This window comes from Culex quinquefasciatus, chromosome 2, assembly GCF_015732765.1.
Source record: "Culex quinquefasciatus strain JHB chromosome 2, VPISU_Cqui_1.0_pri_paternal, whole genome shotgun sequence".
Classification (NCBI taxonomy): Eukaryota; Metazoa; Arthropoda; class Insecta; order Diptera; family Culicidae; genus Culex; species Culex quinquefasciatus.
This window is the reverse complement of record NC_051862.1, coordinates 168,555,906-168,677,801: the sequence shown is the minus strand read 5'-3', so window position 1 is coordinate 168,677,801 and position 121,896 is coordinate 168,555,906. Positions and strand designations below refer to the sequence as shown.

Below are 121,896 nucleotides of genomic sequence, written 5' to 3'. Positions count from 1 at the left end.
GGATAATAAAATTTCGTCAGGATCAATTTTTACCATGAAATGTTGAAATCTTGAAAATTATTCTGAAATCGATTTTTTAAATTATTTGATATACCCCTAAGTTATACTAAAATTGGCTAGAAATATGAAATAATTTTGATCGGGGTCATTTATTTCAGCATGAAATGGGGTCCTTAAGCTAAATTAATCCGATAAAATTAACTGAGAGTTCATTTTTAAATTATTTGTATTCCCTACGGAATTGATTTATTTATTGAGAATTTTTGAAGTGTGAATCAAAAAATTATTTTCACAGAGCCAGGAAGTCGGAGCTGACGTTGAAGTTCGAGCTGGAGTGAGACCTCGGAGACTGCACCGGATTCAGCAAATTTTCAGCAACTTTTACTTGGAGTCGGAATCTGTGAAGTCGGGTATTTTTTGAGAGCTGAAGTCGTCGTTGACGTCATATCCTGCATCCAGAGCCGGAGCTGTCTTTAAAGTATGGATTCAAAGTCGCTTGGAGGTACCCGACTCTGCAGCCCTGACTAGTACAGAGGAGTTATGGAAACTGCAGGTTTATTTGCAAATTACAAATAAACCAAAACAATAACTTTTTTTGTTATGGAGACATACCAGTTCAATAACATTTTTTGTTATTATGCTGCTCCACCTCTCCGCACAAAATAACAAATCTTGTTATTCCTTCATGATTCCTTCTGTGTTATTGGTTTGTTATTGCAATAACAACATAATAACAGTTTAAGTTATTCTTCGAACAAATCTTTGTTATTGATTTTTGTTATTTTAACAACTAATCCGATCATCCCAAAAACATATTTCGATCTTCTCACAATATCAAAAACTGACCTTCTCAAGTTATTTCCGTCTGCTCGGGAATCCAATGACAAAACAATCATAACGACGAATAACAAATCTTGTTATAAATAACAAAATATGTTATTGACCTAGTATATTCAAATATCAAAAAATGTTACTCCCAAGTTATTTCCGTCTGCTCGGGATGTCTTAAAAGATTGAGGAAAGGAAGAAAACAATTTTGACATATATAATTTTTTTTTTCGAAAAATGCCGCCAGGGCCGACTGGGATCGAACCCAGACCAGCAAAATCGCAGTCCAGATACAATCGGGGGTTTTAACATTTTATGCGAAATAGGCAGAACCTTAGGGTGGTGGACGAAAATTGAGATTTTTGCAGTATGAACTTTTATATTATTTTGAAGTTTGACTCAGAAAGAGTTGGATCTTATTGTAGAAGGTACTCAAAGGGATTCTTATGACAAATATCAACTTTTTTTTGTTGAACACAACGTAACACCATCCTGGAAAGAGGCAGACTTGTATCTAATTGTCCAATGATTATTTTCACGTAGAACTCATGTTCATTTATTCAACCTGGTTGGATGCTTTGGCGTAAGCCCGTCGTATGGTGTCATCGGAATGAATTATTTCCCCTAAAAAGCAGTGAGTTTTCCATAGAATGCTTTAGAAAGATGGGGACAACTGATTTGTTAATTTTAAATAGTTGATTATTATTAGATATTATAAAAAAATAACTCAAATATTTTATGATTGCATATTCAATATATTTAACATTGATTTAATCAAAGTCAATGCCAGGATCCTTTGAACTTTCAAAGTTCCTAAAATTCCACTTGAAATGATCAAAATTTACTTTCCAAAAGCACCGGCAATCTGGGTAGCGATCGGCAAAATTTTCGTCGCAGCCGGGAGAACCTTATCGCGGATAACGCGTCCAGCACTTCGGATGAAATCCATGAATCCATGAGCCTCCTCGGGGTTCATTCCAGCGATGATCAGGGCCTCTTGGAGTTTCTCCGCGTCCAAAGTTCCGGTTGATTCCGAAGGGGCAGCGAAGGCAACGGCCACCAGGGCAGCGAGGACGAGGACGAATTTCATCTTGAAGAGCTGGGTAGGATACTGATCTGAACTCAAGTTCTGACTGAAGATTGTTAATTTGATGCGAAGCTTTTATACTTTACAATTGCACGGATCGAAAGTTGAAGCAGGACATACATAATAATTGTTTTTGTATAATGTTTTAAGCAGATATAACATTTATTGACGTCTTTAATCTGTATTGGAAAAACCCAAACTCAACCTGTTGGAAATGAAACCCAGAGTATCTAAAGATATTCATTTAGAATATTGCAGATTTGCTTTAGGTAATAAAATACAGTGAAAATTAAGAGATTTGAAACAAATATTTGATCAGGTGTTTCAAATAATATTCTTTGAAAAAAAAAGCTTTCAAATATATAATCAACCACATTTATTTGCCAACTACAGACGTCAGAAAAATACAGCTTCCGTGGGTAAACACAGTGTGACAGGCTGTTCCCAGCGTCTATGTATGGTGATTTAATTTCGCTATAAAAACCTCGTTTCGCATCCCAAATACTCAATCAGAACTTGAGTTCAGATCAGTACCCAAATCAGCTCACCAAGATGAAATTCGTCCTCATCCTCGCTGCCCTGGTGGCCGTTGCCTTTGCTGCCCCCTCGGAATCCACTGGAACTTTGGATGCGGAGAAACTCCAAGAGGCCCTGATCATCGCTGGAATGAACCCCGAAGAGGCTCATGGATTTATGGATTTCATCCGAGGTGCTGGACGCGTTATCCGCGACAAGGTTCTCCCGGCTGCGACGAAAATTTTGCCGATCGCTACCCAGATTGCCGGTGCTTTTGGAAAGTAAAGGCCTAAATTTGACTGCTTTTTAAATGCAACAATTGAAATAATTATCACAACCTCTGAACATTACAATTTTACCATAAAAGTTTCAACATTCTACATAACATTAGTCTGAACTTTATTATTTTTTAAATCTCTTCAAATCACCCCAAAACGTCCCTGCGTTCACTAGAAACTCAAACGGGAACTCCGCGGTCATCCCTCTCTTCCAACTTTCCACCACCAGTGTTCAAACTCAGTGAGTTCCAACTGGACACATCGCCAGCCTACTGCGCGGTATCGACCCGCCAGCGAGATTCCTACGATAAAAGAAGGTTCATCGCGTTGATCGCGTGAAGCAGGCCTGATCGCTCAAAAAAGAGCGCTACAAAAACTGCTTATCATCGCGTGGTGATGCTGGAGATGATCATCGAGTTGATTAAATATGTGTATAGGACACCTGTTTTGTTGTTGTTGTTGTTGTTGTTGTTTTATGATTATTTTTATAGATCTTTATAGATGTGGTGGGATATAGCTGTTAATTACTGGGAAATTTAGAAAACAAACTCGTTTTTATACGCGCCTTTTTATAACAGCCCATGGTATATTTCAGGAAACGAGGAGCTTCGGGAACTGGCTGTTGGTTGGAGAAAACCATTGGAATTTAAAGGTTAGGCTGACGTTACCAGATCGTCGTCATCGTTTTTTTTTTCGCACGCGCATTTTGGGCTCGATTGGGTAAAGGACGTCATTTTCAACTTTATTCTTGTCTCAAAATTTTACAAATCCAGGAAACGACACTCGAGAAGAGGAATTTCGGACAAACATCCTTTGAAGTTTCTAGGAACAGTCCTCACGCAACATTGTAGATCCCAACACCAAAATCTGCACCCTGGCGATGCACTTTTCATACCTGAATGACTTCATTAGGGTCCCCACAGAATCTGCAGCAGCTCTATTGGGTGTCGGAAATTTGATACTTTTTTTTCCATCCACAACGCCGGCATCAAAGGTCCTCTCCCGGGAGCTGTTTCCGTGGCTGCAGGACATGAAATTCTTTGCCCTCATGCACGTAATCTTCGATGTTGTCGTGTCGCTGAGGTCCTCACACGATATGGAGTCCTCTCAAGGGAACTCCAGATCTCCCTCAACGGGGGCTTTTTTCAATTTTGCAATCGTATTAATTTTGCAATCGTATCAATTTTGCAACCGTATCAATTTTGCAATCGTATCAATTTTGCAACCGTATCAATTTTGCAATCGTATCAATTTTGCAATCGTATCAATTTTGCAATCGTATCAATTTTGCAACCGTATCAAATTTGCAATCGTATCAATTTTGCAATCCTATCAATTTTGCAACCGTATCAAATTTGCAATCGTATCAATTTTGCAACCGTATCAAATTTGCAACCGTATCAATTTTGCAACCGTTGAACATTGGGCCAGTTTAAAATAAATTACAAATTTGCAGTAAACTTTTTACTCAGCAGTATTACAACGAATTTTTAGTTTTTAGAAATGTTTTTATTCTGTAATTTTAACACACAAACAAATGCGCAACTTTTCTTATCCGCGTCATCGCCAAAGCCAGCCCGCACCACCGCAGGAACAGGTTCAGGTTTCACCCGCCGTCAATATCGGTCCACGTCGGTGATATCGATTCGTCGTCGTCGTCGTCGTCGGAGTGTATAAATATTTTCGCCTCTGGACAGATGGCCTTTCGGGTTGAACTTGTCCCTGAACTTGCTGAACTTGGGCTGGGAATGAATTTTTTATGCGATATGCTTTTATACTTTTTTTTTTGCTGGTTCACTTCCCTCATCGGGACGGGATTATGATTAATGCAGGTTGATGGTTGCCTGCGGTGGCGGTCAGGTCATTTTGCTAGAATTGTCCCTAGATCTGATGACCTTTGCGTGTACGAGGGTGTGGTCGGAACCGTTGAGCTTAATCTACACATAGCTTAGCTTTGGCAAAAAAAGTGCCGTATATTTAATATTTATTGCTTCATTTTCATAAAAATACCTAAAATCCGGCATTAAAAAGGGCATAAGTAACACTAAATTGCTGATAACTTGATATGGTTATCAGAACTTCAATCTTTTTGAATTATTGGAATGGTCTTCCGATTACCCATCCAACTATAGATACGAAAATCTTTTTTTACAGTGTATCTGATATCTGGCATCGAAGATATATTTACATTGTCGTTTTTATTTGTAAATATGTTTAACAACGTTAAAAAATCACGCAAACTCAAAATAAAAGAACTTCGAGAATATTTCAATTTCGACTCTCTTTTCTCTTAAGGGTACACATCAACGAAGGAAGTTGTTGTCTTCTTATTCCAAAATGGTCAAACTTACGTACCCAATCCTGCAAAAACGTGATTGTAAAAATTGTCAAACTTTGTTGTAAATAATTTTATGGACAGTACTTTAGATAAATAAAAAATATGTCGAAAGTACCCGTAGTTTTGGAGATACTAAAATGTGTGTACCAAAAATCTGGGTGTAACAACTCTGGTTGATGTGCAACGTAAATTCTTTTCAAAATTTGTTTTTTTTGTCAATTTCTATTAATTCGAGACCACTATTTGTGCATGTTTTTAAACTTCAGAACAAATACGAGAATAATCAATAGATAAGTTCTAACAACATTCAATCTTGAATGTTAAAAATTGAAACATTTGAGCAATTCTCTACCAAAACCGGAAATGGATTTTATTTGTATTTTTTGATTTGGCTCAAACTTTGTGGGGGCCTTCCCTATGACCAAAGAAGCCATTTTGCATCATTAGTTTGTCCATATAAATTTCCATACAAATTTGGCAGCTGTTCATACAAAATGGTACGTAAATATTCGAAAATCTGTAACTTTTGAAGGAATTTTGATCAATTTGGTGTCTTCGGCAAAGTTGTAGGTATTGTTAAGGACTATTTAGAAAAAATAGGTACACGGAAAAAAATTTCCCGATTTTATTAACTTTTTTCACAAAACTCAAATTCCCAAAATACGTATTTTTGATTTTCGAGATTTTTGATATGTTTTGGGGAAAATCCGCAACTTTTGAGCTATAGAGAAACATGGTCAAAATCTGCCGCCGAGTTATGATTTTTGAAAACTGGTGATTTTGGAAAAATCGAAATTTCATACATAAAATTTGACCTAATTTTTTTATGCAAAATTGAATTTGCAATCGAAAATTACTTTACAGATTTTTCGATAAAGGGCCCGTTTTCAAGATATAGCCACCGAAAGTTTGATTTCAGCGAAATATTTGCAGTTTTCGATTTTTAAAAATAGTGACCATGAGTGACCATTTCTAAAAATATTTTTTTTGAAAAGTTCAGAAAATTTGCTATAAAATTGTCTAAGAGACATCGAAGATTGGACCTCTGGTTGTTGAGATACAGCGGCTTAAAGAAAAAGAAACACGAAAATTGAAGTTTTCTAAGTCTCACCCAAACAGCCCACCATTTTCTAATGACGATATCTCAACAACTAATGGTCCGATTTTCAATGTTAATATATGAAACATTCGTGAAATTTTCCGATCTCTTCGAAAAAAATATTTTGAAAATTTTCAATGTTTGGCCCTTTTAAAATGTTAGTCTTGATTTAATTTTTTTCAAAATATTTTTTTCGAAAAGATCGGAAAATTTCACGAATGTTTCATGTATTAACATTGAAAATTGAACCATTAATTGCTGAGATATCGTCATTAGAAAATCGTGGGCTGTTTGGGTGAGACTTAGAAAACTTCAATTTTCGTGTTTCTTTTTCTTTAAGCCGCTGTATCTGAACAACCAGAGGTCCAATCTTCGATGTCTCTTAGACAATTTTATAGCAAATTTTCTGAACTTTTCAAAAAAAATATTTTTAGAAATGGTCACTCATGGTCACTATTTTTAAAAATCGAAAAACTGCAAATATTTCGCTGAAATCAAACTTTCGGTGGCTATATCTTGAAAACGGGACCCTTTATCAAAAAATCGGTAAAGTAATTTTCGATTGCAAATTCAATTTTGCATAAAAAAATTAGTTCAAAAAATTTTATTTATGAAATTTCGATTTTTTCCAAAAATCATCAGTTTTTCAAAAAATCATAACTCGGCGGCAGAATTTTTGACCATGTTTCTCTATAGCTCAAAAGTTGCGGATTTTTGTCCCCTAAAACATATCAAAAAATCTCGAAAATCAAAAAATACGTATTTTGGGAATTTGAGTTTTTGTGAAAAAAAAGTTAATAAAAAAATCGGGAATTTTTTTTTCCGTGTACCTATTTTTTTCTAAATAGTCCTTAACAATACCTACAACTTTGCCGAAGACACCAAATTGATCAAAAAATTCCTTCAAAAGTTACAGATTTTCGAATATTTACGTACCATTTTTGTATGAACAGCTGCCAAATTTGCATGGAAATTTATATGGACAAACTAATGATGCAAAATGGCTTCTTTGGTCATAGAGAAGGCCCCCACAAAGTTTGAGCCAAATCAAAAAATACAAAAAATAAAAATGGTCGAAATCGGCCGGTTTTGTAGAGAATTGCTCATTTGTGTTTTCTGCTACTTATTATAAACATAATTTCGAATTTGTAGAATCAATAATTTTTTTTTGAAGAAGTAAAAAACACTGAATAAAGGTAACACTGAAAAAACTATTTTAACAAAATTAAAACTTTAAGATCCTGTGTACTGTGTGAGCTTAGTATAAATAAGTAAACTAAAATAGATAAGTTATTTAGGAAAGTACGCAACTTACGGTTGTCATCTACAATTAACTTCTAAATTGCAAAAAAAAAATAAAGCTTTTTTCAAAAAATCACCTTAAAATATCATAAGCATTTCATGCACCTTATCAAAAAATGTGTAAAGTAAATTTTGATTATAAATTTGATTATGAATTTTAAACATTGCACAGTGGGCGAAATGAAACCCGAAATAGGACTTGATTAAACGCGGCTGGTTCCCTGGTATGAAAAATAGTGTTTCTTATATAAAAAAAATCCGGGGAATCGATTGGTGATGGTTTCATCCATCGCACAAAAAGGCAAAGGGTCCATTTTGCCCAAATTTCCCATTTTAAACCTTTTTTCTCGCAATTCGCTCTATATTTAAAGCGGAGGTTTTATGCGGCCATCCAAAATGCACTTAGCTTACGTGAAAATGTCCCAGGAATCCAGTAAAAATAACCACATGCACCGCAAAAATCATCTAGGGTCCATTTAACCCCAATTCCACTTTAAAAGCATTTTTGGCCGTTTTCAAATGTTAGGTCAGATTTTAAAAATCTGAAAATATTTTTAACGCAGAGATCAGACAATTTTACATAAGAATGACGATTTGCACTTGAAAGTTTGACACATTTATGTTGATAAAAAAATATGTAAAAGGCGGTTTATTCTGCGTTTAGAAAATTTTCCCAAAAATGATTCTTCAACAGTTGTTATTATTGTTATCATCAATTATTGTTTTTATTAAGTTTAATTATTTTTATCAAAATATGTTATTTTTAAGCTCATTCTTCAAAATTTTTTCTTGTCTTTTCTAGTGTTTTTTTTTTTGCTTATTCATTTATACATGGGTATTAATTTAAAAAATGGGCTGAATTTAAAAGTGTTCTTAATGAAAAATTTTTGTTTCTGTAATATTTCAGTGCAATCAAAATTTTTAATTGTAATTTTATGAGACATTTGGTAAGTTGACAGAATACGCATATTTAAAAAAAAAGAATGTTTAACCTTTTGTCCAGATTTCTGCTGTCTAAAAAACAAACACATCATGAATCGAGTTTTTTTTGTGCATCTTTTAGGAAAATTAAGCAATATGTCTAGTACAGAAAATGAAGAAGTTTTCCAAGAACTGGTGTCTCGTTTCACCTTAAGGCAATTATTTGTACGGGGGATATTATGCTATGAAGTATTTATGCATCGAATTCCTTCGCAACTGTACATCGCATTGCCCCACACATCCTGAATACTATTTGCCCTGGTTATACACGGATAGAAATCCGGTCCGCAATACCGAAACCAAATTGTGTTGAAATCGAGAACATCGTTTGTTTTCGATTTTGTTTCAAATGTTTTCAAAAACGACAACATTTTCATCACTTTCGAAACATTTTGTTTTCGAAAACGCCCCTCGATTTCCTCAAAGTTTTTTCAAGCGTAACAACTGTCAAACGCAACCCAATTCCACACGGACGACTGTGAGTGCGACAGTTTGTTTATGTTTGTTTTTTTTTTTTTCGAGTGCTGGCCAAAAACTTGGTGCGCGTTGGAACCGGTGGCGAAAGTACCTGCCCTGCCCTCCAGAGATTGTTCCGCCGACACTGAAGCCTGCTGTTCCGGCGATTCCGGAGGGCCCCGTGGCGATCGCGATGACCGCAAGGAAGGCTCATGCAAGGACCGACCGACCGAACGCAGCTGGCCGGTGTATCGGACAAGAAGGGAAATGTTGGTGCTGAAACTAGCGGCGTTGAGTTTCACGGAGCCCGGCCCCTAGGTAGGTTACTCTTAAGCCAAAGTGGACACGGACAGCGGAATCGAAAGAGGACGGATTCGGGCTTCGCACCACGAGTAGCGTCCAATGCCATCAATTCGTGCTTCCAAAAAGTGTAGTAAGTTTGCGACGCTACCTCTTCCAGATGGCAGATCGCGCAGATCTGCTTACACAGAACCACGCTGACCCGCCGAATTTATCACGAGGCGAGACGTTCCACGAAGCTGCGCCTCCTCCTCCTCCTCCTCCTCCTCCTCCTCCTCCTCCTCCTCCTCCTCCTCCTCCTCCTCCTCCTCCTCCTCTCTCCTCCTCCTCCTCCTCCTCCCTCCTCCTCCTCCCTCCTCCTCCTCCTCCTCCCTCCTCCTCCCTCCTCCTCCCTCCTCCTCTCCTCCTCCCTCCTCCTCCTCCCTCCTCCTCCTCCTCCTCCTCCTCCTCCTCCTCCTCCTCCTCCTCCTCCTCCCTCCTCCTCCTCCTCCTCCTCCTCCCCTCCCTCCTCCTCCTCCTCCCTCCTCCTCCTCCTCCTCCTCCTCCTCCTCCTCCTCCTCCTCCTCCTCCTCCTCCTCCCTCCTCCCCTCCTCCTCCTCCTCCTCCTCCTCCTCCTCCTCCTCCTCCTCCTCCTCCTCCTCCTCATCCTGCTGTAGGGGCCACTTTCACTGCATGATTCGTAATCGATCGATCTAATCGACCTTCATTCGCCACAGGCTCCGACACCGACCTCTTCCACCAGAATTGAACCACGACGACGGGCCGGGCGGCCAACATCATCCGCGTACCAATCTGGGTTGTTGGACAATAAGGCGCATCTACCAAAATCGAGCTCCGTCGGCATCCTGGAAGCGATCTCGGTCAAGCTTCGGTCGTGCGGAAGGCGCTGAAAACCCACACTCACTTTGTTACACTCTACCACCACCACAAAACACTTAATTTCTTTAATTCTATTCTAGTTCTATTCTAATTTCTAATATTCTATAATCACAAATTCCTAAAATTCTAAACCTAAATATCGGAAATTCTTAATTATAAGATTCTTAAATTCTATAATTTCAATATTTTAAATCCTTAAATTCTTAAAACCCTAAATGGTTAAATTCTATAATTATAAAATTTAAAATTTTAAAATTAAAGATACTAAAATTCTAAAATACTTAAATTCTTTTTTTTAATTCTAAATTCTTAAGTTCTAGAAATTTAAAACTCTTAAATCATTACATTAAATTGTAAAATTCTGAAATCCATGAATAATTAAATTCTGAAATTCTAAAATCATAAAATACTACAATTCTTAAATTCTAAATTTCTAAAATTCAAAAAATAATTCTAAAATTCTAGAATTCTAAAATATTAAAGTTCTAAAATTTTATAATTTAAAATTTTAAAATTCTGCAATTTAATTTCTGAAATTCTAAAATTTAAAATTCTGCAAATTCTAATTTTCAAATCCTAAAATTCTCAAAACCTAAATATCGGAAATTCTAAAATCTAAAATTCCAAATTCTAACATTCTAAAATTTAAAAGTTCTAAAATTTAAAATTCTAAAATTCTAAAATTTAAAAAAAAATTTAAAATTCTAAAATTCTAAAATTTAAAATTCTAAAATTTAAAATTCTAAAATTTAAAATTCTAAAATTCTAAATTCTAAAATTTAAAATTTAAAATTTAAAATTTAAAATTCTAAAATTCTAAAATTCTAAAATTCTAAAATTTAAAATTCTAAAATTCTAAAATTCTAAAATTCTAAAATTCTTAAATTCTAAAATTTAAAATTATAAAATTCTAAAATTCTAAAATTCTAAAATTCTAAAATTCTAAAATCTAAAATTTAAAATTTAAAATTCTAAAATTTAAAATTCTAAAATTTAAAATTCTAAAATTCTTAAATTCTAAAATTTAAAATTCTAAAATTCTAAATTCTAAAATTTAAAATTTAAAATTTAAAATTTAAAATCTAAAATTTAAAATTTAAAATTCTAAAATTCTAAAATTTAAAATTTAAAATTCTAAAATTCCTAAAATTCTAAAATTTAAAATTCTAAAATTCTAAAATTTAAAATTTAAAATTCTAAAATTTAAAATTTAAAATTTAAAATTTAAAATTTAAAATTCTAAAATTTAAAATTCTAAAATTTAAAATTCTAAAATTCTAAAATTTAAAATTTAAAATTCTAAAATTCTAAAATTTAAAATTCTAAAATTCTAAAATTTAAAATTTAAAATTTAAAATTCTAAAATTTAAAATTTAAAATTTAAATCTAAAATTCTAAAATTTAAAATTCTAAAATTCTAAAATTCTAAAATTCTGAAATTCTAAAATTTAAAATTCTAAAATTTAAAATTCTGAAATCTAAAATTTAAAATTCTAAAATTCTAAAATTCTAAATTTAAAATTCTAAAATTCTAAAATTCTAATATTCGAAAATTCGAAAATTCGAAAATTCAAAATTAAAAAATTAAAAATTTAAAAATTGTAGTTTAAAATTCCTATATTTTAAATTCCTAAATTTCAAATTTCTAAATTCCTAAATTCTAAAATTCTTAAATTCCTAAATAACTAAATTCCTAAATTCCTAATCTCCCAATTTCCTTCCTAAATTCCTCAATTCCTAAATTCCTTAATTCCAAATTCCTAAATTACTTAATTTAATTCATAAATCTCAAGTTCTAAAATTCCAAATTTTTCAAATTCCCGAATTCCAAATTCTAAATTCGTTAATTCCCAAATTTCCAATTCTTAAATTCCAATTTCAAATTCCCAATTCCTAATTCCAAAATTCCTAATTCCCAAATTCCCAATTTATTATCCCAAATTCCCAAATTCCTAAATTCCCACTTAAATTCCCAAATTTCTAAATGCCCAATCCCAAATTTCCAAATTGCTGGTTCTTAAATTCAAAATTCTTCAATTCCCATTTTCAAATTTCAAAATCCCAAATTAAACAAATTCCAAATTCAATTCCAAATTCTCATATTCCCAAATTCCCAAATTCCCAAATTAACAAATTACTAATTCTCCAAATTCTAATTCCTAAATTTCTAATTCCCAAATTTCACTTAAATTCTCACATTCCCAAATTAACAAGGTCACATTCCAACATTCCACCTCAATTAACAAATCCAAATCCTCAAACCTCATCTCAATCTCCAAATTCCCAATTCCTTATATTCCTAAATTCTCAAATTTCAATTCTCAAATTCTAAATTCAATTCTTTAATTCCTAAATGCTCAAATTCCTAAATTCTCAAATTTAAATTCCCTTCCAAATTCCAAATTCTTAAATCCCATATTCCTAAATTCTCAAATTCCTTAATTCCCAAATTTAAATTTAAATCTCAATTCTTAAATCCCAAATTCTAAAATTAAAGTCCCAAATTCCCAAATTAAATTCCCAAATTCCTAAATTCTCAAATTTCTAAATTCCCAATCCCCAAATTTCCGAATTCAATCCTCAAATTCTTTAATTTATTCTCAATTTCCTAATTCTAAATTCTCAAATTCCTAAATTCCTAAGTTCCCAAATCTCAAATTCTAAATTCAAACCCAAATTCCTAAATTATAAATTCTCAAATACCAAAATCCCAAATTGCCAAATTCCCATTTCAAATTCCCAAATTCTAAATTCACAAATTTCCAAATACCCAAATTCTTAAATTCACAAATTTCCAAATTCTCACCAAATTCTAATTTCTTAAATTCCTAATTTCCAAATTCCCAATTTTCAATTTCTAAATTTCCAAATTATTCCCAAATTCTAAATTTGTCAAATTCTAAATTTCCAAATCCCCAAACTTCAATTCCCAAATCCCAAATTAAATTTCCAAATTCCCAAATCCCCAAATTCTTTAATTCCCGAATCTCAATTTCTCAAATTCTAAATTTCAAATTCTAAATTCCTAAATTCATAAATTCCTAATTCCTAAATTTACCTCCAAATTCCCAAATTTAAAATCCCAAATTCCAAATTCCTAAATCCCAAATTCCCAAATCTCAAATTTCAATTCTTAAATTCCCAAATTCTCAAATTCTAATTCCACCTAAATCTCCATCCTAAATTTCCAAATCCCCAAATTCTCAATTCCCAAATCCCACCATTTTTCCAAATTCCCAAATCCTCAAATTCTTCAATTCCGAATCCCATCTCAAATTCTAAATCAAATTCCAAATTCCTAAATTCATAAATTTCAAATTCTTAAATTTAAATTCACATCCTAAATTTTAAATTAAATTCCAAATTCCTAAATTCCCCACTCAAATTCCCAAAATTCCACCCCAAATTAAAATCTCAAATTCACAAATTCCCAAATTCTCAAATTCTTTCTGAATTTCCCAATTCTACCTCCCAAATTCCCAAATTCCTCAAATTGAATTCCAAATCTCAAATTCTCACCACAACAAATTCCAAACCAATTCTCAATTGTCAAATTCTCCCAAATTCCCAAATGACAAATTCTCAAATTCCCAAAACCCAAATTACCAAATTCCTTAATTTCTAAATCTCCAAATCCTAAATTTTCTATTCTGATATTCCCAAATTTCTAAAATAACATAATATCAAGTTCCTAAAATCACAAATTCCCTAATTTTGATTCGGGATTCCCAGATTAAGAAAATCCCAAATTCTCAAAAACTCCACATTCTTTAATCCCCAGATTCCCATATTTCCTGATTGTCAAAACACTAATTTCTTGTTTTTCCATATTCCAAACAAACACACACACACACACACACACACACACACACACACTCACACAAAGATTAGTTTATTAGTGAATGATGTATTTTTTGCTTCAATAAATAAAAAAACGAATCAACTGTTTTACTGAACCAAAAGAAATATCCAACGGTCAATTCAAAAACCAAAACCAACGGTCAATTCAAAAACCGATTAAACCGTTCGGGATGGCTGCGTGCTTTTTGTTTTGCCAGGCGTCACCAACCGTGACGACTCAAAATCAACAACATTGTTCTCGATTTTGTTGCAAATGTTACCGGACGACTGGTCGACAACATTCTGAAACGAATTTCAGAACGAATCGAGAACAATGTTGTCGATTTCCCGGACAGGATTTCTATCCGTGTAGTGCCAATTTCTAACAGCCATGACCTCACCTCGAAAAAACGCCGTTCAATAAAAAAAAGAAGAAGTCATTCCGCCAAAAGCCCATAAAAGTATCAAATTTCACCTAATCAAATAAAGACCTTCACCGCATTGAAGCCGTCGTTACCTCAAGCCAGCAAAAAAGAATAAGCAAACTCACAACCTCACAAAAAACCTCCTCGACCCGCCGGATTGTCTCCGCTGGCCGGCCGGAACTCGGTCTCGGAGAGACTTTATGGAGCCAATTCAAACGGGCCGCGTCAGACCAGATGGCAGCATCAGCCGCCGCCACATCATTCGAGACCATCACATTTCCGGTCGCGCTTAATTGGCACAAGTGCGCGATCTCGGAGATCCACACTCGGGTCTTATTAAACCCTCGACTAACTGCGCGACACAAATGTGGGAAGAAGCTGCGCGGTTTTGAACAATTCCGACCCGGGCACGAGGGATGATTGTGACCGCGTGCCTCATCTGGGGGCGGCCGTGGTGCCAGAATGATGTTGGGTGGTTCTATAGGTAAAAAAAAGGTTAGGTACGGAATTTTTTGAGGTTATGTTATTAAAAATGATAGATAGATAAACGTGACTCCTCGATATAAATTCTAGAAGCTTCCATCGCAAGACTGGCAACACTGGCTGTATCACACGGATAGAAATCCTGTCCGGGAAATCGACAACATTGTTCTCGATTCGTTCTGAAATTCGTTTCAGAATGTTGTCGATCAGTCGTCCGGTAACATTTGCAACAAAATCGAGAACAATGTTGTCGATTTTGAGTGGTTACGGTTGGTGACGCCTGGTTCAAAACAAAACGCACGCAGCCATCCCGAACGGTTTAATCGGTTTTTGAATTGACCGTTGGTTTTGGTTTTTGAATTGACCGTTGGATATTTCTTTGGTTCAGTAAAACAGTTGATTCGTTTTTTTATTTATTTAGGCAAATAATACATAATTAATTTAATAACTAATCTTTGTGTGTGTGTGTGTGTGTGTGTGTGTGTGTGTGTGTGTGTGTGTGTGTGTGTGTGTGTTAAGAATTTTGGAATTTGGGAATTTGTGAATTTGGGAATTTGGGATTTGGGAATCTGGGAATTTGAGAATTTGGGAATTTAGAAATTGGAATATAGGAATTTGGGAATTTGAGAATTTAGGAATTTGGGAATTGAGAATTTAAGAACTTGGGAATTTAAGAATTTGGGGATTGAGGAATTTGGGAATTTAGGAATTTGAGAATTTAGGAATTAAGGAATTTGGGAATTTGAGAGTTTGGAATTTAAAATTTGGAAATTGGGAATTTGTGATTTTGGAATATGGAAATTTGGGAATTGGGGAATTTGTGATTTTGGGAATTTGGGAATTTAAGAATGGGAATTTGTGAATATGGGAATTTGGGATTTGAGATTTTGGGAATCTGGGAAATTGAAAATATGGGAATTTAAGAATTTGGGAATTCAGGAATTTAGGAAATTATGAATTTGGATTTCGGTAATTTAAGAACTGGGGAATTTAGGAATTTAGGAATTTATGAATATTGGAATTCGAGAATTTGGGAATTTAGGAATCTGGGAATTGGGAAATCAAGAACTGGAGAACTGAGGAACTGGTGAACCTGGGAATTTAGGAATTTAGGAATCCTTAGAACCTAGGAACCTAGGAATTTAGGAACTTGGAACCCAGGAACCCAGAACCCAGGAATTTAGGAATTAAGGAATTTAGAATTCATGAATTTGGGAACCTGGGAATTTGGAATTTAGAATTTGGGAATTTGGGAATTTGGAATTTGGGAATTTAGGAATTTAGAATTTGGAATTTGGGAATTTAGGAATTTGGGAATTTAGGAATTTAGGAATTTGGGAACTTAAGAATTAAGGAATTTAGAATTTAGAACTTAGGAATTCAGGAATTTAGGAATTTAGGAATTCAGGAATTTAGGAATTTTGGAATTTGAATTTAGGAATTTAGAATTTAGGAATTGAGCAATTAGGAATTTAGGAATTAAGGAATTTAGGAATTTAGGAATTAGGAATTTAGAATTTGGGAATTTAGGAATTAAGGAATTTAGGAATTTAGGAATTTGGAATTGAGGAACTTGGGAACCCAGAATTTAGGAACCCAGGAATTTAGGAATTTAGGAATTTAGAAATTTAGGAATTTAGGAATTTAGAATTTAGAATTTAGAGAATTTAGGAATTTAGAATCCCAGAACCTAGAATTTAGGAACCCAGAATTTAGAAATTAAGAATCTTTGGAACCTAGGAACTAGGAATTTAAATCCAGAACCAGAATCCCAGAATCCCAGAATCAGGAACCCAGAATCCCAGGAATTTAGGAATCCCAGAACCCAGAACCCAGAATTTAGGAATCCCAGGAATCCCAGAACCCAGGAATCCCAGGAGCCCAGAACCCAGGAACCCAGGAACCTGGGAATTTAGGAATTTAGGAATTTAGGAACTGAGAAAAAAGGAATCTGAAACCTTGAACAACTGAAGCCTTGAATTGTTAAACTATTGAATCCCCAAACCTTGAATTTGGAAATCTTGAATCCTTGAATCTTAGAATTTTTGATCTTTATTTCCAGGAATATGAATCTGAGAATTTAGGAACCCAAGAACTTAGGAATTCATGAATTTAGGAATTTAGGAATCTGAGAATCCAGGAACCTGAGAATCTGGGAATCGGGAATCAAAGAACTCAGATTTGGGAACTGGAAACTTGTGAATTTGGGATCTGGGAACTGGAAGAAGAATCTTGGGGATTTGGAAATTTAGGAATCTTGACAACTTAGGAATCTGGGAATTGAGAATCTGGAAATTTAGAAACTGAGAAATCTAAGAATCCTGGAAATTAGGAATTAAGAAACTAGGAATTTGAGAATCTGAGAATTTGGAAATTTGTGAATTTAAGAATTTGGCATTTGGAAAACTAGAATTTAAGAATTTGGAATTTGGAAATCTGGGAATTTGGCAATCGATTTTGGTTATTTGAGAATTTTATAATTTAGAATTTGGCATTTGGGAATTTAAGAATTTGGGAATTTGGGAACTTAGAATTTAGGAATTTGAGAATTTAGGAATTTAGGAAATTGGGAATATGGGAATCAAAGAATTTGGGGATTTGAGAATTCGGGAATTTGGGGATTTGGGAATTTAGAAATTTGAGAATTTAGGAATTTGGGAACCTTGAGAACCTTGGGAACCTGGGACTTGGGAATTTGAACCTGGGAATTTAAGAATTTGGGAATTAAGAATTTGAGAATTTGGGAATTAAGGAATTTGAGAATTTAGGAATATGGGATTTAAGAATTTGGGAAACGAGAATTTGGGAATTTGGGAATTTAGGAATTTGAGAATTTAGGAATTTGGGCATTTGGGAATTAAAGAATTTGGGAATTTAGGAATTTGAGAATTAAGGAATTTGAGAATTTAGGAATATAAGAAATTGGGAATTTGGGAATTGAAGAATTTGGGGATTTGAGAATTTGGGAATTTGTTAATTTGGGAATTTGGGAATGTTGGAATTAGTGACCTTGTTAATTTGGGAATGTGGGAATTTAAGAATTTGGGAATTTTGGGAATTTGAGAATTACGGAATTTGGAAATTAGGGAATTTAAGAATTTGAGAATTTGGAAATTAGTGAATTTGTTAATTTGGGAATTTGGGAATTTGGGAATATGGGAATTTGGGAAATTGGGAATTTAGGAATTAAGGAATTTGGGAATTTGAGAGTTTGGGAATTTAAAAATTTGGAAATTGGGGAATTTGTGATTTTGGGAATATGGAAATTTGGGAATTGGGGAATTTGTGATTTTGGGAATTTGGGAATTTAAGAATTTGGGAATTTGTGAATATGGGAATTTGGGATTTGAGATTTTGGGAATCTGGGAAATTGAAAATATGGGAATTTAAGAATTTGGGAATTCAGGAATTTAGGAAATTATGAATTTGGGATTTCTAGTAATTTAAGAATTGGGGAATTTAGAATTTAGAATTTATGAATATTGGAATTGAGAATTGGGAATTTAGGAACTTGGGAATTTGGGAAATTCAAGAATTGGAGAATTGAGGAATTTGTGAATTTGGAATTTAGGAATTTAGGAATTTAGAATTTAGGAATTTAGGAACCTAGGAACCCAGAACCCAGAACTTAGAAACCCAGAACCCAGGAACTAGGAATCCCAGAATTTATGAACTTTGAACCTGGGAACCTGGAAACCTAAGAACCTGGGAATCTGGGAACCCAGGAACTCAGAATCCCAGAATCCCAGAACCTGGGAACCTGGGAACTTCCAGAACCTTGGGAATCCCAGAACCCAGGAACCTTGGGAACCCAAGAATTAAGAATTTAGAATTTAGGAACTTAGGAATTCAGAATTTAGGAACTTAGGAATCAGAATTTAGGAATTTTGAATCTTGGAATTTAGAATTTAGGAATTTAGGAATTGAGCAATTTAGAATTTAGGAATTAAGGAATTTAGGAATTTAGGAATTTAGAATTTAGGAATTTGGGAATTTAGGAATTAAGGAATTTAGGAATTTAGGAATTTAGGAATGAGGAACTTGGGAACTTAGAATTTAGAATTTAGAATTTAGGAATTTAGAATTTAGAAATTAGAATTTAGGAATTTAGGAATTTAGGAATTTAGAATTTAGGAATTTAGGAATTTAGAATTTAGAATTTAGGAATTTAGGAATTTAGAAATTAAGAATTTAGAATTTAGGAATTAAGGAATTTAGAATTTAGGAATTCAGAATTTAGAATTTAGGAATCAGGAATTTGGGAATTTAGGAATTTAGGAATTTAGGAATTTAGAATTTAGAATTTAGAATTTAGGAATTTAGGAATTTAGAGTTTAGGAATTTAGAATTTAGGAATTTGGGAATTTAGGAATTTAGGAATTTAGGAATTGAGAAATAAAGGAATTTTGAAATTTTGAACAATTGAAGTTTTGAATGTTAAATTATTGAATTTCCAAATCCTTGAATTTTGGAATTTTGAACCTTGAATTTTAGAATTTTGATTTTACTCCAGAATATGGAATTTGAGAATTTAGGAATTTGGGAATTTGGGAATTTGGGAGTTTAAGAATTTGGGAATTTGGGAAATTAAGAATTTGAGAATTGAGGAATTTGTGAATTTGGGAATTTAGGAATTTGAGAAAATAGGAATTTGAGAATTTGAGAGTTTGGCAATTTGGGAATTTAAGAATTTGGGATTTTGGGAACTTAAGAATTTGGGAATTTAGGAATTTGTGAATTTGGGAATTTGTGAATTTGGGAATTTGGGAATTAAAGAATTAGGGAATTAGGGAATTTGAGATTTTGAGAATTTGAGAATAACGGACTTTGAGAATTTTGGAATTTGAGAATTTTAGAATTTTAACCTTAGAATTTAGAATTTTAGAATTTTAGAATTTTAGAATTAGAATTTTAGAATCCTTAGAATTAGAATTTTAGAATTTAAGAATTTAGAATTTTAGAATTTTAGAATTTTAAAATTTTAGAATTTAGAATTTTGAATAGAATTTGAAACTTTAGAATTTAGAATTTAGAATTTTAGAATTTGAGAATTTTATTTTAGAATTTAGAATTTTAGAATTTTAGAATTTTAGAATTTAGAATTTTAGAATTTTAGAATTTTAGAATTTTAGAATTTTAGAATTTTGAATTTAAGAATTTAAGAATTTAAGAATTTAAGAATTTAAGAATTTAAGAATTTAAGAATTTAGAATTTTAGAATTTTGAATTTTAGAATTTTAGAATTTTAGAATTTAGAATTTTAGAATTTTAGAATTTTAGAATTTTAGAATTTTAGAACTTTAGAATTTTAACCTTGAACTTTAGAATCCCAGAATTTTAGAATTTAGAATTTTAGAACTTTAGAATCCTTAACCTTTTGAATTTTAATTTTAACTTTAGAATTTTAGAACCTTGTGAACTTTAGAATTTTAGAATTTTAGAACCTTAGAATTTTAGAACCTTGAACCTTAGAACTGAACTCTCGAATTTGAACTTCAAATTTTCAAATTTTAGAATTTTAGAATTTTGAATTTTAGAATTTTAAATTTTAGAATTTTAGAATTTTGAATTTAGAATTTTATTTTAGAATTTTGAATTTTAGAATTTAGAATTTTAGAATTTTAGAATTTGAATTTTGAATTTAGAATTTTAGAATTTAGAATTTTAGAATTTGAATTTTAATTTAGAATTTTAGAATTTAGAATTTTAGAATTTAGAATTTTAGAATTTTAGAATCTTAACCTTAGAATTTTAGAATTTTAGAATTTTAGAATCTAGAATTAGAATTTTAGAATTTAGAATTTTAGAATTTTAGAATTTGTGAATTTTAAATTTTAGAATTTTAACCTAGAATTTTAGAATTTTAGAATTTTAGAATTTTAGAATTTTAGAATTTTAGAATTTTAGAATTTTAGAATTTTAGAATTTTAGAATTTTAGAATTTTAGAATTTAGAATTTTAGAATTTTAGAATTTTAGAATTTTAGAATTTTAGAATTTAGAATTTTAGAATTTTAGAATTTTAGAATTTTAGAATTTTAGAATTTTAGAATTTTAGAATTTTAGAATTTTAGAATTTTAATTTTAGAATTTTAGAATTTTAGAATCCTAGAATTTTAGAATTTTAGAATTTAGAATTTTGAACTTTAGAATTTTAGAATTTTAATTTTAGAATTTTAGAATTTGAATTTTAGAATTTTAGAATTTTAGAACTTAGAATTTTAGAATTTTAACCTTGAATTTTAATTTAATTTTGAATTTTAGAATTTTAGAATTTTAGAATTTTAGAATTTTAGAATTTTAGAATTTTAGAATTTTAGAATTTTAGAATTTTAGAATTTTTAGAATTTTAGAATTTTAGAATTTTAGAATCATAGAATTTTAGAACTTAATACTACTATTACAATTTTGAAATTTTAGACTATTACAATTTGAACATTTTAGACTTTAAGAATTTTTAGAATATTCAAATTTTAGAATTTCAATCCTTAAATTTTACAAAATTTTATTGTTTAAAGATTAAAGAACTTTAGAATTATAGAATTTTAGATTTTAGTGTTTCAGTGTTTTTGAATTTTAGAAATTTTAAATTTCAAAATTTAAAGTTTCGAATTTCAAAATTTAATAATTCAAAGTTTTAAAATTTCATAATTTTTGAACTTCAAAATGTTAAAATTTTTAAATTTTAGGATCTTTGAATTTTAGAATTTTAGAAATTCTCAATTTAGAAGCATAAAAATTAAGAAATTTTGAAATTAAGAAATTGAGATGTTGAAGAATTTAGAATTTTCGAAATTTTCAATTAATTTAAATAAAAAAATATAGAATTTAAAAATTTCTGAACATTGGAATCATAGAATTTTAGAATCTCATATATATAAATATAGAATTGAAGAATTAAGGAAGTATAAATTTTGAGAATTTCTGTGTTTTGGAAATTTAGAATTTTAGAAATCTAGAAATGTAGAAATTCAGAAGAGTCTTGAATTTTTGAATTAAGGTTATTAAAATTCGAAAAGTATTGAGTTTTGGAATTTTTAAATTTAAGAATGAAATATTTTGGAATTTAATAATTTTATTATTTTGTAATTTAATAATTTTAAAATTACAGAATATTAGAATCTTAGAATTTTAGAATTTGGAATTAAATAATTTAAAATTTCAGAATTTGGTATTTTAGAATTTAATAAATTTGAAATTTCTGAATTATAGAATATTAGAGTTTAAGAATTTAATAGTTAAACAATTTCAGAATTTTTGAATCTATTTTTAATTTTTGAATTGTAGAATATTAGAACTGAAATTTTAGAATTTAATAAATTTGTAATTTCAGAATATTAAATAAAATTTTTAGAATTTAACCATTTTAAAATTTGTCGAATGTTATTTAAGAACTTTGGATTTTGGAATTTTAGAATTTTAAAATTTATTTAGAAATGTGTGTGTGTGTGAATTTCAAATTTAGCTTAAGAATCCTAGAATTTTAGAATTTAAGGTCTTGAGAGTTTTAAAAATTTAGAAACTTAGATTTTTAGAATTTTTCAAATAAGAATTGTAGAATTGAAGAATGTGAGATTACAGTTTTTGGTGGTAGAGTGTAATGTAGTGTGTGAGTGTGGGTATTCAGCGCCTTCTGCACGACCGAAGCTTGACCGCGTTCGGCTCCACAATGCCAACGGAGCTCGAGTTCGGTTGATGCGACTTGTCCGGGCCGCCTTTCTTGTCGTCGTGGTTCAATTTGCAGATCTGAAAGTGACGGCGTCGCAGCCTGTGGAGGGAGGAAGGTCGATTAGATCGATCGATTACGATTTTTGGGGAGAATTTGTTCATTGAAATCTTACCAAGTTCCTGGTATCAACGTTGATGATTTTCTCCCGCTGGAGCACATATTCTTCCTCGGTGGCCCTGAAGGAGGAGGAGGAGGAGGAGGAGGAGGAGGAGGAGGAGGAGGAGGAGGAGGAGGAGGAGGAGGAGGAGGAGGAGGAGGAGGAGGAGGAGGAGGAGGAGGAGGAGGAGGAGGAGGAGGAGGAGGAGGAGGGAGGAGGAGGAGGAGGAGGGAGGAGGAGGAGGAGGAGGGAGGAGGAGGAGGAGGAGGAGGAGGAGGAGGAGGAGGAGGAGGAGAGGAGAGGAGGAGGAGGAGGAGGAGGAGGAGGAGGAGGAGGAGGAGGAGGAGGAGGAGGAGGAGGAGGAGGAGGAGGAGGAGGAGGAGGAGGAGGAGGAGGAGGAGGAGGAGGGGAGGAGGAGGAGGAGGAGGAGGAGGAGGAGGAGGAGGAGGAGGAGGAGGAGGAGGAGGAGGAGGAGGAAAAAAATTACTGCCCAGATGTCCTGCTGCAAACACCGATAACAAAGTCGTTCCGGTACCGGGCTTAAAAGTGCTTTTGGTAGTGGCGAAATCATCTGTCCGGGAGAAGTCAAATGCGATCCGCACCGTTGTTTCTGACAAAAGGGCTCGGAAGGATCAGTACAGGTTCAGTTCTGGAATGAAAGACGGAACCGTTGCCAACAACCACCCTCGAGAACCTCACCTCCTCCTCCTTCTCTGTTTGAAGTTTCAAAGGGACGTCAATCAACGGCAGCACGGCAACGGCTCGTTGTTGATTTCCTCCCGCTGGCCAACATCTTCCTCGGCGGCCGTGGAGCAGGATGAGGAGGAGGTTCCGGCGATGGACCACTTTCCATCTACTCGAGGGTGGTCGTTGGCAACGGCTCCGTCTTTCATTTCAGAACTATACCTGTACTGGTCCTTTCGATCACTTGTCAGGCGGCGGTGCGGATCGACTTTGATTTTTCGCGGACAGGTGATTTCACCACCTCCGAAAGCACCTTTAATCTCGTCCCGGTTGACCGGAACGATTTTGTTGGCGGTCTACGCAATTGTTGCTGCCGAACTACACTTAATTTGGCACCTCCGAACCTGTTTTCGACACCGGCAACTTTTTTTTCTCCCGAATCACAAACAAACTGTCACGACGTTTGGGTTGACGTTTTGATTTAGGCTGCGTTTTGACAGTTGTTACGCTCCGTAAAATGGTGACGGAAAAAGTTGCATTTTCGAAAACAAAAGTTGCGCTTTCGAAAACAAAAGTTTTCGAAATCGAGGAGAATGTTTTCATTTTTGAAAACATTGTAAACGAAAATGAAAACAATCGATGTTATCGATTTTAAAACAATTTGTTTACGAATTTTCGGACAGGATTTCTATCCGTGCAACAGGGCAGCCACTGCGACGACGAGGAAATCTCTTTAGAAAGTGGCCTGCCGCAGCGAGATTTATCTCCGGATTGAAATTCCTCGAAAAGTAAATCGTATAATTGCTCGTATCATTTCGTTAATTGAAGAAAACACATCAAAATAATAAATTGAATAACCGCGTCGAGAGTGTGCTCCACGCGAGGAAACCCGGAGTCATTCCGCGAGCGGGCGAGTCCGGCCAGCTGGAGCTGGAGTCATCAACGACGACCAGTCACCAGCACGGAGGTTTGGCGGTATTTGGCTGCAGATTGTGGTCATAAACTGGCGACTGCCCAACTCTGTGGACGTACAGTAGAACTGCGTTTGTTGGACACATTTTATTTTTTGATGAAACTTCCACGATCTATCAAATTGCATATGCCAAACAAGATGACAAAGGTCAGTTTGACAGCAATTATCGTCAAACAATCGTGGTTCTACTGTTCAGCGGGAAATTGCCGGCGTGGAGGTGGAGGTGGGATCCCGCGGAAGTGGGCCATCGGGGCTCTCTTCTCTGGGACAATTATATTCGAGGGGAGGAACGCGTGTATGTCGTCGTCGTTTATTGTAGCTAATTACAAGCCACATTTTTCAGCCAGCAAGTACCAAGATCTGGTTGTTGTGGAGACTGTGCCCGCGGTCATAAGAGCAACAGGCACAACATCAACGATACTGGCAACGCAGCCATTTACGAAATCCCAGATCGTTGGTGGGGCAAACGGGGTTCGTTCTAGGTATGATGAGTTACTCTTACATATGAACGTTTTGCATGAACGTCTTAATTCGACTCATAGCCTTAGATCAACAGAAGAACTCCTATCGTATCTCAAATCTCACCTTTCCCCACACCGCCCCCAGGCTAGGTGACAAATGGCACGGCCCCAGAAGGCCACAGTGTCGTGCAAGTCACGACGACCGTTGCCCGTTGCAGAGTTGAGTGTCGTCGACATGTCTGGGAAGGCATCTTTGCGAGCGGGTAGCACATTGAAACGGTAGACAGCCCAACCGGAGCTCACCAAACTCCAAAGATGAAGGGATTTATTAAAACGGGCTCGCGAGAGAGGTGTGTTTGCATACGAAATTTTGAGGACACCTGAGATTGAGGCACACCACGTGAATGACGGATCTTGGGTGAAGGTTCCGTCAGCTGCTGGTTGGGGCAATGGCATTTTTTATTTACCTTGAGAGCAATCTTACAAAAGAAACAGTATATTTTAGATTTTACGCCAAAACTACCAAAAATTTACATGTTTCATAAAGAGATCCGCTGAGAACTCACTGAGAGCATCCCTGAAAAAATATTTTTGAAGAGCTGAAAAATCCTAATTTGTTTTATTTTAAACTTGAGAAACCAGGAAATTAGTTTCTGAGATACAGCCTCGCGGAGAATTCAAAACGATGAAATATATTTTTATGAATCACCTAATTACTTTGACATTCAATTAAAGCTAATTAAAAGTGCTTTCAACTGAAATCGAGTGATAAAATACAATAAGAAGTGAGCAAGCAAGTTTCTATCAAAAGTTTTGCAAAATTAGTTGTTTAAATAGTGAAAAACAGCCAATTGGATGGAGTTGGGAGCGAGAGCTTAACCTGCCAAACATACGAGAATTTCCCCTATTTATCAACTGATGATATCTCGAAAACTTATGGTCTGATTTTTAATGTTATAAAAAAAGAAAATTTAGCGATTTTTTTTAATTTTTTCAATATAAATAATTCATAAAATTGTAAAATCATGCTATATTTTTGGAAAGGTACAAATATATAACACCGACCAACAACATTTCTGCGCAGACATAATTCGATGTTAAAAATAACACACTTTGGAGAAAAACCATACGGCCCTGTCTAAATATTCTTGAAAAAAATCAAAGTGCATGTGTTTCTGGGGACCCCAAATTTAATGCATCCCCTTGAGTTGAGCCTGCGCAGTCATTTTTGTCAATTTTTGTACTTTAGTGTAATTTGCCTAATTTAAGAAATCAGACCAAATAAAAAAATTACTAATTTTATTTTAAAGATTGAAAATCAGGATCAATAGTTTGCAAGGAATTGTCTCATAAAACATAGTGGCTTATTAGGTGATACTTAGAAATAAATTATTTTCAACGATTCGAATTCTTTGTGAGGCTGTTAACCAGAAACTAATTGCCCTTTTTTATGTTTCAGAAAGAAAATTGGAAGACCTTTTTTCAGATTTAAAAAAATATTTTTCATGGATACTTTTTCAAAAGAAATTTGTTTAAAATGCAATAAAAAAGGAAAAGAAATCAATTTTGTTTAAAAATAGTAGTTTATGCAACAAGTTGCGAAAAGAGAATTTTTTCAGCACGAGTCGTACATTTATCCAACGAGGTTCACCAAGTAGAACTTTTCAGCACTGAAATGGGTGCTGAAAAGTTGAACTTTTCAGCACTAGTATCGAAAAGTAACATTTTTCAATATTGGTTTGTTTTGAACGATGAATTTACGAAACACATGAATGTTTGACATAAAATTCCATTAAATAAACGTTTTTCGGAATTGCAAAAAATGTTGTAAGCAACTCGTTGCAAAACTTGATTTTTTCAGCACTCGTCGTATATATCCAACTTGGTAAATCTCGTTGGATAAATGTACAAATCGTGCTGAAAAAATCCTCTTTTTGCAACTTGTTGCATAAACTACTATTTAATAATTTTTAAATCCAGGTTTTGATATTTTCCAAATAAAACATGATCTAGAAATAATATCCTAAAAATGTTTTTTTTTTGACTCGGACGATGTCTTTTTAATAACCTCAAAACATATAAAAAATGACAAAAGCTAAAAAACATATTTCCGAGAGTCATTATCAAAACGTACAACTTTGTCGATGACACTTACTTTCTTCTCAAGATTTAAAAAAAATATTCTCAGGATAAAGAATTTCATGCATTAGCATACGAGCAATTCCAGCTCAAATCAGGATTTTTTTCTGGTACTTTTGTACCCGACCCTCTCCGATTTCAATGAAACTTTGTAGACATGTTATCCTAGGCCTATATAAGCCATTTTTGTGCATATGGAGCCAATAGTACTCGAGAATAACATTTGAGAAGGGCGTAAGGTATTTAAATATTTTAGTATTTTGCAATTTAAAAATTACTGTACCTCGAAGCCGTTGCATCGTATCAAAAAATGGTCAAAGACAAACTTGTAGGAAATTGGACGGGCTTTCTGATAAAAATACACTGAAACAAAAATACACGCCACTTTTATGTCATTTTTCAATTTTGAAGTTTGTGGGTGCTAAATCTAATAACGACGTAATCATACAAAATCATTTAATAAAACTGTTTTTTGAAAAAGGTCTAAATGTCAAAATTTTTAAAACCGGTAGTGGAAATCGATTTCATAATTTTACATAAAAGTCTCCATATTGACAATTGTCCTATGTCAATCCTTGGGAAGATACAGCGGTTTTAATAAAATGTTGAAACGTGATTTTTGGTGGTTTTGGCATATGACTTGACAGTTTTTCAGTCTCGTAAATATTTTTACCGAAAAGCTCGTCCAATTTCCCATAAGTTTACCTTTGACAGCTTTATATCGTTTTTATATTTACGTAAACAAATTTACTATCCTGGTTTCTACCACACTGAAAAAAATATTCTATTTTCAGTTATAAGCAATGTAATTAAGCTTATATCTGTAAGCCCTTACATCCAATGGAAATGCTGTCAAAGGCAAACTTATGGGAAATTGGACGAGCTTTCCGTTAAAAATATTTACGAGACTGAAAAACCAAGTCTGTCATATAGAAATTGTCAAAAACCACCAAAAATCCCGTTTTTTCAACATTTTTATTTTAAAACCGCTGTATCTTCCCAAGGATTGGACATAGGACAATGGTCAATACGAAAACTTTTATGTAAAATTGTCAGGAGAATCGATTCCCACTACTGGTTTTTTAAAATTTTGACGTTTAGACCACTTTTCAAAAAACAGTACAGATGCTTTTTGTATATACCATCCTGTTCGTCAGTCTTTTAGTAACATTTTAGGCTATTTCCTCAAAAATTTTGAACGAAAACAATTGTGACATCACCTTCAAATTTAAGTTTTAGACTTAAAAATCAAAAAATCTCTTAGATATAGCGCGTATTTTTGTTTCAGTGTATTTTTTCAGAAAGACCGTCCAATTTCCTACAAGTTTGTCTTTGACCACTTTTTGATACGACGCAACGGCTTCGAGATACAGTAATACCTTCTCAAATGTTATTCTCGAGTACTATTCGCTCCATATGCACAAAAATGGCTTATATAGGCCTAGGATAACATGTCTACAAAGTTTCATTGAAATCGGAGAGGGTCGGGTACAAAAGTATCAGAAAAATTCCTGATTTGAGCTGGAATTGCTCATACTCATTTTGTATTGCCAGCCTCCAAAATTGTATGGAGATTTGTTTGTAAAAACTAATTATGCAAATTACTTCTTTTGACATAGGGAATGCATGGACACATGTTTTATCCAAATAAAAAAATCTAAGAAAAATCGACTTACGAAACCGTAGAAAACGAAGCTGACTGTATTTATATTTAGGCCAGTTTTATATTATCAAGTTTTTGCATCCACTCTTCAAAATTTTCTTCAAAAATAAAGTGACAAAATTATAATTATCTCTTAAAAATCAAATTATTATTCTTCAAACTTGTAGAAAGTATTAACCAGTTAATAAATTAAAAATTATTTCAACAAATATTTTAAAAAAAGATTTGATTGAACGCCCGATTTGATGACACACTCAAAATTGCGGAAAATGTGTTTTTCATTTTAAAAAAAAAGCATCGAAAATAGTTTTCAAAACTCTGCCATTTTTCGTTGCAATTTTTGCGAAAACATATGACCTTGTGCGTTTAATTTGTGTATTGGAATTTTTCAAATAAGGCCGTTGCAAATATTTTCAAAGTTCATGTCGCCCTCTCCTTTAAAGTTGTTCAGAAAAATCAGGGGGCAAAACAATATTTTTCCAAAAAACTTAAAAATTTCCATGAAAGTAGAAGTCTGATCAACTGAAAACAATCTAAAATGTATTTTTCTGCATTGATAATCATATTTAGCATGTTTGGGCTTGTTTAAAAATGTTTTGCCTTTTTATGAAATTTCAATGTACACCCCCTCCCTCCTCGACTTTGGTCCGAGTCGAGCGACATAAACTTCGAAAAATATTTGCAACGGCCTGAAAAACTCTAAAACTGTAATTTTTTTGGAACGTGTCGATTTGTGGTAAACTTAATTTACTTTTAGAAACTGTAATAATTCGGATTTCCGGAGCGTTTGATACGGTATGTCCACTAGGGTGGGTCAATTTTTTCGAAAGTGCTCGGATCCGGCTGAAATAAAATCCATCTTGTAGAGGGTACCCATAGGGACTCTCATATCAAATTTGAGCTCATTTGGTTGAAAACTTGTCGCTTGTCGCTCGGGGGTTAAAGTTTACATGGAATTACTATGGAAAACGCGTGCTTTAACTTCAAACGTTCCTACAGTCTAAGCGACAAACTATAGTCCACACTAACAATAGGTAGCCGTGTCGGGGGTGGTCCAAGGAACATTTTTCTCTGAGGGTTCATGTTCATCCGTTCAACCCTGAGCTTGCGCAAAGCAGAAACATCCGGCGACGCCGGAATCTTTCGAAATCTCGGTTTTAACGGTCAACGCATGCTACGAAACAATGACAGAAGCATTTTTTGAATGAATGAAAAACGCGACGCCAAAAAGAACGGTTCATCAGTGTTGTTTTTATTTCTTGCATTAAATAACAAACGATTCAAAATTATTGTCTTACAGTTTGATCACGCATCCTTCCTTTCCTGTAGATTCTGAGTGATGGGAGCCGTTCATAAAATCCACTCTGCAGTCAACACAACACAGTTGGGCTGGCCGCTTATTTTTGTATAATATTTTAGGGTTTTCTTGGCTGTACGGCAATCATTAGTATTGACAAGAAAAGTGCTTGGGGTGTAATCTAATACCAAGATTTTCCAGCATGCTTTCATCGGACTGGCTGCATTTGTGTAAGATTAGATTAAATTTGAATCTGCAATAAATTGGTTTTTGTTTCTGTTATTTTTTCGATGAAGACCGGGCAGACCGGCCCAATCCATTCGACACCAAATTTTCAATTATCGCCATTTTAGGTGGCAAATTACTTAAAACACGTCTTTTTTCGAATGTTTAAAATTTCATGGGGTTGTGCATGGGGTTCGCCACGATACATCGAAAAATGCATCTTGTAATCAGAAACAGAAATTAACCCTTAGGACAAAGTTTGACACAAATCGAAGAGGGGTCGGGCAATTTTTTCCGATTTCGTTTGAGTTGACAGAGGAAATAACCCGTATGTATAACATTTGTTATACTTTTTTTAACATTGAAAATCAGGCTTGAATTTCAAATTAGGTTTATTTATTTATTTACCTCCTCCTTGACCTGAATCGAGGTATTCGATGATTGAAATTTTCGATGAATATATTTCAAAGAATACATTTTAACCCCTTTGGTGAAAACTGAATAATACACCGAGTGATGCTAAAACGAGTGTATTTCTTTCGTTCCCACAAATGTCGTTCCACAAAATTTCCCCTGCCTCGCAAATCACAAATTAATTTCAAAATTCTGAAACCTACGTCAGGGGGTAACAAATGCCTTGTGTTCCAAACCTTCCCCCCTCCCGTTCTCTGTCTCCTCAATTTCCATAAACACGAACGACATCACCCAATTAGCCTTTTGACTGTCATCATTTTGCAACTCTCGCAGTTGTCGTGGCAGCAACAGCAACTTCAGCTTCTTTGTCGTGTGGAACCGCTGAAAGCCTCAGCAGCGTTCCACGGCCAAAGGGGGCAGAAGCAAGAGGGGGTAGAACCCATATAGACAGGTTGACTCTTTGAGCCATTAATTTCGCGAAAAGCCCCAAGAAGAACCACGCGGAGATGTTGCTGGCAGAGAGTTAAGATGAAGAACATCGGCTCGGCAGCATCAGCAGCAGCAGTTGACGAAGAAGTAAAACTTGTTGTCTCAAAGTGGCCAACTGGTGTAAGGGAGGGGAGAAGCGGAGGGTCGCGGAAGGGAGCCTGGCCAAGTCAGTCAGTCAGGCAACAACAAGCCTCTTCTCTAGCGCAAACCGAAGATCGTCGTCGTCGAGTTGGTTGAGTCAAGCAGCCAAGTTGTCCTCCTTCTTCGAAGAGGAGTCGTCGTCGAAGCCAGCCGTTCAGTCGCTGCTTTTTGTCGTCGTGGTCGCCTCGGACGATCTCTCGGGCGATGATATTTGAGCAATTTACATATATTTTATTGCTTTGATCGTTAAATTATGCAAAAATATATTAATTTTCAGATTCCCATAAATGTTGTACATCTGTTGAAGAGGTTTGACCAGTTTTCCAACTTTGTGCTTTGTGTGTGCGGAATGAAGCGATCGATCGATGAGCACAGAGCCTGAGCAGCCCAGCCTAGACTCACCGACTGAGCGGAGAAGCGGCGCGTCGTCCGACAGCGAATTATCGGACTGGAGAGTGCACTCGGGAGATTTGGCCAAATATTTAAATTTTTGTCACCAATAAAAAAAACTGAGGGACCTCGCCGCCGTCGGAAATGTCGGCCACGAAAGCTTTCGCGCAGGTGGCAAATTGATTCCTCTTTTTTTTGCGTGGAAAATTCCTACGATGCATTTCAGTGCAAAATCGATAAGATTCAATGATATTCAATGATCAAAGTTTGGCCAATACTCGTGAGACTTTTAAAACAGATTTAGATGCCCTTAAATCATAAAAAAAACAAATTGCAAAAATTTATTTTTTTTTTTTCAGTGCAAAAATGGGCGCATTGAATGTATGACAAAAGGTCGAATGACATAAAGTTGAATGGATAAAAGGTCAAATGCCAAAAGGTCGAATGGACAAATCGTCGAAAGGACAAAAGGTCGAATTAAAAAAAATTTAATGTGAGCCTAAACGCATAAATATTGAAAAGCAGCTATGAAAAGTTCAACGATGTCAGATTATTTTATGGGAGATAAAAAAAGAGAGATTAAAAATAAATCTGTATTAAATTTTTTATCTGTACCATGTCGAACTCGAAACTATAGAAAACATTTTTAATTTGTTAACAGCAGATTTAAGCTTTTAAATTATATTAAAGCATAGTTCAATTACTAAATTGTCGAAATTTTTAAATATAATGATTTTAAAAAAATCTGTAATTGCAGATTTTTGTGATTTTTGAGATAGAAAAATCTGTAAAATACAGATTTATCTGTACATCTGGCACGGCTGATTAAAAGGTGTTTTGAACGGTTTTCATTAATTTCACTCCTTTATTCATGAAAATTTAGAGGTCTTCTGAATAAAAAATTGCACCCGGTTTGTTGGAGCCTTTTTTCATAAAAGGGAGGGGGAGGGAGAGTCATCTTTAAAAATATACTTTAGGGACGACATTCGAAAGAAACGACGACTGTTGGTATCCAACTGATCCACGAAGCGAAAAAAATCACCGGGCTCCAGGCGGGACTGTTCATATCTGAAAGAATGGACAAATTCACAAAAATATTACGACAGTCATGAAAAGGTTTCTTAATATTATTAAGGTCGACATTTTTTTTTAAATAACTGCAGCAGCTCATGTTTGAAAGAATGTAAAAAATTACAAAAACATTATGTCAATCAAGAATATGTTTTTTTTTAAATAAACTTCCAAAAAAATTAAGAAGTTGAACTTTTTTTTCAAAGAGGTGCTCATGTTTGGTAGAACAAAAAACTTACAATAATATAATGTTATGAAAATGTTGCTTATTAAAAATAAACTTAAAATTATGTAGAAGTCAAACTTTTTTTTTCAAACAACTGCTCATGTTTGAAAGAATGGAAAAACTCACAAAAATATTATGACGATCAAGAAATAGTAGTTTATGCAACAAGTGGCAAAAAGAGGTTTTTTTCAGCACGAGTCGTACATAAATCATTTAAATCAAAAAAATGCTGAAAAGTGTTACTTTTCGAAACAAGTGCTGAAAAGTTCAACTTTTCAGCACCCATTTGAGTGCTGAAAAGTAGAACTTTTCAGCATTTATTTTGAAAAGTGTTGCTATTCGATTCTGTTATTTTTGGTACAGAAAAGTAGGCTATTTCGTCGTTCAAGAATGACAGGAAAAGTAAGTAATTTCACGACGGAATTGCAAAAAGGTTGTTTTTGGAATATTTTTTTAGCAGTCGCATTTTTTTTCAAAGAACTTGTCATGGTTGAAATAATTGGATAAATCACAATTACAAGAACTTATACATTTTTAGGGAATGGCAGACTTCTCAAAAATGGTTTGGAATTTATTCTGTCTATTTGAAAAAAGATCAATACTAAAAGGATAGATAAACTCTCAGAAAAAATCGAATCTATTTGTTAGAAAATATGTTTTTCAAGAATGTTTTACATGTTTATAATTATTTATATTAGTCTCATTTTTTTCACATTTGACCTTTTGTCCTTTCGACGTTTTGTTCATTCGACCTTATGTCCATTCGACCTTATGTCTTTCTACCTTTTGTCGCACATTCGGGCGCATCATCTTTGCAAATATCTTTCAAAGTTTTTTTTCTTCACAAACCCCTCGTCCTCTCCCTCCCTCAATTTATAAATCAATAAACATTTCAATGGAGATACACGTATAACCAGCTGAAAACAAGTTTAAATTCATTTTCCTGCCTTGATAACAATTTTTACCATGATTGAACTAGATATACAATATTTTGAATTGTTTGGACATTACTAATTGCAAACAAGTTTCAAACATACTTTTTCTTGCAATTCTGAAAAAAAACCACTTTCTGGATGGAAATATATTCCAAATGTTCATGTAATTATTCAATCAGTATTTAGTCAATCAGTTTAAAGCAAAGCAATGTTGAAAAGAATTACTTTAAAATTACTTTTTAACTGAAAAGATCAACTTTTCAGCATTTGTTTTGAAAAGTGTTTCTATTATTCGATTCTGTTATTTTTGGTAGAAAAAAGTAGGTTGTTTCAGCGTGCGAGAATGACAGGAAAAGTAGGTAGTTTTACCATGGATTTGTTGAAAAAATATGTTTTTTTTTTCGACAAAACTTACATTTTTGTAAACTTGTCATTGTGATAACTGTTCTGGTGTACGATGCATTTTACATCTTTTGAAATTTAATGTTGAACCATGACCTGTAATTTGTTTGCTTTATTCGTACAAAGGTCAAGTGAAGAAAAAATGATTGCAATGATGAAAACAAAATTAAACCTAGTTTTATTGAATGATTCAGCTTGAAAAAATGTCATGGCAAATAACATGATGTGACTGCTTTATTATAATCAAATTCTGGCTTGAAATGTACGCTTCATGTCACCAGAGCAAATCCAGTTCGTTTGATCAACTAGCACATTAGCTCGAAGGGGTGAACTTTTTAACCGAGAGATTTGAATGCAAATCTTGAAAGCACACGCTCACCGACCGCGTCGTTCGATGGGACTTGAGGCGAACGAAGCGACGAACCTCGCGAGCGCGCTCCTCGAAAGAGGTTGAACAGGTTTTTCGCCTTATTTTAATTCGAGTTTTGTTTCACTGCTGCTGCTGCTGCTGCTGGATTGCCGTTTTGTTGCTGAACGTTGTTGACGACGCGGAATTATTCTCAGCTCCCCGGGCCACAAACGGGCTTCTGGCCGGGCCGTTGGATTCCAGCTAGGAGTTACATTTCACTCGACGATGTTCGACGTCCACGGATGATGTCACGTTTGAGAGCTGAGGTTTGATCGATCGACGTGTGGGGATTTCCTTGTGTCGTCGGGGCCCGGTAGGATGGCATTTCGACGATTTCAGGTCAACCGAATTCACACCCATCAGCTGATGGTGGCCGCTGTGGAATGTTGCTTAAAATTTGGTGTGGGGTGAAATTTAAAAAAAAAATGCCTGCCTTCAAATTGTTTGTACCAACTCTACGGATAAATGTTTCCATTAGATGACTTCTGATTGAAGTTGAGTACAATTTACCAGTAGTTATAATGATTCAGCGACAAAATATGTCCCTGCTGAAATCGTATATGTCCTGAACCTGTTTGAACCGCGATAAACAAGCCCTACTCGAGACAACAACACTTTTGTCGTTGAAAAACCACGACTCCCAAGGTGCAAATGAGTCTATTCGAATGCAATCTGCGTCAGTCTGAGAGAGTCTGAGGGAATGTCATCATCATCTCACCTTCTTGATGCGCTGCCCCAGAACGCAGATGATCCTCCTCCTCCCACCCTTTTGGGGATGCGGGTGGTGGCCGCAGAACTCGCGAAATGCGTCGCGTCGTACTGCGCATTTTGAGGCTGAGAAAGGCGCAATTTTTATTATTTTGTTTAGGAATCCTACAACACCGTCAGTTGCCAGTAGTTGACCAAGTCGAGCCACCTGTGGGAATACCTGCAATATCTGAGTCGCATGTACCTTTATGCCGCCGACGGGGAGATGCAAATTATAAAATTAAGCGTCATGTAACCTAAGTCTGCGCCCCGTCTGTAAGTGTGTGTGCGCGTGTACGTGTGCAGCACTTTCTCGTCCAACCAATACTAGTCAGCCGCGACGGAGTAGTCGTCATCGTCGCAGATTGAGCTTGAGTTCTGCAGACCAACACGTTCAGGCAGCCAGGCTGGAAACTGTGAGGGGACACTCAACGCAACGCAACGCTACTTGACTGGTCTCAACCGCATCAAACTGGCATCGAGCTTTGACTACAGCCACTTGTGAGCTGTGTGTGATTGTGTGTTTTCAAAGAAGCTTTTCGATGTATTGGTGTAAAAATAATATGCAAATTTAACGGAGTTTTGAAAAAACTTGCTAATTACAGAGGATTTTTGTTAATCTATCACAACGGATCAGTACGATACTGACAACGTGTATATTTTATTTATTTATTTATTTGAGAACATTGTTTGATTTTTCACTTTTACCAAAACAAGTAATGATACTAATTTACTTGAATTCTCCATTCCGGTGACAAATTCGTTCAAATGATAAGCAATCAATCACACTTGTGACACGTAGTAAACTTTTCACTTTCAAAACACACTTGTGAGACATGCTTTTCAGATAATTGTTAACATCATTTACTATATCTTGTAACTGGTGTAACCAAATTAGTAAAACTTAGAGCGATTGTTTAGCGACAGTATACAAACGGATTGCTTCAAAAAGTATGACTCTATCATTAAAAATTTGGAAAATATTTACCATCAAACATTGATCAACGGCTTTCTCGAAATGTACTAAATGGTCGTTGTCGCAAGATTGTACGCAACAGACGATTAGATAAATTATCATAAGTAGATGTCTCTTTCCCCAACCAATCAGAGCTCACGATCCCTAAGGGATCCATTGAGAAATTCGTTAAGAAATTCATTTAAAAAAATAGTTACCATTTCAATGGTTGAAGATGCCAACCAATCCAGGTTTCATATTTAGTAAAGATCCTTGGAAAGATCACTCAATTTTGACAAGTATTCCGAGGCAATCGTCGACGCATCTTTTGAAGGATCTTTACAATTGGTGTACTTATTTTTTTTACAAGTACACTCAACCCCCGATAGTTGGTCATTTTTTCGTTTGACTCTTTTTAGTTTGTTGGTTTGACAAAGTAAAACTAAAAACTGACGAACTGTCACTTTCTACACGGCGCTCATAGACACTATCAAAGCAAACGCTGGGTAGTGTGCGTGAGCTTGTAGCTTGTCAAGGTATGTAGATTAGTAAGGTAAAGCGGGGTTTCCAGCTTTCAACATAGTTAGTTAGCAGGAAACCCGGATTTTATATGGAAATTTTCAGAAAAGTTAAAATTTAACCATTTTCCGGGAAAATTTCACCGAATTTTTTTCTGTAGGGTTGTTGAGCATGCCAAACTGAACCGAAATACGCTTTTAAAACAAAAATATTTTATCAAAAAAATAGCTTCAGCTAAATGCGTTTTTCGGTTCAGATTGAAAAGCTCTTTTTAAAGCTTAATAACCCTAGAGAAAAAAATCCGGTGAAATTTGCCCGGAAAATTGTCAAAATATTACATTTCTGAAAATCTTCATATAAAATCTGGGTTTCGTGCTAACTTTTTTGACAGCTGGGAAATCCCGCCTTACCTTATCTCCGTAGCAATGTGTAAAGAGGGTGTCAAACAGGGGTATGCTAAAATCAGCCATATTTTTTATCTATATTTTAATATTTTTTATAACATAAATTCTGAATTACTGAATTAGTTAAAGCTAATTACACAGAAGTGAAGTTAAACGTTTTATGTGATAAAGGTACAATTTTAAATGAGGTCATCGGCCAGGTGTCCTTAATTATCCCAACTTTAGTAGTTTATTTTGCACATAAATTTAGATAAATCATCTTAAAAACATGCACTACCTTTTAAAAATAAAATGCGGTTAGATTTTACGTCAAAAACATAATAAGTTTCTTTCCAATTTATGCCTGAAATTTGTGTACTCTTTTACAGTTCGCAGTTGCTTTGTTTTGGTTCCGTAATGACTGTTCAACAGCTGTCTGTTCTTTTGTCCTGGCTTTGTTTTGGTGCCGTAAATGACAGCTCTCTTTTGTTCTGCTGCCGTAATTGAAAGCTTATGATGGCTTCCGTTGAACTGCCTGTAGATATAGATGTCGCCCCCATGATGTCAATCTAAAAAGTTCGTGATTTCAGCGTATTTCAAGGCACTCAGCTATATTTTTTTTTTTTTTTTTTTTGAAATTAAATATGTCTTTATTGAACATTTTTATAATAATTACATTTCTTTTACATGCTAAGTGGTATGGCCTAATGCTCTGCATCTTTGTTGTATTTTTCGTTTTATTATTAACTGATCACATTTATTTATTTGCTTCAAATTGTTTTACATTATTGCATTGAATTGAATACATTTGGGTAAAAAAGAAAAAAAAATCACTTTAACAGCTAATCCTAACCTAATACTAAAAAAATAAATCCATTGAAATATTCAAAATCACTAGAACGAGTAAACTACGAACTGTATTTTAAGATGAACAAGAGTTCTTACTTGTTCCTGGCGAGTTTTGCACCCACGCAGAGTTGTTGTCATCTCGATGAAAATGTTCAGAAGTTCTTGTGGTGAAAACAGGTCACTACTGCCTTCACCCGTTGATGTTGGTTGGTTTTCCCTCGGTTGCTGACTGAAGCCAGGAGGTGTTGTATTCTCTGCAACTTTTTGCCGCTGATTCAACGGCAATGGCTGCAGATTTGGAACCACTCGAACAGATCCTGCTCCTGGTGACGCCAAAGCAGGAAAATCCACGTCCGTGAATGCTGGTGGTGTTGTGCGACGATTTGGTTGGTGCCTCGTCGTCGCTTGCTGCCGAATTTTTACAAACTCAGCACGTTTTGGGCAGCTCCGATTCTTGGTAGAATGGTCGCCGCCGCAATTGAAGCATTTCGCTTCGATGTTCTCGTTGACTGTTTCGCAAGCTTGAGTTTTGTGCTCACCTCCGCAGGTTGCACAACGACTCTTGATAAAACAGTTCCTTCCACCATGTCCAAACTGCAAGCAGTTCGAACACTGCGTCACGTCACGGTGCACTGGACGATAACGTTCCCAAGTCACGATGATGTTGAAAATTGCCCGAACTGCTTTCAGCTCAGACGGCGTTGTCGATCCTCCCTCGAGATGAACCAGGTACAGTTGATCACGATACTTGATGTCCTTGTTGTGTCTCGTCATCTTGAAGACTTCGATCACGTTCAACTTCAGAGTTTTGAGCTCTTCTTTCAGCACACTCACATCCATGTCGTACAGGCCTCTAAGGACCTGTTTCATGGGGCGTTTACCTGGATCGTCATGGCTGTAGTATTCAATCCTTGTGTTGTTCAGGAAATCCCGAACGTAGTTGTAATCCTTTCTGGTAGGTAGCAGAATTTTGAGTCCATCAGCACACAAGCGAATGGAAGCTCGTAAAGCACCAGATTTGATAAACCCGGTCAGCCACTTTCGCACCGAATCCAATGACGATGTTTTCACAAAAATGGGTGGCAACTTTTCCCGTCGTTCAAATTCTTCCTTCTCGCTCACGTCCACAGGGAGGGTAGCGAATTGGTTTCCAGACAATTTTTGAGCGTCCTTGCTCAAACTGCCTGATTTTGCAGGTAGCGCTTCGGCATTCTTTAGCTTCTTCAAATCTGCCGATCCTGCTGGTGAGGACCGCCTCTTTTTCTTGCCCTGAGGCATTTTTGCACTTTTTAAGCACTTTTCAGGAGCTAAAATCCAGGAGTACCTCACTGAATGATGGTCCACAAAGGAATCGGCACTCAGCTATAGATGACGTGTCTCTTATATATGTTTGTAGGCACGGAATACAGGTCCCGCTACCCATATTGACTCTGGTCCAGCAAACATTATTTCTGACTGCCTAATATTAAATTAGAACAAAAAAATGCTGTTTCAAAAACATAATGTGACGCGTTTCAATGTTTGACCTTGAATAAACCAAAACAAGAGCACGCTTTGTAAACAATAACAAACACGTTTTGTTAGGTTGACCATTTGGTTTTACGCCGACTCGATTTGGAGGTTAGAAAGGAGTGCACTGTTTACATGGACTTAGCACAGTTTAATGCGGTCGTCGATTTTGTTCGGGGAAATCCGTGGTCAACCGACGAAGACCATGTAAGCAGTGTACACGAGCTGTCAAATGACGTCACGGCGTAAAACCTAATTCTGTTCATTGTCCTGAAGTCTAGCAAAATATTGTAACAGGGCCGAAGCCGAAGTGTAAACAAAGAGTCTATCCTGCTTATTCCTAATGTAAACATCAACTGATTGACAGGTTTTTTGCGAGCTGTTTTTTTCTGTTTCCTTTACAACCAACTTTATTTGCATCCATTGTGATAAATGCCTTATACACAGCTGAAAGGATCCCCCAAAACTCTGTACTGTACTTACAAAACTACTGTTAGTCGATAAACTAAAGAAATAAACTGAATTGAATTGTACACCAACTGACGTGTGCAGAATAGACTCTTTGTTTACACTCTGACTTCAGCCCTTTTACATTGTTTTGCTTGAAGTTTGATTGAATTTGGGGAGGGAAAAAATACTTTGCAGTTCTACTCTCTGATTTGGTTGGCAGTCAGTTGTAAAAGCAAACCAGCAATACTATGATGATGGATTTGACTTTCATAACCTGCTAGTTTAGATGAAAAATATGCTAACTTAACAGCATTTTCGGTAAATATCAGCAAAAACACTCTGATGATTTGGCAATGGAGCAGAGAGATTTTCTTGACATAATTAGGCGTAACGTAGTATGTGCATTATGTTTGTGATGAAACATGTAAACAATTTAATGTTGACATAAACCTAGTATCACATGCCCATGCTGCAGCTCATGAAAGATTTCTTAAAAAGTTATATAATACTATTACAAAATAAAGGTGCAAAGTTTTACCTTTCAATTATAAATAAAGTTTGTTGACAAATCACCATAAATCCAGTCTCCCAACTCCAAATAGGCATCCTTGACTGATTAAAAATAATTTGGATTGAATATGTACTAATTACTTAGTATGTTTATATAACTCTGGAAATTCTATATAAAACTTATCTAAACTTATTTTGCAAACTTTCAATTTAACTAAATGTCAATATATTACCATAGAATTGCTAAATAAACATTTTGAGTGGGTATAACACCGTTTTGGGGTTTTGTATCGCTAGAATAGATTTTCGTTGAATTTCGTACCAACCCGGAATTACGTCGTCGAAAATCCGCCGGCATCCGAACCGGTCCACAATTCACAAGTAAACCTATGTGGCATCGGAAAGGGCATAAAATTTGATCTTTTAATACCCATACAACTAGGTTTTCTATAAAACCCACGTTTTTAAATACCTGGGCAAAAGTAAGTTTGATCCACGAGAACAAAAAATTACGAAATTCCATACATTTTTAGCAGATTGCTCAAAACGAAAATAAAACGTTTTTGTTTGTATAAAAAAACGTGGGTTTTATAGAAAACCTAGATGTCTGTATCAAAAGATCGGAAATTTTATGCCCTTTCCGATACATAGGTTGACTTGTTAATTGTGGACCGGTTCGAATGCCGGCGGATTTTCCGACGACGTAATTCCGGGTTGGTACGAAATTCCAACGAAAATCTATTCTAGCGATACAAAGACCCCCAAAACGGTGTTATACCCACTCCAGAATGTTTATTTAGCAATTCTATGGTAATATATTGACATTTAGTTAAATTGAAAGTTTGCAAAATTAAGTTTAGATAAGTTTTATTTAGAATTTCCAGAGTTTTATAAACTTTTATACAAGTAATAGTAAACTTTATATTCAATCCAAATTATTTTAATCAGTCAAGGATGCCTATTTGGAGTTAGGAGACTGGATTTATGGTGATTTGTCAACAAATAACTTTATTTATGTTAATTTTTCGAAAGGTGTACAAACTTTTTTGCACCTTTTATTTTTGTAATAGTATTTGTTATATAACTTTTTATAGAAAACATCTTTCATGAGCTTTTGCAGCAAAAATGTTCGGCATGAGTTTCTGAACAAAACGTAGTACTAGGTTTATGTCAACATTAAATTGTTTACATGTTTCATCACAAAATGTGCATAGTGCCCAAGGGGTGTAAATACTTTTTTTACATACTGTAAATAGGCATATTGTGTTAATCAAAAAAAAAACATTTTTTTAGATATTTACCCACTGAGCCTTGTCTTACTTAAATGTATTAAAAGATTGGTTTAAAAAAAAAGATTGGTGTCTGCAAATCATCTGCACTAGGGTCACCCCGTAGTCTCCGCTTGAGTTCGCGACGCGTGTTCAGCGCAGATCCCGCCAAACCACAATCCACGCCGCTGAACGACGACGACGTTCGTGTGTCAAGTCAGTAGCCGCGTCCGCGCCCCGTTCAGCCAGGTGTTGGAGCCACTCTGATCCACTCCACGGCGGTGGTGAATATTTAGTAGTCACACGGCAGCTATGCCTTCCAGTTTAGCGCAGTTCCTTGGAGCCTGTCGAAGATTTTTTCGAGCGTATTTTTTCCAGTTGAAGCTTGAGCTTAGAAGAATCAGCATGTCTTGAGCAAGTGGAGTTTGTGGTTGGGTTTTTTAGAAGCTTCCAGCAATTTTGTGTGTTTTTTTATTGGGATTGGTATTGGTGAGATACTTAGCGGCTAAGGTGACCCCCGGTGAAGGATTTCTCCCCCCTTGGAGGAAGATACTCCTCGCGGAAAGTGGGCTATCCAGCGTTCAAGTTTTTGCAGCAACAGCACTCGTTTGCTTCAGTACTCAACCTGCCAGATTCCAATCGAAGAAACAAAACTCCGGAAACGGTACCAGTTTTTTTTTTGCTTCTGCTGTCCAATCTACAGAGCCTGTCTTCGAGCGAAACAAGCGCCCCAAGTCAGAGGAAATGTGACAAACACAAGCACGCGTGCTGGCAGGAAAAAAATAAATAAAAAAAGAAGAAACTCAAAGGAGCAAGATATGTTATCAACGAGAGTCGAATTGAAATCGCGATAACAACGTTTAAGTCGACGAGAGTGACAGATAATCAATATACGAAGAGGAAAAGAGAGAAAGAAAAAAAATGTGAAAAGCATAAGAAGAGAAACAAAACGAAGTGAATAAAACGAAACGCGAGGGAAAGGAAAATTGTTACAAATTCAGCACGCGGAGAAAGAGTGAGTGAGTGTATGTGTATGTGTATGTGTGACGGTGTGTCTCTTTCTTTTCTGTCAATATCTGTGACGAGAGAGTGCGCGCGATCGAGGGGTCCCTCGAGGCATTCCGGCAAGGGGTCTCGGGAAGAATTCCACTCAACAAGACACATACACACAGGTGGATTGGCGCAGCGTACTTTGCGCGACAACAGTGCAACAACAACAACGCAACGGCGGTGGAATGTTTAATAAAATAAAATATAAGCAGCAGCAAAATACCAGCCAGAAAGAAGAAAACAAGAAGAAGAAGAACATCGGCACAGCGCAACAGAAGCAACAGAAGAAAGAAGAGAAAAAAAAGTATTGAATGAAAACAAGAAGAGTGCATAACATATTTATAAAGAAATTAAACAGAAGAAGCGAAGAGATAATCAAAACGCAGCATTGAAGAAGAAAACAAAAGGAGAAAAAAGATAAAACAAAGCGGTACAAGTGGGTAAAGCAAACACAAAAAGAAGAACAGTTTGCAAAAAAAAAATTAACGATAAAACAACGCAACGGTTCCAGATCTTAATCGGGCAGTCCCCAGAAATCCCAAAACAGAGAGCTTGAAAGTGTGAGGTCCAAAAAAGATAATAAATATTTTCTCGTGATTAGCGTTCGCCTTCGCGTGGTAATGACAACTTGTAAGCGTTTTCGTATCTTGACCAGTGTCACCTTAATCGCACCACTGATTATCATCTCGCGAAGGCAGTGTTGCCAGCAACAGCAGCAGTGTATTGGTGTTGATGGTGGTGGTGATGATCGTGTTGGTAGTGTTGTTGCCCGTTACGTTCGTGGAGTTGTTGCTGTCAGTTGCTGTTGTGTAACTTGAACCAGCGATCGAGGAGAGAGAGAGTGAGAGGCAGAGACCGACCCGGTGACAGAAACGTGGGCGTTTTGGAAGTGTCCCTCACCACTCCACCCTTCTCCTCCTCCCAGTGAGTGTGAGAGACCTCAAGGCCGTCCACGTGGTTGCGTGGTGATGGTGACTGGAGTTGAGCAGCAGCGACTTGGCCGTATGGGGTTTCTCGGTGGCAGCAGAATGTAAGTAAAATGTTGATTTTTAAAATGCTTGATTTTATAGATTTCAGCGAGTTGCGAAATATTTGACAACCTGAGATGATAAGAAAATTTAAAAAAAAATCTTAGGTCAAATCAGAGTTCTTTCAGAAGCTTAAATTTATTATTCATATCCAAATACTAAAATTACAACTAAGGCGTCATCCATAAAGTATGTCGCGCTAAAATCGGACAAATGACGCTTGCCAAAAAGTTCATCTTTTTCAGTAATATTTTTTGACTCTTAGCAGAGCCTCGTTGGATAAATTTACGACTTATACTGACAAAATCTTCATTTTGCATCTTGTAGCATAAACTACTATTTTTGGACTCTGATCATCTTCGAAAAGCCATGCACTACACTCAACCCCCGGTGGTTGGTCATTTTTTCGTTTGACACTTTTATAGTTTATACCCCGTTGGTTGGTCAAAATCAAACTAAAAAGTGACAAACTGCCACTTTTTACACGGCGCTCACGCACACTATCAAAACAAACGTTTGGTGATGTGTGTGAACTCCGTTTAAACGGGGTGTCAAACTAAAAAGTGACCCCGTTCGTTTGACAACAGTTGGTGTCAAACCATCGGGGTTTGAGTGTAGTTGTAAAATGTTATTGTGAAATATTACATTACACCTTTTTTGAAGAAATATTTCTTGAAGGTTGAAAAAGTCAAACTACTCATTAATAGAGGCCATCATGAGACAAAATTATTTATTATTTCTTGCATAAAAGATGTACCAAACCCAGATTTTGCAAGATCATGATTATATTTCAGTTCAGGTCAAATTGGTTGAAACAAAATTAAGGTTCACAATTTTAGTAATTTTTTAATACACTCACAAAATCGAAATATCTAGAAAAAAATCAACTCTTCCAAAAAAATTGGACGGCTTACACTGTAGGTTAAAACTTAGCATTATTTGTCCACTAAAACGTATAAAAAATAAATGAAAAGGAGTAAAGTTTGTTAGATTCTACTTTTGTAATATCAAAATTAAATATTTTTATGAGTATACAGCAATTCCCCACGAAAACAGCATGATTCGAAAAAAAGTTCTCCGATCGTGCTCAAAATTAGGCCGTGTTAGGGTGGTCCGAAAAATTTAAATTTTCAAAAAATCATGACTCCGCGCAATTTCATCCGATTTTAGCTGTTTTAGACGCAAAAGAAAGGTGATTAGTTTGGCTATTTGAGAAAAATAGTAAAAAAATTCAAAAATCTAGCTTAACATTTGAAAAGGTCGTATGAAAACTTAAAATGCTGTTTTGAAGGTCTCGAGACCAAAGAGCCTATATCTGAAAATATTTTTATCGGATTCCTCAGAAAATTTCACATTACATATAAAAAAATGGGAAAATGTCGAAAACGGGAAAAAATCGACTTTTTTCACTAAAACTGTGATAACTTGAACATTTCATTTTTTCCCCTTCTCTCTGTTATAACAATTTTTTTGGAATATTTCCGAACATAAACTACAACTTTACCTTAGACACCGCATTAAAAGTAATCAATTTGTTTTAACAAAGGTTGAAACAAATTTAATGTTGAATTTCAAAAGCTGCTTATAAAATTAAATTTACGCTAATAAATACAGTATATTCTGAATGGGAAACAATTTATTTAACTAATTGTTAGCCAAATTATTTCATCAAATAAGCAAATTAATTTTCCATATTTTTCTGTCAGATTAATAAAGAATTTATTATAACGGAGCACCAGAGCTTTTGCATTAATATTTCTGTTACAAACATAAGAAAACAAAAACTTGGTTGCTTTGCACTCTTAAGCAATTACATGATTTTGCAGCTACTAAAATCAATTTATGAACTTTTGTATTCATAAGGCGGATAAGCATTTTTATAGTAAACTGGTATGCTAATTCACTTTTTCACAAAACTCGAAGTGTAAAGCAATAGTTGGCCAACTTTTAACACTGCTGTTAAACAGTTATCTGTTGCCTTCAAATTTGCAAAATTGTTCCAATTTTAAAAAATGCATATGTACCCTATTCAAATGATGCTCCAGTTTTCTATTATGACTAAAATCATAGTAAATCATAATTGTACCGTAAAACGGGGTGACTTTGATAGGTTTGAGATTTTTGCGCAAAACACGGAAATAGTGCAAATGCACCATACTCATGCATTAATTCCTTCGTGGTTCTCGAATTCATGAACACATTTCACGGGGCCGTGGTGTAGGGGTAAGCGTGATTGCCTCTCACCCAGTCGGCCTGGGTTCGATCCCAGAAGGTCCCGGTGGCAAATTTCGAGACGAGATTTGTCTGATCACGTCTTCCGTCGGACGGGAAGTAAATGTTGGCCCCGGACTAACCTAAAAAAAAAGGTTAGGTCGTTAGCTCAGTCCAGGTGTAGGAGTCGTCTCCCTGGGTCCTGTCCTGGTGGAGTCGCTGGTAGGCAGTTGGACTAACAATCCAAAGGTCGTCAGTTCGAATCCCGGGGTGGATGGAAGCTAAGGTGTAAAAAGAGGTTTGCAATTGCCTCAACAATCAAGCCTTCGGACACCTAGTTTCGAGTAGGAATCTCGCAATCGAGAACGCCAAGGCAATGCTGTAGAGCAAATAATTTGATTTTGATTTTTGATTTTTTGAATTCACGATTACGGGAATTGATTATTTTCTGAGAATGAAGAGTACAAATTAAATACGTACGGAATGGTATGGAATCAAACTGACCGTGGTAGAGAAGTGTACAAAGTACCTCAAAAAGACATTTTCGTAAAATTTTGAAAAGTTTAAAAAGTTACTTAACTATAATTAAGAAAATGTTGATAAATTACATTATTTCAATCTTCAAAAAGTGTCATGATTTTCTCAATGAACATGATTTTGAAACGGAAAACGGAATGCATTTTCGGATTCTGTGGGCAATTTTCCACTAGGAGAAGGTAAAATAAGTTTGTTAATAACAAATACTATGAGTTTTTGAAACATTGTTATAAAAAATCTTCAAATTTATAAACCTTTTTCAGTAAAACATATTTCATATAAAATGTGGAAACTTTTGATTCGTGCTTTGAATTCAGTTAAAATGCAGTATAAATCGATCATTTTATAAACAAAACTGGATTTAACAAATTTCAGGCAAATTGCTGACTTTCTAGCAATTTTTCCTGAGCTTAATATATGTATTTTGTTAAAAAGCTTATAAACATACTTAACTTAATATAAACATTGATATTTTTTTCATAAAACTCTATCAGCAACCTTAGTGATGGTACATTTCACGTAGAAAAATACAATTTTAACACTTGAAATTTGATTTTATAAATATGACTACCAAAATCACGAAAAAAAACGACCAAAATCACTCTGGATTTCAAACTAAGAATTTTTAACTGAACTTTTTTTCAAAAATGGTGCATGGACTTAGCCTACTCCAGTTCATGTTTCAATAATAATAATCTTGAACAAAACCTTACCAGATGGAAAATATTCCAAAATAAATGAAAATCCTATCAATGTCACCCCGGTTTACGGTACTATGAATATTGAATACATACTTCTATAATTTCATTAAAGGAATTGTTCAAATTTTAAAATCAAGCATTTACCATTATTTTTGTTTACTAATAAAATTGGAAACTACAGTGTAATAAATTTTTTGATTATTCCCTTTGATGACTTCCATTCATTAAATCAATTTATTTTTATTTTCTCGTAGAAAGTCATACCTTGAAGCTCTTAAAAAGTTGGATGACACCGTTTGTCGAGTACTGGTCCCTTGTCCGTTGGAAATCCTGTTTGCCAAGTCAGCTCCCCCTCCCCTTGGAAATCCTTCCCCAACTCATCTGTACAAACTTGAAGGTTCTTTTTATCACGCAGAAATTTATCAATGAGTGTGCAGCCAGCCTGATATGTTTGCCAATGGTGATGGATTGGATGCTGTTTGTCTTCATTTATGCTGCTGCTGCCGCTTTCTGCGGTCAGTCAGAGAGTAAGACGATCTTGGAGGACACTTTGCACACGCGTCACGCGCGTCGGCATGCCGCGCCGTCCGTGGCCACAGGACAGGATGTGGACAAAAAGTGGTCAACCGCGCGGGCTGATTTCATGAATGTAATGTGGAGTTGCTCTTCAGCACGCACTTATGTTGCACAGGGAATTGGTGTTCTTCTTCTTCAGCTTGGCAAACAGCTTCCAGGTGCAGCCACCGGAATGAACAAAATAAATTTGAAGTTGGCTCACGTAGTGCTTTTTTGCAAGAGTAATTGTAGCTTTTGCAGAAGCAAGTCGCTTAAAATGTTTGAACAAGTGGCGTTTGCTGGTTGGTGTTGCCCATTTAACCTTTGAAGGGTACGCATCAATCGGTGCCATCAGTGTTTTTTTTTTGTAGAATTTCTGTAGACCAGAGCAAGCCTATAATTGTAAAGCTTATCATAGCAAGCTGGCTCAGCGAAAAGAAGCTTGACGTACATTTACTGAAACCTTACGTAAAATTTTCGATCTCAAGTTATTTTTTCACCAAAATTATGAGTGCTGAATTTTCGAAAATTGCTGCGGCCATCGCGTTGCCCCAGGTTGGCGCCCTGGTCAACACGTACCTGATCTTGCCGGAGGTTCGAGGCTGGTACCAGAGATTAGTTTGCAAGCTATTTCTACCAATGGACTTTGCGTTTCCGCTGGCTTGGTCCACCCTGCACGCCGGAGCAGGTTACGCGTCCTACTTGGTGTGGAAGGACGGTGGAGGCTTCAGCGGATCCGCCAAGGGACCCCTGATCCTGTACGGAACCCAGTTGACCCTGAATTGGGCTTGGACGCTAATCTTTTTCAAGCTGCGCTCATTCAAATGGGTATGGACAGATTGTGAGTCAATTTGAACGGTAGTTAACTTACATCTTGTTCTTCTTCTAGAGCTTTGTGGAATCTCTTGCCGCGGTCGTTGCAACTGGTGCCACCGGATTTGCATTTAGCAAAGTGAACAAGATGGCCGGCTATTTGTTCATTCCGTATTTTGCGGGCTGCCTTTATTTTTCAATGCTGAACTTTGACTTTTACCATACCAAACAGGAAAGAAACATGTTCGGTCGAGCAACCGTCGAAGAAATCAAGGAAGAATAAAAATGAAATTTATAAAAAAAAATCTGCCTTGCATTTATCATACGCTAGGGTACCCACAAAACTAAAAATGGATGCCCAATTGGATTGTGTATTGTACGATCAGTTCCTAGCTGGACTCAGTCACTGGAAACAACCGGCGACTCAGTGACCGACGAAATAGGCGACGGGTCAGATGCGGGCATAAAAACGTCAAAATCTATTCCCCCCTCACTTCGTCTTACCATCCAGCTGCAGCTTTGTTGACAAACAAACGGAGCACGCGGTCGCATGATGGCGGCATCGAGCCAAAATTAGGGGTGATCATGTGATTAAAAATGAAAGTTTTTTCAAGAAAAATAATATTTTTCCGACCGAATGAAAAAATTGCGAGCATGTTCAAACAATTATTCCTGATGTCGGAGAAGTGATAAAAAAGCAAAATTTTAATCCATAATTTTTCTATAAAGTGAATTTTTTCACTCCAACTGGGAACCCCTTGGTCTATCCACGACCGTTTCCAATGACCGTGAGAAGATGCCAGAAAATCCAGCAACGAGCTAAATCCACAATATTCAAAATTCCGAAAAAACGTATTTTACATTAAAAAAAAACAATAATAAGTTTTAAAAACTCTGTCATTTTCCTCTACTCAACTGTGAAAAGAACTTGAAACATGTCATTTTAAGGGAAATTTGTACTTATCGAATATACATTAACCCAGAAGGGCAATTTTTTCATTTAGATTACGCCCCAAGTTCTTTCTTGTCAATATTAATTACTGCAGTACACTTGAGTAACCCCGAAGATGTATTGCATAAATTAAAGCGGCCAGGCCTACTGCGTTGCATTAACCGCAGAGACAGATTCTGTGAACGGAGCACATTTCACAGAATCTACAGGGGAGGAAGGATGCGTGGACATACCGTACCAAACGCTCCTGTTTACAGTTTCATATGTGTTTTGTATAATGTGTTAAGTGTAAAATATAGTGTGGTTATATAATCAATTAAATATAATAATGCATAATATAATGATCATTTAATAAAATCCCTTCACCTATATATAATAACCACGCACCCAAGCACACAAACAGCGACACAAAAGAAATGAAAATAAGCATGCAAAAACAAGACAGCGCGTCCCCGTGGTCAGCGCACTAATCTCACTTAAAACGAAATTTTTCATTTTAAAATTTTGTATTTATTCTAACTTTGCAGGGTTATTTTTTAGAGTGTGACAATGTTTTACAAAGTTGTAGAGCAGATAATTACATAAAAATGATGTATAAATATAAGGGAATTGCTTAAAAACATCACGAGTTGTCGGGATTTTACGAAAAAAAGGTGCAGTGGTAATCCTACAGGCATAACCATCATGACGAAGAACTTCGGACACAAAAGTAAATGAAATTTTTAGAGTTTTTAATATTTGCTTTTCTTGGCCACAAAATCAATCAAGAAATAGTTATTTCGTAAGATCTATTTATTTTTGCTTAAAGATGGTCTCGTGGTATTTTGACGTTTGATATCAATTAAAACTTTCAAACGCTTCTTCAGCTAATCATAATAGCAAAATTTTCGAGCCAGTTTATATGAAATCATTTCATCAATTCTCTGTTAAATTTTCGGCATTGAACAATTTTCAAAAAATATTTTGCAAGCAATAAAATGTATTACAGAGAGTCATTCTGAACCATGTGTTAAAGACACAACACACAAACCCACAAAATGTCAAATGTCATGTCCAGTATCAAAATCCCTAAAGTTTGATACCCATATTGCCCCAACTCTTATGGTTCCGCCAAATGTCCCCTTATTGGAACATCCCCGGGGCCTCCGGCCACTCTAGGTGGTGGCCACTACTGCCAAAATGTCAAATTTCATGTCCAGTATCAAAATCCCTAAAGTTTGATACCCATATTGCCCCAACTCTTATGGTTCCGCCAAATGTCCCCTTATCGGAACATCCCCGGGGCCTCCGGCCACTTCAGCTGGTGGCCATTACTGCCAAAATGTCAAATTTCATGTCCAGTATCAAAATCCCTAAAGTTTGATACCCATATTGCCCCAACTCTTATGGTTCCGCAAATGTCCCCTTATCGGAACATCCCCGGGGCCTCCGGCCACTCTAGGTGGTGGCCACTACTGCCAAAATGTCAAATTTCATGTCCAGTATCAAAATCCCTAAAGTTTGATACCCATATTGCCCCAACTCTTATGGTTCCACCAAATGTCCCCTTATCGGAACATCCCTGGGGCCACCGGCCACTTCAGGTGGTGGCCATTACTGCCAAAATGTCAAATTTCATGTCCAGTATCAAAATCCCTAAAGTTTGATACCCATATTGCCCCAACTCTTATGGTTCCGCAAATGTCCCCTTATCGGAACATCCCTGGGGCCTCCGGCCACTCCAGGTGGTGGCCATTACTGCCAAAATGTCAAATTTCATGTCCAGTATCAAAATCCCTAAAGTTTGATACCCATATTGCCCCAACTCTTATGGTTCCGCAAATGTCCCCTTATCGGAACATCCCCGGGGCCTCCGGCCACTCTAGGTGGTGGCCACTACTGCCAAAATGTCAAATGTCATGTCCAGTATCAAAATCCCTAAAGTTTGATACCCATATTGCCCCAACTCTTATGGTTCCACCAAATGTCCCCTTATCGGAACATCCCTGGGGCCACCGGCCACTTCAGGTGGTGGCCATTACTGCCAAAATGTCAAATTTCATGTCCAGTATCAAAATCCCTAAAGTTTGATACCCATATTGCCCCAACTCTTATGGTTCCGCAAATGTCCCCTTATCGGAACATCCCCGGGGCCTCCGGCCACTCTAGGTGGTGGCCACTACTGCCAAAATGTCAAATTTCATGTCCAGTATCAAAATCCCTAAAGTTTGATACCCATATTGCCCCAACTCTTATGGTTCCACCAAATGTCCCCTTATCGGAACATCCCTGGGGCCACCGGCCACTTCAGGTGGTGGCCATTACTGCCAAAATGTCAAATTTCATGTCCAGTATCAAAATCCCTAAAGTTTGATACCCATATTGCCCCAACTCTTATGGTTCCGCAAATGTCCCCTTATCGGAACATCCCTGGGGCCACCGGCCACTTCAGGTGGTGGCCATTACTGCCAAAATGTCAAATTTCATGTCCAGTATCAAAATCCCTAAAGTTTGATACCCATATTGCCCCAACTCTTATGGTTCCGCAAATGTCCCCTTATCGGAACATCCCCGGGGCCTCCGGCCACTCTAGGTGGTGGCCACTACTGCCAAAATGTCAAATTTCATGTCCAGTATCAAAATCCCTAAAGTTTGATACCCATATTGCCCCAACTCTTATGGTTCCACCAAATGTCCCCTTATCGGAACATCCCTGGGGCCACCGGCCACTTCAGGTGGTGGCCATTACTGCCAAAATGTTAAATTTCATGTCCAGTATCAAAATCCCTAAAGTTTGATACCCATATTGCCCCAACTCTTATGGTTCCGCAAATGTCCCCTTATCGGAACATCTCCGGGGCCTCCGGCCACTCCAGGTGGTTGCCAGTTCCAATAATCAACTCCCGCTCATGCCGGCTGGCATGTCTTGGCGTGTCCATGCCTCCAGGCCATCTGCTCTAGGGTCTCCAAGCCGTCTGCTACCGGGCCTCCAGGCCATCTGCTCCTGATGTTGACTCGTCGACGTCCAGCAACAGAATGAATTTTCGGGACCGACCGAGCCGAGTTTTGTTGGTTTAGGTTTAGTTTTGTTGCCCCGTCGACGATCCGAAAATTATGAGGTAGAGTGGGGGTGATTTTAGATACATCAATCTCACGTCTCTCGATTGACTGATTGGGAAACGTTTGTTCAACCAACCAGCGTGCGCTAAGAAGAGGGGAAATTTGCCGAGAGGGGAAGGTGAAACCAAAGCGTTTCATTTCGCTTCGCGAAATTTTGGATTGCTACCCTGTATAGAGCCCTAAGACGAAGTTCATCGTCAAAAAAGTTTTGAAAAAGTTGGTCGTCGTTGATCATGGCCGTTCATCGTCACCCGCGACAGACACAGATGACAAAACAAAGAGAAACGCAAAACATAACTTTTTCAAAACCTATTTTCGTAAAATCGCGATAACTCGCAAACTCCTTATGTTTTTATATCAACATTCTTGTAGTTGTCTGCTCTGCAACTTTGCAGAACATTGTTACACTCTAAAAAATAACCCTGCAAAATTAGAAAAAAACACGAAATTTTAAAATGAAAAATGTTGTTCTAAATGAAAAAATAACCCCTCAGGGTTAAGGCTCTAAAAGGTATCATTCGGCCATTTGGCGGCCACGTTTGTTTTAGAAAAACATTAAAATCTTGATTCAGTAGTTTTCAATAAAAAACGTTACTTAATCCACCTTTAGGTGGTTGGTGCCTTCCTCACATTAATAAAGAAAAGACACTTCACATCCTCAAAAATGTGTATAAATAACACTTATTTTTTTTATCAAATTATCTGAGAGTGTATCGAAAACACAAAAGTACTTACAACTTTTGATAGGGTTATCAGATCTTCAATCTTTTGGGCTTGTTGGAAAGGTCTTTTGATTACCTATCCAATGATGGGTCGCATGATAGATCCGGACAACTTTTTCATCAAAATATTTGAGATCCGGCTTCAAAAAAGTCTATTAATAACACTTAAGTGCTCATAACTTTTGATGGGGTTGTCAGATCTTCAATCTTTTTAACGCGTTGGAAAGGTCTTTCAAATACCTTTCTAAAAATGTATAGCATGACGGGGTTTCTTACAAAAACCACCCTTTTTACAATCTTCCAAAGTTTAGCTAAAATCTTTTTTTTAGCATAACTTTTGAAGTACTTTTCTAAACTTCATAATATTAACTAGGGTCTTGTGGGACCCCAAGACGGATCGAATGAGACCAAAACGGTCCAAATCGGTTCAGCCAGTCCGGAGATAATCGAGTGCATATTTTTCGGTGCACGGACTCACATCCAGACACACGCACAGACATTTGTTCAGAATTTGATTCTGAGTCGATAGGTATACGTGAAGGTGGGTCTACGAGATCAAATAAAGAAGTTCATTTTTCGAGTGATTTTAAAGCCTTTCCTCATAGAGGTGAGGAAGGCAAAAATAGTTTTCTTTGTGTTGTTTGTAGAAGCGTTTTACATATCGTGATTATATTTTCATTTCAATTTACTATTTCTGGACCCTAAATTCAGAACCATCATTGACAGTCACTGCCCCAAAAGTGAAAGACACCACCTTAAAGATTCAAGATTCAAAAAATAAGTAAATTTCCCTCAAAGTGTCATATTCCAATTTTATTTACAGTTGAGAAACAGAAAATGGCAGAGTTTTCAAAACTTTTTTAAGTGTTTTTTTTTTCGATAAAAAATACGCCATCAAATCGGGCGTCCAATTGTATATAAAAGTCCCTTTGACACCAAATTTCTATCTCATCTCCGTTCCAGGCTGCAAATTATTGAAAACCACTACTTTTATCGCATGTTCAAAAATAGAAAAATGCCCCTCAGGGACAAAAGATATGATTGAATGATTGAATGATTGAATGATTGAATGATTGAATGATTGAATGATTGAATGATTGAATGATTGAATGATTGAATGATTGAATGATTGAATGATTGAATGATTGAATGATTGATTGATTGATTGATTGATTGATTGAATGATTGAATGATTGAATGATTGAATGATTGAATGATTGAATGATTGAATGATTGAATGATTGAATGATTGAATGATTGAATGATTGAATGATTGAATGATTGAATGATTGAATGATTGAATGATTGAATGATTGAATGATTGAATGATTGAATGATTGAATGATTGAATGATTGAATGATTGAATGATTGAATGATTGAATGATTGAATGATTGAATGATTGAATGATTGAATGATTGAATGATTGAATAATTGAATGATTGAATGATTGAATGATTGAATGATTGAATGATTGAATGATTGAATGATTGAATGATTGAATGATTGAATGATTGAATGATTGAATGATTGAATGATTGAATGATTGAATGATTGAATGATTGAATGATTGAATGATTGAATGATTAAATGATTGAATGATTGAATGATTGAATGATTGAATGATTGAATGATTGAATGATTGAATGATTGAATGATTGAATGATTGAATGATTGAATGATTGAATGATTGAATGATTGAATGATTGAATGATTGAATGATTGAATGATTGAATGATTGAATGATTGAATGATTGAATGATTGAATGATTGAATGATTGAATGATATCTACAGTAAATTTTATCACCACCTGAAATCATAACAAACTATCCATCGTTCAACTAAATTAATTCAGTCTCATCTGTAAATGCAGCCACACGTCCCTTTGCATCGCTGGAGAAGTCCAAGAGTCGAAAGCCGCAAGCTTCATCGCTTCGTCACACAAAACACGAAAATCAATTAAAAACAAATTTTCCTATAAAAGGAGCAAACTTCATTCCAATTAAGAGGAATGTTTGTGCCCGCGAGAGAGAGAGAACGAGAGGAGCCTCTTCGAAATAAATAAAACATAAAAACCGGTCATTAAAAGTGGTTTGCACACGCCGTGGACACGAGACCCGCGGAGCAGATCTTGCACAAAATTAACCCCGGGGAAGGCACACGTTCGGCTGGGCCCTTGCAGAGTGATCCCTTCGTTACAATTAGCGAGCGACTTGGCAGACGGTCGGACTCGAGCGGAATCGTAATTCTGTGAGTGCAGCAGTGCCAACAGATGATGCTGGTCAACGGAACACACGGCGATGAAGTGCGAATGCCATGTGCGACCGAGTGCTGGCGGAACAGGTCCCCCGGGTGTCTTCTATGGTGCCACGTTTGGAAGACGTTTGAGTTTTAAGATATTGTATTTCAACACGATTTTTGCTAAAAACTATTATCACTTACGATTTTTGAAGTGGATTTACATATCTTAGCTACAAATAAACATAAGTTCAAAAGTGGGTCATTCCAATCCCAGGGTGGACGTCAACGGAAAATCAGCACTACCATTCCAAGTGTCCAAGTCGCAGTGACATATACGCAAAGCATTCCTGCCAGCTCGTAATAGCTGTTCAAATTAACACTCCGCTCAGCTCAACTCAACTCTTGTTATTTGCCGTCAAGCCCTGACGGTGAGCAATTCATGTCATTTTCACTTCCGAATTATTTATTACGCCCTGCCATCTCAAACGAAAAAGAAACGTAAACCACTTCCCACAACCCGGCACCAAGAAGTGGTAGCAGCAGCAGTTGAGTTGCACAAGTTTTGTCGACACGTCGACGTCCATAACATTCTTCACGCTCGCTGGCTGGCTGGTTGACTGGCTGCTGCTGAAGCCTTTGAGTGATCACTTCCAGGCTGGAGGCTGCTCTACATACCAGCGCCATCAGTCTGACGGACGCCGCCGCACGGTTCCGAAAGGGAAAGTTGTTAAGTGAAATTTATCTGTAATCGGGGGAAATTTATTGGTTATTTAACCTGAAGTGCAATGTGTTTGATCAAACAATTAATAAATTATCGTGTCGCGTCAAAATTTGTGATCGTTCAGGCCGTTGTTGGGGGCATGTGGTAAGATGGGCTGATGAAGGGTTTCAAATTTACCCATGGGAATCTATTGATCGGCAAGCGATCACCGACCTGAAGGTAAATTTTAATCAGTAGATCGTCGCCATCATACTATCTTTGCCGAATCAGCCTTGGTAAACACCTTCAGGCATTTCAAGAATAACCAACAAGATTTTCTAAACTATTGATTTATAAAAGGGTCATTCTCTGCCAACTCACACAGCAGTTGCCCCAACCCCTCTTCGATTTGCTGTTTTTCAATCATTTGTAGCTAAAAATGGTGATGATTTTGAATTTTAATGTCACAGAGACTTTATGTAAAATTAGACGCCCGATTTGATGGTGAGTTCAATTTGTTGGGTGGTGACGCGCGGTCAATTATGTGGCATTGTGTGTGAAAAGAAAAGAATTTTATTTCGTGTTTCATCCTGATTGGCTTGCTCAAGTCCTTCCTACATCATCGTTGATCGGGAGGCACGACGTCGTGTGAATGTTGCATTAAAATAAGTTTAAGTATTACTGTAAATGACTGTAAAAAGTCCTTCCTATATCATCAATGTCGTCTGGGTAATCGTGATGAAAAATTACATTTATTCAGTATTTAAATACCTGTGCGCGAGTGTTTTGGTGTGCTAATTAGAAAGACCTTCCCATAGCATCGTTGCTCGGAAGGCTCGCCGACGGGTTTGTTATGAAAGTCCTCCCCATAGCATCGTAGCTCGGGAGGCATCGAAAAGCCAATACCTTATCCTACTAACCCAAAAAAAAATAATCACGTGATGCTTGAAGGAGATGCTGTGGATTCAACGGTCTCAAGTATATAGCGAAAAACTATGTGCTTGATGAGTCTGCAACTTCAACTATCGGACTAACATTCCTCCCTTTTGTTTAACTGCAGGCTTCTTGGGAGGGCGCCGGTATTGACTAATAAAGTCGGGGTCTTCAGGGGTTAAACAGTGAACGGATGGTTGGCTCCCACTGATCATTTTTGATTCATTGTTTAACTTCAGCTGATCTGTCAATAACGGAGTAGCAGCTCATTGGCAGTCAACCATGCTCATGCTCATGCTCATGCTCAATTAGACGCCCGATTTGATGGCGTAATCTGAATTCTTTGAAACGAATTTTCCATCGAAAAAAAAAATAACAAAAAAATACAAAGATGGTTTCAATAATTCTGAACTGCTAAAAAAATTGAGAAATGTAATTGTAATAGAAATTTATTGCACTTTTTGAATCTGGAATAACCCAGAAGGGTATTTTTTTCATTATGAACAAAAAATTTCATTCAAATTAAAAACACTGCAATATTTTTCACGTGCTTGTTACAAGCAACCCCGAAATGCCTACATTTTTGTAATTGTCAGCTCTACAGTTTTGCAGAACATTGTTATACTCTAAAACATAACCTTTCAGGGTTACAGAAATCACTAAACTTTAAAATGAAACTTTTTGTCTTAATTGAGAAAATTACCTTCTGGGTTATTGAAGATTCAAAAAGTACATTAAATTTCTCTTAAAATAACATGTCCCAAAAAAAATTACGGTTGAGTAACAAGTCAGCCATGGCTGCTCTTCAGCCAATTTTCATGTGATTTTACTTAAATGTATTTTTCAAAAAGAAAACAACAAAAATTTTACATTTTTACATATTTTTTTCGTAAATCATTTTGTATGAATCGTTTTTCTCGACTGTTTTACTCAATCAGGTTGTTTTTTGGCTCAGCAGACATTTTGTGTAGTGAAAATTTTAAATTATGCATCAGACCCTGGTGAAATCTACAAAATCTTCAAGTTTTTTGTTTTTTTAACACGTGGAGGGGCATCGATTGCATTATTAAATCAAAATCATCATTTTACGTTATTTATAAAAGTTGAATTTGTTCCAAGAACAACAATAATTATAATTTTATTACTTTGAAGAATGTTTTGAAGCCAAAACTCGAGTGCCACGTGGTTGCCGTCTGACATGTGGTGTCGTGGTTTTCACAAATCCGTCATAGCATACTAAGGAAATGCGATGCTTTTGAAGGGTGAATTGTTGATTCTGGAGACATCGGACGTCGATCCAATGCGCACCTTGGGGACAGAATGGACAACCCTAATTCCTTCTGGAATGTGTTCATTGGACCATCCCCTACACACCTGTCTTTATTCCGAGTGAATCCATGTTGTCCCCTGACATGTAGGATCGATTGAACGAAAAGCACAAAGATCCCATAGTAAATTCCATGTAAATTTCAACTCGCTTTCAAAAAAAAAAAACCCTTAAGCTAAGAACAAGATTGTCCGTTCGACGCAGTGGTGAACGCAGAACGCTGTGCCAGTTCGATTTTTCCATCAGCTGTCAGTCGAACAATCTGCAGGGGTTGTTTTGTTCAATGGTCGATGACTGGCAGGCTATGATGACAGGCGCAGAATTTTGCGTTTGCGTCCAGGCCTGACGGACAATCTTGTTCTTACCTTTAGTTGTAACAAACTCCCAGAACATTGATTAAACCCACTTAAAACCCAAAAGACCTCCGCAAAAGATTGTTACGGCCTATTTATAAAACCTACATAGGAGTTCAAGGCTTTACAACTGAATCCTAACAACATCCTCAAAACCTTGATAAAACCTTTGTTAAAACCTAGTCAGGAGTTATGGAAAAATGACATTTTATACGTCTTCAAACGTCTTATGCCAAATAGATTTTATTTTGGCAAAAATAAGTCTTCGCCTTGCCAAATGAAATTATGAAGGTGGTCGTCAAAAATGGCGATGATAAATAACAGATATGAGAGGCAATCCAAATAGTTTGAAAGCTTATTTCTCGCAATTAATGGCTCAAATTAAGCTGCGGTTGAAATTTTATTGATAAATGTTGGGTTTTATTGAATTTTTGTCACTAAAACTTCATTTGCAAAAATACACTATTTTTATTTTTGATATGTTTTAGGGGACATCAAATGCCAACATTCCAGAAATTTTCAGGTTGTGCAAAAATATTTGACCGAGTTATGAATTTTTAATAAAATTTTTTCAAAAATCAAAATACTTGTCGCAAATATTTTTCAACTTCATTTTTGGATGAAAAATCCAATTTTCAATCAAAAAGTACTTTGGTGAAATTTTGATAAAGCGCACCGTTTTCAAGTTACGGCCAGTTATAGGTAACTTTTTTGAAAATAGACGCACTTTTTCAATTCTTAAAATTAGTGCACATTTTTGCCCACTTTAGAAAAAAATATTTTTGAAAGCTGAGAAAATTCTCTATATTTTGCTTTTTTGAATTTTGTTGATATGACCCTTAGTTCCTGAGAAATTGCCATGCTAAGGTCTTAGTAGTTGGGCGCTGGGCCCAACCGCAAAATGTGCTTGGAGGGACAAAAAACTGCTTAGCAAGAGTCCCGGGCTTTTGAGATTTCACTGGGAACACATCCTAAGTAGCGTAATAAAAAAGTGCACTTCAGTTCTAGCGACACATATGGAAAGTACAACAGCACAGAGGAAAGGAAAAATGTTACGGCGTGTGGACAGATCAACACACTTGCTCAACAATAGCGCGTGTGCTTTGTTCCCCAAATGCCCAAGAACAGCAAATTGGCAGCCTCTGCAGATCTAAAAATAGATCAGCAGGTCGACAATAGATCAAATAAATGGTCGCAGTGGACTCATGGCAATCAAACAACAAAAAAAGGTCTTAAAACAGGAAAATTGATGTTTGCCAAGTCTCACCCAAACAACCCACCATTTTCTATCGTCGATATCTCAGCAACTAATGGTCCGATTTACAATGTTAAAATATGAAACATTTGTGAAATTTTCCGATCTTTTCGAAAACAATAAATTCAAAATTTTTGAATCAAGACTAAGGTTTCAAATGAGCCAAATATTTAATATTACGCCCTTTTAAAATGTTAGTCTCGGTTTAAAAATTTTGAAAATATTTTTTTCGAAAAGATCCGAAATTTTCACGAATGTTTAATGTTTTAACATTGTAAATCGGACCATTAGTTGCTGAGATAACAACATTTGAAAACGGCGGGTTGTTTGAGTGAGACTTAGAAAACATCAATTTTCCTGTTTTTAAACACTGCATGGCAATATCTCAGCAGGTCGTATCAAAAGGTTCAAAAAATCAAAATATAGAGAATTTTCTCATCTTTTCAAAAATATTTTTTTCAAAACTGGGCAAACATGTGCACTAATTGAAAAAAAAAAATTAAAACTGCCACTATTTTCAAAAAAGTTACCTAAAAATAGCTATTACTTGAAAACGGTGCAGTTTTATCAAAATTTCACTAAAGTAATTTTTGATTACAAATTTGATTTTACATCGAAAAATGGAGTTGAAAATTTTTTGCGACCAATATTTAGATATTTTGCAAAAACCAGTATTGATTAAAAAATTCATAACTTGGTCAAAGATTGTTTGCACAACCTGGAAATTTCTGAAAAGTTGGCATTTGATGTCCTCTAAAACATATCAAAAAATGAAAAAAAAATAAAAAAATGTTTTTTTACAAAACAAGTTTTAGTAAAAAAAAGATATATAAAAAATCATAAAATTGTTTTAACGTGTATAATTTTTTTTTCAGTGTAGTCCATATCCATATCTACAACTTTGCCGAAGACACCAAATCGATCAAAAAATTCCTTCAAAAGATAGAGATTTTTGAATTTTCATACATCATTTTTGTATGGACAGCTGCCAAATTTGTATGGAAAATTATATGGACAAACTAATAATATAAAATGGCTTCTTTGGGCATACCGAAGGCATCAAAAAAGTTTCAGTCGGATTAAAAAATGCAAACAAAAGAGAACTGCTCCCAAGGAGAATACGGACAAAAAAAGCTTTAATATTTTTACAATGGTAAATAATAGATGAGGGATAGTTAAAAGAAAGGGATTTTTGTGATAATGAAAAAAAAAAAATCATAAACGAGACTTTACTGCCCACTTTGAACAAGAGAGCATAACCACGACGACATGTGTCCAGCCGGCCAATACTGCTTCCCATTGTTGCGTTCCAAAGAAGTCATGCGCGCGCCTCTTTGCACTTTTCAAAACGCTTCCAAAGTTCCCACATAATCGACCCATCATAATGGAGCTCAAATTACTGGACAGAATAGAAAAGCCCTCTCGAGTCGATTCGCCTCCCGAGGGATGACAGACTGGTCGTCGTCGGTCTTCTCCACTGGGACAACAATAAGCCATGCTGCAACACACACACACACGTCATCGGGCTGTTGTGGAGTCAAGCTGTCTGGCGCAAAAATGTTTGACCTCTGACTTGTTGCTGGCCTTGCCGAAGACGGCTTTGTGCTTTGTTGTTGGTGCCTTCAAGATGTTTCGAATTTCTCGATGCGATACGATAGGCAAAAGTGTAGGTTTACACACGACTCTATAGGGAATCCTGGGATCAGCTGGCTTAGCGGTTTGCACATGGGCTTGTACTGGACAGTAAATCTTGCCCGGGGGTTTTCTATGGAATGCATGATTGGACAAAAGAGAGTTGTTTTTGTATCGATTTATGTTACGTTAGGATTTCTTGCATAGCTTGCTATTGCAAATATCTAGAGATGAAAAAATGATTCGTAATGAAACATGCTGAAAACAATCTCTTTCAAACTCTCAAAAGATTTATCTTCATTTAAATGATACTTTGAACAAAAGATAATTGAGAATCGAATTATTTTAATACTCCCTGCCAGCTGCTCATTGCAACTCTGCTTCGTTACAAACATCAACTTTGCTGAGGATAAAGCTCAAAATTTGGAAAATTTTACTTGCATGTTTTCACTGTCATGCTTTGCTGAGAAATCACACTTAATCTCAAAGTAATTAGACAACTTTAAAATAATGTTTTTGCAGCTGCTTGTAAAACCCCAGGCAAACCCTAAAAGTTGCCCTCCGATAACATTGAACTCATTGAGAACTCTTGGCAGGTCACTTGGGGAATTCCCCATCATGATTCGTTGAACTTGTTCTGTTGATCTGACTCCGGGTTTTGTTGATGTTATTTCATAGCTGTTGATCTGTTCCGTACTCAGTCATAAGTGAGCATCGCCAAGTAGCCGGAAATATACTCTCCCCTTAGACTCTAGGAGATCATTCCAAACAAAACTTGCCGATCGTGTCTGATCTGGAAGAAAAAGTGCTAATCTCCGTCCAAGGCCACTAACGGCCACTGCTGTGCCAGGCTAAGGGTAAACACCAGATTTCCCCGCGCTAAAGCCATCCGGTCCAATTAGATCCGACGAGCTAATTTGCGGTCTGGTTTTATTACAGTTTTTTTCGCCGCCACACTCTAAATACTGCGATTAGTTTACGACTACAGTAGAAATTCGAATTATTGACATGGAACGATAATGTTGTTGTCTTCAACTTTTCAGAGTGACCAATGTGTCAAACTTTAAAGATAAACATTCGTTAGACACAATTTAATATTTTGAACTAGCGATGTTTTACTGTACTTTGGTAATTTCAAACACTTGCTCAAATACACGGACACGCAATTACACATACATTCACTCACACACTCATAATTTCCCCCTTCCATATGCGCCTCGCTGTCTGGCCAAACCTCAACTGAAAAAAAAGTGTGTGTGTGTGTGTGTGTGTGTTTGTGCAAAGTGTGAGTATGTGTGTGGGTGTGAAATAAGGGTGGGCGGCTGGAAATGTGTGTTTATTTCAAAGAAATCGCGCCGCTTTGGCTGCCACCGACGAGATGCTGCCTGGTCTGGCAAATCCACAAAGCAACATCACAGTTCGCGCAAATCATGAACGCAAAAGTCAAACAAATCCGCGCTAAAATACGTGGAGGAATTTGTAGCACTTTTCCGGTGAACGCAGCCTGGACACACCTGCTGCACTGCGTTACTAATGGGGTTAGGTCATAGTTGGATTAGGACGCTTTTGATATACGATCAGTTTTCTTGAAAATAACGTCATAACGTTGTCTTCATCCAGTTTAGTCGCACGTGCATTTTGGGATAAATTGAGCTGAGAACGAGATTTTGTACAGCATAACATTCTTCACCTTGGGAAATTATCAGATCCACTAACTAGATTTGTAATTAAAGTGCATAAAGTTATACAATATGCAATGCATAAAAATACAATACAATACAGAAGATGTTCCGAAATCAGGCTGAAAAAAGGTCACATCACCAAATCATAAAGAATGTTTTCTGAAATAAGCGAAAAAAACAACTATTTCTTTAGGGCTGAAGTCGGGTAGTTTTTCAGGCGACTCCAACTCCGACATCTAAAAACCTGTTGACTCCGACCGCGACACCAGTTCTCCACAGAAAAGACACGACTCCGACTCCAACCAACACTCCCGTACAAAGTTGTTGAACATTAGCCGACTCCTACTACAACTGTTGAAGATTCAGCGATTCCCACTCTGGCTTCTCAGAATTTGTCGACTCCGACTCCCGGTCTTCAAAAAGACTCGACCCAACCGATTCTGACTCCAACACCACAGTCCACGACTTAAGCAATCAATTTTTTTTTTTTTTTTTCAAATATAAGCAAATTCTAGTGATGACTCAAGACAGTAACAGACCAGGCCCTTTGGACCAGGTTTAGGCTAAAAAATATTTAGAAACATTTATTTGTACTTTTATGCTTTAGCCATCAAATGTTGCTGATTCAACGTTTTATAAATAATTTGAGTTTTTCTTTTGTCCTTTTTTTTCATTGGTATTATTGTTTCAAATTAATTCAAAACAATATTTTATATTTCATTTTAATTTTTTTCTATTTAAAGTTAACATTTTTTAGAATTAATTAGCTGATTGAAAAATTTAAACCACAAAACAAAATACTTCGTAAACGGTGTATTTTTCCGAGAACATTAAGATAAAAAAAATCGAAATTTTCCTGTTTTTAAACCTTTGCATTGCAATATCTCAGCTATTAAAGGTCGTATCAACAAAGTCCAAATAAGCAAAATATAGAGAATTTTCTCAGCTTTTCAAAAATATTTTATTCAAAAGTGGGCAAACATGTGCACTAATTTAAAAAAATGAAAAACTTCGACTATTTTCAAAAAAGTCACCTAAATATGGATTTAAGAGCGAGTTTTTCACCGATGTGAAACAGGTCGTATCGAGGTGCTCCGATTTGGATGAAATTTTCAGGGTTTGTTTGTCTATACATGAGATGAACTCATGCCAAATATGAGCCCTCTACGACAAAGGGAAGTGGTGTAAAACGGGCATTGAAGTTTGAGGTCCAAAAAACATGAAAAATCTTAAAATTGCTCGCATTTCCGTAAAACTTCATCTTAGATGCATTTCTTCGATGCATTCGAATGGTCTTTTGAAGCCCTTCAAAATGTGCTATAGACATCCAGGATTGGTTTGACTTTTTCTCATAGCTTTTGCAAATTACTGTTAAAAATTGATTTTTTTAAAACCTTAATAACTTTTTGCAACAGCCTCCAACACCCATACTCCCATAGGTCAAAAGTTAGGAAATTTTATGGACTATAAGCCTACGGTATTAACTTTTTAGCCAATCGCAGTTTTTCTCATAGTTTTACGATTTTTCTATAACAAACATTTTACAACGTTGGTTTTTGCTCTGTAGGCTTCCATACACGGATAGAAATCCTGTCCGAAAAATCGTAAACAAATTGTTTTAAAATCGATAACATCGATTGTTTTCAATTTCGTTTACAATGTTTTCAAAAATGAAAACATTCTCCTCGATTTCGAAAACTTTTGTGTTCGAAAACGAAATTTTTCCGTCACCCTTTTACGAAGCGTAACAACTGTCAAAACGCAGCCTAAAACAAAACGTCAACCAAAAGATGACAGTTTGTTTGTGCCGTTCGCGCAAAGTTTTTTTTCTGGTTTTGGTGGAAGAAAATCTTTGCTGCCCAAGTGTCCAGCTGTAAACACAGCCAACAAAGGCGTTCCGGGTTGAACATAAAAGTGCTTTCCGAAGTGGCGAAATCACCTGTCCGGGAAAAGTGTAAGGTCGATCCGCACCGCCAGCGTCGATTCTGGCAAAAGTGAGTGAAAGTGTAGTTGCCAGCGGCCACCTCGGAGACGGAGAGCAATGATGAATGCATCGCCGGAACCTCCTCATCCTCCTGCTCCACGACCGCCGAGAAAGAAGATGTCCAGCGGGAGTAAATCATCAACGAGCTTCCGTGCTTCCGTTGTCCTCAAGTCTTCTAACATAGGAGGGTAGGTTCTGGTGATACAATCGCTGCGCCTTGTCGAGGGTGTCCGTTGGCAACGATTCCGTCTTTCATTCCAGAACTGAACCTGTACTGGTCCCTTCGAGCGTTTCTTTCAGAACCGACGCTGGCGATGCGGATCAAGACTTCTCCCGGACAGGGGATTTCGCCAGTTCCGGAAGCACTTTTAAGCCAGGTACCGCAACGACTTTGTTGGTGGTGTTTGCAGCTGAACACATGGGCTGCCTCCTCCTCCTCCTCCTCCTCCTCCTCCTCCTCCTCCCTCCTCCTCCTCCTCCTCCTCCTCCTCCTCCTCCTCCTCCTCCTCCTCCTCCTCCTCCTCCTCCTCCTCCTCCTCCTCCTCCTCCTCCTCCTCCTCCACGGTGTCGGTGGAAAACGGTGGAAAATCATCAGGGAGCTGAAGGGGCCACTTTCTCTATGCGAAGAGTTGAAGAAAGTAGTCAGCACTAGGCTGGCCACACATCTGATGCAGGTACGTCCTTCGTAAAAATTATAATGAAAAAAAATCTCCCAACATTCCCAATTCGCATTCCGCAACAGGCTGCGACGCCAACATCTTCACCAGATCTGCAGCCAATTCGAATGGAACCAAGGCAACGAGGAAAGCGACCCGGACGCATCTACCGAACTCGAGCTCCGTCGGCATCCTGGAGGCGATTTCAGTCAAGCCCCTCCACACACACACAGCCCATCTACACACATTTTGTTACGCCCTACCACTACAAAACTATAATCTAAAATTCTTCAATTCTACAATTGTAATTTCAAAAATTCTATAATTCCAAAACCCTAAAATTCAAAAAAAACTGAAAATCTTATGAAATTCTATAATTCTAGATGTCTAAAGTTCTGAAATTTCTAGAATTCTAAACTTGCAAAATTTTTTTTAAATTTTTTATGTTTTATTTTTTTTAATTTTTCTAAAACTTCTAATTCTAAACTTCCGAAATTCTTAACTTGCAATATTCTTAAATTATAGAATTAAAAGTTCTTAATTTTGAAATTTCTACATTTTCTATGGGTCTTGAATCCTTAAATTAGGAACTAATACAATTCTATAATTCTTGCTATAATTCCAAATTTCTAAAATTATACAACAGCGACACTCCCCATAACTCTACATTTAAATCTAGAAAGAATTTAAAACATTTAAACTTTATGAAAAACTTCCAAAATTTTAAGATCTAAAATATTAAATTCCTAAAGTCTAAAATTCTAAAATCTAATATCTTCTAAAATTCAGATTTTTTTTTAATAACTAAAATTGAAAAAAAAACTGAAATATGTAAAGTGTAGCGTAATACAACGAAATCTAAAATTATAATGTTGTTAAATTCCAATTAAATAAAAAAAAATCTGAAATTTTGAAACCTATTTTTTCTGAGGTTTTCTTAAGTTCTTTTTCTAAAATTTCTAAAAAATAAAAATTCAAAAACTCTATAATTCTCGATTTCATAAATTCTAAAAATTTACAATTTTAAAATTCTTATAATCTAAAATTAAAAAAAATAAATTTTGAATTTCTAAAATTCGAGCAAACTAGAATTCTAAACGTCAAAAGTTCTAAAATTCTAAAATTCTAAAATTCTAAAATTCTAAAATTTTTAAATTCTTAAATTCTTAAATTCTAAAATTCTAAAATTCTAAAATTCTAAAATTCTAAAATTCTAAAATTCTAAAATTCTAAAATTCTAAAATTTAAAATTCTAAAATTCTAGAATTCTCAAATTCTCAAATTCTGAAATTCTAAAATTCTAAAATTTAAAATTCTAAAATTTAAAATTTAAAATTTAAAATTCTAAAATTTAAAATTCTAAAATTCTAAAATTCTAAAATTCTAAAATTCTAAAATTCTAAAATTCTAAAATTCAAACATTCTAAAATTCTAAAATTCTAAAATTCTAAAATTCTAAAATTCTAAAATTCTAAAATTCTAAAATTCTAAAATTCTAAAATTCTAAAATTCTAAAATTCCAAAATTCCAAACTTAAAAAATTCCAAAATTCTAAAATTCTAAAATTCCAAAGTTCTAAAATTCTAAAATTCTAAAATTCTAGAATTCTAAAATTCTAAAATTCTAAAATTCTAAAATTCTAAAATTCTAAAATTCTAAAATTCTAAAATTCTAAAATTCTAAAATTCTAAAATTCTAAAATTCTAAAATTCTAAAATTCTAAAATTCTAAAATTCTAAAATTCTAAAATTCTAAAATTCTAAAATTCTAAAATTCTAAAATTCTAAAATTCTAAAATTCTAAAATTCTAAAATTTTAAAATTCTAAAATTCTAAACTTTTAAAATTCTAAAATTCTAAACTTTTAAAATTCTAAAATTCTAAAATTCTTAAATTCTAAAATTCTAAAATTAAAAATACCCAAATTCTCAAATTCCTAAATTCCCAAATTCCCAAATTCTCAAATTCCCAAATTCCCAAATCGCCAAATTCGCAAATTCCTAAATTCCTAAATTCTCAAATTCCTAAATTCACAAATCCCCAAATTCACAAATCCCCAAATTCTTCAATTCCCAAAATCCCAAATTCCCAAATTCTTAAATTCCCTAATTCCTAAATTCCTAAACTCCTAAATTCCTAAATTCATAAATTCCTAAATTCCCAAATTCCCAAATTCCCAAATTCCCAAATTCCCAAACTCCTTAATTCCTTAATTCCTTAATTCCTAAATCTCAAAATCTCACATTATCAGGTTCTTGAATTCCTAAATTTTCTTATTTCGATATTCCCAAATCTCTAAAATAACATAATACCAAGTTCCTAAAATCACAAATTCCCTAATTTTGATTCGGGATTCCCAGATTCAGAAAATCCCATATTCCCAAAAACTCCACATTCTTCAATCCCCAGATCCCCATGTTTCCTGATTGTAAAAACACTAATTTCTTGTATTCCCATATTCCAAACAAACACACACACACACACACACACACACACACACACACACACACACACACACACACACACACAAAGATTAGTTTGTTAATTAATGATGTATTTTTTGCCTCAATAAATAAAAAAACGATTCAACTGTTTTACTGAACCAAAAGAAATATCCAACGGTCAATTCAAAAACCAAAACCAACGGTCAATTCAAAAACCGATTAAACCGCCACCCTTCGTTTGGGATGGCTGCGTGCTTTTTGTTTTGAGCCAGGCGTACCCAATCGTCACGCTTCAGAATCGAGAACATTGTTGTCGATTTCAATGCAAATGTTACCGGACGACTGGTCGACAACATTACGAAACGAATTTTAGAGCAAATCGACAACAATGTTGTCGATTTCCCGGACAGGATTTCTATCCGTGTAGCGGCACATTTTGGTCTCAATGTTGACATATTCGGAGTCCTCAGAAAATTTTACATTAGATTGAGGTGTTGGAATTTTGAGTTTGATTGGAAAAAATGCCATTTAGAATTAATTAAAATATTATTTAGCATTTTGTCGGATTATGGATAAAACAGGTATTCGCCTACTTGATACAGCATTTGACGTATTGAACACAGGGTATGAAAAATCTAACTTTTTTTCATAAATGTTTTATTTAATTATTTTCTTAATCAAATCCAAAATTTCCTGAGGATTCCGAATATGTCAACATTGAGACCAAAAAGTGCCGTTATGGAAGCCTACAGGGCAAAAACCAACGTTGTGAAATGTTTGTTATAGAAAAATCGTAAAACTATGAGAAAAACTGCGATTGGCCAAAAAGTTAATACCGTAGGCTTATAGTCCATGAAATTTCCAAACTTTTGACCTATGGGAGTATGGGTGTTGGAGGCTGTTGCAAAAAGATATAAAGGTTTTGAAAAAATCAATTTTTCACAGTAATTCGTAAAAGCTAAGAGAAAAAGTCAAACCAATCCTGGATGTCTATAGCACATTTTGAAGGGCTTCAAAAGACAATTCGAATGCATCTAAGAGAGTTGGAATTGGTGAAATTTTACGGAAATGCGAGCAATTTTATGATTTTTCATGTTTTTTGGACCTCAAACTTCAAAGCTCGTTTTACCCCACTTCCCTTTATCGTAGAGGGCTCATATTTGGCATGAGTTCATCTCATGTATAGACAAACAAACCTTGAAAGTTTCATCCAAATCGGAGCACCTCGATACGACCTCTAGAACAAACCGAGCAGAATTTACAAATACTGCCTCTTAACTTGAAAACGGTGCACTTTATCAAAATTTCAGTAAAGTACTTTTTGATTACAATTACATCAAAAAATGAAGTTGAAAAATTTTTGCAACCAAAATTTCGGTTTTTGAAAAAAATCAGTATTGATTAAAAAAAACATAACTCGCTAAATGATTTTTTGCACAACCTGGAAATTTCTGAAAAGTTGGCATTTTATGTCTTCTAAAACATATCCAAAAATAAAAAAAATTGAAAATAGTTTTGTTTTGCAAATCAAGTTTTAGTGATAAAAAATTAAATAAAAAAATCACCAAATTTTTTTTACTGTGTATTATTTTTTTCCACTGTAGTCCGTATCCATACCTACAACTTTGCCGAAGACACCAAATCGATCAAAAAATTCCTTCAAAAGATACAGATTTTTTAATTTTCATATATCATTTTTGTATGGACAGCTGCCAAATTTGTATGGAAAATTATATGGACAAACAAATGATGCAAAATGGCTTCTTTGGGCATACCGAAGGCACCAAAAAAGTTTCAGTTGGATTAAAAAATACAAAAAAAAATCGAATGACCGAAATCTGGGAGAACTGCTCAGAAACTACTTTTTATGATTCATTATATATTGATCCTTGCACTGTAACTTGGATTTTGCCCGCACTTTTCTCTCGCACTTTTGACAGCAGAAATCAAAAAATCTAGGCAACCACTCGTTGTTTATTTACATTTCCCGTCGCAGTTTCCACCAAACTGAATTTTGCACTTCAAAATTGCGAGTGACAGCTGAAAAACAAGCGATAAACCTCGGCTCTCTTTGATCATTTTTGAGGAAATTTTAAATTTTCCAGGCCAGTTTGACAAGTCGCAATAGTGCGATCAATAGCAATAATTTATTGCGAAGTCCAAGTAAGTGTTGATTGCGCAATGTTATTCTTCAATAAACTAAAAAAAACATAAATAAATTTGAATGTCACACAAAAAAATTCTCCTAATTTTCAAAAAAGATTCTACCTAGTTTATGGATGGGCTCTATATATATTTTGAAATAAAATGTAGGGCATGCGTATTTTCATTTATTGAACTACTTTTTCAAATATTTGATTAATAAAATTGAAAAGTTTTCGCTGATTTGCTTTATTTTATTGAATTTCACATCAAAGACAAATTTAACAATTTTGTTCAGCAAAAAATAAGTGAAATACTTTGATTTTTTTTTGCGACATTTGGCACATTAACATTTTTAGAGGTTTTTATCTCCCTTTACAAAATTTAAAATTTTAAATCAAAAGGCAAAAATACTACAATTGACATTTTAACTCAAAATAAAAACAAAACAAAAAGTAGTATTTTATCGTTCACCCAAATAATCAAATATCGTTGAAATTAAACAGGACTAAGAAAAAAATCTGGAATGTTTTAAAAAATTGATTTCAGTGCTTTCATTTATTTGAATAATACAAAGCTTGATTCTGTTAATTTATTTTGAAACTATAACTTTCAAATAAAATAGCAGTACAATTTTCATAACAGCGAATGAAAATATTACTAAACTTAGTTTTTGAAAAACCAAACAATCTGAACAATTCTTAAAATGGTTCATATCAAACTTTTCAATTGAAAACAAATAAAGTTTACTGGAATAGTTTGTATGGATGAATATTTATTTTGTTGCTAATTTGAAAAAAAAATATTTGAGAAAATAGATAAATATTACGAATTTTATGTCGTCATCGTCAAAAATCACTAACACTATGTTCGTAATTAAACAAGGGTATTCATTCGTTTAATTCGAAAGAAGTTCATAAGATTATGTTAATTCCTATTTGAGCTTGAGCTCATATTGAGAAAAATCGCTACAGTTTCACACAAACATAAAATTTCACGGGATTTCGCGGAAAAAGCCAAATCCACGGATTTCACGCTGTCCGCGAAATCAAGAAATTTCACCAAACCTAATTATAATGATTTGGAAATCATCAAAATTTAGCACATTTTAAACGAAACGTAAACCAAAATGTCAGTAAAAGGGAGAGTAAATATTTGTTAGATTTCAAACCTAAAAATTCCAGGTCTGACAAGTTTTCATTTAGTTTTAGTTAAACAAATTTCCTTTAGATCTTTTACAAGTTTGTGACGATCCATAATAAAATAATTTTACTGGCCCAATCGGAATTCTTTTGATGAAAATTCAACCATCGCATTGTCGCTTTGGTAGTCAAAAAGGATTTTTTGTTTGAATACAAAAGGAAACAGTGATCATCTCTTGTACTAAGCTTGCTGGTTTTCCTGTCTAGTTAGCATAAGAGAGCGCAGAGGCATCAAAGTATTATAGTTTTGATCCAACACTGAAACATCTGGCTAGGCAACAGCCAGCGCTCAAGAGGAAAACAACTCTTACCGGCATAGCTTGTTTAAAGAACGCTCTCATAAATATCCAACAACCATCAATCTAAAGTTGACTGAGTTTACCAGGAAGAACGGCTTGAATATTATATTAGAAATCAAACGCACACAAACACACACACGCTCATAAACAAACCCTGAGAATTTATAGAGACAACTACGCGTGAGAAGGGTTTTTACGAGTTTTATGACCCATTAACGCCGCGCCGAACGGTAAATGATGCTGCTAATGAAAATATGATTTCCTCAATAATTCGTTGTCGTGTCTTCTAGCAGGTTCAGGATCCGGCGAAGGGCATCTTGAAGTTGCTGTGGGAGAGAAGAAGGAGGAGGAGGAAAAAGTTTGAAATTCAACAGCTCTTTGCTCGGTTTAGACTCTGCGCGATACACTGAGAAAAAGATGTCAAACTTTTTGAAAAGTTGTCAGGGACGTCAGCTAGCTCGTTGAAGATTGGTGTTGTGAGTTGAGAACTTCATTGGTTGTCAGAATATTTTTGTTTGGGTGTAAATAAAAGATTTTTCCGTGCAGTTCAGCGCCGTGATCCTTGTACCCCTTGCTGAAGTGGTTCAACGGGTTGAACTCGCTGCCGTTGGATTGATCAACCTGAAGGAGGTTGATTATATGAACAACAACACGCCGTCGATGGCAGTCAACTCAAGTGTTTAGCGGGGTCGCTTATTTCGCCGTTGATGTTGTTTTATCTCGCTTACATCAGCATCAGCAGCCCCGACAACAACAACGTTCGACACTACGTCTCTGTCTCCTTTCCAAAGGGGGTAGCGCGTATATACCGTGGGCTATTTATAGACCCTCTACCAGACAATTGGTCGGTTGGGTATTATTCGAGCTTCCAGCAGGTCTGGCACCGTTGTCGCGCGGTCGCCGGTGGAGACTTGAGGTCTACGCGGTCGCTGTTTTAGCTCACGGACATGGACGGAGAGAGGTCATTTCGTGAAAGGAAAGTTTTTCGGTGGCTATTTTTAGCGCGAAACCTTCACGACGCGGAATTCCTTCGTAGTCCATCTTCAGTTAATTGACAATTAACGTGGGAGCAATCTCCGGCGTACGAGTATCAACTCGTATCAGGGCATCAAACCGGTCGAATGTGCTTTTCGCCAGGACATAAAGATCGTATCGGTTGCGAACACACTAGCGCCACACTCCACAATCTGGTGGCTTTAATTTTCAAATGTGACGTTTAGTGCACCACAAATTTTTAACGCCACGCCACATATCAAGCAAATCTCTCACCAGCCCAGATCGTGCTGCTAAACCAGATCGACCTGCAGGTCTGGCTGATCCACTTGTACACAGTGTGAACCTGTTCCGAGCCATTCGAATTCAGCTCCGTTTTTTTTTGCCTCCCCAGAGTTGAGTGCCATCGAAAATACCGACACACGACATCTGGTGGACGAAAACCGGGTTTGCTTGCCGGAGTCTGCATGTCGTGCGTTTGCACTCTCCGGCTCCGACTTGCGCTGGCTAGCTCTGCTGCTGTTGCTGTCACTAGGCTCCTCCGAGGTGCTCCAGCTCTGGGCTGTTGTTGTTTCACTTAACGTTGTTACTGATTTATTTATTTCTGGTTTTCCTTGACGAAGCTTTTAGCATACTCCGGCCGCGGTGGTGTGCTCAACATGGCTGGAGTTTGGCCTCTTGTAGGACTCAACGTCGTTGCAGGTGTCGAAGAACTTTAGAATGCTTCAGCGTCACATGCTTTCAACATTATATGTATGTAAAGTTTGTTGTAAGAAAAGGTCACCATTTTTATCACTTCATTTAATTACAGAATTCGATATTTTTCAAGCATTTTGAAAAAACAACATTTTCGTTGAAGGCACCTCAGTACCAAGTTTACGGTGGGAAATTCCTCCCATTGCAAACCAAACTGCGTCAAGTGCCATCAGCTGTCAATCACCACGAAATGTTACAAATCATTCCGTCGAAAGTGGCCCTTAAACCTCGCCGCGTGTTCATTGTACGCTCAAAACTCATTCAGGTCTACGGCGAGCTTCGACAGCGAAGCGAAATAGTTTGGAGTCGGTATGTCTAGAGTCGTACTTAGCGACCTTCGCGAGTTCGCTCTCATAATGGTTCAGAGAAGGTTGTTGTTGTGATTTTGTTGATGTTGCTCTTGCTTTATACATATTTTCCCCCCCTGTAGCACACACACACGTGCTTTCAGTAACAACAACAGTAACAGTGTAATGAAGCTTTCGGGGTACTGCTAGTACCTCTGCAATCTTGTTGCTACCGTACCTATAACTTATATTGGAGTTGTATTGTTAATTTGATTTTGGTTAACCGCGGTAGATTAACTTGAAATAATTCGAACTGTCAAAAATCCAACAAAGCGTTTACCGCATTGATTACACAAAAAACTGTGGTAGGGGAAACATACCCTTTCCAATCAAACACCTATCTTGGTCAAATGAAGAGTTTGATGCTCGATTAAAGCTCCAAAAATACTATTTAGGCTATAAACTTACCAGCAACAGCACCGCCTCGAGTAAGCACGCAAATGTTTGCCACTTACTGGCCAAAGAGATCAAATATAATGCACTTTTGATCATACTTTCTATTTTGCGAGACCATTTCTCTTCATTTTGTTGGCACACACAGTGACACACGCGAAAAACCCTCAAACGCCCAATAAATATCGCCAAAACCACCTTTTCACTTTCGCTTGCTTTTTCACGGCGATTTCGATACAAAACTGCCTCCAACTCTCGGCAACATTTTCTTTTGCGCATTAATTGATCACTCACTTGAAAAATAATCCCGAAACATGTAAATAATTAGCAAGCGCCATCCAAAAAAAAGAACGCACTAAGTCTTTTGACGTTTCAATTTTGACGACCCATTTCAATCGAAGGCTGAAGAAAATCAAGCGAGAAGCGAAGGCAAATAAAGAACAAAGGGTGGCCACCAACACCACCAGCAGCGCCTGTTGGTGTGAGCCAGAGATGCCAGAAAATTTTCTCTATAAATGCTACTTTTCGTGAGAGTTCGCTTGAAATTTCATTAATTTTGGCAGCACTAAGCAGAGCGCTAGAAGAAAAAAGAACTAAACTGAAAATAGGAAAATGGGCGTGGCCCAATGCACTCGTTTGATTAGAATTCATTTTGGAAATATTTTTTTCAAATGCTTGTAAAAGGAATAGAATAACTTTTAGTAAAAGTGAAAATAACCAGAAATGTTCACAAAAAGTTGCTCTACTCGTTGGTGTTGGTTTTAGTAAATTTCAAGGAACACTCCAGATTAGCCAGCATCACTCAAACACGACCGCTTATTAGGCTTAAAATGGGTTTATTTCCCTAGGAAAGTATCCACCGCAATCAATTTTGACACTGCACTGGCATTGTTAGTGTTTTGTCGCCCGCTACACAGAAAAAATCAATTCTCGTAAACGTGAATTAAGTTCACGAGTAAGAAACACGAAGGAATTTATTCATGAGTATGGTGCATTTGCACTATAAACGTGAATATATTCCTTCGTGGTTCTCGCATTCGTGAATTTAATTCACGATTTTGAGAATCGATTTTTTTCCGTAGCGCGCTGAATTTATTGCTGTTGAGCAGGGTCTTCTAAAATTTTTCTCCTTCGATGACGATTCCAGTGATCTTACTAGACTTCTTCCGCTTCCGATTCCCGCGGACGGGACTAAAATCTTCCTCCTCGAAGGATTCCTCCACCTCCATCCGTCAAAAACTTCCAAGCACGCGAGATGACAACACAAGCAAAACACGTCTTAACTTGTCGCTGGCTTGGGTTTATTGATTCTTCAAACCGGGGGGATGGCAACCCTATTCCAACCAAAGCAAACTGACAACAGTCGACATTATTACGGTTGTCAAATGAGAGCCCATATCGAAAAAAGTGATTTTTCTATTTACCTTTTTTTGCTTTTTTTCTTTTGGTCGATCAAACAGTGCGCCCGTACACTATGAATCGGCAATACAACTTTTTCAGTTTGGTTTTACACATTTGCATGAGACTTTTGAGTTTAACCAAGATAACACCTTTCGTGTTCCCGTAATATGAATAATACTGATTCACAGTGTTTGTAATCTAAACTACCAAGATGGCGGCTTCTTCGCTACCCCCTGCTTCAAACGGACAAGGGGTTTCCAGCCTCGTGTCAGACTAGTCACTAATCTGGAATAACTTGGAGTTTAAGGGCCCACCGGAGAGGAAAACTTGATGATTTTTATTTTTATTGGAACCACTGCCAGAGAGGGGAAATTTCATTGCTACTATGATGACTTTAACGAAAAACATCAGTTCGCACCAAGTAATTCTGTAATTCCGGAATACTCAGTAATTCAAAGAGTAATCCTGGTTATTCCATAAATCTTTTTTTGTGAAAACATGCTTCAGAAAATAATAAAAAATAGCTTCGTTTGAGTTTTTTTATTTAATATTAATTTTCAAGTAAGGAACAAAAGTTGTAGCAATATGGAATTATTCGGATTTCAGTAATTCCAAAATAACTCCCAAATTCTGCAGCAATTCTTGTCATTCCTGAACCACCTGAATAGTAATTCCGTAGTAATTCGTGTAATTCCAAAGTAATTCTTGTAATTCCATAATTACTCAGTAATTCGTGTATTTCTTATTGGTTCAAGCAACTACTGGCAATTCTTTAAGGGGAACACAGAACAGATTCGGAACGTCCGCTAATTCGAATGCTTACTTTTTCAAATGTATTCGGATGAAAAAGCACTCAAAGGTCAAAACCAGTTGTCAAACTGATGTTGATATTTACCCCATTGTTCGATGATTCCCAAATTTCCCGGGAAACGGGGAAAAATGAATGAATGCTGATATATGTTGGTTTAAACTTGTTATGCTATACATTTCTTATCGATTACTGATTTTTAAACTGTTCATCTATTTCCACAACCAAATCAGAATTACCTGACCAAATTTTTTTTTTTTTTCATTCCGGGAATCCCAAGTACAAAATATGAATTTTATCCCAGGAATTCCAGGGATGGATGCGATTGACAGCTTTCAGTCGATTTAAAGACTTTTTTTTAATATGTTGGAAGCTAGGCAGTAATTCCAAACATTTTTTAATAATTTTGAGAAATTCCGTGTGGTTTCTGGTAAACCAAAGTAATTTTGGGAAATCAAAGTAATCCATGACATATTGCCAGTAATTCTGGTAATTCTATTCAGACTGGCCAGTAATCCTTGATGCTGGAATCAGGACAGCAAACTGAAAATTACCTTTGAAAAATTGCGTATTTTCTAAGCAACCATGCGCCTCCAGGGCTTATTTCTGAGAAAGGAAGAATCAATGGAGTTGATTGCTTAGAATAAGTTTCCTTCCCTATTTCCTAACCCCGTTGAGGTTTATTAAACATGAGAAACCCCTTGAGAAAATTTTTCGTCTTCTATAGTAAAAAGCAATTTTTTCCTCTATGCAGCATAAAATTACAAACGTAATTTCAAACTCGTATTATATCGTCTGTCCAGTCTGCTTATCTATGACCGATCGATCGCTCGTCCCAAAAACCAATTCCCAAGTATTGGTATGTATACCTTCTGGCAAAAGTGTCCATCACAATTCAGCGGCAAAAACCGGCAGCCAATTCTAGAAACAAAGGGAAAAAAGGTCACTTTTCCTATCTATTCTCGATTCTTTCGGTCGTCAAGTACGTCTTACCCAAAATGCGGATTACATCCTTTTGGGCACTTCACCATCGTCGATTCTTCGTCGTCCTCTTCCCCGTTGCTCGTTAGGCCCGGCGAGTTTCTCCTCTGCGATTCTCCGAGGCACTTGAGATCCACCAGGGGTCACATTGTGTGGGCTCTCTCTCGCTCTTGTTCTGTCTTTTCTTTTCTTATTCCTTCCTTTTTGAGTAGGTTATTCTGTTCTCTCTGCCGTGAAGGAGCAAAATACCCACTAACTTCCAATACGCTCTTCGGGATCCTTTGTGTCCGGGATTGTGACTTTCGAAAATGAGGATCAAATTGGCTTGCTGTCGTCGTCGTCCATTCCGGGATAAGTGCTGATAACGGCGCGGTAAAGATTGATTTACACTTTGAGTAGTTCTTTTGAAAATCTACGTTTTTGTGTTATCTACAAATTATGTTTAATTATGCTTTGTTTGCCATAAACTTTTTTTTTTGAATCGTTAAGTCTGTAGTTTAAGTCTTATTTCATGAAAAATATAATGCATTTTTGAAATTTAAACTTTGTTCAATAAACATTTCTTGATTTAAATTTTACGAAAAAAGACATTCCAAGTAAAAAGTCCTCACTGAGTGTCATCATCCCTCATATATTTTGAGACAGATGATCAAAAAGAGTATAAAAACATCTTTCTGTGACATCCAAAAAAGGTGTCGGTTCCGAGTCCTGGGTTCTCTGGCCCTGACAGCAGCTGCCTGTGGCCGACAAAATTAATAACACCTTTGAGTAACCCGCGCGTTCCGTTCCGTTGGGACCCCCGAGAACAGTGACACGCCCCCCTTCCACCGGCTAGAATTATTGTTGTTGATGTCCTCCTACAGCAAGCCAAAAGAAAAAAACCCAGGCCTTTCAGAATGGAACCGTCGTACGCGTAAGTACACGAAAGTTAAACAACTTCGACACCATGTGCGCTGTGTGGCCTGCCCTACGAGAGGGTCTCCATTTAGAGGGCGGCTATAAACACATTGTTTCTCTTTCGGAGGTGCTGCTTAGACAACCTGCCTGCCTGAGGGCCTGAGGACCAGGTAGGGACCCACAGCGGGTTGATTCACAAGCCACGCGGGATTTCCAACTGACACTTTGGGTTTGATGAACGAGCTTTAAAACGCGGAAATTCCCGCAATTCTCAGAATGAAAACCGGCCAAGGATTGTCGGAGGGTGGAAATTCCCGGCTTAGAAACTTTTGACCTGCGTAGATTTTGACGATAATTGCCGATTACAGATTTATATTGTAGAGCTAATCGGCTACCTTGGGTTGCTTTCGAATAGAAGCTTGCATTGATAAACTGAAACTGGAGAAAAACCCAGATTTCACCAATCAGTTTAGGTGAGTTGCCCATCTTTCTGTTTCATGTTTTTTTTATCTCTCTCTAGATATTTGACCACATTCTGACGTTCCCAGACCACAACAAAAATCCTAAACATATTAAACAAAATGATATTAGGTAAAACAATTACGTTACATCAAATTTAAATTCTCACTTTTCAAAAAAAGTATCACATAATTCAGGTCAATAGTTAATAAGGTAATAAAAACAAAACAAACACCTCCCAAAATCATGAACAAGAAAGTATAAATATCAAATAGGCCTATATTATGTTAGAGCAGTTCTCTAGGATTTCGGTCATTCGATTTTTTGTATTTTTAATCGACTGACTGCCTTCGGTATGCCCAGCCATTTTGCATCATTAGTTTGTCCATAATTTTCCATACAAATTTGGCAGCTGTCCATACAAAAATGATGTATGAAAATTCTGTATCTTTTGAAGGAATTGATCGATTCGGCAAAGTTGTAGGTATGGATACGGACTACACTAGAAAAATAATACACGGTAAAATTTGGTGATTTTTTATTTAACTTGTACACAAAACACTATTTTTAATTTTTTTATGATATGTTTTAGAGGACATAAAATGCCAACTTTCAGAAGATTGTGCAAAACCATGAATTTTCAATACTGATTTTTCAAAAATCGAAATTTTGGTCGTAAAATTTTCAACTTCATTTTTCGATCAAATTTGCAATCAAAAGTATTACTGAAATTTAGTGCACCAAGTCAAGATATTTATGATTTTTTGAAAATAGTCGCAGTTTTTCATTTTTAAATTAGTGCACATGTTTGCCCAGTTTTGAAAAAAATTTTGAAAAGCTGAGAAAATTCTCTATATTTTGCTTATTGGACTTTGTTGATACGACCTTAGTTGCTGAGATATTGCAATGCAAAGGTTTAAAAACAGGAAAATTGATGATTTCTAAGTCTCACCCAAACAACCCACCATTTTCTATCGTCAATATCTTAGCAACTAATGGTCCGATTTTCAATGTTAATATATGTAAAATTTTCCGATCTTTTCGAAAAATATTTTCAAAATTTTCAAATCAAGACTAACATTTCAAAAAGGCCAAACATTCAATATTACGCCCTTTTAAAATGTTAGTCTTGATTTGAAAATTTTGAAAATATTTTTTTCGAAAATATCGGAAAATTTCACAATTGTTTCATATATTAACATTGAAAATCGGACCATTAGTTGCTGAGATATTGACGATAGAAAATGGTGGGTTGTTTGGGTGAAACTTAGAAAACATCAATTTTCCTGTTTTTAAACCTTTGCATTGCAATATCTCAGCAACTAAAGGTCGTATCAACAAAGTCCGAATAAGCAAAATATAGAGAATTTTCTCAGCTTTTCAAAATATTTTTTCAAAACTGGGCAAACATGTGCACTAATTTAAAAATAAAAACTGCGACTATTTTCAAAAAGTCACTTAAATATGGCTATAACTTGAAAACGGTGCACTTTATCAAAATTTCACTAAAGTACTTTTGATTGCAAATTTGATTTTACATCGAAAAATGAAGTTGAAAATTTTACGACCAAAATTTCGATTTTTGAAAAATCAGTATTGATTAAAAAATTCATAACTCGGTCAATGATTTTTGCACAACCTGAAATTTCTGAAAAGTTGGCATTTAATGTCCTCTAAAACATATCAAAAAATAAAAAATAATAAAAATAGTGTTTTTTTACAAATCAAGTTTTAGTAACAAAAAGTGAAATAAAAAATCACCAAATTTTTTTTACCGTGAATAATTTTTTTTCAGTGTAGTCCATACCCATACCTACAACTTTGCCGAAGACACCAAATCGATCAAAAAATTCCTTCAAAAGATACAGATTTTTGAATTTTCACATATCATTTTTGTATGGACAGCTGCCAAATTTGTATGGAAAATTATATGGACAAACTAATGATGCAAAATGGCTTCTTTGGGCATACCGAAGGCACCAAAAAAGTTTCAGTCGGATTAAAAAATACAAAAATTAAAATTGAAGAAAAAAGACCGATTTCGTAGAGAATTGCAGAACTGTTTAAATAAAAAAAATACTTCCTCGTTTTCTGGTTCAGAATGTTTGCATCTTTTTTAAAAAGGATAAATTATTTTATTTTTAAGAAAGACTTAGACATTTTGAGGAAAACATTTACACTGAAGAAAATATTTACACTTAAAGAAAAGATATTCCAACAAAAGCTTAAACTGTTTTTAACATCGTCGCTGTCGTGCTAACTTGTCATACGTGCATTTTCGGCCAAATTAAAACGCCATTTTGTGCATCTCGTAATGCCTCACCTTTTGACCTTCACAGATCTCCAAAATTGGAATTCAATCCTGAGATATTCAACGAAATCCGAAAAAACTCCGTGCATTTTTGTCACTTTACATATGAAAATAGTTTCAATCTGGTCGTGTTATCTTGTCACTCTCTGAAAATTGATATAAGTGCGACAACTGGCCAAAGGGATTTCAAGTCAGAACGCGTTTGACGCACGTACAAGATAGACTACCGTAAACATTTGAAATAATAACTCGGGACTCCAGCAACCAAATTTAACCAAACTTCGGGACAATGCACATAATGGTCAGCCAAACAGAACGTGTTTGTTATTGTTTACATTGCATGCTTTCGTTTTTGTTTATTCAAGGTCAAACATTAAAACGCGTTTTTCTCGGAACGTTGAAATGGTGGGTGCGACAAGATAGCACGACGACGTCGACATATTAAGCAAATTCTTCAATTCAAAATTAACGTGGAAAACCGTCGTTTAAATTAATGCTGTTTTTCGAAGTAATATTTCATAAAGTAAATCAGTAAATCAGATTACCATTACATTTAAAATGGTAAGTTTTTTTCTTGTGGTAGTGTTTTTATCTGAAACGATGTTGTTCTCAATTTTTTGAAAGGACTTTAGCTATATTTTGTAATACATTAATAAATGCATTTTTTTTGTTGACGTTTTAATAAAATATTATTAAGCAGTAGGCCATTGCAAATCTACTGTCATAAATTTGTTTATTCTTTCTACCCTTGAAAATCTCCTTAAAAATCAGTGCAAAAATTTGCAGAATATTTTGGGGCAATTGCAAGCATTTTAAATTGGAGTTTTTTTTACCTTAGATTAAAATAAGTCGTTATCTTAAAAAAAATAATCGTGGCCATATTTATATTTACAATATTTGATGATAACCTAAATAAAACAATGTATAAAGCGTTTTATAGTACTTTTTCTAAGTTTGTTTGCGATAAAAATCGAAAGCCCTACAGGATTTCAACATTTCTACTGTGAATTTTCTTACAGAAAAAAATAATCAAAAATGAAAGGTTACTAAAGCAAATTTCAATGAGTAATACTGCCACTCTACGTATGATTGTCCCATGTCATTTTAGGGTGATTTATTTTTAAATCTTTTTTAACTTTATTCTGATGGAAAATTTTAGACAAACACATAAAAACAAGTACTTTGTTTGGAAACTCATTCAAAACAACATCAAGTCTGTTTGTCTCATCGTTGCATTTTCATAATTATCCATCGTTCATTTCTACGCATCAATTTCGTACCATATTGAACACTTGTTAGGTTCATAAACGCTTGTTCACGCTTTATCACGTTTAACGAAATCATTAGTTTGGTGAAGCATTACGTCTTGTAAACCTGCTGTATAGCAAGAAGACAACAACTTAGAGTGATAAACTGCTTACTGGGATGATTAGGGACGTATAGGATGAACAGAGAACCATGGGACAATTATGCGTGGAAATACAGAAACCGGGCGAAAAATTTCAATTGCGATTTTCTCAGTTGCACTTTTAAAAAATGAGACAATTATGCATAGAACGACTTAATAAGTCGGAAAATTTATTTTTCGTTGTATTATTGTTATTTTACTTTTTTATTTTTATTTGCAACTCTTAAGTGAAAAGTTATTCAGACTAGGTTAATATAAGATGACGGCTACGAAAATAATGAAGCATTTTGAAAAAAATATAAGAAATTCGCAGAACTCAAACTTGATGTCAAAAGCAAAAAAACAAAAAAAAATGTGTTGGTGATTAGATTATCCGAAGTCACGTCACATACACACCTCTCGAATAATCGAACTTCGGGCAATCAAAATTCCGGATATACTTCGGATAATCGAGTCTGGACTCTAAACACATAAGCTACAATAACCATAATCAAAGTTAACCTACTTTAAACATACTTACTTCTGACTTTTCGCACACCCGTGTGTGCGCACCGGAAATGCAAACACTCACATAAAACTTCCCTGAAATGCCACCGTGTCCAAAGAAGCTCGATCGTTTGTTACCGTAAACAACCTCGCCGCCGCCACAATCATTCCATCTCTTTCCCGCCACCACCCTCGACCTCGATTCTCGCAAATCAAACACAAACACTCACACACGCTGCACACTCTCAGGTAACAGTAATGCTGCACTTACCCTTCGCTAAGCCACCAGTCAAGAAGAGCAAGAAGAAACAACAACTCAAAGATCCGAAGAATCTCTCTTCCCGGCGATCCCCGCTGCAGTGAGTTCGCACCGTGTGTCGTTCGCTTTCTACGTCGCAGGAATCCCGGAAGGTTCTGATTGGTTCTGGCGGCGCGCGCACCCCTCACAAGCAGTCACTCACCTCTCCAGAACTCCCCGGGACAATGAATGGCGCAACCAAAACAACAACAACAGCAACAACACAAAAGAAGCACAAGAAAAAGAAAAATCAGCGGGAGGGGCCCACAACGGCCTCTTTCTCGCGCGGCTGCTGCTTGCATTCCCCGATCCCGGAGGGGTTCTTGAACGGTTCTTAATCCGCGCCGAAAACCTAGAGCGATCAATGCAACCTCGACGATCACGATCGCAAGAAGAAAGCAAAGAAACGCGGCACGAGAGAGCGAGAGGGCGAGAGAATGGGAAGGCGAGAGAGCGAGATGACTGGCAGGATCACTGTGCAAACACGGGCACGAACACGAGAGAGGATCGGAGCAGGTACCCGAAGACCCCCGTGCAAGGGGATGGGAACTCAACATAAGTGAGCGACCGTGGGTACACCCAAAGCAGAAATGTTTTATGGCAATACGAGCGGTTTGTTGTTGGTTTGTCGCGAACCTTTGACACCCCTCTTGGATTGCAAAAAGGATTGATCTGACAAAACAGTGCGAAAAATGCACAGTTTGTTTACACAACACAAACTTCAGTCATCCTGAGTGCCCGAAGCAACCCCTCGCGCGAGGATCATCTAGGGTCACTCACGAAGATCACCACGAGAGAGCGAGCGCGAGAGAGGGAGGGTGAGAGCCGACCTCTCCCGAGAGTCCTACTGGCCTGTGGTCTGGTCCCGCAGTGGGCAGTTAAGTTTGGAACGCGAAGGTAGACACTTTTCAGTTGTTTGTCTGATTCTGCGACGAGCGATCAAGCGATCAAGTGCGGCTCGAGCGTGTCACAGTCACACACAGTGTGAGTGCGTACCAAAATTGGAAAAAAGTGACACAAGGAAGCTTAGGGATCGCGGAGAGAGAGAGAGAGAGCGATCGCGAGCTGAAGAAACGAGAGTGCGAAGGTGTTAATTAGTGGAGCTCTTTACGACCCTTACGAAAGGGATGTTGGCGGATTTCGGTGTTCAGTGAGAACCGCGGTGATTACAGCGCGCTAATCCAGTGTATTTCGGAATAGTAATTGGGCAAGTGAGCCGTTCAGGGGATCATCACCGTACAGTGGAGCCGCGAGGTATCCGAGGAATCTGCAAGTGAAACGAAATGAAACAAAGTGTTAGTGGCGAAGACCAGTGTCAAGTGAATCTCCCGATGGTGCAAGGCCGATAAACAGAAGGCATGCCTGGAGTTGAGTGTGCAGCATCCGACCAGCGTTTAGATGCGGACGTCAAATCAACGAGTCCAAAACTTCAGAGTGCCAGTAGTAGCCGTAGCGGCAACCGTAGTGACCAACCGAAGACAATCACGAGCGTGTTATAAACTAGCAGAGTACTTCAATCGAACCCACTTTCGGCGGAAACGGCCGGACGGTCAACTTTATAGCCCCTCCAGCTAGATCTGGGACCGGAGGGCACGTCGTCGAGACATCGTCAACAACAGCAAAACAGGAAGCAATTATCGAACCGGGCGGCGATTGGAAGCAAAGGTAAACGGAGAAATGATTGAGGAAGGTTTTGGGAAGGCAATTTTTGCTTTTTCCCCCGTAAATTTTGGCCTCTCTTGGGATCCTTGATCGGCACGGCGAGATAACGCCCTCACCGCTGGTGATCGTTCCGTTTCGGCACTTCCTTTGACCGGAGGGATGAGCCGGGATCCTCGGGACAAGCCGGGTTAAGTGGGTCTGTTGGACTGTTTTGCTTTCAATTTGAGAACGTTTTTCTCTCAGTTTAAGAGCGTTTGTCTCTCAAGAGTAAATCACTCTTTTATCGTTTGTTGTGCCAACAATAGATTCCTTGAAAACTTTTGCAAATGCAAATTTTTCTCTCGATTTAAGAGAATTTTCCTCTCAATCATTGAAGTGAAATATTCTCTAGTAGATTGTGATGCAAGTAACAGATTTTGAATACCAACTTTCCTTTCGGGAACTTGTCTTATCCTCGGAACAAGAAAGGTTGAAAATGTATTAAAATTCTTGCTAAAAACTCTCTTTTATCGCGTTTAAGAGCGTTTTGCTCTCAATCCTTCTTTGATCTATCGCTCTCACAGAATGTTACAACTACTGTCAACCAAACCACAACTACTGTCAATCTTCTTCAAACCAGGATTGTACAAATCGAGAGATCAAGTTCTCGTTTAACCCCGCTGACCCGCTCAAAATGTTGACTCTCCTCCAGGATACAATTCCCCGCCACAGATTATCCTCTGTCGGAGGCAGTGACGCTCCATCATCACTGTCGGAGTCATTCCTGGAGTCATTCCCGTTTTAGCAACGTGTAATTTTTCGAACCCGAAAAAAAAAACAAAAAACGCATTAAGGACCATTTATCTAGATGTTACCATCTCGGGTGTGTCCTTCTTGGCCTTGTTTTCTTTGTTGCTTCCATCTTTTTAAGGTTTTCTCACAAAACAAAACAGAAAATCCGCAACCACTTTCGTCACAAAATTTGACTTTTAAGGGGGCGCCTCTTGACGTCCATTTCCAGGGAACTTGGCGAATCTTACCGCCGCTGTGATAAGATCGTGAGAATTGTGGCACTTGGTTGGCGCTCGGGATGACCCAGACGTGACCTGGGCGGGAATCAGGACCACACCGGCAACCGAAAGTGGTTGAAGTCCGTGGGAACGTTTTGGGAAGATTTGTTCAGTATGTTGATTGACGTCATTCAAGAATCCTGGGGAACAAACTTAGCTCAGAGTTTTGCTTTGAAGAGTAACCGTAACAAAACCTCCAGGGTATCTGCGCCAGATTTACTTTTCCGTTACTTTTCTGCGTCAAATCGACCATGTAGTTGTCCATTAGCACTTGAAGACGTTAAGTATACCAGGAGTCCAGAGAATGATGATCTTAAAGACGAGTCATTCAGAGGGGACCTTCGAAAACCCAGAACATTTCAACAAACCAACAAAAGAAGACTACCATCAGATCAAAATTCAATAACACCTTGTTTGTTACAGCAATACACGCATGGGTCTTAACTTTCTGGAGTACCCAGATGACCCAAGACAACCCAAAAACCCAAGAAATTGATTCATCTTACTCACTGAAACTATTTGAATAGACTCCGGGGTAACCATCCGATGACCTCTAGCTTTTTATTGCTATTAATTTTAAGGTCATTGCAGGTCTTTTAATTCTATAACTCCTGGAAGACCCAAGATTATCTAATTTATCTAATACACCCAAATTCACCAAAAAGTAGTATACCATACTAACTGAAGCTATTCGAGTATGATAAGATGATCCATATCAGATGCTTGTTGAGGAGATAGGTCCTAACTCCTGAAAGTCTCCTGATGACCCAAGACATCTATGCAAGCATAATACGGAATCAAAATCCGACGACTTTGTGATTATTACGGCGACAAAACTTGAGTCTTAACTCCAGAAAGTCCCAATATATCCGTCTCCAGATGACCCAGGACATTCCAACGTATCAATAAAGTGATCTACCATACCGAGTATGATCCAGGGTTCGACGATCTCATGCTTGTTTCGGCGATGAGCATGGACAATGTCAATTTTCCGGCCAAGTATAATAACATACTAAATAATGCTATGCGAATATGATCTGGTGTCAATATCAAACGACCTCTTGCTTGTTACGGCTATAGATACAGAGATCTTAACATCAGGGAGTGATCTTGAAAACCCGATCCATCTGACCTGGTCTAGGAATCTAGATTGTTTGACGGGATGAATCTCCAATCTACTTACCGTCTACATCTCAAAAGCAGATAATCTTCAGCAAGATCTTAAGCGGAAACCATATTAGGGCCAATATAAACCAGGTTATAAACTGGAAAAGATCCAACATTTCGGCTGCTTCCACGTCCAAACTTCGATCCGAACTGATCGCAACCGGCTCAAAACTTCCCCAAAGCCCATGTGCCCAACCCCAAACAATTCCGCTCATTGATATCCTAAACTTCACTTGTTCAAACAACCGACGACGACGACGACGATCTTGGCGGTGCCAGCTTGTCGTTGGCAATTCCCAAAGCCCAAAGTGCTAACACAAAGCACACAGAACACACTGCGCTAAAACCGTGTCGCCAGACAGGTTGTCAAATAATCCCACCCTTAAAATTCGGGATATCGCTCCGTTTCTTTCGGCACCCAAGTGTCAACCATAAATCCCCGGAGGCGACAAGTGGATCATAAAGTGGCGTCCGACGGGATCCGGGCGCTGGCAACACTGCAACGGTGGAAATTGAATACACGCAGCGTGGCGCACTGTTCTAAGCAGGTTTGCAAAAAGTAAACTATAAATAAAGTCACTAAATACGATATCGAAGCGGGACCGGTATGGAGATTGGCGCCAAGGTTCTAGCCAGGGTTGCGGGGAGTTCGATAAGGAGGTGGGGAAGGGACAAACTTGATTGACTTACATAAAGTCAGCGCGCTTCGCCGGCGCTTAGCGCCGGTTGATAATAATTATTAACTCTGCGTTGATTGATTTTTGCTGTAGATCCAGTTGCAAGAGCTGCCGATTTGCATCGGATTTCTTGATTCTCGGTAAAATATACAAATATCAAAACAAATGCAAGTACTCGTGCATCGAAGGTGACTATCGCGCAGAGCAGGTACTTGGAATGTGGCAGCAGCGTGCAGTAAAATGTGTTAAACTGTGAGGAGCTGTTTATATTGCTGCTATATGGCAAGTGTCTGAAAATGAGGGGTCCTAAATTGCTCAAAAAGGATTACCCAGGAGGAGCCGACCTGACTGACGCCAGTGGAATGAGGTTGGATTTGGAATGTTCGTGATTTTTAAGGACCCTTAAAATTTTCCATGGTGAAATATACAGATTGGAATTCTATACATGAAAAAAATCTAATTTGTAGAGTTTGGACGGTATTTGCACCTTTTTGACCTATCAAGTTACGGTCACCTTTGTATTTCTAGATTTGATCTAAAAAAAGACTAGACCCAATTTGAATTGAGAAAATAATGGTGACATCGAGATCATATTGCTCTTTAGTATCTAAGCCACACAAATTGAGCTCATTAAATTTCAACTGACATTTCTTTATCTGACTCATCAAACCATGATGACCGTAGAGAGCATGTATTTTAGAGGCATGACTTTCAAAGGTTCAAAGGTCTCGTAACTAAAATATAGTTAAGAAAATCATTTTTTTTAAGCTTTAAAAAATCATAATTTATAATCTTTAAACTAAACATAAACTTCTAAGCTTAAACATGTCTAAATAATCGCTCCAAATTCTCCGCCACCAGTCCTTACTCATTACAACCACTTTGGGTCGTTAACCGTGTCGAAGAACATGCGTTGTTTCCACGCATAAATTCACCCCCGGAGGTGGCGTTTTAAAACAAAACAACACAAAAAAAACCTTACCTTATAATTTCTAGAGGCACCACCGGTACTTCCGACCGAGTTCAGCCGAATTTGATTAGCCATCAAGCCCGCGCGGGGACTCCCCGCGGAGGTGAGCAGCTGGGTTTCAGAATGTGTCGATCAGGTTCAGCAAGTTTCGCCGCGATGGTAATCAACTTCCCGAACTGTTTGACCGGCCCGCCCGATGGTTATGATGGACGCGATCGAGTTTTGATCCAGTTGGTACATAAATTACAATCTTAATAAGAGCACGCACGCTGTGAAAAGAGTCGTTGGACCGTTGTTCTAGGAACCTCGACTCGGCAGCGTTTCAGAAATGACGGAAATGAGTTAATCGAATGAGATCCAATTCAGGCACAGTTTCGAGTGAGACGCGGTGGCGACGCCGCTGATGAGGGCAAAAAAAGCGGAGCGGAGAACGCTCTTGTGAGGCTGTTGAGGTGGCTCAGGAGGTGGTACCCTTGGCAGTAGAAGTCGAGCGAATGGTGTCGATCAAGTCGGGCGCTGAAAAGTTGAACTCCGTGGTGGGTTGAAAAGCGCATCAAGGTAGACTTTGGGGCGACGGTGAATCGTGCCCGCGGTTGGATAAAGTGTAAGCATGGTCAAAATGGTTCCTTTCTAATCGAGGCAGATCATTGATGTCGCTGTGAAGAATTATGAGATTTTTAGAAACAGCGAGCATAGAAAAAAAATCCTAATATCATGTACCTAGTAAAACATTGTGTAAATTTAAGAGGTGTAATTCTGGAAGGTTGAATATTACCTCTTTTATGAAGTAATTTTACCTCAATTTAGACTGAAGAAGTGACATTACACCAGAAAGAATGACACTCACTGAACTGACTCTCATTAGTACAAAGACACTTATCAATGGAATGACACTGACTCAATAGAAAAATGAAATAAAAACTTGTAGATTTCGGGATTTTTAAGGCGGAATTTCGATCTCATTACTACATTTGCAGAGGAAATTTAAACATCGATAAATGTTTGTAAACAAAATAAATGTATTCAAGTATTAATCATCATAAATTTATTTCTGTTCTTTTGGAAGATCGTAAGATTTACTTTATCACTCACTGGTGAAAAATGAAAATTTTACGATAGTTTAATACCTGAATAACAGCAATTCTGGATTTGATTGGTGTAAAAATCTCAATACCCTGTGGACTGAACGGAAAAATGGTAAAACATGATAAAACTAAAATATTTCATGACCATCACATGAAAATAGGGGAAATTTTAATCACCATTTTAATCACCCTAAACCATTCGTCCAATTCTCATCACTTTTGCCGTTTTCCGCTATTAAATCAACACATTTTCAGTTGTATCAACAACTTACTTTTATTTGAGCTATTTATTACTTTGGAATTTAAAAAAACACTTTATGAAAGCTGTAATTCATGATCAAAGTGCCTAAAGGTCGATAATAGAAATAGGCTGAGCAATGGGTATAGTTCCCCTATATTGTTACCAAATAAAAGTATATTTTTGACATAATTTTGTTTTTCCTTTTTTCCACTGATTTTCATGATTCCTAATTTGAATATTCTGATCAGGAGAGTGGAGCTTGACTTCAGACTTCTCTGGAAATTTGATAAATTTTGCATTTTAGTTTGTTATTATTAAGCTCAAAAATTGGCAAAAAAAAGTAAAAATATAGTGTTCCACAGTCTTTTAAAATGTTGTGATTTGAATATTTAAAAATGTGCATTTCAAAAGAACGGAAAATTTTATAATAATTTTATTTTTTGACATTAAAATTGGACGTCATGCTCGGTTATGAAATAATAATACATAATTTGAATTGGCTATAACTTGAAAACGGGTGTGAAATAAAATGAGTTGATGGCTTTTTGATTGCAAAATTGATTATATTTCAAAAAAATGTCAAACAAATACGACTTATTTTCGACGTTGTACAAAACAAAAGATGCCAATTTTTGTCATCTTACTAGATCCAATAACTATAATTTTCAATAATGTTTTTTTTTTTTTGTGTTATTCAATATTTTGTGTGAAAAGTCGAGTCGGGAAAAATAAACTAGATTACTAACTTCAAGTAGGACAACTTTCGTAGTTTTACAGCAAAAGAATCACAAATTGTACTATACTTTATAACAGATATGATCCCGGAAAAATAATTTCAAAACATCAATGATTTTATAAAAAATAAATCTTAAGGGACCATCCATAAATGACGAGGACACTTTTTTGAAATTTCAGCCCCCTCTTAGGTGTCCACCTGGTTTCTGGATGATCCCTAAGGATTTGATCTTTTTTTGGTCTTTGGTCCCAAAAATTAAAAAAAAAGTTAAATACTGTAAAGTGCCCCGTGTTATTAAAAATACAAAAAAGAACAAAATAAAGTGCATTCTAGATAGTTTACAATCTATTGCATGATTTTTTTTTCAATGAAAAATTTGATTTTTAAGCTATGTTTTGTAAGCTTAACTCGATGGAAATATTTTTCAAAGGGGGGGGGGGGGTAGGGAGGGGTGCAAAAAATAAAAAATACAAAAATTGAAATAACATGCTATACTCTCAACATTTTAATGAAAAAAGTCTAGAGTGTATTTTCAAATGGTCCAATAAACAAAATTTTATTCAAAAAAGTGTCCTCGTCATTTATGGATGGTCCCTTAAGATTTATTTTTTATAAAATGCATTTTAAACTAGTTCAGTCATTCGTTTTCAAAAAAATATGTTTGAGGAAAATAAAAATTGCAACAAAAAAAACCTTTTTGTGGTACTGTACATTGTACGTTAATGGGAAGGGGGGGACGGGAGAAAAACTTTTAAAAATATTTGTAACAGCCTTATGGTTAGACATAAACTTCAAATAAAATTGGCATTGGCCTGATTGGCCTTATCAGAATATCATTTATAAGATTAATGAATCGTTATAATTCATATGCTCAGGTTTAGAAATAGTTTTTATATCGACTGATTCAAATTTAAAGGGAACTCAAATTGATTCTGTTGATCACAAAAATTAAGTTTTTGGAAATTAATATTAAGATGAAAAAAAAAACAATTAGGATGCATCAGCGTTATTATCTACCTATAAAAATCGTGTCATTTGTTTGTTCAACACTTTTTCGAAATTCGTCAATTTCGTTCAACTTTCACACATCACAGGCACACCGTGACCTTCTCACACACACAGAAACCTGCGCCTTCCAAGGCAAATCGGCAAATTATCTATCCCGACCTAGTGTAGAAGACAGGTACCCCGAGAGAGAGAGCCAAAATGCCCAGCAATAAAACACTTCTCAAGTGCCCTCTGCCCGGAAGATCCCCTGCAGCAGGTCACAATGGGCCAGGTCGAACTCCGTCAGAGCGGTCCTTCGAGGGGCGGAGCACTAGTGAGCACCACGAAGGATCCATTCTGTGCTCCGGTGGTAAAACCCACTTGTTGTGAGTGAGTGCACCTGATTTCGGACTGGCTTTTCGGGCCGAACAGTGGGACCCTCTTGAGGAGAGTGTCCTAGCGCTAATTATTAGCGATGGTAAAACTCTCGAAAAGTTTTTGTGTTTTACGAAAAGCTTGAGGTAGTACAAAATTGGAAGTCGGTCTTGCTGAGTTTACCCGCAAAATTTGATTTTTGAAGTAGTTTCAAGCGCGTTAGCAGTTGGTTCGTTACGTAACTGTACCAACAGAGCGCTCGTGGAATCGCCGATTTTCACGATCAACTGCAACGTGATACAGGGATTTTCACGGGCACGACTTCTCCAGTCAAAGCCGCCACCGTGCAGTAGTTTTGAGCACGAGAACGCACGCGAAACGGTAAACAAATTAGTCTACGATTAGTTCTAGGGTAAGGTATGCTTCTGTTGAACCATGTGGTACGTTCGTTTGAAGATTTCTGTCAAATCGATTTTGACAGTTTCACCTTTAACAAACGGTCGGACGGAGTTTGTCAAACGAATGCACCATTATGATAGTCCAAAACTTGCTTCTTATTCTTAATTCTCATCAGTTCATGGATCTCTCAACACACACACGTGGCGGCCGCCATTTTGAAACACGTGGCAACCGGAATCAAAGACCGCACTTGGCCCTGAAAAGCGAAGCGTGTTGCAAATTCACAACTTCTGGGTTGTTGTTGAATCTTGGACCGACTGAAATTATCAATAAAATGTTGGATTAATCTAAGTGCACCTGGAGCGTGACTGTCGTCAATTTTTGAAAACTGTAGAGTAGGTTTACTGATCCGGCTTAAGCACCCAATTGCAAACAAAATGTGATTTGACAGTTGTCGAGTTCAAGAATTGATTTGTTTTAGAATGAAAATGTATTATGTGTTTAAACTCTTCCATAGAAGGTAAAATGGCAAAATTTTGATGTCGAGAAAAGAGAACAAAAATCTCAAAAATGGCTAATTTTCAAATGAGTAATTGATTCAAGAGTACGCGAGTAAGATTCAACTCTCTTGCGGCCACTCTCTCAATTTGCGTCCACTCATCAGCGCGGCTCTCTCACTCTCCCTCTTCATGCGGACGCTTTCTTTTTACGTTTGCTCATCGCATGCACTCACTGCTCTCTAAAGCAAAGTGTTGCTGGTTATTTGCCAAGCGGACTTTCTCAGGATCAATTAAGCTGACGTTTAATGAATGTTATGAGGTTGAAACGCTATAAACCCGCTCATTAGAGCGGTGATTTAGCTTCGGTGCAACGGTGACAGTTAAAGGATCTTTGGAGGTCCTGAATTGACGTTTTGTGCTGGAAAGGTCTGCTTTAGTTATAGTTCCGACGTTTCGATCTTCTTCAGGGTGGTCTTGAAAAAGATGATCATTCACGACAAACCGTCGGAATGAATCGTTTTGAAACCAATGATTCTTGATTTTAGGTTTTAAGTCGCAACGTTTCGATCACTTCCTCTGTCTTCACTCTCTCTCTTTCGCAGAGCTTCAAACACGAACATGCACGCGTGGCTTTTTGTCCTCGCGGTGCTGGCGATTCTACAGGGTGTCACGCAAGTCGCTAGCACCGTTGAACAAACCTCCCAGAGGCCCAGCTCCCCAGCGGTATCCTTCATCCACAATCACATCGAGCAGTAGTAGTAAGTAGCACACAGTGACAATGTATCGACGCACAGTGACAGTGGTGTGGCGAAAAGTGAGCCAACGGTGGACGAAGATAGTGTAGGAGAGGCGCAGATCGGGGGTGAGCTGCGGGTGCAGCTGGAGCAGGACGAAGTCGTCGAAGCCAATAGTGATAGCAGTAGTAGCAGTAGTAGCAATAGTGATAGCAATAGTGGTAGTAGTGATAGCAATAGCCATAGTAAGCCCGATCCTGCAACGCTAGTCGAAATCGAGAAGAGTCTGCTCAGTCTGTTCGGGTTTCCCAAGAGGCCAAAAATTGATAGATCTAAGGTGGTGATACCGGAGGCGATGAAGCAGCTGTACGCCCAAATTATGGGCCACGAGCTGGACGACTCCGTCAACGTGCCAAAGCCGGGCCTCAACACGCGCAACGCCAACACCGTGCGGAGTTTCACGCATGAAGGTAAGAATCGCGATCAATATCTCAACCACCGCACTTCTAGCAGCTCTTCTAGCGCTAGCTACTATCCCATCCAGGAGAACCTGTTTCGCGGCCAGCTGGCGGCCAAAGTCCGAGACGTCGTCGTTTTGCGACGGCGAAAGAAAAGTTGCTGCGCTGCAGTCTATATCTGATTTGCAAGCGAAACCAGATTTGCATGCGAGCTCAGCAACTCAACTCTTCACGGGGATAACTTTCCGATTTCGATTATTATACGGGTTGCCGGCCACCTGCATGCATCTGTCCAAGGTGGAGCGCGCGTGGGTGTACCGTCAGGTGTGTTACACTGTGGAGTTGCATGAAGGCATGCATTTCAGCTGAGACAGCTTCAGCAAACTAGTTCAACGCTGTCGCGAGGACTCGTTTGTTACAAAACGATATTTTGATTGCTACACCCAAACGAAAGTGTACTGACAACAAATGCATTACCATTTATGTTGAACTTTGTGACAACCTGCTTTCACCAATACTGCTTAATTTTGATCTTCGAGCAGTCATTTTTCGCATATCGATTATGTCAAAATGTCATTTTAGGTCACAACACATTTTCCACAAAACTGTTGAGAAATGTTCAAAAAACGAAACTAACCTCAAACAAATCACAAACATCTACCACACGATCGCGACCGTGCAAAATTTACCGCTACCAGCACGATCGAATGTCGGAACATCAGACACCCTCGAATCGCCGTTTGTTTACAGCAACGCGTCGTTTTGTTTCTGGCGTCGAAAGTGTGAATTGATCGCCGCGTGCTTAACAATAAGCACAATCAAAACAAACGCGCAGGTTTTGCGGCTTTGCGGTTTCTGCTCGATCGTGCAGTGAATCTTTTGTTGAAATCACGCCGTTCTGAGTTGTTTTGTTGTTCTTAATTTGAAATTTCCATCCAATTTAAAGAATACAGTAAAAACCCTACATTTGACGAACTGTCACTTTGACAGCGTTCTCGCGAACACTTTACGCCAAATCAAAACAAACGATACACAGCTCACTACAGAGTGGATTCGCTATTTCGAACCCCAACTTCATTTAAATACAATTTTCGTGCACGTGGCGTCATGAATTTGACAGCTGTCAATTAGCGAATGTTTATGTTCATAATGCGTAAAGCTTGACAGTTTGCAACGCTGAATGATCTTAGTGGTGAGGAAACATCAAACCTCCAAGTCGCCAAGTCAAGACGCGATCGCCTCTTTTCAATGCTTTTCAAACGTTTCGAAAAAAAAGAAGATATTTTTCCGTGGAATATCTGTTTGTAAACAAACACAGACGGCACACGGTTTTGCAATCAATTCCCGCCATCTCCGCAGCCAATTCGTTGATGTTTACCACGTGTGCGGATTCGCCACCTCACTAACCTCACTTTTGGTGGTTGCCGGTGTGCGCGCGTGAAAGGAAAAGTGCATTAATTTCGCCGCGAGACGGTAACGGCGCAAATTTACGTGGAAAATTTGCATCTGGCCGGCTGCGGTCAAAGTTCGCCTCGACGGCGTTGTTTATCAATTAGCGAAGCCGGACATTTTGCAGAAGTTTGGAAAAGCCGTGAAGAGTGGTTTGGGGAAATTGCGCTACTGCGTACTTATAAGTGAGTTCAATTCACGTGCTTATAACGTGTTGGCGAACTTTGAATTTTGGACGCTTAAACTGGTGTTGTTTATATAATTAAGGTGACTTTACCCGAAATTTGATCATTTATCATTTAAGAGACACCTAAAATATTATGACACTCTTATGAAAATTGGAGTCTTGAAACTTTGGACCTGGTGAGACGCTTAGAATTTTGTGACGCTCTTCAAAAAGTTGGAGTGTTGAAACTCTTGACCTGGTGAAACGCTTAGTAATTCTCGAAGCTTTTTAAATTTATGTAGGAAAACTGATGAGACGCTTAGAATCTTGAGAGGCTGCTCAATAATTTGGGAGTCATGCAACTTTTTAACTGATGAGCTGTTAGAAATGTTGTAATGAGACGCTTAGGAATCTTGAGATGCTTGAGACTCTTCAATCTTCCTGCTTTTAAAACGCTTATATAATTTCTTGACCCGCTTAAAAATCTTCTTTTTTTAACCGAAATGCCATTTACAACAACCAAGCTCATCAACCACACAGTACTCAGGAACTCCGCTGCAGACAGCCAGCAATTGGCTCATAACTCGAGCTTTTATCGCGGCGTACACTTGCCTTGGCAAGGCCGTTTCCACTTCTGGAGGGGCGGCCACGAGGTGTCGCGGACGCGTAAACGGCCTCAACCGGACTCGCAGTCGCAGAGATTGTGGAATTTTTGTGTTTTCACATTACCTTCAAGTGTGCGAATTAAGGTCACCGCACGGAGGAGTCGGTTCGAAAGGGACCCAAACCTGCCAACCGGGTCTACGGCGGGGGCCTTCGGATGATGCCGTAGAGATAGAGAAAGGGAGACTAACTCGGCCATTATTGCGCGTGGAGCTGTTCACAGGTGCAGCCTGAGGGCGCATGCGCGCGCGAGGAAGAAAGTGATTGTAGCCTCGTCGGAGACCTGTCGGTGAGGTTTTTTGAGCAGGTCTGCACTTGGCATTCAATTCGACTGGGATTGAACATTTCGACTTTAACCCAACCAGACCCGAATTGGATGGAGATTTATTGGAAATCTCAGTTTCAAACTGAAATACACCAGAAGCAACCCCCTCGCCCATTCTGCCAGGATAATTTACGACCTCGACGCTTCTACAGCTTGTCTGGCGGCAAGTCTTCTGAACTGTGCGCATCGAACGTTTCAGCGAGTGTGTTTATGTAATAAATCGATCGCGCGAGGTACCGGGCCAATCAAATAATCAAAACGTTAGCCGAAACAAAATAGCGCGAGGGCCTGGCAACGTGCAATGGCGTAGATTTGCAGAGATCGCAGACTTTTTTTTAATTTTTACTTGTATTAAATATTTTAAATATTGAAAAATTTAAGTCTTAACCAAAACTCTCTATTTTTCTCTCCTTCCAGAAAGCCATATAGACGACCGCTTCCGGCATCACCACCGCTTCCGGTTGATGTTCAACGTCACGAACATCCCGCTCAACGAGAAGCTGCGGGCGGCCGAGCTCACGCTGAACCGGGACGCCATCGAAGGTGGCAGCCGGAGACGTGCCATGCCGGTGCACCAGATCCTGGTGTACGACATCGTCCGGCCCGGCGTCAAAGGCAAACGGGCGCCCCGCTTCCTGTTGATCGACTCCAAGACGGTCCGAATCAACGAGAGCGCCCCAATCAGTGTGGACGTGCTGCCGGCGGTAGACCGGTGGATGCGCAACCCCAAGCAGAACCACGGCCTGTTCATCCAGGTGACGAGCAAGGGCAAACGGAAGCAACAGCAGGGAGGGGAGCAGCTCGGAACATCACCACGTCCGGTTGCGGCGAAGCGTGGACGAGAGCCATGAAAAGTGGTCCCAAAAGCAGCCTCTGCTGTTCACGTACACGGACGACGGACGGCACAAGCAGCGACCCATCCGGGACGCGATCAGCAACGTAAACCGAGCGCGCCGGACGCCGATGCGGAATCGCCGGCGGAAGAACGGCAACGAGCTGTGCCAGCGGCGGCCACTCTACGTGGACTTTAGCGACGTCGGCTGGAGCGACTGGATTGTGGCACCGCCCGGGTACGAAGCGTTCTACTGTCAGGGCGACTGCCAATTCCCGATCGCGGACCATCTGAACACGACGAACCACGCAATCGTCCAAACGCTGGTCAACTCGATCAGTCCGAGCTACGCGCCGAAGGCCTGCTGCGTCCCGACCCAGCTGTCCTCCATCTCGATGCTCTACCTGAACGAGCAGAACAAGGTCGTGCTCAAAAACTACCAGGACATGACCGTGGTCGGTTGCGGGTGCCGTTGAACCCCACACTCCCACAAACCTCCCCCCTTGTACAGCAGTGCACATAGCACTTACGATCGAGCGATCAACCGAGTGTGGTATCCTCTTAAAGAAGATACCGACGGACGACAAGCATCGACGGTGAATCGGCCGGGCCGCAGCACATGTTACGAAACGTACTAAGAGCGAGAGTGCGGAGGACTCCGCGCTCCAAATGTCATGTAAATTTTTGAACCTTCAAGCGAGAAATGGTTAGGGACTTGTTGTTGTTGTTAGGCACACCCTAAGCACAGTTTAGGAGCACTCACTTAAGCAGCGAACACGACGCAACGCATTGTGTGTACAAAGTAAAACGATCAGTGTATTTTATACCTAAGAGAGCGAGACAGCAAACACTAGCGAACCAGCATCCTGTTTTGTACATACGAAAAAGAGAAAACAAAAAACTCCTAATTTAAACGTCTAGCTAATATATTTAACTACCGCCTAAGAATCCTGTGTAAAAGAAAGCAAAAGAAATCCCACCCACCCTCGTCAAAAGCAAACAAACACAGCTCACCCACACAAACACCACCCCGCCAGATTGTTTTATAATGTAAACGAACAATATTTGTTGGAGCATTATGTGTTTTTTTTTTATTTATTTAGTACACGTTAGAGGGCATCAACACGCGCTTGAGTATAGTCGTTACAGTTACAGTTATGCAGAACAAAGTAAAATTACGAACGAACAAATCCCATTCCCCCCACGGTCAGAGAAAATGCTATGCTGTTTTGATTATTTTTAAGGGTTTCCAACCATCTTCTTTGTAAATTTGTGTAATATACTAGTACCTGTGTCTGAAGGAAAAAAGTATTTATTAAAATAAATGGTCGAACATTGAGCGAGAAATAAAATTTTGTAAAATTTGTAATTCGAACAAAAAAAAATATCATGATGTCCGTGTTGTTTCTTGCCTATCACAGTCCCTGAAAGTAATGTGAAGATCATTTGGATCTGAAATGTTTTCTTCAAGTCTTCTAACCTGCGATGGACGGCAGAAGGTCACGTATGATCACCCTAACGGTACTGGTTTGTATGTAGCTAAGCTAAGCAATGTGTTTTTTTGTATTTTTATTCAGATTTTCTTAGTGGGATAACTTCCCCCTTTTTTGTATCCTAATCTAATCATATCTAATCTAACACAGAAAAAAATGTGTAAATTTGGAAGGTTTAATTTTGGAAAAATGAATATTACCTCTTTTATGATGTAATTTTACCTCAATTTAGACTGAAAAAGCGACATTACCATAGAATAGTGGTATATCGCAGCCAGTCTTTCGAGGGCATCCTGGAAAATGCCTTAGGTTGATTGACGCCTAGCATCCTCTTGTCGTTATTAACATTTGCAGTGCCCCATTGCAATAAACTGCCTTGAAACATCACAGATGTTAAAACGACCAGGCCAACTGCGTAAAGTTAACCGCAAAGATGATTCATTGAAGTGGATTGAGTTTGAGTACGAATGTTCAAACAACAACACATTTCTGAATCTGAAACGTGGGAATCCCCCGCTCACGTTCCTGTTAGTAAAAGCAATCTATCTTTGGGAGCACCATGCTAAGAAGTTTTGGTGCTCCCGGACCCTCTGGAATGGGACATTGTACTTCCACAAATGACCAGGACACGACTTGCCATGGTTAAAGCACCACAACTCGCGCCTACTTCCCCCTTTTTTGTATCCAGCAAAAATCTTTCAGGATATCTTAAAACTTTGATTATTTTGTTGAACTTTAAACCATTTGACTTCTGCGACCAATAAAAATTTTTGATTTAAAAAAAAAAATCCATTTTTTTTTTCGATTTAGTCGCAATGTGATTGGAAAATTATTGAGTTTTTATTAATATGATGTGCTGCCAAAAGAGAAGGCAATGTTTTTAGCCAAAAACAGCTTTTTTGCAATTCCGCTGTGAAACTGTCAACTTTTCCTGTCCTTCTGGAGAAACGAAACGGCTTTCTTTTCCCTACCAAATGTAACAGATTTGAAAATCGATACCTTTTCATACCAGTGCTGAAAAGTCCTCATTTTCAGCACTGAAATGGGTGCCAAAAAACTTTTCAACACTTGTATCGAAAAGTAACATTTTTCAATATTGTTTTATGTTAAACGGTGAATTTACTTAAAACATGGATGTTTGACACAAAATTCCATTTAACAAACGTTTTTCGGAATTGCAAATAATGTTCTTTGCAATTCCGTCGTGAAACTACATACTTTTCCTGTCATTATTGAACGACGAAATAGCCTACTTTTCTGTACCAAAAATAACAGAATCGAATAGCAACACTTTTCAAAATAAATGCTGAAAAGTTCTACAACAGCATTTTTGATTTAAACGATTTATTGACAAAATACATGAAAATTTGACATAAAATTTCACTCAGTGTGTGTTTTTTGGAATTGCAAAAAAAGTTGTAAACCTCGTTGAATAAATGTACGACCCGTGCTGAAAAAATCTTCTTTTTGCAACTTGTTGCATAATAGTAGTTTATGCAACAAGTTGCAAAAAGAGGATTTTTTCAGCACGAGTCGTACATTTATCCAACGAGGTTCACCGAGTTGGATAAATACGAAGAGTGCTGAAAAAATCAAGTTTTGCAACGAGTTCCATACAACATTTTTTGCAAATCCGAAAACACCCATTGAGTGAAATTTTAAGTCAAATTTTCATGTATTTTGTCAAGTTTAAATCAAAAAATGTCGAAAAAGTGTTACTTTTCGAAACATGTGCTGAAAAGTTCAACTTTTCAGCACCTATTTCAGTGCTGAAAAGTAGAACTTTTCAGCATTTATTTTGAAAAGTGTTGCTATTCGATTCTGTTGTTTTTGGTACAGAAAAGTAGGCTATTTCGTCGTTCAAGAATGACAGGAAAAGTAAGTAGTTTCACGACGGAATTGCAAAAACATATTTTAAGACGTATTCAACCTTCAAAACGGTATTTTAAAGTTTCATACGACTTTTAAAAAGTTTAGGGTAGATTTCTGGATCATTATTATTTTTTTAAAAAAAGGTCCAATAAACCAAATTTTCAGTTTTGTTTTTTGGGTGTTTTTCAATATCCCTGACTCAAGGCGGTTGCAAAAGCACCCAACAAGCAAAAACTGGACATTTGATTTATTGAACCTTTTCAAAAAAACTTATCTAAAACCTCTTAAACCATTATTTCGAACGTTGCAATTTAGGGTAAAATTGTTATGAATAGAGACATACGGAGCACTTCTAACACTATGAAATCAATCAAATTCGTATTTTCATTCAATTCATTTTATTTACCGCAATAACAATTACCATCTTTTGTGATTGGCTGGTTCATAGAGATTGAGGTTCCTTTCAACTATTTTTTTTTCATTTACCGCTTAGTAACAGTAGGTTCTTTAAAAGCAAATATAAAAAACTATGAAAAAATTAGCTCATAAAAATCAATCATTTTTATTTTTTTGAAATCTGGACTCATTTATTGAAAAACAGTCATTTAAAGATAGAAATATGTAAAAAAATTAACTCAAATATCTTGAAAGTTCTCAGAACAAGTGATATAAACGCAGGCTTTATTCGAACCGGTAAATCTACAAACTACGAGCAATTCTTTGATGTATTTTTCTCAAACTCAAAATATTTTAATTTGTAAATGAGGAAGTACCAAAAGAAAAGCATAAGTTATCAACCAAACAAAATCGTCAAAATATTGATTTAAAAATTTTGGAAATAAATCCAACCTTAAATATGATCAAAAATATAATATTTTTATCTATTTTCTTGACACATCTTTAAAAATATTATACACCAGTATTGCAGTATAACAAAACTGAACAGATTAGGAGCAGATCAAACAGCTGTTTAAAAATATCACATTCGTGACTCACTAGATTTCCTCTCCATTCAGAATAAATTAGAACTCATAAAACGCATCTGATACAGATAAAGCCCGCCCTTCTTTCCATTCTCGAAGGCTAGAACAACGGGTGAGTCATACCTAAAATGGTCCATTTTCTCAAAACGAGCTTTCTCAAAACACGAGAATGAGTCACAAATTAGAGTGGGAATTCCCACCCAAATCGTCCTGCTTAGCACACATCTTCGTGGGATTAATTGTAACATATTAACAAACGAACCTGCGATAAGACAACGAAGAGTTGTGTAGAGCTTTTAGGTGCAAAGGCATTTAGGTTTTTTTTCTGTACTTTTTTTTTTGATTTCTTGAGGCGCACTTGTATGGCTGAAGAAGATGTTACATTTTTCTAATCATTTAAAATATTTTGATGTTCAGATTTTGTAAAGATAAAGCATTCAGTGTTGTACAGATTTGTGGAAAAAAATCACCCGATACCATTTTAATTAGACAACAGCACAAAATGCAAAACACCTCTTAATACGGTTGTTCGAAAACACCTTCAACAGCCTCAAGCCGACTGGCCAGATTAGAATATTCCGAACCGCGGCTTCGGGAGCGCGGAAGGTACCCAATCAACCGAGCCTGCAATCATCATTACTTACGTGTTACAATTAACCGGGCCAAACACTATGTTTACCATAATTTAATACCTAATGCTAGTGGAACTGCTTCCAACACGTATGTACGGGGCTTTGCCTCGTGGGTATACCTTGGAAGAGGGTGACTTTGAACAGAAAATGTTGGGATCATTTCTAGGTCCTATGTTTGTTGGATTTTTTCAAATAAAAATTAAGATTTTTATTGGCGACACACTCTTGAGCGAAACCTTTGAAATTTTTGGCAAAATCTTAATTTTGACCACCACCGGTGCCGGCCTTGTCAACATGTAGTATTCAGAGAATTGCTTATGTGCTGTTTGTCTGAGGAAAGAATAAAGTTCAAAAAGACTTGAAATCAATGTTCATAGAAATGATGAGGTTCAATTGCACCCCCTCTTACAGTCCTTTAGGTGCGATGTAACGCGCGAGCCGATTCGCCTGATGACGATGGAGGCTGATCATGCTAGGAGCTCTGACAAACAGTCTCCGATGGAAATCCAGTTTCGTCGCTGTTGTCGATTGCTACTTTAGTTAGTCGGTACAACTATCGCCACTCGAACCCGTTCTAATCACACAAGTGTGTGACCACACGAGGCAAATGACAGAGGGAGCAACAAAAAAAAACCGCAAGTCTTGTCATTTTCTTGGAAAAGTAACTTTATTAACACCAACTAACCTCAGCTCCCTCCCCCCTCGTTCCTCCACTGATTCAATGCTAGTCGCAGGATAGTCCACGACACACGAGGTGTGCAAGCTGCAATTTGCAACTTCCCTTCGCACGGTTCGCAACGAACCCTTCTTCAAGTTCTGTCTCTTTAGTAGCGGTTCTACTTTTCGCCGTTTAATCACCGTTTTGCTGGGAGGAATTTTAAATATAGACTATTTTTAGCCGCTACCCCGTGCGTCCTAATCACAACACACAGTTATGCACACCTCGTAAATGAGTTAATTACACGTGCGAGGATAGACCGCCGGTTCGAGGAGAATTGATTAATTCTTTAGTGTTCTGACCGAGATTAGAACTGCAATTATACGAGGCAAAGGAGAACAAAAAAAAAAGAACTGAACCAACCTATTAAACTTTTAATTGGTATCGCGAAAATATGTGCATATTAAACCAAATGACAACAACCGCGGGGGAGCTCGGATTTCATCGTCGGCGTTCCTGACCCAGAGCCATGTCCAGTTGCCACCAACCGCTAAAGCTGTGCTTCAGATCATTGCTCAATTAAATTTATTGCAAGTTCGTGCTGAAAAAAATCTGAGTCATTCTGCTCAGAATTATGTGGAACGCATTATTTGAAAGTGCATGCTGAAAAAAAGATCTTGCAAACAAATGTTAATGACTGTGGGTCAAATAAATTTTGCACTAAAAATTGATTTATACGCCATTAACCTTAATCATATTGCAGCCATTTATTTGTTTTAAGAGCAGAAATTTTAATAACTCATCAAATTTGGGGATTGAAGTAGGTCAGTTGCTTAAGCTTGGAAAATGCCCGCTCACATTTTTACTATACCAATATTCTTCTTGAAATCCAGATTAACTTGTGTCAGACCGCAAATTGACAAATGCGTTAAAGTTACGCAATGCTGTGTTTATCAAATTAAAATCGTCGCTCATAAAGTTTTCAAAAACACCACATTTTAGAACATGAATAGTGCCATATATGTTACATAAATTACGATCAATGATGTTTCTGAATAAAGCCCAGATATCTAATGTATAACCGAGATTTAAAAAAAAACAAGTCAGTTCGAAACAAAAATTAAATTTTTATTCAAAACAAGCCTTACCCAACAAACTTCTTTTTTCATCATTTGGTGTCTTCGGCAAAGTTGTAGGTATGGATATGGACTACACTGAAAAAAAATGATACTTGGTGAAAAAATTGATGATCTTTAATTTCACTTTTTGTTAGTCACTAAAACTTGATTTGCAAAAAAACACTATTTTTATTATTTCCTGATATGTTTTAGAAGACATCAAATGCCAACATTTCAGAAATTTTCAGGATGGGCAAAAAATCTTTGACCGATTATGATTTTTTGAATCAATACAGATTAAAAAAAAAAACAAAATATTGATCGCAAAAATATTTCAACTTCATTTTTCGATGTAAAAACGAATTTGCAATCAAAAAGTACTAAATTTTGATAAAATGCACCTAGAGCGTCCAATTTTCTGGGGTTACAAATTTCCCGGGAAATGGTAAATTTTCAACCAATTTCCTGGGAAATTTAAAATTTATTTTTTTAAATTGATCTGATTTTGGTTCTGATTAATATTTTGCTGCATAATTGTATAGGACAGCAACTTTAATTGTTAAAAAATACATGAAGTTCAATTAACAGCCTGACTGCATGTAAAAATCATACAACTTGAAATTTTTTTTTATGATTTTAAAAGCTTAATCATAAAAACAATAAATAAATTAAAAAAATATTTGAGGTATTTTTTGACGAGAAGTGTTATTTTATCAAAATGTTTGGATAGTGAGAAAAATAAATCCATACTCCACAATCATAAAAAAAATTTAAACTGACCTCTGTAACCAGTTTTAGAGAGTGTCACATAAAGTTGAAATTAAAAAAAAAATATGCAAAAAATATATTTTTCATAACAAATTACTTTTCTAAACCAAATCGTACTGGTTTTCCTTAAAAATCTAACTTCTCGTGTTTGTTTTACTTAAAAAAAGCTCAATGTTTTCAAATTTTTGAAGCAAAAATTTGCATTTTTTGGACACCTCTCAAACACCCGGCCTCAATTTTGAACTGTCAAAGTGGAACCAATTTACTGTTCGCAAAAAGAAGAGAGGATTGTTATCGATCATTAAAAATTGTTATTATTTTTTTTTTTGCAAGAATGAAAAATGTTTGAATTCAAGAAATCTTAAAAAAGTTGAAGGCGAGATCGGCATTTGTTATAATTAAGATCCATCTAGTTTATGGAGTCGATGCGGTTGTATCCATCCAGAAGCTTTATTGATTGATTTCGTTGGAAAACATGGTTTAGTGAATATCTGCTCTATTTTTAGGATTAGCTTCGCAAGAATAAACGATGTTTTTTCACTGGACCAGGAAGGGCTGCAGGATTCCAAAATCAGCAAGGGATTTATCTGCGATATCTCAGAATGACACTCTCACCGCAGTTCTTTGTCACTCTTTAAAAAGAATAATCTCTTCTAACCGATCAAAACGCGACAATATTCCAGCAAAAATGTCAAAAACTAGACAAAATAAAACACATACTACTGATTATAAAACAGCTCATTTACCAGTAAGTCATCCTTGTCTATCCTTGAACAGCCTCCTACTTTGTAGATGTAAACAAAGTGGGATCATTCAAAAATCACGTTACGTGTTCTCTATTCATCACCCAGCTCAAACAATACAAAATAGAGATTTTAAGAGCACTAAAAAAATGGTTTCAAAAAGTTAGGGAAAATGTTCTGCACTCGAATTTCGGCAATTCCCGAGAAATTTATAAAATTCCCTGGAAACTGGAAATTTTTTTTTTTTCGGGAAATCTCGGGAAATCCCCGGAATTTTTTACAATGTTAAAATTTGAAACATTCGTAAAATTTTGAGTGTCTTGCGAACCTTCGTGGTGAACGGACACTAGAGCTGCGGTATTTTTTACTACCTAAGCTCAGAGTTATTTCAAAACAAAATTCACAGTCTTTTTAAAGACTACCTGAGTTATTTTCCAAAATTCTAAACAGTCTTTTCAAGACTAACCCCACCTGAAATTTTGTTGTATTTTAAACGAAGCCATTTTAAGAGAACTTTGCTTGCAAATGCGTCAAAACAAAGGTAAACGCAAATCTTCTGAAGATTTGGTCGTTACGTCGGTGAAGCGTTTGAACGCTAAACCGGCTATCGGCAACAGAAAAGAAAACAGCCTCTTCTGAGGTCTGATTCTGATTCTGAATGTGAGGTCAATCCTCCAATTCCATTGACAAACAGTTTCGGTGTTTTATCCGAAACTGAAGACATGGAACCTTCTCCTCGCTGAGCCTTCTGCCGTCGAGAAACGAGTAAAGGCTCCGCCAATTGTAGTGACTTCCGTCTCCGATTTGCCAGCTTTCGAACGCACTGAAGAATTGCAAGGAAACTTGCAATTTGAAGGTTTCGTTCCAGCTTGGTCGAAGAGGAGAATGTCGTTGTTGACGGAATCTTTACAAGATCACCAAACTTTTGTTGGTTATTTGAAAAACCACAAACACAATTTCTACACGTATGAGACCAAGAATGCTCGGCCATTCAAGGCGGTCTTGAAAGGTCTCTCCAACGACTTGTCGGTGGATGAGATCAAAACGAACTTAAGGTGTTGCTTGGCTTTGCCCCATCCCAAGTAATACCAATGAAGAAAAATCAAACGGGAATATTTCTCGCTTTGGTTTGACTTCACAATTTTATCTGATTCATTTCAACAGAAATGAAATCAACAATTGAAACTTTTGGACAAAGTTCAGTTTTTGTTCCATGTACGGGTAGTGGGAGCATTTAAGAAACATGGCGGTAATGGCCAGAATCTGACCCAGTGCCGGCGTTGCCAGGCATTCGGTCACGGTACTGATCATTGCGCCATGGTTCCAAATGCATGGTTTGCGGGGATTCTTCTCACGACAAGGACAATTGTCCCGTGAAAGAAGTCACCCAATTTAAATGTGCAAATTGTGGTGGAAATCACAAATCAAATTTCTGGGATTGCCCCATCAGAAAAAGGTTTTGGATTCTCGTGCTAAGCATCAGCCGAAATCCAAACCGAAATTTTCTCAAAGTCAGGTTGTACCTGCATCTTTAAATCAAACGTTCGTGCTGTCTCACTCGAACAATTCTGAAATACCCCTACCTTGGAAAAGTTAGGTAACAATGGCATTTCTTATGCTAACGTCGTTTCGGGTTCGGGTTCATCCACGAATTTTAAATCCTCTACCAATCTTTCTGAAATTGGGCAGGTACCTCAAATCTCATTTGAAAATTTTTCTGCTGGCAACGCTTTGGGATCTTCTGATCTCGGCGATGTTTTGATAAAATGACTTTTTGCAAAACTCACTGTTTGGTTTGATTCAAACAATGAGTAATGCTACATCCATGATGGAAGCAATCCAGATTGGATTAAAATTTGCGAATGATGTTGTTCTTACCCTGAAGTTTAATCATGGATCTAAGTAATTCCATCAATATTATGAATTTTAATGCTCGCTCTTTAAAAGCGAAAGAAAATGAATTTTCAACTTTACGAGTTCATAACGTGCATGTTGCTGTTATAACCGAAACATTTTAAAAACTGGCACTTATTTGAAAAGTGATCCAGATTATAAAGTTATAACTAATAACCGAATGAATCGAAATGGTGGTGGAGTTGCAATAGTTATCCACCGTAGTATGACTTACAGCACTTTACGTGACTTTAAGTTAAAAGTTATTGAAAGTTTGGGCATTGAACTTGAAACTTTTGGGAAAATTATGATTGCAGCGGCATATATGCCTTTCCAATGCACTGGGAAAATAAAAATTATTTCAAAGGGGATTTGAATAAACTTACTCGGCATAGATCTCGATTTTTGATTATCGGTGATTTTAATGCCAAACACCAATCTTGGAATAATTCAAAAGTAAATTCCAATGGTAAAATTCTATTCAGAGATTGCACTTCTGGTCTTTATTCGGTTTTATACCCGAATGGGCCAACTTGTTTTTCTTCTGTTAGAAATCCATCTACTATTGATTTGGTTTTGACAAATCAAAGTCAGTATTGTGGTCCTTTAGTGACTCATGCTGATTTTGATTCTGATCACCTTCCAGTCACTTTTTCACTTTCCATGAAGCAGTTACCAGACCCAATAGTTCTGTGTTTAATTACCACAAAGCTAATTGGGACAGGTATCAGCATCATATTGAGAATAATTTAAATCATGATTTTGTTTTAGAAACCAAAGCTGATATTGATTCAGCCTTGGAATCTTTAACTAATGCAATTTTGGATGCTAGGAATATTGCTATTCCTAAAGTCCAAGTCAAATTTGATTCTCCCATTATTGATGACGATCTTCAGCTTCTGATTCGTCTGAAAAATGTTCGAAGACAGTATCAACGTTCTCGTGATCCTGCACTGAAGCGAATTCAAAAGATTTGCAAAAGGTTATTGACCAGATTCACACTCCTGCGAAATGAAAAGTTCGCAAGAGATGTCGAACAAATTAAACCTTATTCCAAACCTTTTGGAAACTTTCAAAGGTTTAAGAAACCTCAAAACCCATCCCTTCTTTAAAAGATGGTGATAATATTCTATTAACTAATGGGGAAAAAGCTCAAAACTTGCTCAGCAGTTTGAGAGTGCTCATAATTTCAACTTGAATGTTTGAGTCCTATTGAAAATCAAATTTCAATAGAATTTCAGAATATTGTTGAACGAATTTTCATCAGATGAAGTTTTTAATACGGATCTGAATGAAATAAAAACTATTATCAAAAAATTTAAAAATATGAAAGCCCCTGGTGAGGATGGCATTTTTTACATTTTAATTAAAAAATTACCAGAAGCAACTTTAAGTAGCTTGGTAAAAATTTTCAACAAATGTTTTGATTTGGCATATTTTCCCAGTAGTTGGAAAAATGCCAAAGTAATTCCGATTTTGAAACCGGATAAAAATCCTGCTGAAGCCTCAAGCTATCGGCCCATTAGTTTGCTTTCATCTATTAGTAAATTATTCGAAAGAATAATTCTTAATAGAATGATGACGCACATTAATGAAAATTCAATTTTCGCTGATGAGCAGTTTGATTTCGCCTTGGGCATTCAACTACTCATCAGTTGTTGAGAGTTTCAAATTTAATTCGAAGCAACAAATCTGAGGGCTATTCTACTGGCGCTGCTCTTCTAGACATAGAAAAAGCATTTGACAGTGTTTGGCATAAAGGTTTGATTGCGAAATTGAAAAGGTTTAATTTTCCGATTTATATCGTGAAAATTATTCAAAATTATTTGACGGATCGTACTCTGCAGGTATGTTATCAGAATAGCAAATCTGATCAACTACCTGTACGTGCTGGCGTCCCTCAAGGAAGCATTTTGGGTCCAATTTTATACAATATTTTTACTTCTGACTTGCCTGATTTGCCCCCAGGATGTCAGAAATCACTTTTTGCTGATGACACAAGCATCTCCGCCAAAGGCAGAAGCCTTCGTGTGATCACAAGAAGATAAAAAGCTTGGATATTTTCAATTCTTATTTGAAAGAATGGAAAATTACTCCAAATGCAAAAAACTCAACTTATTATTTTCCTCACAAACCAAGGGCTGATTTTCTTAAACCAAAAGTCATCACATTATAAAGATGAATGAGGTAAATTTAAAGTGGGAGGATCAAGTGAAATATCTTGGACTTGGTTTTGACAAAACCTTACTTACAAGGATCACATTGAAAGTATCCAGGTTAAATGTAACAAATATATTAAATGTTTGTATCCACTTATAAACAGGAATTCTAGACTTTGTCTCAAGAATAAACTGTTAATTTATAAACAAATTTTCAGACCTGCCATGATTTATGCTGTGCCGATCTGGACAAGCTGTTGCTTAACCAGGAAGAAAAAACTTCAGAGGATTCAGAACAAAATTCTGAAAATGATTCTGAAACTTCCTCCTGGTTCAGCACCAGAAGCCTTCATCAATTAGCCGAAGTTGACACTTTGGATGTTATGTCCAATAAGATAATTGATGCATTTCGACAAAAATCATTGCAGTCTTCAGCTGCATTAATCCGCTCTTTATATAGTTTATAAGTTAGTTTTAAGGTATCCCTTTTTCCTTTTGTACATGTAGGACCTCCTACATTTGAAATCACTGAATAGCGAAAGCTACAATATTTCATGAATAAATGAAAGTTGCTAGTATTTAAAATTGAGGTGAAAAGTCATCGTTTGTGATTGGACACTCAATAATATTTTAACTGAATGAATGTACATGGAAAAAAAATTTGAATAAATATAAATAAAAAAAAAAAAAAAAAAAAAAAAAAAAAAAAAAATTCGTAAAATTTTCCGATCTTTTCGAAAACATTTTTTTTTAATTTAAAATCATGAATAACATTTCAAAAGGGCGTAATATTGAATGTTTGGCCCTTTTGAAATATTAATCTTGATTTTAAAATTGTTGCGACCAATATTTCGATTTTATGAAAAAAATCTGTATTGATTCAAAAAATCATAACTCGGTCAAAGATTTTTTGCCCATTCTGGAAATTTTTGAAAAGTTGGCATTTGAGATCCTTTAAAACATATCAAAAAATAAAAAAAAATTAAAAAAAATGTTTTTTGCAAATCAAGTTTTAGTGACAAAAAGTGAAATTAGAAATCACCAATTTTTATTTTACAGTGTATCATTTTTTTCAGTGTAGTCCATATCCATACCTACAACTTAGCCCAAGACACCAAATCGATCAAAAAATTTCTTCAAAAGATACAGATTTTTGAATTTTCACATTTTTTTTTGTATGGACACCTGCCAAATTTGTATGGAAAGTTATATGGACAAACTATAAATTTAAAATGGCTTCTTTGGGCATACCGAAGGCACCAAAAAAGTTTCAGCCGGATTAAAAAATACAAAAAAAAAATCGAATGACCGAAATCTCAGAGAATTGCTCCACTAGGGAATGACAGAAAAAGTAAGGAGTTTCATGACGGAATTGCAAAACAATATGTATTGTCTTATTTTGGGTCGTTGAGCTCATGTATGACTCAAAAAATGCTCCAATATTATATGCTCCAAAATAATCCAAAATGGCGGTCGATTTGGTGATGAAAAATAATTAGCATATTTATATGGTTTTCAAAACAGGTCACCGTCTCCGAATTTTATATTAAAACTAAGAATATTAAAAACAAATTAATTTAAATAAGCTCAAATAAAATTGAAGACTTGATGATATTGAATTTACTGGATTTATTTCAAACTTCTAAAAAGTTACTTGAAGCTTGCAAACGCTGACGACGATGACGACGATTCTGCTGCAGACGTGCCGTCTCCAAGCTGATTCGTATCTCATCCCCATTCTGAATGGACTTCCAGCCTCGTCAAGAGCTCTTCACCGGAGCTGAAAACGGTTATGATCATCCAAGATTGTTTGCCCAATCGACTAATCAAGTGCCTCGCCGTGAGCGCTTTGTTTCTACAAAGTGTTAATTCAGCGCGCTGCAGAAATTCCAGGAATTCCTCGAAACTTCAACAGCGCGTCCTCATTCTTGCCGTTCGAGCATTCGTTGGGTAATTTCATCAATCACTCTCGCGCTCAACATGACCATTAAAGCTCACTCACTCCAAGTTGTTTGTTTTTCCTATAAAAAACCTCTTCACGCCTCTCCAGAAGAAGGATTCAACGCAAGCCACCAGGCCTCAAGAGTGCTGATCAGAGCGCAGAAGAGCCCATCGAGCAGCAGCCGATCTTCGGTACATATGGCAACCAGTGGAATCTATCCGACGGCGGGAGTTCCTAGGAAAGGCCTCTTTTCGTCTAAACAACCACGCAGAAAATTCCCAAGAAAACACCATCCAGTCAAGATAGCGAAGAAACAGGTCAGGAATTCCCGTGCATTGATGGATCTCAAATTACGGGCAACGAGAAAAAAGTCTCCGACAGTATGTAGCATTCATGAAAGCCGACGGATAATAATCAACGGCTGTCTAGGGGCCTCTTTCCAAACAATGAAGGAGTCAAGCTGTCTGGCGAAAATCTTAACCTCTGACTCGAGGCACGCTGCCATGCAGGACGGGCCACATGTTAGCTAGTGTGACTTCAAGTGCCATGATGCCATGCCAGTCATATTGCCGCCGACAGGTTTCTGAAGAGCTTCGGGGTGAGATCATCACGACAGTTTTGCCGTTTTAGCTCAAGGAATCTCCGGTTGAGGATTTCAATTGCTTTTTAAACAAGGAATAATAATATCATAATTGATTGCTTGTAGATATACATATTCGTGAACCAAAGGTTCGAACCACATTTTCATTGTTTTTAGCCAACAGTAAAGAAACCGGTATGTGATAATAAATTTTATCACTTTGTTGCCTTTAGGTTGCATTATGAGAGTTACTTTCTGATATCCGTAGGTTTCTGTGACACCAAAACATTCTTCCTTCGACCTGAGTTATCCACTGCACAAGTGTTGATTGGTCAGTCAAATGTTCCATTGGCACCTGTATCTGCATTGATCTGCCATTACTCGGAATATTCCACTCTTAACCTGTTCGTTTGACGACGTAGGCTTGCCTGCCAGGCACACTTGCGTCAATCGTCGTACTCGAGATAGCTTATTGCGCGCTCTTGCGGCCAAGTGTAATTGGCATCGTCACGGTTGTTGTTGTTGTTCAACCTTACAGCAACAACAAAAACATCACATCCAGCACCGCCGTCTCCATAATGTCTAGAAGAATTTCGAACAACAACAGCAGCAACACTATTGCCGTTGGCCGTTTTCTCGCACTTGTACGACGGTGCGACATCCGACAAACCGCAAAAACTTCAAACATCATATTGACAGCCATTTGTCTTAAGTGCACGATTTGCATAAACAATCGTATTGAAAGATTTGACCTTAGGAACCCCCTCTTGCCTGTAACTGCGACGAATGCCAGTCGAATCTGTTGATGCTGGAACTCCCTCTCGGGATAGCAAGCAAACAGGGCAAACTTTGCATATCTTTAGCACGATGGAATAAATGGTATTTGGCGGCACGGCCAGCGCTGTGGTTTTTACTCATTTGAATTAGAAAACAAATATATCAATTTTTATTTACAATTCAAATATCTGCTTTTTTGCCAGTAACCCTCCGCAGACCCTGACTGAAACCAAATATACAACACCCAAAACTCAAACGAGGAGAATAAATTTTCTTAGGGAAAAATTCACCCTTTTTTTAATTTGGATGATCTTTGTCCATGCACTCCCTATTAGCAAAGAAGACATTTTTCATTATTAGTTCGTCCATGTGAGCCTCCATATAATTCTGGCAGCTGTCTATACAAAAAGGCTAAAAAATCTGTGTCTGGTAAATTGATTTTCTGATCAATTTGGTTTCTTGCGTAATGTTGTAGATATTTCTATGGTTTATTTCTGAGAAAAGAAACGCTCTATAATAATTAACTATTTTTTTGAGTCTGATTTAAAAAAAAAACAGTTGCGCCAAATAATCATTGTTGATAAATTTCATACTGGATATGTTTTAAATGACAATCCTGTGTGACATTCTCTGTTACTCTCTTATTCCCGCATTCACAATCATCCCCCATCAAAAAGCCATCACAAAACAAAACTTTCCAACGCAGTTTACCGTGACGTAATCCATGGTCAGTTCTTGACTCCCCTCTCGCCTTATTTCATTGCGGTGTTTGAATAAACAAAAAAAAATCTTTGGCGAGTCTGCAAGAACGATGAAAATAGAATCGACACACCCTCTAATTCTTTGGTGCTAGAATCATCAAATGATAGTTTTTTTAATCACTCATTTAAAACACTGACCCGTATTGTTTAACTGATTTTGACAGATTCGTGGTAGATATTCTTGAAATAAGTAATAAATCTCGAACTGTCAAAAATCTATCAAATCATTTACCTTGATCACACTAAAAAATGTGGTAGAAAAGTATTCACCACGGTCAATTTTTGACAGTTCGAAAATCTACTACGGTTGATGAAAATCAGTTAAACAATATGGCTAAGTTTCAGCGGATTATTTCACATATTTTGTACGGCCATTTGAGCCATGATGTTCAACCTACATTGCTGGTGGATTTTTTAGAAACGTTTTATCGTTATTTTGCCTTCCTCACTGAGGTAAGGCTATAATCCTGCTCTAAAAATGAACTTCGTATAAAAACGTCGTAGACCCACCTTCATGTACACATATCGACTCAGAATCGAAAACTGAACAAATGTCTGTGTGTATGTGTGTGTGTATGTGTGTGTGTATGTATGTATGTGACCAACAAACTTATGTTTCTCGGCACTGGCTGAACCGATTTGACCCGAACTTGTATCTACTTGGTTTAGGGTCCTATAGATCGAGTTTTATACAGATTGAAGTTTGATAAGTAGTTCAAAAGTTATGTATAAAAATTTGTTTTATATTTGGATCTCACTTAAATGTATAAACTATGTCCGGGTCCATTATCCGACCCATCGTTGGTTAGGATATCAAAAGACCTTTCAATGAGTACATAACATTGAAGATCTATAACCTGTGATATTGATGTACTTTTGCCGGATCACTGTCCGGATTCACCATCTCGATCCATTGTTGGTTAGGTTATCAAAATACCTTTCCAACGAGTCTAAAACATTGAAGATCTGGCAACCCTGTCTGGAGATATGGCCACTTAAGTGATATTGATGTACTTTTTTGTAGCTGGATCTCACTTAAATGTATGTAAACTATGTCCGGCTCCACTATCCGACCCGACGTTGGTTCGGTTATCAAAAGACCTTTCCAACGAGTCTAAAACATTGAAGATCTGGCAACCCTGTCTGGAGATATGGCCACTTAAGTGATATTGATGTACTTTTTTGAAGCCGGATCTCACTTAAATGTATGTAAATTATGTCCGGGTCCATCATCCGACCTATTGTTGGTTAGATTGAAGATCTGGCAACCTTGTCTCGAGATATGGCCTCTTAAGTGATATTGACGTACTTTTTTGAAGCCGGATCTCACTTAAATGTATGTAAACTATGCCCGGGTCCATCATTCGACCCAACGTTGGTTAGGTTATCAAAAAACCTTTCCAACGAGCCCAAAACATTGAAGATCTGACAACCCTGTCTTGAGATATGGCCACTTAAGTGATATCGATGTACTTTTTGGAAGCCGGATCTAAAAAATAGATGAAACTTGTGTACAGCCATTGTTGTGAGGAAGGCTCCAACCACATAGGTGGATTAAGTTAGTTTTTTTCTTATGCCGTGTCGGTGAAAAGTTTGGCGAGTATTGGCTCTTCATTGCCAAATGTCAGCCTGACATGTGCCATTCAATTTGTGCGATAAAATGTTTCCAAATAATCCACCAAATTTTTATGTTCAATAATACGGCTTTGATTTTATTTTCAAATAATTTTTGGCATTGACTTTAGCTTCTAAATAAATTTAGAATGCAAGTTAGAGTGGTTCACGGTTATATGAAAAAGACAATTTTATTTGCATCAACCGGAATTTAAAAGTAGGGTAGGGAAGTCAACAATGAGACACTTTTGGTTTTCAACTATCAACGATTTTTCTAATTTTTTCATCAGCATGTTTTAATGAGCTTTTTGTTGCATTTTCTTTCTTTTAATGTGTTCTAACATTGACCAGAATATGAGATTGATCCGACATCTACGGCCAGAGTTATTCAACTGTCTCATTGTAGACCAGCCCGGGAGCATGTTGACAGCTCCCATACAAACTGAGCGTACCCCGTTTTGTGGGCCCAGTGGGCCTAAGATGGCGGCTTTCGATATTGTCTAGCCAAACTTTTGAAAATGGCGAATAGTTTAAATAAATATAGTTTTTGCCTTGTTTTGGTTTAAAATGTCAAAATAAGCATTCTGAAATCATTTTCCTTAAAACATTTTAGAGATACGCCACGTTCAAATATTAGTCTAGAATAGTTGAAGTGAAAAGCCGTCACGAACAAAAAGTTTCCTATGCAAATTTTGAGTTGCGTATTTGATGGGCGGACTCCGACGAGGCCCACTTGCCATCTGTTGGTGAATACGCGCAACTCACGAAAACTGTCATCTTAGGGTCCGGTTGTTGTAGACGCACTTGGCAGGAACAATGAGACACACTACGAAAATCAAGATTTTTCTAGTAAAACATCATGATATTGTATTGTTTTATTGCAGGTGACTTGCCTTGAACATTTAAGAGCAATTTTGCCAACATGAAACTTTAATTAACAAAAGTTATACTAAAAAGTATTAAAATTTTGTAAAATTAATATATTTATACCAAATAACTTTGTATTTTTGGTTGAAAGAAGTTAAAACTCTATAAATATGCCAAAAATCCCTTTTAATTTATGTTTTGAAAGATTTCCATTGATTTTGAAAAGTGTAATGAAGAAAAATCAAAGTGTCTCATTGTTACCCATAAGCTGAAATGAGTGGGGAACAATGAGACAGCCCTGGATTCTGGGTATATTCTATATGTTAGCCAAACCTAATGAAAGGACATTGTAGCCCAATTTAATCCCTATGGAACGTCGAAAGAAATTTGAAGACATATTAGTTTTGGTTTAAATGGCAGCCTACGAGCGAAAAAGTAATTTTTGTCCATAATTTCCTTTTACACCTCAGAATCAAACATTTATGAATAATTTTTCAAGGGAGCGTCCATAACCACTATTATGGCAGACGTGTATCCAGTAGACACGCCTTTCCTCCAAATATGAGCCTGATTGGTTGAAACTACGTCCTTTGGGAGCCATTTTATCATTGTTCCCCGTGTCTCATTGATGACTACTCTGACCCCAGAAGCTAGCCTAAAAATTTGGGCTCATTTTGGTAAGGTTTAGTTGCTCCAGTTTTGATCTGAAGTTAGTATGGAACATTAATCACTATGGAGAATTGTAACTTTTTACATCATCTTATAGAAAATTTCCCAAACCCCTGTCAAGTTTTCCTATTCTTAAGTTTTTTATAGGTTTTGATCCAAGAACAACTTTATAAAACATCGCAAAGTGCTAGGGATTGATCCTGAAAAGATATAGGATTTTTTTAGTTTACTTTATTCCGCTAAATTTAAAAACATTCTCAAAAAAATATGTATCAAGCGCTTTGCAATCTTTTACATAGTTGTTCCCCGGATCAAAACCTATAATAAAACTCATTCATGATAAAATTTTATCGCGTTGAATTAGAATGATGCCTTGAACTTTTGCAACATTTTCTGCTTTGTTTTGTGGAATAGATTTTGTTATATTGACCAAAAACCCAAATAGGAGGGCCGAAGTACCCCAACGGAATCCGGAATATCTCCAGTAAAAGTGGATCATATTTGTCAACCATCTGACAGTTGAAAATATAGACAAATCTGGATCTTTTGCAACCGGAAGCATCCAAATTGGTCAATTCTACCAAAAGTTATGAAATTTTTAAGAAAAAATTAGGGTCAAATGCTAAGGGTTAAGCACTTCGAGTATACCGCATACTGTGTATGGCAGCATACCATACGCGCGTACCATACGCGCATAATACTGGCATGGTATGGTCAACTTTTTTATACGATTTATATCAGTGTAGTTGTCAAAATCGGTCATAATGAACAGGTTTTTCAACATAAGAAAATAAATTGGTATATGAGTTCTAGACCAGGTTCTGGAAAAGAATGCTTGTGTAAATACTACGAGTTGACCATGGGATCACAGAGCTCTGAGAAACATGGACGAGAATTTTGGAAATGCTGCCTGCGTTTCTGTGACATCATGGCAACAGTTGTTTCGCGGTACTGTTTTAATTCCTTTCGGACGAGACTTTTTGCTACTCGTTGATTCTGTTGGATGTTAGTTCCAGTGCACGGTGGAGTTCTGCCCCTCCCTTCCCCAACGCGCTCACACACACACACACACAGACTCTGAGCTGGATGCCGAAGCGTGCCACCCCTCCGGTGGGCGACTCGTCCACCGGTCGTCGAGGTGTCTTCGCCCTATTCCGGCAGGGGTCACCTAGTGTGAAACCATTCCAGGGCTAATTTTGGCTCGTTCCCTGGCTTCCCCAGGATCTACCGAAGTAACATCCCCTGCCATTTCGTTCAGCGCTTTGATTCGGGAATCTTCACCAACTGTTGCTTGTACCGCGTCGTTCCGACAATGTCATACAGATGCAATCGGTTTCGCGAGCGCCTTTGGTTTCGTTATCAAATCGACTCAATCTCGCCCTGTAGAATAGGAACCGATTGTGGTCCACCAATCCCGTGTTGTTTAAAACACCTCGAAATTTACCTTCCGGTTGTCGACCGTACAGTACAACGAAACACGGGAACTTCAGAACCTGATCTAGAATTTGCCCCAACTGTACAGCTCTATGTGTGTGGAAGCTCCGACGAATTTTATAACAACATCTTACAGCTCGCTAATGAATTCCCTCAGCCAACAAGTGGGGGTAAGCTTTTTCTCGTCAAAGAGGAATTTGAACCGCAAAATCTAGCCTTGTGGGAAATCTGCGTTTCTTCAAAATTGAGTTCTTTCATCTCCATGTTCACATCCAGCCAACTGAATCCAGCTAACAACAAAAGCAGCATAAAAGTTTGACGTTGAGAAATGTCAAAAGTTTCAACACTGAAATAAATCTTCATAGATAATAATCAATACGCGACCCAGTATCATACGCACGATTCTAGTACAATGACACTACCACATACACCTCAGTATCAGAAGTGATCTGCCCTTAGGGACTACCTGAGCGTTTGAGTGTTAACTCAAAGCTTCTTACGACCTAGGAAAATAATCGCATTAAACTAGGAGGGTTAAACAAATCCCAGTATGTGAAGATGGATCCTCCAAACCAACACCAGGACCTTTGAGCTTCTAATGCGGCTGAGCAGTCCTCCAAACCAGACCTGCGCTCGTCAAATTAGCTTTTGAACCTGCGCTTGAGCAACTCTTTCGACAGGATTCCCTCCCGGTTGACTCTGAATGGTTGCGCGCGCTTTCAGCAGAAAAAGCAGAGGATTTCTGCCGTTTCAGACATTAATCAACCACGGTTGCGTCGATATGCAAATGTGGGCTTAAGTGACTGAGCCGACGTTCGATGGCTGACGCTGAGAGCTAAGCACTGATTGAACTTGGTATTCTGGGGCATCTGTCTGTACTTTTACCGAAACAAACAAACCCGCAAACAAAGTACATTGCCGGTAGCGCTGCAGGACCTAGGGTAAAACCAATATTCACACCAACCGCCGAGGCCGCACGACCGCGGTCACGCCGAAAATACACGGATTTTGAGTAGTTTCACGACTTGTTTGAAGCGTCGTCTGCTTGGGTGATCCCCTGAGATTAGGCTGACACGAGAAAATTTTTTCAAAGGTTCGTCGCTTGGGATGATCTCAAGTCTTTTTGCTTTCCTCACTGATTTGGTTATCAAAGATCTTGTAAAAAACAATAAAAAAAAATCTTTTTTATAAATCTTTACTTGGTAATTTTTAGGTATCTAACATTTTATGATGTTTATGTTCTAACTTTCGATCTTATTCAAATCGAGATGAACTTAATTTAAAACATTAATTTTCTTCAAAAAGTAATCGATTAAATCGTTAAAATTTCTACTCCAACCCGAGAAAAATATTGCCCACATTCAGTTCAAGTCAAGGAGTGACCATCCCCACAGAACTTGCCACACACGACGAACCCCAACGTTGTTTTCCATCTAGTTTTGCGGCGTGTGTGTTTTTTGTTTCTGCAACCTCCGAAACCTCCCAGGAATATTATGCGATCCTCGTTGGTTGGCCCAACATAATCACAGTCCCAACTCCAACATCATCCCTCCATCTCATTTCCCAAAAACTCAATTCATCTCTCTTTCTGCTGCGGCGGCGTGCGCGGCCTCTGATTGATTGCTGAAACGCTGCCGATTTCTGCAAGTTCTTACCGAGTTTCCTTCAAAAAAAAAGTGCATCCCATCTCAACGGTGGTGGCATGAGATGTCGATTTCTGATTTCTTAATGGATTCGCTGGAAAGAGGGTCCGACAAAACACACAATTCACAAATTGGCTCTCATTGACGGGGTCTGTTTTTGGGACTATTTCGGGGTTTTGGGAAGTGAAAATAGGTTTTCCTGAAAAAAATAGTTGATACTTTAAGGTTTTCGTTTCCCACCGTCAGGTTAACTAGCTCGACCGATATTCGTACACCTTCCTCCCTCTGAAATAATGTGACTGACCTGCGGAACCTGTGTTGAAGTTGGCCAGAGAAACATACACACACAAAATTAATACTCACCCAAAAATTCTGACTTCGGAGACCATTAAAAAAATTAAAAACTTCCTAATCATACAAACTAATGATGAGTTATGGGAATTCATTTTCCACCGTGACTCGACGCAAAAGTGAAATGAAATTAAAATTCTTTGTTTTAACGCGCGTTCTTCCCCTCATTGGACGGTTCCGACAGAGAAGAAGTGGTGGCCCTGCTCGGAACACGGGGAAGTGGATGATGAGACGTGAATTTATGAATTCCAAACTGCCGAAAGTACCTATGGCCACGGGGGCTAGTTATGCGTTTTGACCGTTGTTGGTTAAAAAGTGAGGGCGCGCTGTTAATTGTATCTTCGGGGCCCGTTTGCTGCTGCTGCTGATTGTTGAGTTCTATTTTTGACTAGGTTAACTGATTCCGAGAAATTGGGAATAATTTTCGAAGCTGTTATTTTTAGGGGTTTAATCATTGAAACAATCTCATTGAGCAGGAATAAGTGTTGAATCATAATTGTTTTCTAAGATGGCAAGAACATACCTGTTAGTTCAAGTTGAATGATTGGGTCAAAGTGTTCAAATAATATACACTTGCTTCATTCAGTTTTGCTTTCTTCTCTGAAGAGAGTTTATAATTCATTAAAATGTTTAAAAAGAAACTGATTACAAAAAAAAGATCTT

General features: G+C 37.0%; 2 protein-coding genes and 1 long non-coding RNA gene across 3 annotated transcripts; 2 read left to right on the top strand and 1 right to left on the bottom strand.

The window, feature by feature from the left end:
* Nucleotides 1-9,097: 9,097 nt before the first annotated feature.
* On the top strand, nt 9,098-23,034 carry LOC119766392 (putative glycine-rich cell wall structural protein 1; the record flags this gene model as incomplete). The annotated part of the gene is made up of 3 exons (XM_038250905.1): nt 9,098-9,203; nt 22,657-22,833; nt 22,934-23,034. Coding segments are annotated over exons 1-3 (384 nt in total), but the record flags the coding sequence as incomplete, so codon positions are not given.
* A 19,020-nt stretch (nt 23,035-42,054) lies between these two features.
* Nucleotides 42,055-99,661, top strand: LOC6036356 (protein decapentaplegic). The gene is given in 4 exon segments (XM_038254059.1): nt 42,055-43,826; nt 94,252-94,853; nt 97,862-98,238; nt 98,240-99,661. Coding segments are annotated over 4 exon segments (1,554 nt in total). The 5' UTR covers nt 42,055-43,764; the 3' UTR covers nt 98,753-99,661.
* Nucleotides 84,968-87,843, bottom strand: LOC119766998. The gene is made up of 2 exons (XR_005277258.1): nt 87,696-87,843; nt 84,968-85,068 (listed from the first exon to the last, which is right to left on the bottom strand). It is a non-coding gene; the product is annotated as an uncharacterized LOC119766998 (long non-coding RNA).
* Nucleotides 99,662-121,896: the final 22,235 nt, after the last annotated feature.